Raw genomic sequence first — 144,179 nt, 5'->3', positions numbered from 1 at the left:
TATTCAAAAACAACTAATGACAACTAGAGGATAAGGTAAATAATAGACTTCAACGAATGACAGGGTTTAAATCAAATATATCAATTCTTAACTGAATTTCAGCAACTGCCGAAACCAAGAATAAGTTAAAAAGAAAATATCAAATTATCGTCAGATTCTCCAAATAACAAAACCCATTAAAAAATAACCTAAAAACACTTTAAAGAAAAGGAAATTATCTTTAGATATTAACCTTTTCTACAACTAGATAATAGAGATATTTCAAGTTTTATATTACATACATCAATATTTTATAAAACTAAAGACAATGTAGTACAGAAGATTTATCTATGAAACCAATCATTATGTATTTTATGTTGAATACATTTCAAATGAATGATACAAATGAAATAGCAATTAATAACATATACAGATTAGAAAAATCACTTTAATAAATGAAGTTGTAGTAACAAAGCTGTCTGAAATTTGATAAATAATTGATCGGAACCAAGGGGTTTTGTATTATAATCTGATGACTTTATTGTTTGATGCTGGATTGCATAACATTTGAATATAGACAAGTCGATTCTAAGATGTCAGAAAAGAAGCTGTGTAAAGGCATATCTCATTACGGAAAAGAAATGATAAATCTTCCGGTGTTTACCCTAAAGGTGACGAATATATTTTGTTAAGAATCGAACATAACATATTTATATGATTTTGTCTTAGATGCAGTTCAATCTGACCTTACTTGTACTGTTTGGAAACTTTTGTATGATTAATTTTGAGAGTCAATTGACTTTGAACTAAATTTATTATGCAAATACTGTATGCTGCTGTGAATTTATCAAACGTTCACAACAGATACGGTTCTTAGAAAAGTTAGCACGTACAATGTAGGAAAGCAGGTAACCGTTTGACTCCAATTCTATCATCAGCAATGCTGTCAGGTTAATGCAAAATTAATTCATGCTAATTTTGTGACAAACATTTGTATTTGACATCAATATATTGATATGACAAAAATCTTATTTTCATGGTAATCTTTGATATCTGTTGTTTGCGGTTAATTTTTTTTATATTCATCAATATAGTTAAGTTTCATTGTCAAAGTATTTTGTATTGAAACTGTCAAATCTTAGGCTTGAAAAGTGAATATTTTAATGAAAGCTTTATATGAAAGGCTGTATTTTAATTCAAGGAATTAAGGATATGTCAAAGTTAACCATTCGATTAGTACAGATATTTAACCATTGTGTACATGTGCACATATTTCAAATACTTATCAGCACGAAGCGATGTGTTTAAGTGAGTTTGCTTGACTTGGATATCAAAAATAAAAATAAAAAAACCATTTTGCTTAAAGCAATAACTTAGATAATTGGTGTCAATCCCTTAAAATATCAAATTCAGTTATTGAACAACAGCCCTTTATATACTTGTAATCTTCACCAAAAACTGTTTCAAAATCCAAGATGGAAGGATTCGAAGGATAATAACTAAACTATTTTGCTTTTTGAATAATATTACCGTAAATAGCTGGATGTGAATTGCCATTTTACGTAAATTTGATTTAATTGAATGCATCTAATATTAACTCCAATAATTGTAATAAACTTTAATTAAAATATGATCTATGTTTGAATTAAAATTTCTTTTGAATATCTGCTGACTCTGCTGTTTGAACCGAAATTATGTCTATGGGCTGATAAACAAAACGACGTCAACCAATCAGAAGACGCGTTGCATCCAACATTAAATTATTATTCTATATATTTCTTTTGTTTATGGTCTCAGTAATGTTCTAATTCTAAGAATTACTGAGACCATAAAGAAAAGAAATCACAGGGAATATATATAGTTCTGTTGTTTTTAATGAATTTTAATCTATGGATTGCTTTTTAACAAAAAAGTCTAACCTTCATTTCTGTTTGCAATCAATGTGTTTCAATGGGTCTTTGTGAAGTTTAACAATCTACTCTTATTAATAACAGCAAAAGGAAATATAATCTGCGATAAGAAAATTGTATTTAGTTGCTATAGAAAAAGTAAACGAATATGAATAATATAAGCAAAAAAAAGTAATGAGTTTGAACATTTCTTTGCATGTCTTAAAGGTTTTGTTGGTTTTATAGCTAGCTATACCTCTCACTTGGATGACAGTCGCATACATTTGACAACAATGTGTGAGCAAAACAAACATACATAACAGGTAAAAATGTCAAAATTGGGGTACAGCAGACAACATTGTTTCAGTTTAATCATACTCACATTAAAACAAACAACTATGTCAACGAAGAAACAAAATGGTTTATTGACACTCTATAACGATTTGAATTTATGAACTTAAGCATACAAATGAAGTCTACACGTTTAACAATTTCTGACAAAATCAGATATTTCCATTTGAAGCCGATTGATATAATATGAGGAAGGCGCTACCTTAAATGCCAGCTTTATACTAAGACAATGTCCTATGTTTTGATTAGTTGTTGGTTGTTTAACGTCCAGTGACAAATATTTCATGCATGTTCAGAACAAATGTCCTAGGTTACATGTCTAAAATGAAATTATAAGTTCAGATAGAAAATGTTTAGGGAACGAACATTGAACTTGAAAAGGCATGAGGGGTTATGGTATTTTTCCTGAAAAAATATTCTGGTTCATAAATTGATGAATAAAAAATCTGTTCAAGCATAGGACAAAAAAAATGTTTTTAATCCAGATCTTCACCAAAAATGATTTTATCTTTCAGATATATATGCAAATTAAATTTAACTTTTATATATATCTTAAAACATAAAAACTTCCCAAACTTCCCAAACCGCACATGTAAGTCTCACTGTACACAGTAGTTTTTTAGGTGATAATAAAGGCTGTATAATAATTAGGCCGTATTTGCCAATTTGTTATGATAAACATTAATACTAGTGTTAAATTTTGACCAAATAATTTTAGTTGAAGGGCTTCGTTAAAAAAAATCTGACTCAAATAAAAAACAATTGTGTTTCTGATCATCTTCAGTTTGTGAGTTGTATATGTTCTACATCAACTTCTTGTACTATAAATTCAGAGTCAGCTTTATGTCTTTTTTTGCAAATATTTTTTGTATAACATGCACATGATGTAGCTTACTTTTTAAGTTTTTATATGACAGCAAAATAAAATTGAGAATGGAAATCGGAAATATAAGCATGTAAAAAATTTGCTGAATGATGTCATAGTTGTTTTCAAGTAGACACATTGGTTTCAAGACAATAACTTGAGTATAAGTGAATGGATCTCTATGAAATTTTACTAGAAGATTCAATACACAAAAGGAAGATTATAATTGATTTTGGGGTTATAGTACATCATTATTGGGGGTGGTTTTTTTTCTTCAAAATTTTGAGTTTTGAGTTAATTATACTCATCTAGTATATAGATTCAACAAATACTGATTTGGCAGGAGATGCACTCAAAATAGGGTGTTTTAAATATTTTATCTGTAGTTTTTCCTATGATTTGTACTTCTTGATAATCATGATAATGTTGATGTGAGTATCATGATAAAGAAAATATATTTGGTAACTGTAAGTATATATTCACAATTGACATGCACCGGAGCAGGAAAAGGATCTTCTGTCCCTTTATTTCCAAAAATGCACATGATTTTTTTTCACAGAAACACAAGTTATTTGGTAAATAAAACATGTGTCAATGTTTGAAACTTTCAGTAATAAAAATTCAGTATAGCTTGTTTGAATGTTTCACTGATTGTATGAAAATTTTAACAGCAATGTACAAAACACTTGATAAAATTGCATTATCTGCAGAATTGTTGATAACTTTCCTCACAATAAATTCACAAGGACATAGAACTAACACATTGCCCATGCTATTCTGATCTGAGTTTTATACATACATATACTGGCATGGCTGTGCTGTTTCAAGTTGTCTTCTTTTTCTGTTTCCTAAGAAGTATTTGTTTAACCTGTTCAGTCACTATAAAGTGTTACAATTCTTATTTAGACGCAACACATAAATAGTGACCAAAAAGGTACTGCTTTCACATGAGAGGAGCTAGAAAAAAAATTAAATGTACACATTTTCAATAGTTTGTAGGACTTACTATCATATGAAATTAAGGAGATATGTACATGTAGTTCGAGACTTCTGCTGAATAGAAATATGTGGGTTTACCTGATTCCTGTTTTCAAATTAGTCCATATTGAAAGATCCGAAAGTAAAATATGTTTGATTTCAACTGACATAAAAAACAATGGTGTTATTTATATGCTCAATATACATCTGTGGTCGTATCAGGCTGTGCATGGCAAAGCATTTTATTGCCTTTAGGTTTGTACTTTTTTTTTTTGGTCATGAAAATAAATTTTTAAGTCTGTTGTGAAGTTGCTAACATGAGAATACTCTAATTTTACCTAAATTGTTAGTTTTTTTTACCCAACTTTTTTATGTACCAGACAAAAGTTTATTCTGTGCTTATTTTGTAGACTTCCCTTGTTTACAATAGAGTTACACCAATTTAATTTTGAGTCCATGTAGAGTCATTGAAAAATGAGTTTGAAATTACATCCAAACAATCCATGATCCTGTAATGAGACCAGTACCCAAATTCCATACATCATTACATGTATGGTTAATTTCAAATCCTTTAAACTGGGATATAAACAGAGATTTTGTTTTATTTCATGCTGTAACTATTATTTTTGGAAGAAAAGGATATTCATGGTAACACATCTAATTTGCTCATTTTATTGAAACCCAATTGAACCTTTCCATAGATTCACCTGATAGTGACCTGTCCATTTAAACTTTTTGCAGTTCTATTGTCCCATTGAACAAATACAACAGGTATTGTTCTCTGTATAGTTTATAGTCACTCAGACCTTTAAATTTCTTCTAAGAGAAATCTATCACTCATTAATTAATCTACCAGAGTAAAAAGAAGATAATAAGATAATTGCACATGCAGGTATTTTTTGTTGAAAAGGTGCAATTTGGTTACTGAGTTCAATTTTGGTACTGTGATGTTATATCATAAGTGTGTATTGCTAAATAGGTTGAAATGTGAACCTGATAGGGATATAGTGATAAAGTACTTGGTAGAGTAAAAATGTTTTGATCAGGAATAAACTGATGCATAAAATATGCAGGTGACTGCTGCAGCTTGAATTTTAAAGGATGTAGCCCACATTCTTCCAAGTAACATGCCCTGTATATACCTATCATGGACAGTGGTTTATTCTCATGGGTTATCATATTAATAACTCCATCTTCCCATAAAATCCAATTTTGGACAATATTGAAGCATACAATATATACAGTAGTCAGTTCTAAATGTACTACTCAGACTCAAGTCTCCTTTTATGATTAAACTTAGAGAGAGAAAACAAAACAGTTTCCATTTCCTGGGACTGTATAAGGTGTGACATAATCAATGAAAAGATGTCTTGAGAGTTTGCAATTTAGGAAGTACAGAATTAGAAGATTGTGAATTATTTGAATGTTTTAACTTTTGTTAAGTTTTGAATTAGTCTGTGGGCTACCATAGGATCCAGAGGGAGACCCTTTTCTTGGGAAAAAAATGATGATTATATAGGGAATAACTGAAGCATGACTGGAGCGCACCGTCACCCTCCCCCCCCCCCCCCCTTTTATGAAAAATGCTGGATTCGCCATTGACTACATGAATAACCGTAATCACATTCAACTGTATAATTATCACTGTTCCTTGGTGTGGGGAATAATGATATGTGGCAGATGAACATAAGGAGTCATGGTCAACCAGTGCACCGGAGTTTGCCCGGCATGGCCAATTTGTAAAAAAAAATGCGAAATGTATTGCTTGTAGAATTTTTTTCTTTGTTCCCATGGCTGGACGGAACTTTTACGCTAAATATGTTATCGTTAATTATGATTTTGTGACTTTTGAATGAAGTACCTGTGATTATTTAGGACATTTGCTTTGACCTCACTGATAATGGAATGTTGAAGCAGACGAAACATGGCGTCAGATGTTGTTGTCATAACTTCGGTAATTTCCGTGGTACAATAAAATTCAAATAAGCTACACAAGTAGCCAACATTTCTGAATTCTTGTTTTTGAAAACAAATAAAAATTCATGTCGTATTTAACATAGAAATTATTCCGATCTGTCCCGTTTTTTCAAGATCGCGTTAAAACGTTAACTTCGGCCGCCAATAAAAAAAAATAATCGTACGAGATTTAGCGAGAGTGACGAAACTTTTCAGATGGGTCGTCTAGAAAGAGTTATCGTTCTTTGTCCCAAAACGATGCTTCTACCACAAGTGCCAGCATAGCTGGCATAATATGAGGCAGGCATTACCTGTAAATGGGGACGAAGTCTGTATGAATTATTTTTTTGTAACTTAAATATTTGTTAAAAAAAAAAGAAACGGAAATACCGTAACGTTTCCGATTTTGGTTCTGTTGTAAGGGATTTTAGTTGTGACGTTATTTAAATTATGACGTCATATGCAATGTAAACAAAGAAACGCTATCATAAGGAATTATTAAAAATGAAATTGGTATTGCGCGTTCCTTCCTATTTTATACTAGACTGATAAGTATATATTTTACTCAAAGTTTCATACAAACGAGACCGGAAAAAGGAAGTACATTGTACATTTCTGCGCAGGTCCGGGATTTCAAAACATGACATAAAAAAAATTGAACGATTTTGAGTTCATTAGTACAATGAAAAATTCGGGAAATTTTCCCGAATTTTTTTTTTTTATTGAATTTTCTACTGTTATTGGGGACTTCGTCCCCATATTATCTTGCATAACTCGAACTATGCATAATAAAGTTTAAACTGCATTAGAACAGTAAATGTTATACAGTGAAACCTATTTTAACCGAGACTTTTCAGGCATATCCAGAAATCAACGCCACTTTGCTTATTTGAATATTATACTAAAGAAATCGGATACGGGTCACGGAAATTACATTAAAATGATAGGGAATTTTGAAAAAATGTCTGCTTTAATTTTAATTTAAGTGATAGACAGGTTGCCGGGGCAGAAAATGAATATACACAACAATATACACCATTTAAACGAAACATAATGACTGTTGTTGCAAAAATACAGGTTCCTGAGCTATTTTAAAAATCGAAGCGAGAGGCTTTTAATATTGCAGTGTAAAATACAGGCTAAAATGGCTGAAACGTCAAATTTGCAAACTTCGTGTTGAAAATTGGCTACTAAGGTCATTACATAAACAGGTTGCCGGGGTGAAATTTGAAACTTGAATTTCCAAAGAATAAGCAAGTCCAAACCTTGTATGTGTAGTCGTTGAACTCTAGGTTCCCACGTAAAGTTAAAATGTCACTATTTCAAGAAGAATAAACTCACGAAAGCACGAAAAATTCACTAAATTCGCGTTCATTGTTTTGATTTTGACCGCCTGACAACTTTACGGAAATATCAAAGTGATTGTAAATAAGGACTCTGTGACGGGCAACTTATAATATCCGTGTTTTAAAGATTTTAATGATTTTAATGATATCAAGCCAGTCCAGTTCAAACTACTATCACGTGGTACAATTCTCATTTACATATTATGAATATTAATTAGCAAAACCACTACTAATTTCTGGCTATGGACTTGAGATTTTTTTCGGTTTTGGTCGATGTTAGGTTTTATCAGGTTCAAAACGCACATAATTTGATATGACGGTGCTTACGAACATGTTTGGTTTATACAGGTTTTCGGTTTATACAGGATTCGGTTTAGTAAGGTTTCACTGTATATCATTTTTCGCGTATGGTTTAATGTCAAACTTTGAACGTTCTTTTTAGATTCATGATCAGAGTCGGTGCGTGCCTAGTAAAGACAATTCAGTAATTGGTATGAGAATTGTGTTATTACGCCAGTTTATGTCTTTTCCCGTTTGTCTTTTAAAAGTCTTTTGAACATTTTAAAACGTGTTCGTTCGCGTGTTTACTAAACGAGACGTTTTCCTCGATATTATACATCAGGATGTATGACTTAGTGCAAGGACCAACCAGGGATTAAAGAAGTTTCACAACTGTTGCAAAAGAGAGGTTTTAGATTGTGAGGTTTTCGGAAGTCCTCGTTTCACAGTGTCTATTTTGTTTAAAGATCTTTAAATGTCTGTGTATTGTTGAAAGCTGTGTTGTAATCTCTAGACCTTAGGGTTTCGATATATTTTTTAATAGCATTCATTCCACTTAAATCAATGCAACACCTACATTTGTCGCATGTCACTACTCGTATTATTCATTAAAGCTTTTGTTGGAAACTGGTTTCAGTTGTTACAGATAAAAAATACACTGTTGGGTTTTACATTTCCAATTATTTCCATTCCAAAACAAAAGCATATCAGGATCGAAATCTCGGTTTGTGCATATAGTGTAGCTGATTTATTGAAATTGCAAATAAATATGTTTTTTTTTATCAAGTTTATAAAGCTATATCCTCATTGAACATTCGAACACGGAGTTAGAACTACATGAAGGTTCTCTGTTAGGAAATCTAGATATCATTTATGTCTGCTCATCCATTTGTGACGTTTCCGGATTAATCTATAGGACTTTAATTTGGTTGTTATGGTAACAATCCCATCATCTCTCAGATCTTTGATGCATTCGCGTCACGTGAAAATCGATGTTTAAATTTAGATGTTATCCAGAGATGCTGCCAAAATAGTTTCTCGTAGAAAATTCAATAGCATTGAAATATTTATTCCGAAAGTAGATTTAAGACTCCCGTAGGATTGTCTTTTATCCATCTTCGTATCACGTAATACTTAAAACTTGCCTTAAACCATTTTTTATACAAAAAACACAAGCAATTAAAAATTGGTACAATCAATGAATAATATACTGACAAGAAATAACATATCAAAATTAGGTTTTACTTAAACTGCGTTCACAAGTTCAAAAATTTACGGTAAAATAAGTTTACAGGAAAAGTTCTGATTATCAAATATTTGCCATTTCGTCAATAAATTCATCATATCATAAAATCATTTCCCTGATATCTTAAATACAAATCTAATCTTAATGCATTTCAAATACTATTACTAATATTACTCAAATTACCTACTCGTGTGCAAATTTTAATTTCTTATTGAATCGTTCATTATTCGTTTTTCATATATTTTGTATTAAAGAGCATTAAACGAATCTATTTTCTTTCGCTGTATGATTTTCTATTTTTTTTCTTCCTTGTCATATTTGTTCGTTTCTTGGCATATTATCTCGTTCTTTATGATTATTTTCCGTGTACCTATCTCTTAGTTTAATGATGGTTATTCAGTGTTTTTGTGTATCAGTTCTCATGGTTGCTGTTTCGTGTGTTGATTGTTCTGCTTGTCTTTTGTTTTTCTTCTATTTTTTACCCTTTATGTTGATATTCCATGTTTTATTCAACTCCGTGTATCTATATTGTATTCCGAGTCTTGATCATGCTTATTCCATGCCTCTGTATGATTCTAAGTCACAATGGTTGTTATCCCGTGTGACTGCATACTTCTCTGGGCGTTTCTGGTGGTTTAAAACTCTCTAAGTCTTTAATGTTGCTATCCTATGTGCATGCTTTAATCTCTACGTATTTCTGGTGATTGACTCTCTATATTTGTTTTCCCGTGTGTATACATTGTTCTCTGAACATTTCTGGTTGTTTTCCCGTGTGCTTACATTGTTCTCTAAACATTTCTGGTTGTTTTTCTGTGTGTATACATTGTTCTCTGAACATTTCTGGTTGTTTTCCCGTGTGTATACATTGTTGTCTGAACATTTCTGGTTGTTTTCCCGTGTGTATACATTGTTCTCTGAACATTTCTGGTTGTTTTCCCGTGTGTATACATTGTTCTCTGAACATTTCTGGTTGTTTTCCCGTGTGCTTACATTGTTTTCTTAACATTTCTGGTTGTTTTCCCGTGTGTATACATTAATCTCTGAACATTTCTAGTTGTCTTCCCGTGTGCTTACATTGTTCTCTGAACATTTCTGGTTGTTTTCCCGTGTGTATACATTGTTCTCTGAACATTTCTGGTTGTTTTCCCGTGTGCTTACATTGTTCTCTGAACATTTCTTGTTGTTTTCCCGTGTGTATACATTAATCTCTGAACATTTCAAGTTGTCTTCCCGTGTGTATACATTGTTTTCTTAACATTTCTGGTTGTTTTCCCGTGTGTATACATTGTTCTCTGAACATTTCTGGTTGTTTTCCCGTGTGCTTACATTGTTCTCTGAACATTTCTGGTTGTTTTCCCGTGTGCTTACATTGTTCTCTGAACATTTCTGGTTGTTTTCCCGTGTAATTACATTGTTCTCTGAACATTTCTGGTTGTTTTCTCGTGTGATTACATTGTTCTCTGAACATTTCTGGTTAATATTGTCCCGTACGCTTACATTGTTCTCTGAACATTTCTGGTTGTTTTCCCGTGTGCTTACATTGTTCTCTGAACATTTCTGGTTGTTTTCCCGTGTGCTTACATTGTTTTCTGAACATTTCTTGTTGTTTTCCCGTGTGTATACATTAATCTCTGAACATTTCTAGTTGTCTTCCCGTGTGTATACATTGTTTTCTTAACATTTCTGGTTGTTTTCCCGTGTGTATACATTGTTCTCTGAACATTTCTGGTTGTTTTCCCGTGTGCTTACATTGTTCTCTGAACATTTCTGGTTGTTTTCCCGTGTGCTTACATTTTTCTCTGAACATTTCTGGTTGTTTTCCCGAGTGATTACATTGTTCTCTGAAAATTTCTGGTTGTTATTCCGTTTTTATGCATTGTTCTTTGAACATTTCTTCTCTGAGTTTGTATGATTGCTATTGATTGTAATTAAGAATTGAATGCTCTTTTTTGTAAATTTATTGGGGTGTAAAAGCGTTGACCGAAGTACATTTTGTATGAAGTGCGGAAGCTACTAAAAATGTGCGCACGGTCAACGCTTTTAAAACCCTATAAAGTTACAAAAAAAGCATTCAATAGTTATAATTACATTTTTACCTATAGGATCATGAAAACACGCCTTTTATCAAGTTTTTATTTCATTTCCCTGTGCACTTTATTGTAGGACCTCGTGCCATCATGAATGAAAAGTTTTATTGTGTGATACAACTGCTTAAGGAATAACACGTGATGAACAGTTTGCCAATCAGAATAACGTATTATAGTGAGACATACATATGTATCATTGATATGTATCATTCTGTCAGAGTCCATGGTTGACATTCCATATTTTATTTTATACTGAAAGTTTTTATATAGGTTGCATCTATGGCACGCCGTTATTATATTTATTCAATTTCGAGATATCTTATTTAGTTAAATAAGATATCTTATAAACAAATTGAGATATCTTAATAACAAAATGAGATATCTTATATATTAATTGAGATATCTTATATATTAATTGAGTTAATTGATTTATTAAATAAGATATCTTATTAAAATATTTATAAAGATATATTATTAAAATGTTTATAAAGATATCTTATTAAAATGTTTATAAAGATATCTTATTAAGTATATAAGATATCTTATTTAAAATATAAGATATCTCTATTAATTTATACGATATATTATTAACTATATAAGATATCTTTTATATAGTTAATAATAGAGATATCTTATTTACTTAATAAGATATCTCCATAAGTTAATAAGATATCTCTATTAGTTTATAAGATATCTCTATTAATTAATAAGATATCTCTATTAGTTTATAAGATATCTCTTTTATTTAATAAGATATCTCTATTAGTTTAAAAGATATCTTTATAAAGAAGTAAGATATCTTGTATACTTTATAAGATATCTTATTAATTAATAGAGATATCTTATTAACTTATAGAGATATCTTATAAACTAATAGAGATATCTTATTAACTTATAGAGATATCTTATAAACTAATAGAGATATCTTATAAACTTTTAGAGATATCTTATTAACTTATAGAGATATCTTATTTAATTGGTTAATAAGATATCCCTATTAGTTTATAAGATATCTCTATTAATTAATAAGATATCTCTATTAGTTTATAAGATATCTCTATTAATTAATAAAATATCTTATAAAGTATGTATTTAAAAGATATCTTTATAAAGAAGTAAGATATCTTATTAATTAATAGAGATATCTTATTAACTTATAGAGATATCTTATAAACTAATAGAGATATCTTATAAACTAATAGAGATATCTTATTTACTTTCAAATTAAATAAGATATCTTATAAAAATTAAAGAGATCTTAATACTTAATAAGATATCTTGTTAAATAAATAAGATATCTTCAAATTTGAATAAATATAAAAACGGTTTGCCATATGCATCTGGACATTTCTGGTTGTGTGTAACTCTTTTATATAAAAAGAAGATGTGGTATGATTGTCAATGAGAAAACTCTCCACAAGAGACCAAATGACTAAGAAAATGATAACTATAGGTCACCGTACGGCCTTCAACAATGAGCAAAGCCCATACCGCATAGTCAGCTATAAAAGTCCACAAATGACAATGTAAAACAATTCAAAGTGTTGATTGTTGACATCCAAGAACAAAAATCTATTTATTTATAGTTAAGTTCTGTCAAAGTGCTTCCAATTTCACCCACAGTGTTGCTGTATGATAGTTTGTTGTATGAAAATATAACGTATTATTCCATATGGCTAAAACTTTAGTAGGTTTTTCTATATGAATTGGATTTTGAATAAAAAAGCATATTCACCTGAGAAAGTGTTATTCACCGCGCTAAACGTCACGCGCTTTTACATGTAACGTTATGGTAAAATGTTTCATGTAAAAAAAAAATAATTGGTATATGTTTGTCATTAGATACATTTTCTTCTCTCGGACTATGGAATAAAACAATTACTGTCTTTTGTTTCGGTAAATATGGGGTTTTATCATATACTTAGACTAAATAACATATGATTTTTACTGTATGATAATAGCATTAAATTAACGTAAATTTCATATTTTTCGTATTGGTGCTTAGCGGGCTGATATGAAAAGTTTATCAATGTTTCGAACGTTATCACATGCCTTTCCGTAACGTTATCACATGGCATTCCGGTGATACTCGGCAAATTCCGGAAAATACACCTCAATGCTACGTTTTCAGTGAAAAACATTACAAAGTAGTGTACAAAACAATTATTTGAATACTGGAAAGTATATTGTGTAAAATAATTAAATTTAATTTAAAAAAAAAAAAATATTAGATAAATGCATTTTAAAAATTTTCTGAAACATAATTTTGGAAAGTTACTTTAAAAGAGTTGACTTTTCCAAACAATGTTCATTATGTATATTGTTGAATTATTTTTTTGTCGATTCGTTTATATTAAAATCTGTTTTTTTTTTTCTGTTGAGGCATATGATGGAAAGATTTCATATTGAATGTATCAAATTTTGGGTCCGACGTCCGTGAACTTTTTACTCTTTCAACTTCTTTTCGGGAACCACGTAGAAGGATCAATATATGAATCTGTTATTTTTCTCTACTGTTGAAGCATATGATAAAAAGATCATAACATGTCATTTTTCATATCGCATGTATTATCAGCCCTCGAGCCATGCGGCTCTTGGGCTGATATTGAACCTAGGGCTGATAATACATGCGATATGAAAAATGCCATGTAATAATCTGATATTATTGACTTTTGAAAAACTGATATTCACTTCGGCCGTCGGCCTCAGTGAATATCATTTTTTCAAAAGTCAATAAAACCGCATATTTACCTCATCAAAAGACAGTAATTGTATATTATTCCATATTGGTATTATTTTAGTAGGTTTCTCTATATGAATTGGATTTTGAATAAAAAAGCATATTCACCTGAGAAAGTGTTATTCACCGCGCTAAACGTCACTCGCTTTTACATGTAACGTTATGGTAAAATGTTTTATGTAAAAAAAAAATAATTGGTATATGTTTGTCATTAGATACATTTTCTTCTCTCGGACTATGGAATAAAACAATTACTGTCTTTTGTTTCGGTAAATATGGGGTTTTATTGACTTTTGAAAAACTGATATTCACTTCGGCCTTCGGCCTCAGTGAATATCATTTTTTCAAAAGTCAATAAAACCGCATATTTACCTCATCAAATATATTGTATATAATTCCATATGGCTAAAACTTTAGTAGGTTTTTCTATATGAATGGGATTTTGAATAAATAAGCTTATCACATATTTGTTATGAATACCTTAGGTTTTGCATATGCAATAACCTCAAAATTGCCCGGGGCAAAAAATAACATATTGATATTGTGCCCTGATTCCAAATGACGTGACGTCATTGCGTCCTTAACTTCACGTTTGTGATAAAATGTTTCAGATTTTACCTTTTATGTTTCATTAAAGTGTTATAATTGACTTTTTTTCTCTTTTCTGCAGAACTTAAATATGTGATAAAAAGATTATAACATGTCTTTTCCATATTGGCCCGGGTATCATCCCTCGACCCATATCGGCCCTCGGCTAAAGTCTCGAGACCGATATGGGAGTCTCGGGATGATACCCGGACCAATATGGAAAAGGGCATGTTATAATCTATACATATTCACCTGTGGAAAAGTATATTCACCCGTCGCAAAACGTCGCGTGCTTTTACATGTATAATAACGATATAATGTTTGACGTTTAGTTGGTTTTGGTAAGTAACTGTTATTTTATTCATATTTTTTTCTCTCGGACTATGGAATAAAACAATAACTGTCTTTTGTTTCGGTAAATATGTGGTTTAATTGACATTTGAAAAACCTAGTTGCATTCATTTCTGTCGTTGGCCTCAGTGAATATCAGTTTTTTTTCAAAAGTCAATAAAACCACACATTTACCTCACCCAAGGACAGTTATTGTATAGTATTAAAATATTAACTTAGTTATGAAATTTTAACTTAAAAACAACACGTTGACAATACTACCTATACGGAAAAAAACCAACAAATCATCACCATCAAGGAAACACAATTTGATAAAGGAAGAGGAAAAGTCCATTTTGTCCGAAAATTTAGTTTGAAGATCACCATGAGATATATATTTCAATATCATGGTCTTATTAAGAACTATGATCCCATTCACATTAGATTCATTGATATTTAGTTGTTGTGGTTGTTGAACTCTTACTAATGATTGCTGTTTAATCAGATTGCAGGTATCACCAAAGCAAGTGATTTAAATTTATTACATTGCATTTATTCATTTTGCTGCAGTGGAATATTGGTTTTCGACATTTGAAGTTGTTTTATGTGTCATGTTATTAAATGGTTTAGTATTCATTTTGTTGTCATTTTTTTGCTATTGCTTATGATTTTTTAAGTCAGAAACCAGATTCTTTACTAAAACCTAGTCAGATAACAGATAAATGTTAAATGACTTATTTGATATAATTTTTTAAAAGGTTATTTTCTTCTCTTAGGAAATATTATTCCACAATAAGTTTCATCGGGTCATAAATTGTAAGACGTTATTTAACCAAGTTCTAACAAATGTTGATGGTAACATTTGACCTTCAAAATCACTTCAAATCCAAATGTCAAACTTTTTTTGCTCTTTGCCCTTAACCCTTCTTAATGAAAAAAATAAATTTAAGCAAAACCATCAATATTCGTGCTATCAAAGTTCAAGTTCGATCTTAAGGTAAGATTCTAAAATGAATAATTCTAAACTCAAAACATTAATTGGACTTCAAAAAAAAAGTTAAACAAGAATGGAATTAATAAAGCAGTAACTGGATACCAGATTACTGAATAAAACATGAACTTTTAAGCTGAATTGAATTAATTCTTAAAGAGTTGCACCTCAGTTCTTTTCAAAGGAAGGAATTATTGATTGAGTGTGATGTGCAGAAATTTCCACATTAAATCAATGCATGTTTTGAATCGACATAACCTACACCGTCATAATGACAGAGCACAGGATGTAAAATGTGTTTGATTGTAGCTGTAAACTCATAATTTCCTCATTTTATTGTTATCAATACGTTGTAATTATAAACGACAAATAAGAACGTTCAATGATGATAAAAATTGTAATTAAAACTAGCATCAAGTATAAAATTTTGCCTTATAAGACCGTCATTCCTTCATACTAGCTATAAATATTCCTGGCATAGAAACATCTAACGAACAAGCGGCAATCAAAACAGCCCATTAACACATTTATATTGCTTATTTCGTGTCCTAGACTTTCTCAAGGTGAATCTAGTTAGAACCCTACAGTAAATCTTAATTGAAAAATGTCCTTGATTCACTGTACCAAATACCAGTTAAATCAAAAGTTCATCGAGGAGAAACCTATTCACTCACACTCACACAGTGTATCCCTAAACGAGGGAAAACCTATTCACTCACACTCACACAGTGTATCCCTAAACGAGGGAAAACCTATTTACACACACTCACACAGTGTATCCCTAAACGAGGGAAAACCTATTCACTCACACTCACACAGTGTATCCCTAAACGAGGAAAAACCTATTCACTCACACTCACACAGTGTATCCCTAAACGAGGAAAAACCTATTCACTCACACTCACACAGTGTATCCCTAAACGAGGGAAACCCTATTCACTCACACTCACACAGTGTATCCCTAAACGAGGAAAAACCTATTCACTCACACACACACAGTGTATCCCTAAACGAGGGAAAACCTATTCACTCACACTCACACAGTGTATCCCTAAACGAGGGAAAACCTATTCACTCACACTCACACAGTGTATCCCTAAACGAGGGAAACCCTATTCACTCACACACACAGTGTATCCCTAAACGAGGGAATTTAAAAACCTATTCGCTCACACAGTGTATCCCTAAACGAGGGCAAACCTATTCACTCACACACACACACACAGTGTATCCCTAAACGAGGGAAACCCTATTCACTCACACACACACAGTGTATCCCTAAACGAGGGAAAACCTATTCACTCACACTCACACAGTGTATCCCTAAACGAGGGAAAACCTATTCACTCACACTCACACAGTGTATCCCTAAACGAGGGAAAACCTATTCACTCACACAGTGTATCCCTAAACGAGGGCAAACCTATTCACTCACACTCACACAGTGTATCCCTAAACGAGGAAAAACCTATTCACTCACACTCACACAGTGTATCCCTAAACGAGGGAAAACCTATTCACTCACACACACACACAGTGTATCCCTAAACGAGGGAAAACCTATTCACACACACACACACACACAGTGTATCCCTAAACCAAATTTAACGATTAAGAAATGTTGCATAAAAACCATAAATCAATGTGTTTTGCATTCGACTGTGAGAATATTGCTGAGAAATTACATTTAGGGAGCTACCATTTGATTTTTATGGGGGGGCTAGGATGAAAAATTTTGTCCTGCATATTTTTTTAGTTGTAATCTCTGTCCTGCCTTTTTATTTTTCACTATATTCGGTCCTGCCTTTTTTTTTTTTAGTTTATCCTGACTTTTTTTTACCTAAATTGTCATCCTGACTTTTTTTTTTTTGCAAGTGTCTCATCCTGCCTTTTTTTTTTACTCAAAACTCCTGTCCTGCCTATTTTTTTTCAAATTTCATCCTAGCCCCCCCCCCCATAAAAATCAAATGGTAGCTCCCTTAATCTCAAAGTTTTTCTCATCTGTAAAATCTGAAACAGTCTAAAAATTGTAAGCTTTCTACAATGTAGCTATATACTCTGAGTGAAAAAGCATAGAAAGGCTGATTATGAAAAATTAAAAAAAAATACACCAAATGATACAATTTTACCACACTTGCTAGATGCATAATGTATTGTGTTTTTCACCATGTTCACATGCCTTACTTGACAGTTTACAAAACTGATATCGCATTTAGAATAATTATTCTTCTTGATTTAAATGCCTTTGACATTGTTCCAAACATTATTTTCGTTTAATTACATGTTGGCGGACGCACGTGGCAACATTCTATATTTGCAAACATAATACGTGAAGTTTGGACATTTTTATTCATTATCATGTAATTTTTAAATGTATTTTGTGTTTCCTCCACACCCATAAACTAGACAGATGACCAACACGTGTATTTTCCCACCTTGGAACCAATGATGACAATGTCATGCGATTCAGACATTTATAGTTAATACGATTAGAACATTACAGTCACTTCAACGGACAATAGAAAATAGTAGATCAATAAAAACAATTTCTCATGTCGTCAAGTTTATAATAGCAAGTAATTCTTTCCTTTGATTTCCGCATTATTTCTGATAAGGAATAAATGATAACCCCTCTTCAAAATTATCAAGATAAGCAAAGGAATGCATAACTAGTTCAATGGGATACTTAGATAGAGAGCTTAGTTCATTTCAATTTGATAAAATTGTGCGTTACGTGTATTCATTCATTTATCCAACGCAATACACAAACGAGGATTCGGGTATGAAGAAAAGGGTATTATACGTACGTACTGTATAAGAAACATACGATATTTTTGTTGAGTTTCTCGAATATAAAATCAGCAAACTCTATACACTAACACGAAGGTTCATTGACCATTTAAAACTTCAAAGATAGTGGCATAGTGGGCAATTAAGAGATCAACAGAGATCACTTTCCAATAGAGGTTCTTGTGACAGACAACAATGGCGTTGACCATTAAGCCATGATTTTTAACACGCGACTGATATAATAAAGGCTGATACTAAGCTACATAACACCAAACGCTTCCCATAGAGATTTCATGCCCCAAAAGTACATATTTCAATACAATACATTAACTATTCTTCGCTTCATTCTATGATTACTAAACCATTACATAGTGTCTGCTTAGGTAGTAATATTTGAAACTGGTTAAAAACCATTTATCACTGAAATATTATTCAATTCTATTCTTGTTTATATCATAAAGTGTCTTTATATAGAAGTCAGAAAAGTTGACTGAAAAAAACCAGCTATAGAATCTTGTAAATGTACAACTACATCGCAACTACTATAGATCGGTTTCAAACTAATATCTCATTTGGATTTGTTATTTATGTTACTATTAAAGGTGTACAGAACCGGAAATTTTATGGAGAAATACATTGAATCAGAATACAAAATATTAAGAGTATACTGTCATGAACTACGAAATGACTATTGCCGGTCAATGTATTTCAAGTTTTGAAAAAGACCGCCAGTAAAGTGAACTCAATCTTCATCGTGATTGATGATACCTTTAACAAATATGAAATCTCTTATAAAAAATCTATTTCATTAATATATTTTGGTTTGACTTCAATCATCGAATTATTTCTATTTTTTTAAATGAAAACATTAAAACTTGATAAAATAGACACAAGAATTAGAATTAGATTTCAGGTTTTAGATTTCAAGAATCGCAGTTCATATGTTCTAAAATCAGTTAACTTGTTTTTAATTATAAACTTAGAACATCTTTATAAAATGCTGTTAAAAATGTCGAAAACAAATTCTAAATTCACCATCTACTTCAAATATTTTCAATGTTTAGCATTCATGTCAGTTGCACAGACCTCTAAAGACGACGAGTTTTAATTAACATTTAATGATATAGTGGTCATTGAACTAGACTGTGATGGAACGACAACAATAAGGATATTAGATTGTTCAAAAGTACAGTAACCTAGATTGATCAATACAAGATACATGAACAACAAAGGTATTACGATGCAGCACAGTATACTAAATGAAAATTAACATTGCATAAAGTATCAACCAGTCAGAACCAGTAAAATACTGAGACAAAAATTGTAGATGAGTAAATAGAACGCTTTGTGACTAATTAACTTCGTTGTCTCGGAGGAAAATGAAATATAAAGAATATAAAATTGTACTAACGCTTTATTTTTTAAAATTAGTGTAATGATGATTGAATTTCCCTTAGAATTGTCTGTACCAGGAAGGTGAGAGTCAATAGCATCGTGTTTCTTCTCTTGATAAATTATTTGTTTAATCGTATTATATCAAATAACATAAAAAGTGTTTATACATGTACAAACAGCAGCATAAATTGTATTACGTTAGAGTGTATTGTAAGTTTGACTTGCCATGCAGATATAAGAAATAGATCAGCTTAACCAATTTCAACCATAAAATGTGTACACACGACATTTTCAGATATCACAATACATTTATTCAGAAGCACAGAACATCTCTCCATATAATTCAAGACATCTCTCCATAAAGCACAAGGCATCTTTTCATCAATTACAAGACACGTGTAAAGACATATCAAGATAGCGCACAACAGTCGACAGAATTTCGTCAGAAAACACAAGACATTACCAAATAGCACGAAACATTTAAAAAAAAGAAAAAAAGAGATTCCTCCAGCAAACACAAGTCATCTCCCCAGTTAGATATAAAAAAAATGGTGTTTTTTTACGCGCGTCTGGCGTTATAATCCTAGTACCTTTGATAACTAATTAGAGCTAGATATCTCTTCAGAAGCACAAGACATCTCTCCATTCATCATACGACATTCGTTGTTCCACATAACGTTAGTACTTGAGAAATGATGTTTTATGCAAATGATATTTATGGCATTTTTTTTTTATCTAAACCCGTCGGACTTGTACTGTTTCTCCTTTTGGTCTGGAAAAACATGGTTTAATTCAGTTTCGAAATACTAGTAACTTATAACATACATTTTTTTGTCTTTGTCTCTTTTTTTCTAAACGTAAACGTATTTGTGCTTAGAACTACTAGGAAAAAAAGGGGGGGGGTGTTTGAGTGCTCACAACCATGATAAACCCCCTGCATTTGATATGTGCATGTCCAAACCAGGAACCTGTAACCCAGTGATTGTAGTTTCCGGTTTACTGTCTGCCATATTTGTTGGGTTTTTTTCATTCATAGATGTAGCAGACATCAGGTCGTTTGGTTTCTCTATTTGGTGGTTTCAAATTTTGTCATTACGTGGACTTTTATAGCCAACGATATGGTATCGAGTGTACTCGTTATTGAAGGTCGAACGGTGACCTGTAATTTCTCACAAGTTTTGTTTAAGGATAGTTGATCAGTCTACAGTTTTCTATGTTGTGTTTTGTGTACAGTTGTGTATCTGGTCGTCTCTATCTTGTTTCAGCCATGGCATTATCAATTTGTTTTTGACTTATGAGTTTGAAATACCCTTTGGTATATTTCGTCTCTCTTTTGTCTCATTAGCATTTATACCACATCTCCTTATTTTTATTTAGTAGTTTAGCTTGATTTATATTTACTGATAACAGCCCTTTTTATATTGTTACAGTAAACTCTTTCTATGGTTTCCTGGAACAAACTGTAAAATTTCTGTACGTCGAGGCCTGTATAAAACCAGTGGAATTATGTCACAACAATATGAAGAATTTGTCCTATGGCAATATAATATATTTCTCATCTCTGGTTTTGTCCTATAAAGATATTTTCTAATTAAGCAGTGCATTCAGGATATTATACCAAGAAATCAGTATTCGACATATTGGGCCATCTAATCATCATTATATTCATAAGCACAACAGATCAATCGATAGTAAATCAGAATTAATTTGGTAATTGTTCACAAAATTATCTAAAATATCAATCTAGGCTTAATTATCTTGTTTAATATTTGATTGGAGAACATGAAATTCAGGTAAATGAAGGTAATTTGCACCTGTCGTGTTTTACCTGTGTGAACAGATGGAGACCTGAATCCCTGGAGACAATACGATAGATAACTCTATCAAATATTTATGAATATCCAAGTGTGAATTGTCTGTTCCAGGCGCCCTTTAAAGCTTTCATTACCAAATATTATTATAAGTTGCCTCGATCTGAATGATACCAATAAAACCAAGATGTGCTTAAGTCCACGGCACTTTTCATTTCAAGAACACGTGATAGAGAAAGGATATGTTGTGAAAGAAAGACATATAAGATGGATGATAAATTAAATGCTTTCAAAGAGAAAAAAAATCTTGATATCGATTCTGATATTATTCCAAAGACACAGGAACGTCTTAAGATTTAATCAGACCGTGGCATCGATCTACCATGATGATACTCCTAAGACAGGATTTCATATCTTCAATAAGGAGGAGGAGGAACTTCAATCTAAAGTAAGTCTATATTTGTTCAAAATTCTCATAGTCAGAAAATTCCGATACTCATTTTACCATATAGATGTAATTGTAATTTTCACTGATAATTGTTTTATTGTCACATTAATGAATATTAGATGTCTAGAGTTATATATAGATTATTGTGTAGTGCCACTTCCCGTAGAATGTAGACAATACCTTCCTGGAATGTCTAGCAGTATATTATTAAAAGCATGGCAGAAGTAATGCTGCATTTTTATATTTATCCCAATGTTGAAATTGATAATCATATCTTTACAAACCAAACCGACTATAAAACGTACAGTACGAAAGAGATGCTACAGACATAATATCAAACAGACTAATGATAATTAATGATTTCAGGAAAAACATATTATTTTCGCTTGAATACTTTTATTATAATAAGCATGATCCCTATTTCATTTGAAATTTTCAATCTTGATTCTTATGAAATAAATAGAATAAGCTTTTGTATGCGTACCAATAATAAATGCTTCATAATTTTAAAAAGCAACTATAGCATGTCCTTATAATATCTGTCTTATGGCTTTGTTGGCTTGCTGTCGTTTTGACATATGCCCTAATTTGAAACTGAAATGTATTTGGAGGAACGTTATTTTCATTTCGCCAAAATATTCTTTGACATTTAATTATTGTTTCTGTTTTGAAATACCCATGTATGGCAAACGCCGAAACTGATTGAAAGATCAGATTGGTTGTATCAGTCTTTTTCTCGAAAATTCTATGACACAATACACGAAGAGTATATGTCTCTGGTTAATAAAAGACAGGTCTTTTTAAATATAATTGTCAAGCATAAAAGGCAATATTTTACAACTCGAGCTGTCCCTTAAACCAAAATCTATTGATAAGAGAAATGATATCCGATAAAGATACTAGAAAACGAAAACAGATAAAAGATTGGGATTTAATTATGATAATTGAATGAGAATTTAAATGCATTAAGCTACGGTGACAAAGCAGAATAATTTTATTAAACTAATGATGGTGTATTGATTTTCACACAGAAACATATGATTTTACTGTGTTACACAAAGAATAACCGGAGAAAACACACCGCATGCAACCCATTCTGCTCGTTCATGCAAGAACTATCTGAATGAAGCAACTATCGTGTGAACCTTTAAAACAACCCACTCACTGTGATTAATAATGCATTGAGTCAATCGATTTTTTGTTTTATTGTGGATCTTTGGCTGATTAGGATTAATTAAGTTTTATACATTAATACACCATCTTAGCAAATGTTGGGTCAGAAATTTAAGAACTCTAGTTAAGGTTCCTGGGGTTAAGGCGATCAATACATTCCAACGATTGGTACCGTCCAGAAGCCAATAATGTTCTACTTTGGTCAAAATACTTTCTGCAGTGATGCGCCGACACACATTGTATCGCGGATTGGGAAAACTGATGTGTCCCTGCCTTGGATAATTTCCTTTAGAAGGTAAGATGTATAGAAGATTGTTAAAAATACTTAGCAAAAATTCCTTAAATTATAATTTTTTTTCTGCAGTGACAATGAAACTTATCTCAAACACTTATAAGAAATAAGCTGCTTTTAGGTACGCCTAGTTTTTGCGATTTAGTTATTGTCTTTTACGTTTATCTGAACTTTCTTTTTTATGAGTTCACTTGCATTAAACATTAATGTGGTTCAAGGAATTGTCTATTTATACAAGAATTAATGTATTTTAATCAATACCAACGGTGATGGAAAGAACAAAGGAATCTAAGAAAATTGCGTTTATAAAATGTTTGTTTAATATTCTAACTTCTTAGGTCAGTTAAAATAATTAATTACTTTTCGCTAATTAAGAAAAGTCTTGACTTGGAGGAAAATGGATTAGCTTTCGCCATGCAAGATGTTAACTGCAGCACGCAAACTCGTTAATGCAGGATGGTCCCCGAGTGCCCTTAATGGTTGTAATAATCTAATACCAATATTAATGACGGAAAAATTATATACACTTACGGAAGCTTTGTACTTTAAATTTGTTAGAAAAAAACATACTTTACAATCACTAATTTTCAAATGGCAAAATATTACACCATTAAAACTCTACACCGCAATCTCCCCTTCGAAAAAGAAAAAGAGTAAGAACAAAACAGAAGCTTGTTACAACTGAATTGAGGCGTAATAAAACAATTCAGAAGATCTATTGAATAGAATACAAATTACACTTGTACATTGTTTGTGACAGAAATAACTAATTCAAATGGTTATTAATAAATTATTATAACAAATTAATTTAACAAAAATCGATTTTCACAACTTCAGGTGAATAATTACAAAGATATCGACGTACGAAGCAGGTAAGAACTTTTTGCCATAATCCACTTCGATTCTTGTATTCACTCACGCGATCCACTGACTCATTCCCTTGCACAATAATTTTCATAAAAGTATTAAATAAACGTTTTAGTATAGTTGGAAAAGCTTTAGTTCTTTCCTTATTACTAAGCATATCTTATGTTTAATACTACCTTTGTGGTGGATTAAAACATTACGTTCGTCTTCAATGACGGTGGCATCTTAATTTTTCATTTGTAATTACAACCTAAAATTTTGCCTACAGTAGTAGACCTAACTGAACGTAAAACATTTATTATGTATAAACTCCGAGTCTTGAAAAAAACTCTTGGAACAAATTAATTGTGAATACTGCCATAACGGACCAAAGCATGATACAATGTTAGTCAGTTTAATGAAATTCCTGTATGAAAAGAGCTTTAGAAATTGTAGTGTATGCACGAGTGATTCTCAAGATCTGCACAGATCCATTCAGCTTCAGGCTATCAGCAGATACTACGTCGTTATTCCAATATAATGATTAATTGTGAAGAGAAATCCTCCAGGGAATAACTCCATTGGAAACAAGAATAGTTTTGTATTCATTGTGCATAAATTCTGGGAATTGAATGGTATTTTTATGCATTAGATGCACTAGAAATTTTTGCGTTCATTAGTTTCTGCGATACATAAATATATTTTATAGTTTAGATGTCTGATAAAAATGATAATTGATTCATAGTAACTTCATAACAACATGAGGTGATTTAAAAAAAAAAATCATTTTGAAAATTAATATGAAATAGAAGTGTTCAATTGATTTGGACCACAAACAATAATGTTACGGTGATGATAGTCTTGCAAGGTTCGTCTGTTTTTGAAGCAGCAATGAACAAACATAACGCATGCTAATGTAATTTCATGCGCAAGGCAGATCTCTTTCGAAAATTTAAGAATCGGAATTTTACACAATAGTTTTTTATTCCAAGGGAACACCTACACATATAGTTGACATATAATTGATAGTATAAAACTATTTGACTAATATAAACTGAGTTGAGAATTACTAATCTAAAATACTATTAAAATGTCTTTGAGGTAAGGAAATTACCAGGATTGGCAACTAGGAAAACGCATTAGACAGACTAGCGATATAAAGCCAATCGATTCCAACAAGGACCTTGCAGTTTTAATTTGGCTACGAATCTCCCTGACAGATTAATTTTTGCCACCAGCTTTGCATTTTTATTGAACCATCATATTAGTTAGTAATGTGATTTAAAGGCGTGATGGAAATGGTAGCGAAATTCAATCAATAATTCTCATCCTCGCTAGCTTAAATCTCATTATTTCCTTTTGCGGTAATTTACTTCTATTTTTTGGAAAAGTGAAATGCATATTGAAAAATATCACGTATTTATTCTAATCACGCATGATTCATGTATGCCAATTTCATTGAAATTGGTTCATAGTTATGTAGTTTATAACTATTTAACGCTTCGAATATTCTAGTGGTATAATATTTTTTTCTTCTTGTATTTAAAATAAGTCACGCAGTGTCATTGACACCACAAAGTGCATATGTTGGATTCAGTGGATTCTAAAAGTTGTTGGACATTAGTGAGTCATGTCATACTGCAATGGTATATTGTTTTTTACTTTGTTCTTTTGCCAATGAAAATAAATAGTCTTAATCGAAGGTCGGGGTACTCTCAGGGCACACCAACAATACAAAAATACCTCCACGAAATATCATAATAGTGCTGAAAAAAATTAAGCGGTGCCACCAAATGATGCGCATTTCGACAATCAATTTCTCTTAAGTGATGCTCAAGACAAAACTATTTGAAAGTAGCATTTAACACAAACCAAACAATCAATACATAAATAGTCTTTTACTGATACGTTTTCCTCCAGCTAAATGTTACCTGTTTTAATTTATCTTCGTTTATAAACATTCTTATAAATCTTATATTTCTGTTTTTATATTTTTACTCTGATATGAATTCAATATAAATGTGATTATTACTGCTTTTATAACTTAAGAAACAGGATATCCAAACCCTTCCGGATCAATGAGCGAATTGATTTCATCAATCACGACTTAATTACCACTATCTGATAATCGACAAAGTCATATTGATATGAAAGAATCTTTCTTAATTAAAATATGATCAGCATCAAACAGTCCACGTATTGCAGCATCAGAGTCGGCTATAAAAGTCTTTAAGAAATTCAAAAAAAATAAATGACATGGGGCATGAAGAGATGCTTAAAGTTTTTGTTTAACTTTATTTTGAAGATACAATTTTAGTCAAAGAAATGACACTTTTATCTCGTCGAATGAATAACAATAGTAAAATATAAGTGTAATAAATTTGAATTTGTATTCAAAATAACTTTGAAACAGCTCAATTACGCAGAAAATACGACAAAACAATTTACAGCAATGTCGCGTCTTATTTTATATACTTTCTACGAAACTGTGTGGATTCACTCAGGTTTTTTTTTTAAATGTTTCCCTTTTCAAACATGTGTTTTAACATCATATTGAAGTTCGATTCGTTTTCATTTTTTAAAAAGGTCAGAGCGAGTTTAACTCTTGTATTTCATATCAATATATTGCGTTTGGTCCCATAACGGTTCAATGCATAAAGTAATTTCTCTTTGTTTTTGACAAAAAGATAATATTACTATGACATGATAACAGTCAAAGATATGTATATACTGGACTGGATTTAATTTTATATTAAAGAAAAAATGGGTGGATTTTTCAAGGCCATTTTCTGGCAAACATATAATTCTCCATGTAATATATATGTCTACCAATCCCTGTCTTCATTTTTATTTATTGTCTGGCTCTTAACTGTTCGTTCACCGATACTAACGAAAAAAAGTTAAATAAACCTGCAATAACATTTACTTACGTATGTGCTTTCAGAAACTTCTCTCCCAGCAAACTGAAACTCAGAATGTTTTCAGCGATAAAAAATATAAGACCGCTGTGACTTATCTGTTTGGAAACTTTACACCAATAAACCATTTTACAACTTTGAATGCTTACCAAACTCCATGTAAAGATGACATATCGTACTACGTTTAATTAATAATTGAAATGCTAGTACATTGATATGCAGTCTGCGTTGTTATATTTTTCATTCATTTATGAAGTGCAACACACTCTATTGAAGTACTATTGTACATTAATATGGTTTTTCTTTTTTATATTGATCAAATTCCTAAATGAACTGCAACATTCTTTATTGAAATTTTGGTTCATAAATATGGGGTCTGCTTTGATTTATTTTCTCCATGTCACACACTGTAGTGAAGTGCTTGTACATTAGTGTGGTGTCTGCTTTCTAATATTGTCCCAATTCCTATATGGTCTGTTACACACTCTATTGCAGTGCTAGAACATAATGGTGGTGTCTGCTTTGATTTATTACTACATTTCCAATATGGTCTGTTACACACTCTGTTGAATTTTATACGACTGTCATACAAGTGAGAGGTTTAGCTAGCTATAACCAGTCATCAAAGGTACCAGAATTATCATTAAATACATCAGGCGAGCATTTCGTCTACATAAGACTCATCAGTGACACTCAGATTAAAATAGTTATAAAGCCAAACATTAAAGAGCATTGAAGACCAATCATTCCAAAAAATTGTGTCAAATACGGCTGTTTAATCCACCATTTTCTACATAGAAAATGTTTGACCAAGTTATGAATATGACAGTTGTTATCCTTTAGGGACGTTCCGTTTTGAATTTTCCTCGGAGTTTTGTGATTTTACTTTTTGAAGTGCTAGTACATTAAAGTTGTGTCTGCTCTGTAATATTTTTCCCATTCCTATATTATAGGTTTGTTACTCGCTCTATAGAAGTACTAGTAAATTAATGTGGTGTCTGCTCTGTAATATTTTCCCCATTCCTATATTATAGTTTGTTACGCGCTCTATAGAAGTACTAGTAAATTAATGTGGTGTCTGCTCTGTAATATTTCCCCCATTCCTATATTATAGTTTGTTACGCGCTCTATAGAAGTACCAGTAAATTAATGGGGTGTCTAGTTTGTTATATTTTCCCCATTCCTATATTATAGTTTGTTACACGCTCTATAGAAGTACTAGTAAATTAATGTGGTGTCTTGTTTGTTATATTTTCCTCATTCCTATATGATCTTTAACAAACTCTATTGAAGTGCTAGTACATAAAATGTGGTGTCAGTTTTGTTATGTTTTTCACATTGAAGCAATTGATTTTGCAAAGTGTATTGCAGATTTCGACCTGTATTACTTCTTGCAGCGGTATGTCGATAGCGGTGTGTACGTATAACCAACTTCAAGTTTAATTCTAGACTCTGAGGTGATAGTAATGAAATAATAATGTAAAGAGTCATAGCTTGTCCGTTTCTCCCCAATTATTTTTAAAGGATAATGGAAGTTGAGCCTTTCAAATAATATAAAAAATAGTACTAGTAGCAAAATGCTTTATAGATCGGACCCTCTTTTATAAGCATATATGTAATATTCGGACATTGTAAGAAAATACAAAATTTATTTGTACGATGATTGGAAGGAAGGAAAAAAAATGGCCAAGCTTTTATCCTGTTACGTAGCATAATGCTAGAGCATACATGCAAATTGGCATTCCAGTAGATTATGGATAGAAGCTATTCAAACGGAATACTAAATAGTATGACACGACATCCATTATAGAAGCCATTATTTTAAAGATTTGATCTGATATAAGATGACATGCATTAATAGTACAGTTGAAGCCATTGGCATCTGAACAAAGTAAAACGTCATCATTAATATCAGCATCATCAGAGGAGAAGCAAAACAAACGTGTGCATTATCCTTCATATGTAATGTTTGTCCTTGATAAGTCTTATAAAATGTTCGAATCAAATTAAAATGTTAATAAACAGAGGCATATAAAAGATGAAATAATGCCGCTTGATCCTTCCAAAAAGTTGTGAATTTGAATATTTCATTCCAGTATTCATCAATTTTTTTTTAATATAAACAGAGGTAATGTTTATTGAAATCCAACCTTTAAAATTTCATATTGGTTTTTATCTAAATAATGTAACAAACTTTTAATCAGCAGTTTCCTCTTTCTTATGGAATGAAAGTATCTGAATAAAGATTTTCTTTTTTCTTTGAAAGTGAAATAGGTCTGAATGGTATGTATGAAATGCTCGTGGCTCTCTTCACATCTTATAATATTATTTTTTTTTAAAATAATTTTGTTATTATCATATTTGTTGCTCCAACCAAATTTTCATTTTAAAAGAAATAACTCTTTAACGTCGCTGTTTTGTTAAATATTAACTTGAAAATATAACTAATATGAGGCAGGCATTAACCTGTAAATGGGGACGAAGTCTGTATGAATTATTTTTTTGTAACTTAAAAATTTGTTATAAAAAAGAAACGGAAATACCGTAACGTTTCCGATTTTGCTTCTGTTGTTAGGAATTTTAGATGTGACGTTATTTAAGTTATGATGTCATATGCAATGTAAACAAAGAAACGCTATCATCAGGTAACGTTTTTTCATATCAAGGAATTATTAAAGATGAAATTGGTATTGCGTTCCTTCCTATTTTATACTAGACTGATAAATATATATTTTACTCAAAGTTTCATACAAACGAGACCGGAAAAAGGAAATACATTGTAGATTTCTGCTCAGATGCGGGAATTCAAAACATGACATAAAAAAATTGATTTTAGTACGCACGACATTTGTTTTTGCAATAAAATGTAAAATAACAAAAATACCGAACTCAGAAGAAAATCCAAAATGAAAAGTCCGTAATCAGATGGCAAAATCAAAAGCACAAACACATCAAACGCGTAAATTTCATCACATCATTTTCACATGATACCAAGTCTATACATAAAAGCACGTAGATGATATACATGTACAGTTCATCTTCAAGCTTAAGTTACCATAATGTAATGTGTAAAAATCATAAATAAAACCGACGGAGAAAGCATCTTTCGACTTGCGAAAATATTTTTTTTGTTGTTCTGAGTGGTTAAGAGCGCTTGTCTGTGTACATGTCATGTCTTGGGTGATAAGACACTAGTCTATGTACAAGTGTCGTTTTACATTGTTTATGATGCTTGTCTTTGTGTATGCATGTGGTGTTTTGAAGTTGATGTCACACCATCTTGAGTACAAATATAGCAGATGATATACATATATATGATATTGCGATTAAAAAGTTTTGATTTTCAAAACTTCATGTATTGATTTTGGATTAGCAAGTTGAAATATGAAGGATTTGCTAATATCAGTGAATTCCCACTGCAATCGTGAACAAAATGTATTTGACTGTCTTTCCCATTTGTATACAATTATCATCCATCTTAATTATAACTAACTGGGGAACAACAATTCTAAAAGATTTGTCGTTTTCAATTTTATTTTCATTTTTATATTTAATGTCTTTGTCGAACAATGTGATATAAAGTTGATCCGTTTATTTTGAACATTGATGTCAGTTGGATTCTGCGGAGTAGATTAAGCTGAGTTATTTACAATAATAAAATAATAGCAAAAATAATGATAACAGTTATAATAGTATTAATGAGAAAAATAATAATAATAACAAAAAAATAATCTAAAAAGATACCAGGCTTATTATTTTGAACGTCAGTCGCGAGTTTCGTTTAAAAAGCTTCATCAAAATAAAAGTTTGTAATGCTTGCATTACGTTACTAAGATTTGTAAAAAATGTTCCAACAGACGTACGAGTGTAATCATTTAATCTAAAAAAATGTAGTGTAGGAAACAATGGACAAAATTTCCCCGAATTTAGACTCCTTTACATATGTCCAGATGAACAATTTGACTAAAACTTGTAAAATAGCAATATTGCTTCATAATGGATTCCACTATTGAAAAAAATGTATACAAAAATGATGTTCATATGATGAAATCATAATCTTTCAGTCAGTTTAATTGAAGTCTGGAGCTGGCATGTCAGTTAACTGCTAGTAGTCTGTTGTTATTTATGTATTCTTGTCATTTTGTTTATTTTCTTTGGTTTTATCTTCTGACATCAGACTCGGACTTCTCTTGAACTGAATTTTAATGTGCGTATTGTTATGCGTTTACTTTTCTACATTGGTTAGAGGTATAGGGGGAGGGTTGAGATCTCACAAACATGTTTAACCCCGCCGCATTTTTGCGCCTGTCCCAAGTCAGGAGCCTCTGGCCTTTGTTAGTCTTGTATTATTTTAATTTTAGTTTCTTGTGTACAATTTGGAAATTAGTATGGCGTTCATTATCACTGGACTAGTATATATTTGTTGAGGGGCCAGCTGAAGGACGCCTCCGGGTGCGGGAATTTCTCGCTACATTGAAGACCTGTTGGTGACCCTCTGATGTTGTTTTTTATTTGGTCGGGTTGTTGTCTCTTTGACACATTCCCCATTTCCATTCTCAATTTTATAATGTATGATTTATTCTATATAAGAACTGATGTTAAATAGCAAAAACATAATATTTTAGATGTAGTAAATAGACTGTTTATTGTTTAAATTCAATAACGTTTCCACGTATGCCTGATTTGGAAATTAATGATACTTTAAAGAAGAAATGTCGGATGATGCTCTGTTTACTAGTTTTAATTAGGATATTGATACAGTGCATACTGTATGTTTTCTATGAGATGAACTGCAATGACACATTATTATTAGTTTTTCAGCCTACGGGTCGATTGACGTTTCCTCCCCGAGGGTATCACTCTACCAATAGTCAGTGCTCATGTGTTGACACAATTACATAACATATCTTTGATTTGGTAATTATTTTGTAAATATTTTGTTCATAAAATGTTTGTAGCATTCAATCATTAAGGCTTTTCTACCAAGCATAGATGGCTTAAGCTAAAGTTGACCCTTTTTTATTTGAATTTTATATTTAAGTTGCACTTCAACTTTGTTTATTTTTTTTAAAGATTCGATTTGAGCGCCATTGATTAATAAAGGCAACAGTAGTAACCGGTATTCAATAGCCATAAACCGATTAAAACAAATCCGGGCTACAAAAACAAAAACCTAAATCGAGGGAAAACATCAACTATAAGATAAGTCTTACCAGACAAGAAGACGAAACGCGCGTCTGTTGTTCTAAATTGTAAACCTAGTATCTTTGATCAGTTTTCGGATTCTTCTCTCCACCTTTTCCAATAAATTTTATCAAAGTTTTAGTTACGAATTTGCCTAATAATAACGTTTTTAAACGAATGGTCCTTGCCTACAAAAAATAAAGATTAGGTTATTGATTCGCATTCAGAAATATTCAAGTTATACATATATGTACAATACTTAGTTTTTACTTAGATCAGCCAGGGGAATGAAACAACATTCCAATTTAGAAAAAAACATTTTTGAGGATAATTAACAATTTATTCATGAAAAATGTAACAAAAATTTCCAAATTCATTATAGATAACAATAGAGGTGATATCAATGCTGGAATATTGTTCCTTGTTTCAATGAATTTTAAATCATATAGTCTTAATGAAATCGCATAACTTCCCATTAATGCTTAATTGCATAAAACTCAACTTTATCCTTTACAGCGGAGAATGACAAAGAGTAGCATTCAGGTTGGAACAACAAACAGCCAATTATATTAGGTAACATTGTTGTTGAATATTAAAGCCGCAAGCGGATTTTCATGTATGATACAGTCACACAACATCGTAGGGAAATCTGACATTTAATAAAAATTAAAAAAATGTCTTATGAAAAGGAAATCTTGTATCGTCGGTGCTATGCTATCACTTATATCCTCTGATCCATCGTAAGACACTAACATATCTCAATTGATACGTTACGCTAGTGCATGTTCACACTATGCGGACTCCATTAACAGGGCTGTGATCCTTACATATCAAATGCTTCGAAATAACTTATGAAGAAGAACTACTTTCGCTTTCATTTTGACGATCAAGTCAACTTAACTTCTAATTGCCATAATATAAATTAGCATATTAACCCATTAATTCGCAAATCTAACTTCTAATTGCCATACATGTAAATTAACATATAAATCCATTAATTCACAAATGTTTTTTTTTTTTTATCAAAACGTTTGTTTAACGCTTACTGTTCAAGTCTTGGCGTACGTTGCAAATTGGGCTCGCTATCTCCAATACTTTGAACAGTAGCACATGGTGGTGGTGTTAATTTTACGGTTTTCAAAAGTTCGATCCCTTTTTCCGATCGAATCATGTGCTACCTCTTGGCTTGAAAGTAAAATACGAAGCTACAAGGAAAATTTATACGAAAAGTCCATAATGGCAAAATCAAAAGCGCATACACATTAAACGAATGGAAAACAATTGTCATATTTCTGACTTGGTACAGGCATTTTTTTATGTAGAAAATGATGGATTAAACCTGGTTTTATAACTAGTTAAACCTCTCACTTGTATCACAGTCGCATAAAATTCCATTATAGTGCCAACGATGTATTGACAAAACAATCAGACATAAAAGGTGAAAATGTCAAAATAGAGGTTCTACAGTTAACATTGTTTTGTAATCTTAATCACTTTAAAAACAAACACAAATGTAACAAAGAAACACAAACAGGCATGTAGACAAAGTATATTAACAAAAATGAAAACAGGAATACAAAAATTTACCACATCACAATACCATAATTACGGGATGTATAATGACCGAACAACGTCAAATGGATATCACCAAAAATACACTAAACAGTAAAAGAAATGTACTGAAAGACAAATAAACGAATACAAAAACACGTTATTTGAATAATAAACAACGTCAGTATTTTTTAACCACACTGTATTTAGGGTTAAGAATAATGATTGGTCGGCACTGATTCAGAATTACGCATTCAGTTAGGGTTACATGTATTCCTGCAAACCTCTTTTTGTAAATACTAAACATTCGTCCACGTATCTAGCAGTGGTTAGTCCTTAAATGCTTTTAAACTTCATATTGATCTTCATTTTTCAGGTTTAATTTCAGAAAAATGTTTACTCTCATCATTTTGTCCTATTTGTAGAGGATGGGTTATGTCATATTTGTCAATTCAAATGATGACTCAAAACTAGGGATGTCAAAAAATCTGAACTTTAATACTCAGATACTCGGTCATGATACTCGAGTACTCGCGAGTAGTCGGATGAATCTTAAACGTCTATCGAAAAAATTAGATTTTAGGTTACTAAAACTGTACTCGAGTACTCGGCCTTCCGAGCGAGTACCCGAGTACTCGAGTACTCGTTGCCATCCCTACTTAAAACATATATTGATATAAATATATATTTATGCGTATAGATTTATTGTTCTGCATTTGTTCTTTGGTTTTTCAAAGATCATGTAATTTCCTTTCTATATTATTTCATGTCTAATTTGATTGATGACTGCAAATGTAGTCTGCAAGAGACAAACTTTAGTACAAGAATAGCTTTTATTTTATTGTTCATCCTACCGAAGCCTCTAGTACATAAGTACTTGACATTAATAGTTAGAATATAAAAAAAAATATTCTAGCAAGATAATTTAGATGTATTGGGATATAATAACATATTTAAGCTGAATCACATGACACATTTACACGTGATTGGTATTTGAAAGTTTCTATATTATTTTTGAACCATTATCGGAAGACGCTGTACTATTATAGTTTTGCATGACATCATTACGAAGTAGGTTTTGAGATGTTCCAGCTGATCGAATGACTGTATAGCAATACCATGAAATAGGTGATAGATACATTGAGACATGTTTTGTTCTATGTGACATTTAAACAGTATCGCATGACATGACTATTCGAAGTAACATTACATTAATTGAAACAAATTTTCAGTGACAAGATAATAACCATGCTAATGATCATCTGTTTTTATTACCTGCAATTTACGAGGTAATTCAGGTAAATAATTTGCATTAAATCAATGGAACAATTTATAACCATATTGAGGATATCACAGGTAGTTAAACCTTTGTTCAACACATGAAGCTTTGTTCATCTGGTAATAAAATATTCCAGTTATGAAATGAAACTTGAAAGAGGAAAATTATCTCACGTAGACCATAACAGACATAACAGTACGTTTGAAAATATTAACTAAATATATAAAAACTGTCACGAAAAAATTACACTTTGTGGTATAAATCCGGTACAGCAAACTACTGAAGTCATATTAAAGCAAAAGCAAAGGAATTATAAATTCGGATCTTATAATTATTTTCAATTAAGATCGAGGATTTCCATCAACATTAACTTCAACTTGTTGTTACCTCATGACAAATTTACTTGGAAACAGTTTGCCTTGTCTATTCCTTTACTGTCGAATGCCAACAGTAAAATACAATGTTCAATCACCAAGACTCAATCGTTATACCATGATATTTTGGAGAAGTATGACAATATCTTGAACCTAAAAGATTATTACGAAAATGTTAGGATAATTGTATTCTAAACCTAATGATAGCAAACAAACACTCTTTGAACTGTTCATAATTCGATGGAGCAAGATATTTTACTCTTGTTAACAACGTTGACTATATGAAGCACAACACATTTTTCTTTACTCAGCTACCATACAAAATATAAATTGTCGAACGGACAAGCATAACTTGTATTTAACCTATCACTATTGTCGTGTAGGAAATCAGACCATTGTTCCTAAACCTTGTTATCGATATAGTTATAAACATCGTTAATATTTAATTAAAACTTCAGAATATAAAAAAGACTCCATTGATGTGATAGCGGGATACTAATGAAGAAGAAATGTGTATCTGTTTTAACACGTTACGGAGTTCAACAACCAAGTTGCGTGAAAAGATATGATACGTATTCCTTTTTACGTCATCATCTTCAGACCTAATAAAAATTACAAATCATATAGTTATATTCAAATTTTTTTTATACTGTTTTTTTTTATACATAATATTTTTATAAAGTGTAGAAAATCTATGCTTTTCAATCCAATAATGAAGTTAACATTCATAAACAGATTTATGAATTTCAAAATGAAGAAGTTAAAGAAACATATTTAGTCTTTCATGAGTTTCCTGTCTTATACCGGCCATAAAATAATATGCAGATGGAATCCACTGTACTAACAATGTTCAAATATTTTTTATTGAAACAATCTTCCATTCATATCATGACTACGTCTAGATTTTTATTGTTATAATACATAAATAATGAGATCAGTTGTACGTAATAGTTGACACTTATTTCTCGTAAATTTAATCATATTTCTATAATTTTCTTGATCTATATTTGTCCCTTTTCAATAAGGGTGGAACAAACATAAACCAAGTAATCATACTTTGAATATTTTGCAACGCTTTACATTTTTGATGGGCGTATATGTGAAAAATGTTTTAACGACATAATATGTTATTTCTGGGCATCTTTCATATTTTTTTTATATAACACTTATTCCAGCAGCTTATTTCCGCGTTTAGTATAAAAGTACTCAAAGTATTTATTTTTTCATACATCTAGACTAGACAAGCTTGCAAATCATTTATCTAAGTATGATTAATAGCTAAACTTAATTATTCAACAAGACATTTGTTTGGTCTCGAAATAGGATATACTCTTAAGAAAGTTTGTATACCAGACGCGCGTTTCTTCATAAAGTACTCACCAGTGACGCTCGAATCATAAAAGTTAAAAAGATAAGATATGATTGTATTAAGCTTTATTCTTTTTAATTCAATTTTAAGGGCATACGATACAGTTACAGGGGAGGTAAAGACGTTGCTAACGTAAAATGTTATTTTCGCGACGTCAAACTGTGACATATCGGGAAAAGATGCATTTTTCGACTGATTTTTATCATTCAAACTGATTTAATTTGAAAACGAGTGCATGGACCCCCATTTTTTAAAACGACATTTTGTTTCATTTTGCAGGGAGATTATGTGGACCAAATTTTATAAAACTGTAAATAGTGCAATTTTTTTAATTTTGAAAAATATACATAAAAAAATGACGTTTTTTTTTTCTCAATTCTTAACCATTTGATAAATATGAGTTATTTCTGAACAAAAAATACATAACTTTTTAGACTACGTATACAAAACAGAAATTACAAATTATTTCACAAAAAACAATTTGTGTTTATCTTTTAAAACAAAAAAGTTATGTCTTTCTTTCGAAAGGGAAAATACGACCACAAATCCGAATTTTGAGCATAAATTCAAAATTTTGACCTCATTTAACTCAAAAAGTAGCACATGAAGGTATATTCTTTATTACATATTTGATTTAATCAGGTAAAAAATAGCCTATATGCAAATTTTCATCAACTTGTAAATACAGGATCAAAACTGTATCGTATGCCCTTAACATATCATACTGATACAGAGTATCATTCGAAATTACCACCAACCCATTGGTCAGCTTTCTAAAAATGTTATCAATAGTAATGGGGCCTGATTGTTCTGAAGGTTACCATTTGTCCAAGTGTCAGCATTTTAGAACCAACCAATTAAGCTATTGTCTTGTTTTTTTTCTCAATATCCGAAGTATTACTTACCGTATTCAGCAACATTTCAGGATTCTCTACTACCATTTAAAAGCACTATTTTTTTTAAATGTAAAATGGAAATTGTAATGCATTACACATATATGCATGGGGTATGGATTCAAAGAGGATGACGGTATGATAATTGGTGTCTTCAGTATAACTGTCCATCGATTGGTTTAGTTAATTTATAAAATGTCTTTTAGATAGACATCAATATTCAAATTCTCCATTAAAGCGATTTTACATGTAAATATAAAGAGGTCTACTTGTAATACTTTTCAAATTATGCAGATTTTTACATCGATTATTATTGTGCTTTCAAATAATTTCCAAAGGCTTAAGTTGAATATATAAAGAAGAGTAGAGAAAAGCAAGGTTTAACACGAGCAATTAATCGGTTAATGACTTAAAAAATTTATTAGAAATAGAAAGGTAAAAAATATCTTTATTGTACAGTTATTATAATGCGTTGGTCTTTTTATTTCTTAGATACGTTTTGATAACATCTGTTCAAGAGTCTGTTTTCGTCGCTTTGGTTTTAATACTTCGGACCGATGTTTTTCTGTTTTCTTTGGTGTACTCGATACCGGCATTACCTGGTATAAATGTCAAGTGCTCTAAAGTAGGTAGCATTCACTGGTATCACTTCTATTTCATCGATACAGCTAACATATTCTAAACCGTTAATGCTTTGGTACTTTTAGTTCCATTATTCAAATGGTCTATTTTTATTCAAACTTCAAATTGCAGCCCATTTAATTTGACTGGAATGTTTAGGCTAAATTACGTTGGATAAGCTTTGTCTCCCAATCCTCATGATATATGATGAATGCAGTTTTAGAATACATTTAAATGGATGTCATACATTACCTTTGTGCGTTTTGATAGATCCTTTTTCTTGTATCTAACGCATTAGGAGAGTTTATCACGTGTTAACTAAGTCATACTTTGTTCAGAACAAGATGTTTTCCGGAATTTTGTCAGAGGTTTTCGTCATCTTCAGTCCTTAAACTGTAAGAGTGAAGAGTATTTGTTATTACTCATTGAGCAACAGGATATACATCAATCGAATGAAAGAACAAATGCAATCGATGATTAATCTATCATTTTCTCACGATGAAAAATGCAGATTTGTTAAAGTAGAGGACATTTTAATGTAGATGAAAGAAAAAGAGATGTTGTGAAAAAAATTATCAAATCAACAGACAAAAAATACATAAAAAAATATGATTATTATGTTTGATAATTAATTTTTCATGGTTTACATACAAAGATAGTAAAGTTATTTGTTAAAAGACCTTTTCGACAAATAAGTAGGTTTATTGTATAAAACATTTAACCACAAGCGACAAACAATCTTTAAGTCATTTCCAATTTGCGACGAATATTGACAGTTGTAACATTTATTTTAAAAATTTCTATTTTTTTTATAGATTAGTTCAGAGCAGAAGAAAATAACAGCTATACTACGAAACAATTTCATAGTGGAAACCAGTTACATTTTCAAGAGACTACACCAAAAATAACTGCATTTTCTGAAGATAATATCGGCTTACCGTTTCGTGTTCACTGTGTTTGCCTTGGTGAAAAATCACGATTAAGGCACGCGGTGAATGCCATGTGGAAGCCATATAACGTCTTGTTTAAAGGAAGTGATGATCAATATCATGAGTTATGAGTTATTGAAGACTCGTTAAACGGTAAGAGTTGTGTATATATGTGTGTGTGTGTTTGTGTGTGAGTGTTATTGTGTGCTTGTACGACAATTAAATTTTATTTAAATCCATTTTGTCTCATGTGATCTGTAAATCTACAAATTTCAATATATACCAAACTATATTATTAGAAATAGTAGACGTTATACAATAAGATTAGAATACTTGTAAACTAAACCAGATATGCCATAGCCCTTTCCGATGTTTCACTATGAAATTGTGTCTTAAATCAAATTTATTCGTTTAGTGTATATTTACTTGTTTCTGTTAATATGTCTATTTGATCGAGTTAAGCCATGTCAATTGATGTTTTTAGTGAGTCTTTCTATGTTGTAATGTTACACTACTGTTTCAGATTATGGTAAGGGTTGACGCATGTTAATACGTTTAAAACCGTCTAGAACCTGTTGTTTACAGGTTTTCGTATGTTGATATGGTTCATAAGTGTTTCTTGTTTCTCGTTTTTTAGATTATACTGTTGGTTTACCTGTTTGAATTCTTTTGCTTTTGACATTTTGGGGCCATTTATAGCTCACTGTTAGGTGTTAGTATAGGCTCCGTGTTAGAGGCCGTACTTTCACCTATGATTGTTTACCTTTAGCACATTTAACTTGGATGTAGAGTTTTCTCTGTGGCACTCACACCACGTCTTCTTATTTCTAATATATGCTTTTATTTGACCGACCTTGTGCTGTCAGCAAGTTTCCAGGTAAAGTACAACAAGTAGTATTAATATTCTCATCCTTTGGTTATTTGGAAATTCGATATAGGAAGCTTTGTTCGTTTAGGATAAGACGTGTATCCTGTCAACTCGTCCGGTCTCGGTTACTTCGAGTTCATGAAATTCTCTCAGTTATGGTTCGCAAACTCTTCTGAATCAATTAACGAAATTCTAACATCAGTATAAAACAACTGTCGGCTTAATTCATTCAATAGAGTTTTAGATGCTAAATAATATTACATCATAATCAAAGGAGAAGGTCCGGTAAGGACTGATTTTGGCCTCAAATTTCAGGTTCATCTCACGAAAGATTTTGACCACTTTTTAAACACTTAAGTGTCTATTTTACTTGATTCAATTAGTTTATGTGAAAGATTTTTACTGATTTAGTCATTAAAAACCATCCGATTCAAGCTCAAATATGAAAAATCTACCAAATATGCCGAAAAATGTCACTTTATAGATGGTTTTTGTCAAAAATGAAAGTGGCCGCATCCGTGTTCATCCACAACCTTTAGATATGTTATGTATTATCATAAAATACAACTTACATTTCAATATTAAGGATGAACACGAATGCGGCCACTTTCGTTTTACACGGAAACTGTCTAAAATTTAACTAAAATGCTAGAATTTTGAAGATTTCAGTAATTCAGCATGACTTAATGGTGCTACAACCCGATATATGTGCATTGTATTGTCAAAAACAGCCCATATTTATGTAGCAGAAGCATTCTTCTGTTCAATAAATAAGTAAAAATCTATAATTTAACAATTTTGTAAAACTGCTATATTTTGGGGCCAAAAAGGGGTCTTACCGGACCTACTCCTTTGCTGGGTTTTCAATCTGAATAACTGCTGATAGTCATTTGAATGACTGCAAATAATAATAAGAAGATGTTGTTTGAATGCCAATGAGATTACACTCCATCTAAGGCACAATCTGTAAAAATAAACTATTAGTGGTCATAGTATGGTTTTTAACACGGAGCCTTGGCTCACACCGAACCACAAGCTATAAAAGCCGCCCAAAATGACTAGTGTAAAACCATTGAGACAGGTACACCAACGGTCTAATCTATAGAAAAATACGAAAAACTAGAAACACTTATGAACCACAGCAACAAACGACAACCACTGAAATTCAACTGCCTGACTTAGAAAAATGCAAACAAATGCAGTGGGTTTAAACGTTTAGATAGGAACCAATCTTTTCACTTTACCTGAAACAATAGTAAATCATCACAATATAGTACGAAAACAGAATTGAAAATTTATAATCATACAAAAGACTACCAAATTAATGTTTGAAAGATGAAAATAAAGTACTAGATATGTCCTTGTAGAACAAAACATGATTAACAAATAAATGACTGCGTTAATAAGAAAGTAGCATTAACCTGATTGACAAAACAATCGCTGACCAACAAATCCGCTAATATGCCAACAAAAGCTGCTTGTCAAGAATGTTTAGAAAAATAACACAAATAAGGTGAGTGTTTGTTTGAAGGATTACAAAGGAATAAAAGTTGACAGATGCTATGGTTTGTATATGATTGGAATTAAAAGTAAAATCACAAAAAATACCGAACACCGAGAAAAATTCAAACGGAAAGTCCCTTATCCTTTGCCGAAACATTTCCACAAACGAATACATGATAACTGACATATTCCTGAAATTATATTTTTCGATTTGCCACTTGTTTGAAGATACTGCAACGATACGTTAACGTTGTTTAAAAACATACACAAGGACAGTGATTACTGTCTAATTACTGGTACTTTTCTGATACCAACATATTACCATTTATGAAGTAGATCGGTGGGAAGTGAATGTAAATGAACTCAGCATAGATATCAGGATTAAATAGTTTGTACGCCAGACGCAGTTTTTATCTACAAACAACTCATCAGTGATGTTCGAATATAAAAAAAGTTAGAACTGACAAATAAAGTACGAAGTTGAAGAGCATTGAGAAAACAACCATTTCGAGAGCTAAATACAACTCATTTAAGTTAATCAATTCATGGGGTAGGATTGCCTTGTGTTTTGAAACTTTCAAAGTTTTGAAAACAGTTTATTTATAATTATTACCACATCAATGATAATTCAATTCAGAGGTACCAATCTAAATATTGGTAATTATGGTAGTTCCAATGTCTAAAAAATAAGTAAAGAGAGGTCGGCTTTCCGGATGTATTACTGCTTGGCAGAGTTTGAGACTTTCACCTCTTAGATTATATTTTGTTGCAAGCATACACAGTACTCGAAAACCGTATTTTTTCCTGTAGAATTCCTTGAAAAGAAATTGGATGTCATCAAATTTTGAAACATTTTCCATCACAATTTGGTTCAGAATACCTGATGACTGTAAAAATAAAACAACTTCACCTGTCCTTTCATATACCTGACAACAAACATATTTTGTGTCCACGATTTACAACTATGAGAGAACATTATAGACCTTTACCTTCAGGAATGTAAACTTTAAACCTTCCGATAACATTGTGCACGGTACCCATACAAATATAGTGTCGTTGTTCGTGTTGCAACTGGTGACAGCTTAGAGGTTTTTCAACCAAAGGTTCAAATCAAAATACCGTATTTCAACTGTAGGAAAAAATTAATGAACATATCTGAAACAAAACCAGGTGACCAAACCTTGACACTTTATCCAAATGAATTAAACCTGTTAACTATAAATCATATTCAGTGCAATTCAATTCCATTCAATATCTAAGTTGCACAATAAACTTAAAAGCATCTGACCCTCTCAAGAATCCCGAGGTTGTGAATGTTTTATCTTCTCCTTACGAAAAATATGTTACTGCCTCAGCAATAAAAAGCTTCAAACAATATTGCTATTTAATTACAAAAAAGTGTTTGGAGTGTCTCACTTGAGAAGTTGGAATAACTTGAAAACCACATATTATATGCACTCAAGAGATGATTTTAGAAAACAACAATACTGTCCCTCTTTTCTTTCATATTCAAGTAAATAAAGGCAACAGTATTATACCACTGTTCAAAAGTTATAAATAGATTTAGAGAAAACAAATCAACTAAAAGAGGAAAGTAACTGAAACACTGGAGTGTAACAAAAACAAACGCTAACATACATAGAAACGGACTATTTGATAACAACTGCCTTATTTCTGACTTGGTACACGACATTATAACAAAGAAATGGTTGATTTGACCTGATGGTATAGTTAGCCAAACCTCCCGCTAATTTGACAATGTTAATTAATATTTATGACAAACGTTATATTTACAAATTTCCAATTTCTCTGTAGTAAAATACCCTCTAGTTCATCGTATGTCATTTGCATATCTCAATAAATACATTACGCTCATATATGTTCACACTATTCGAAGTTTATGAATAAGTAGGTGGTCCTTACAAAACAATTTCTTTTACAGAGTTATGACAAACAACGACTGATATCAACAAAACGGGAAAAGACTTATCTTTAGCAGCATCTCAAATCACCAAGAATGTTTAATTGGGATTTTATTGTTTAATTATTAGGTTTTTGAGGTTTTTTTTACAACTTTTTATTATCGTTTGTCTAAATTTTCTTTCTCTGACCTTCGTAGATTTTAGATCTTTACTACCCATGTTATTGTCATACTTTTCAAGAAAATGTTAAAAATCAGATTATATAACTGACATCAGTGATGTATAATGAACTTCCGGCAATTCGTACAAACACGTGGTCTTTTCTTTAAACAAGAAACGAAAATAGCTTGTCTAGACTCTGGACTCTGTCAATTTAGAATCTGACAAATAGTACGTAAATTTTCATTAAACTAACTAAGAAAACTCACTTTAACACAACACAACCACGTTTCTTAGAGTTAAGAGCAGCATGACTTCTTTATCGTCAAATGAAACATTTTGAAATTGCAGTAATTAGTGATATTTCCATTCTTAATCTCTATAAAGATATGAGGTTCTTCTGTTCTTCCTTTAGTTATTCCACTTATTCCGAAAATGTGCTAGGTTGTGAAGGAGAGTTTTCAAAGAAAATGATAAACATGACAAATGTCAATGTACCCGACCGATGTCAGAAGACTCGTTAGTGGTTGATTTTTTGTTCGTTATTGCATTTTATATTTTGGCGAATTTGAATATACAGTAAATTCTTATATCTATCTTCAGTTAATTTGTCACATCTATTCTAATCACAAAGGGATAAAAGTTTAGATGAAATAAGAGATTGGTTGTATATCTGGTAATTGCTAAATACTAATAAAGAGTAAAATAACAAAATTACCGAACTCTAAGTAAAATTCAAATCGGAAAGTCCTTATCAAATGGCAAAATCAAAATATCAAACATATTAAACTAAAGGAAAACAACTGTCATATTCCTGACTTGATACAGCCATTTTCTTTCGTAGATATTGGTTAATTAAACCTGGTTATTTAGTTGGCTAAACCTCTCACCAGTCGCAAAAAACTCCATTATATTGAACAAAACAAACAGACATAATAGGTAAAAATGTCGAAAAAAAATACGGCAGTCAACATTGTATTATATTCTAAATCACAATAAGAACAAGTTAATATATCAACAAAGAAAAACAAAATAACCTAGTTTATATATATATAAAGCATATTAGAAAAATTAAAATACAAAAATAAAACAAATCAAAACAACACATAAAAGGATATCACAAAAAAGGTACTACACGGTAAAGATTAATATTTACGAAGACAAATGAACACATTACATGTAATAAGAATGATCAACAACGTCAGTTCGTCGATCTGTACTTCAAGACCATCATACATTATGTATTAAGTTGATACGGAATATTAACTAACAAGGTTTTAGTATCTTCCAATGAACTTTAAAAAAAAAAAAAAAAGGACGAGATGACGTTCTTTGATATAACCCTTGTTCAACCTTCTGCTGAGACATTGGTGACGTTTTATGAAAAGTATGGGTAGCAGCTGCACTCTCTTGAATACTGAATAAGTTTGGAAATATATATCAAATATGCAAGTGAAGTTGGTATATTGATACTAAGGTGGGGGAAATTGATAATTTCAAAAATAAAATTGTATCGTTTGTCGTTTGTTACTGAGATGACCTATTATTCTAAATTTTAGGTAAATGTCTTAAAATGAGTTGGGCGGAAGCCCTGTTTTTTTCTCTTATTTTAGAGGATATATAAATGATATATAAGCAGAAAAAAAAGTGATTGTTTATGGAAAGAACATCATCAATATATCTAATGGGAAATTAGCTTCTTTGATCAAATTGTTTTTGACAAGTGCCTGAATATACTCAGACTCATATGAAAATAAAAAGAGGTCGGCAAGGAGAGGCGCACAGTTTGTTGCCATAGGAATGCCGACAACTTTACTTTGAACTTTGAAAAACTCTACCTCAAAATTTACCAAATATGTTGTCAATAAAAAACTCCAGCATACCGATCAGTTGTTTCTCTGTGTAAAAGAGTGACGAAAGATACCAAAGGGACATTCAAACTCAAAAATCTAAAATAAACTGACAACGCCATGAAAAAAAAATGAAAAAGACTGAATATGTTTTACCCGTTTTTTTAATATATCCCGTATAGTATCCGAAAGTAATATAGTTAAAGCGTATGCTACCAGTGTTATATTGAAAAAGAACTTTGGAGTATCTATTAGACGTGGTATACAGGGTTCAAAAATCGAAAGTTTAGAGAGATTTCATTTAAGAGTTTTTTCAGTAACCACACATGGTTGGTACAAATACGCGAGTAAACAGTGTCACAGTATTTCTGAAGACCCTATTTCACAGCAGACATATTTTTTGTCATTCAATAAACAATTCCTTTGAAGAAAATTTAGATGAGCCGAAAATGTAGGAAATATTGTGAAGCCTAAGTATCCAATAGTTATTAATAGGTATCAGGATTATAATTTAGTACGCCAGACTTGCGTTTCGTCTACATGAGACTCACCAGTGACGCTCATATCAAATTATTTATAAAGCCAAACAAGTACGAAGGTAAAGAGCATTGAGGATCCAAAATTCCAAAAAGTTGTGCCAATCACGGCTAAGGTATTCTATTCCTGGGATAAAAAAATCCTTAGTATTTCGAAAATTCAAAGTTTTGTTAACATACAATTTATAAAAATGACCACATAATTGATATTCATGTCAACACCGAAGTGCTGACTACTGGGCTGGTGATACCCTCGGGGACGAAACGTCCACCAGCAGTGGCATGGACCCAGTGGTGTAAATAGTTATCAAAGGTACCAGGATTATAATTTAGTACGCCAGACGTGTGTTTCGTCTAAATAAGACTCATCAGTGACGCTCATATCAAATTATTTATGAAGCCAAACAAGTACGAAGTTAAAGAGCATTGAGGATCCAAAATTTTGTGCCAATCACGGCTAAGGTAATCAACACAAACAAGGTAAGTCCTCCGGTGTGCTGTTCAGTGTAATGTTCATTATATCCATGAAGGACTTATGATTCGCCAAACAATATGCTGGTTTCAGTTGAAAAATTAAGGCCCCGGCATGTAAAAAATTAGGCGAAACCAACAAATAAAGTAGAAATTCTCTTTTAAAGTATATGTGTCTTGTTTACAACGAATTAAACAGATTAAATAAATCAATCATTAAAATTGGAAGGGAGACAATGCTTTAATATATTTGTGTTCATCAGTCTGTAATGCATAGTTAATGGTAAACAAATCATTCAAACTCCATCATTACAATGTTGAAAGCTGTATATTATAAGAAGATCAACTTGGTTCTTATTGTTAATTTTCCAATGTATTATTAGTTTCAGTATGTAATTTTATATTACTGTTATTTTCTTTTTGTGTGTCTGCATTTTACCATGTTGTTTTCTGACATTCCCCGACTTGTGTATTGTATTTCCCTTTTGGTATCTTTCAGCATTTTTTTTATGAAATGAAGATATTTGACATTCACCTAGCAAAAACAACATTTAAAATTAAATTATACATAAATCATAAAGAACTATTACAAACATTGTGTGGAAGTTGGATAAAGATCTGAACAATTTCCTTTACCGAAATTTAAGGATGTTCGCTGCTCAGTTTCAAAATAAATAACTTTTCATAAAACTAGTATGTATTGATAGGGAATAACTTGAGGAATCCAAAAAGCAAAAAAAATATAGGGGTCAATGTGCTTGTTTTCGAGATATTAGCCATTGTAATTTTGGTGGGAAAATGTTCTCTCTTGACTTTTCATAGGTTTATCATTGACCAGTTAAAGTTCTCAAATACTATTAAAAAATAAATAAAATTTTATAAGACTTTTACAAATGACTTATAATTATACACGTAAAAGATTTATAAAAAGAAAAATGGGGGTTCATGGGCAAAATTTTTTAAGGCATTCAAATGGTTAAAACCAGAGGATTCCGAAAATCTGACAAAAATTCCAAAACATGACAAGCAGACATCCTTAAGGGGCAACTGAAATCTCGACATTACCGTTATCGCTTTATCAAAGTGGTCGTGAGGCTGGTGCTTTCTGGAGGAGAGCTTTGATATGATAATTGGTTAATTCCAAAAGAGTAACTCTCTTTAAGGAAGGATGTTATTATTATCATTATCATTTTTAATATTGTTATTATTTGACATTTATTTTATCGCATTATCGAAGTTACATATTAGAAAAAAAATTGCTGTTTTTTCTTTCTTGTGAAAAAGCTGAAGCGGTATAAGTAATTACCGCAATACTAACCCATTTTCATCAATTTATAAACAAAATTTAATTTCTAAAATATATTAATTCTAACGAAATCAAATTTTCAGTTTCTGACGTCAATGTTACAAGTTGCCTTTTAATATCAGGGTTGTTACTGTCACTGAATGTCACAAACAAAGAATATTAAACCCTGACAGGAAATGTACTGTTGTCGTTTATTACGCAATGGCGTGTTACTTGTGACAAATCGGAATTATAGAAACCCTGCAGGAGATTGTAATAAAAATGAATGTCATTGAATTTTAATTAATCTTTAGACCGAAATCCAAAACAAAACTGACATCTAACGAAACAGTTATATCAATATCCTTTTTATTCTAATTATAATTTATGGCATAGTGAAAATGAAACATGACCTATATAGATACTTATTTTTGCAGCACTGAATTACACGTCAAAAGTTTTGAACAGTTACGGCTGAAAATAAACAAAGTTAAAACGTGGTCTTCCGAGTTTATGAGATTTTGATTTGACGAAGCAAAAAGAGTCTGAAAAACCCCAACATATTATAGTTTACTTAGTCTACCAAAACAAATTCTAATCTAATTAAAATCATAAAGAGTCTTTTGTATAAATACATCCTTCCGGTACTTTATATTTTATAGAATCCGTCACCCGCTATTAAAAACAAGTGTTTGGCTTTTGTGTACACTACAATACCTATTTAAAAAGTACTAATTTCGATTTAAAATATACAATGTTTGTTTTTCGTGTTCTTTCATGTTTGTAACTCTTTTTTTAGTTTAATTTCAATTCTATTTATTTTCATTATTATATGAACAGAACCATTCTGCGTTTAATTTACGCTTACAAACCCACATTCATTACACTGCATTGCATAATTCAAGTTAATTTAATTTTGTAAAATTTGTAAAAATGTTCGTTCTGAACTTTTGTTTGGTAATTGAATTTACTAGAAAGATAGCATATTTCTACTGAAATAATTATATTTCAAATATTTTTTTTAACAATGTAAAGTCAATCCTACACAGATGACATTATAACATTTTGTTTGTTGTAGATATAAAAAAGAAGATGTGGTTTGATAACCAATGAGACAACTCTCCACAAGAGACCAAATGACACAGAAATTAACAACTATATGTCAACGTACGTCCTTCATCATAAAAGGCCTCGAAATGAAAAATATTAAACAATTCAAACAAAAAAACTAACGGCGTAATTTATGCACAGAATATGAACGAAAAAACAAATGTGTAACACAACAACTGAATTACAGGTTCCTGTCTTGGGACAGGCACATACAAACAGAATGTGGCGGGGTTAAACATGTTAGCTGGATCCCAACCCTCTCCTAACCTGGGACAGTGGTGTAACAATACAAAATAAAGTCAAACTTTAAAATCAAGTTGAAAAAGGCTTAACTCATCGGATGGATACTTGTTTATAATGTTGTACTGTTACACCACTGTCGCTTGCTAGTGGAGGATTGGCGCCATCATACTTAGTTAACCCCGCCCATTCTGTATGTGCCTGTCCCAAGTCGGGAGCCTGTAACTCCCTTATTGTCGTTAGTTGTTGTGTTACACAAAATGTCGTTTATTTTTATCGTTTGAATTGTTTAACACTTGTCCTTTTGGGGTATTTTATAGTAGACTATGCGGTCTGGGCTCTGTTCATTGTCTCATGACTAATATTTTTTTTTTTTGTTGTTTTTTTTTTTTGGGGGGGGGGGGAGGGTATATGATTTAAGTTTGTGGTACAGCTTATCCATTACATAATAAATTTAAAAAAATGAAGTTCGAGGGCCATTTAGACATCTCTCCATCCAAGTCACATGGTATAAAAAGTAACAACTATAGATAAAGGTACGGTCTTCAACACGTATCCTTGGCTCACAATGAACAGCAAGCTATATAGGGCCCCAAATTAGAAGAAAACCAACGGTCTAATCTATATAACTTATTTGATACTTATTCGTGCTTTATTTATTTGATATTTTTTTATTTACCTAATTCAGTCGAAAATTATTGGTTTTGTGATTATGTCAGCTACATGTATTTGTTTTTTTTTAAATTGCTAATATCTATTAGCTGAATCTTTGCTTATTTTTTGTATTTTTGCTGTAGTCTGATGTAAAAGCTTTCTTAAGTTCACATTTATTGTCAATGGTACATTTGTACCGAGTCTAAAAAATACTTTCTTATTTTTTGAACTAGTTTTAGATTTCAATGTATTTATAAAATTATTTTCTTTTCATGTTAAACAAACTTGCCAACGATTTTCTCTCGTTTTAACAGATTATATTTTGTTTTGCAGTTACACCATAACGCGAATAGACAACTTTCGAGTTCGATGCATTTCCGTCAAAAACTCTGGTTTTAGTGAACGTCATTTGTGCGTTTAGGGGCGTCGTCACTTCCATTCCAATGTTGAGCGAGTGGTTGGAAAACTATAATTCTATATTGTACGAATTATACGACAAATTGAATTCTCAAAATTGACAATCAGCATTGATGTCATTAGGGAATTGTCATTAAGTACCTACAGAACAACCATTATTTCTAGTTTATCCTGCACAATGACGATCACCAAGACGCTTGATGAACGTAAATAGTGCAGGGATACAGGCGACCCCCTCTATCTGGTAAATGACGTCGTAAAGGCGCGTATAATTGACGAGTTTTTTCCGGTGACGGATGAACTCGAAAGTGGTCTATTAATTGGCTGGTTGTGGCATTTTAATAAGTAAGTTGGTTTGGTGTTGTTAACGCACACAAACAACTTTGACATGTTTTAGCATGCAGTCAAAAGTAAAATCACAAAAATACTCAGAGGAAAATCTAATCGGAAAGTCCATAATCACATGGCAAAATAAAAAAATCGAATGTACAAGAACTGGTTTTAAAGCGCTAACCCTCTAACTTTGATGACAGTCTCATCAAATTCCGTAATATTTACAATGATGCGTGAACTAAACAGACATAATAAATAAAATAGTCAAACTATGGGTACAGCAGTCATCATCGTGTAGCAATTTGAGGCACAATTTAACAGAACACAAAAACATCTATCTACAAACACATTCATTGATTGGCGTGTCTAACGTCAGAAAATTTTATACGTCACATATATTTGTCGTTCAACGTAGAGTGTGGCCATAAGTATTCGTCACTTGAGAAGTTTTCCTATATATTGTATATAAAACTACGTTTTTTCAAAAAAATATTTTGGGGTTGAATAAAAGCAACTTGGTACCAAAAGAAGCAGAATTGTCACATGTTTCTTTGTTTATTTGGTTATATATTTTTTTGTGGATCATTTTTATATATTTTTAACACAAATATTATTTTCTGTTCAGAAATTCGCTATATATTCAACCAAATTAAATTATAAAAAATTATTGCATGTGTTCATATCAAAAGAAATCAAAAACACCTGGGGCCTGTTTATCGAAACTGTCCTAAGATCGGTCCTAAGAATTTCTTAGGACAGAAGTTAGGATAAAGTTAGGATTGACTTACGACACGTCTCAGCATACATATCGATCCTATCTTAGGATTATCTTAGCTAGGACGTTCTAACTGCTGTCCTAAGTATTGGCGTAAAACAAATAGCAAATTAAAAATGAAATCGATGTATCAAATTTAACCAATTACTTTAAGTAAAAAAAAGATTAATAATTATAAAATAATTATTAGTTTAAAATTAAAGGTTATAAATAATTTATATATTATGATTGTATGTATTTAAACTTTATGAAACAAAACATAAGACAGATAATATAATTACGTTTTATATAAGAATTAAACAAACTAATTGTAAAAAGTTAAAATAAAATATGTAATTGGTAAAATCTCTATATGTATAGAGTGAGCTGAAATCGAAATGTCGCGGTTTAATACTTAAAAGTCCAAAGGCAAATCTCGTGCATTTTTCATATAAATACTGATAACTTCAACTATTTTATTACGTGTGTATTTGAGCAAGAGCCGAATTCCGAATTTTACGGATGCAAAACAACAGACTCTCCTGGTCGACGTGGAAATAGAGTAAAACTAAGCTTTTTTGGTAAATTGTCAAATGTTGCAACCAAAGGTGCTGAAAAGGGGGATTTTGATGTAATATGCATCAGCATCATGTAAGGAGATATCATTTGTTTTTTTAGGAGGAGAGGTGGTGCTAAGATGTTATTTCAGAAAAGCAGGACAGAAGTTTGGAATAAAAAAAAACAGGATGAGCAAATTTGCAAAAAAAGGGGGATGACAATTCATGTTAAAAAAGTCAGAATAAACTAATAAAAAAGGTAGGATGAAAAGGGTGAAAAATAAAAAGGAAGGACAGAGATTACAAAAAAAATCATATATAATTTTGCAATATTTTTGATCCTCCTCCCCCCCCCCCCCCCCCGTTTTCCCCCGCCATAAGAATTAAATGAAACCAAAACCGGCCGTATTTGTTTATAAAATAACCATCCTAAATATATCCTAAAGTTAAGACCATCCTAAGACCATCTTAAGACACCTAAATTGGTATCCTAAAGTTAGGACAATTCCTAGTTGCAACATCTTTGATAAACCCATTTAGGACTAAGATATGTCCTAAGTTGGTCTTAGGACACGTCCTAATCCTAAGAGAGCTTCGATAAACAGGCTCCAGAAGACAAAACTATTACCAATAAACAAACATACTTTAGACAATTATACGTCTTTTAAGGCCTTGTTGATCAAAATCCAACGATAAATGCCCTCAAAATAACCTTTTGAAAAAAATGTGTTTTTATATAAATAGATAGCAAGAAAATGAAGTTGACGAATACTTTTGGCCAGGTACTGTGTATATGCAAACAATTCTAAAATTTCACATGGGCAATTTTAGCATACAAGGTAAAAAAAAATCAAAAGTATGTAAAGTATCAAAAGGTTCTACTTGCATAGTTTTCAGCCAAATAGTTTTACTTGCATTTGTGGTTTATAACTCTTTTGTAATCATCTGTATGATTTATTTTTGAAATTATATTAATATTTGGTATTCTGTAGGCTTTTGTATTGCTAAGCACAAATGGTAGAAGTTGTTTTAGCATTAAATAACAACAACTAGAAGCTAAATTCAACGGTAAAGTTATTTATCCATGACAAAGACAATAATTTATTACCGAAATAAAGTGTAATGCAGCGTGCAGACTGAATGATTATTTAGAATTATAGACAACTCTCTAAACACTTTTACATAGGAAATAGAATCAGTAATGGTATATTCCAATTCCAAAACTTTGTACAGGGTCTAGACAGCCACTGATCTACTCCACAATTTGAACTATGCAATCACATAAGGATTATTTGAGATCACGAAATCAAAATACATTAAATGACTTAAGTTTGTATTTGAAATATATAACTATATTCGAAATAGCTTATTATCAGATATTTTACAAAATATGACCCATGGTCTTTTAACTATCAAAACATTTCTGAAAAAGGATTCATGGACTTTGTAGCTGAATTCTGTTGGGATCACCCGAAATAAAATCAGAGTGACTTGCACATGTATCAAATTAATAAAATAAACTAATGGTATGATCTAAATGTTTTTTTCTTCATTTCTGTTTTTTAAACATCACATATCCAATTCCATATTTTCGTCTAAAGTATTAATCGTGTGAATGAACGGCATAGATAAGACCAAATAAAGGCAACAGAAGTATACCTCTGTTCGAAATTCATAAATCGATTGAGAACAAACAAATCCGGGTTACAAACTAAAAGTGAGGGAAACACATCAAATATAAGAGGAGAACAACGACACAACAGAAACACTAAAATGCAACACATACAGAAACGAAAGATGGCACTAGCCATTTTCCTGACTTGGTACAGGACATGTAAAATAAAAAAGGTTGGTTGAACCTGGTTACACACGTTCAACAAATATAAATCAATTTATTTAAAAAAAAAAGCCGTGACCATTAACGTCTTGGAGATATTCCTTGTATTACACAATGTCAGTTAGTGAGTCAAAGAACTTAATTATTGAATACCATTTTTATAGGTAAATGTTTGCTTAGATTTTTTCCTCTAAGCTAGAACAATATTTAAAAAAATACAGAATGTAACACGTTTAAGAGAAGAAAATATTCGGCTACATTTGAGGAAAAAGAAATTGGACATGTTTGGGCGAGATCTGATTTATTAAATAGGTTTTTGCGTAAATACATATTAGATATTTACTTTACATGATTATTATTTGTTTTTATTGAATTTTATTTCATTGTTATAATCTTAAACTAGTGACGTAATTGTATGCCTTTTTTTGTACCTTATTGGAAAACAAAACCTTTTTACTCTTCTCGAAAATTTGTTTTGCATATATAGTACCATAATACGTCATTCGCAAATCATATCATGGAATTCAAATAATGCTTATTGAGATGTTGTATTGTCGAAATTCATTTGAAAATATTCTTTTATTTTGCTTAATTTCAGACATATCTTGGTATTAATCGTCTAGAAATCTCTGTACCACCATGCCAAGATTTTTGTTTTAAAATATTTGGAACAATCCAAGACCGGACATTCAGAAATGATTATGTGCTGGTACTTCTTAGATAACTCATTATCATTTCACGGGAATCAATATCATCGTTGGAATCATATATATTCCAGTAATAAAAAGATATCAGCATAAAAGGGGTATTATCAAAAGTCTTAGTCGACAATGAGTAGACGAAATCATTACCAAGAAAAAGAAATAAAAAAACAAAATGAAAAGTGTATAAACACATTTTTCAAAATATATTTTCGTATATATACATATACATCTTTTCATAAGTATTGAATGAATTTGAGGTTTGTAATTATTTTTTTTAAAGATCGATATAAAGAGAATAGAGAATGGAAACCGGGAATGTGTCAAATATACAATAACCCGACCAAAGAGCAGAAAACAGCACAAGGCCACTAATGGATCTTCAATGCAGCGAGCAAATCCTCCAATCGGAGGCGATAAGAGCTAAGATTGCGTTAATAAGTTCAAAAGGGTATTTGATAAGTCCAACCACATACAACAAACATTAAAAGTAAGGTACACCGATATATAGCAATCATATGTTAAAATCAAGTAAATATATGTATATGCAATTCTCAAAAGACAGATGGGATATTATGTAAATACATTTCTCGAATTCTTAGCCGATTCATCCTTTTCATACCCTGTTGATCTTCTTAAATATGACATTTTAAAAGTATATATGTTTTTCATCTTCTAAAATCAGAGAACTCTATGATTAAATATAAGAATTAATCAAACTCTGACAAGTAAATCTTCTCTTTTCCCGACCAGTGGTATACTTTTATTGGTGCTCAACCACAATAAAAAAGACGGTGATGTCGTAATGATATATTGTGTAGAAAATATTGCTCAGTGTTGTAATTGTATCAAAACTTTGTTTGTTCTCAATTTATCACCAATAAGTACTTCATGATAAATATTCTTGTACAATAATAATTTTTATAGTTGATCAACATTTTCTTTTCTGAGATATAATACCACCAAGAAGGAATAACTTTCATACAACTATCACATAAATTTTCACATGTTTCACAATTTCTTTCAAAACCAGAAACAAAAGGAGCTAAATGTTCCTTTATAATAAATAATTTCTGGGATCTGTAATGAAAATCTTGTTAAAGAAGTAAAATAACCTTGATTTAAGATATTTTGAAAAATTCCAAAATTAAAAAAAAAAACTACAAATATAAACAATGTTATTGAAGTAAGTTTTACCAAATTTCCTTTGACATCATCTTGTAACACCTCATTTTTCCATTTCGAAAGGTTTTGAAGAGTGATACATTTACATTTATCTAATACCACGAGTAATCCACCGTTTTATAGCCTTCAACGCTTTTCTGTTAATGACAGTTAAAATATTTCTTATATAGAAGTAGGTTAATTGAGATGTAGGTCCTCCAACACTTTGCGTTCTAATGGTTCTGTTGTACTTTCTTCTCGTTGTATAAACACGTAATTTAAGTTCAATAATCTCTAAAATACAATTAATTTAAGGACAGTATAAACATGTTTACCATATTTTTATTTTTGCGTTTTCTTTGTTTGAAGTTTGAATTGGAATTATGCTGTTAAAAGTAAAATAACAAAACTACTGCACTCCGAGGAAAAAAGCTCAAACATATCAAACGAATGGATTAAAAATGACATATTCCAGACCTGGTACAGGCATTATACTATGTAGAAAATATTGGATTAAACCTCTCACTTGTATAACAGTCTTATAAAATTCCATTATATTGAAAACAATGGGTGACCAAAACAGACATATCAGGTATAACAGTCAACATTGTGTTATAATCGTAATCACTATAAAAAAAAAAAAAAAATATGTCAACAAAGAAAAACAAACAGGTATAATATTAAACCAGGGATATCAATACCATAAATTACTTAAAACCTTTACTAAATTTTTCCATAGATATAAAGATTTGGTTTTGAAGTTTAGTTGTACCTGGTTATGTTTTTCTCTGGCTGTTTATGACGTCTTTATACTAAATCCATTGGATATTGGATGTGTACGGATTGATTGTTTAGTCTTAGATGCATAATTTTTTTATTAGTTGTTAGTGGCTTTGAACTAGCTGTCAGATAACTGCGAGTACTCTCAGATCTGTTCATTGTGTCTTTTTGTGTCGGGATGTATAAGTACCCGGCCACGTCCACTTGTATTTTTGTCCATCTGATGAGTTAAGCCTTTTCCAACTGATTTTTATAGTTCGTTCTTATGTTGTACTGTTATACCACTGTCCCAGGTTAGGGAGAGGGTTGGGATCCCGCTAACATGTTTAACCCCGCCACATTATTTATGTATGTGCCTGTCCAAAGTCAGGAGCCTGTAATTCAGTGGTTGTCGTTTGTTTATGTGTTACACATTTGTTTTTTGCTCATTTTTTTTTATATAAATAAGGCCGTTAGTTTGAATTGTTTTATATTGTCTTATCGGGGCCTTTTATAGCTGACTATGCGGTATGGGCTTTGCTCATTGTTGAAGGCCGTACGGTGACCGATAGTTGTTAATGTCTGTGTCATTTTGACCTCGTGTGGACAGTTGTCTTATTGACAGTCATACCATATCTTCTTTTTAATATATAGACAATAATATGATAATTAACCATATCATAATAAAACTCAATGACGGGATGTATAATACCGCGCCACGTCAACTGGATACTACCAAAAATAGACTAAACAGTAAAAAAGATACTTATACTTTATAAAGACAAATAAAAGAACGTTATAATACGTATTTAAGATGATAAACACCGTCAGTATCTAGAATCTAAACTTCAAGAGTGGTACTGGTAATTCATCAACACGGTTTCTTTCGATGAACTTTTTGAAAAAAGGACGAGACGTTCTTTGATATAACCATAGCTCACCAACTTCCTGCTCAGACACTGGTGACGTTTTACGAAGTCTGAAAAGCAGCCACAAGTTCTTGAATACCGAGTTATTTGGGAAATTTATTTCCAATATGCATATGAGGTTGGTATATTGCTACTTAGGTGGAGGAAATTAAAATTATTAGAAATATTCATAGATTTTTGTACTGAGATGACCGCTTATACTTCGTACTTTATTTGGCCCTTTTAATTTTTTTTGGATTCGAGCGTCACTGATGAGTCTTTTGTAGACGAAACGCGCGTCTGGCGTATCGTCAAAATTTAGTCCTAGTATCTATGATGAGTTTATTTATATTAATTTCGAGGTATCAGTCTAAAAATGAGGCAGTTTCTGTTGTTTATTTGATTTCTAGTTCTGGAGGATATATAAATGGAACCAATAAGAAAAGTTTGGATTCTAAATGGAAAGAACATCATCAATAAATCTAAATTTGAAATTTAATGATCTGGCTTCTCTGACCTTCTTGTTTGTGACAAGTGTCTGAAGGAACTCCGACTCATATGAATATGTAAATCATTTATTCAGTATCTTGATTGTGAAGGTTCAAATATAGTTCGTGACATTTATACCCGCAAATTCTCGAAGTAAAGGTATGTGGACCTTTTCCAAAACTATTTCTTTGAAACAGAAGAAATCGAACGTAGCATTAGGTCGATGACTCACTGACCAAACATTATGTAATACAAAGTAATTATCCAACTGCCTGAGAAATATTGACGTGTAAAAAATTGTTTTCAAACCTTGATATTTTATCAAAAAAGGGAAACTAGGACATGGTTTTACTAATGAGTTTTGGAAAATTATTCAGCTACCCTAGAAAGAAATTAATTCCTTCTGATCTCTCTTTGAAATATTTTTTGTGTCGTGTCCTAAGCTTTAATATAAATATCAGAGTCAATTCATGGACAGTAAATACTGATAATATAAATGTATGTTTCCGCATTGGAAACATTTTCACGTCTACACCTGTGTGAAAGTTGAAACTAAAACTAGGAAATTGTAACATTAAGGGATAAACTATGTGTCGGACATGCAAAATTTCACCAAATATTTAATATGTTAAACACACACATTGTAAATTAATAAAAACAGAAATTAATTTAAACAATATGCACATCCTTCATATGTTAATATTGATCGTCAAAATTAAACAGTTCCAGATCTGATATGGCCCAAGTTCTATATAAGGACGTTTTAAGCCCTCTTTATCATCGCATAGTTGTTTCACTTCGATCAATTCTATCTGTATAAAAAGAAATTAACAATAAGTATACTACTTAAAAAATAATAAAATTGTCAATTACTGAAAGCAATTAAAATTACTTATCTGAAACCATGCTTTCTCACATTGGTAACGAATACTCTTTTAGTGTTTTTCCTGTTTACTAAACTTTGATTTTTTCGATAAACTAAGGATTTTCTTATGCCAGGCATAGATTACCTTAGCCGCATGTGGCACAACTTTTTGGAATTTCGGATCCTCAATGCTCTTCAACTTAGTACTTGTTTGGCTTTATAAATGTTTTGATATACGCGTCACTGATGAGTCTTATGTAGACGAAACGCGCGTCTGGCGTACTAAATTATAATCCTGGTACCTTTGATAACTAATTATATAAGTTGTATTTATGTATATTTGTTTTTGCAAAGTCGACGCTGTCAGAGAAATTTTGTTTGCTTACTAGTCCGAGTCAAAAGAGATGTGTGTTATACACAATGGGAAAGAACACAAAACGACAATCATAACCAGGTTCATTCAGAGGACAACAACAAGTCTACGTGTCTATGAATTATGTCAAGATGAAAACCGTCCAGAGTCTGTACAAGATGGATTTAATGAACAGAAATATATATGGTTTTCGACTTATTCCAACTTGTACGGACTCTGGACGGTTTTCATCTTGGCATAATGTAAAGACTCTAAAACTGTCTGTTGCCATCTAAATCCAACTCTTGTTACTAAAAGCTTTATTCATATTTTGCTAAAACTTCAATGAATCTTTAACTGTTAACATTGAAAATCACAAAATATTATTAGGGAGTTTACCTTATACAACTGTCCCAAAACCTTTTTTTTCTCTAGTATTTCGTTTTCACTATACGTATTACACATATCTCCTGGTAACCGTTACCCCTAAGGATATGAAAGAAGTTAGTGCATGGAATGTTTAAAACGGGTTGATCGTTTTTTCGTTAGTTGATTACATCATTGCATTTCAAAAATAAAAATAAAAAGTTTGTCTAGTTTAATCCGAGATTGGGATGATAACCAAATAATTACCAGTTTTCTTTTTTTCAACATAAATTTATAAAACTTATAAAATCAGGAGTAAAATTCCAAGTGTCACGAACTTGCAGCATTCTTTTTCTTATATATTATATACATTTGGTTGATACAAATTTCTTATTCTTCCAAACTATTTCCTATGAAATATTTTTTTGGTATATTGTTAAAGTGGAGCTTTATAACGTAATACAACACTTATTTTTTATGCGTGATGAAATTAAGGCTCCGTGTTGAAGAACGTACTTTGACCTCTATACATTTTCACTAGGATGGAGAGTTGTCTCATTGACACTCATACCACATATTCATATTCAAATACTCAATGAAGATGTAACAATTGTATTTTCAATGTCTTATATTTAGTTCGTCGTACAATAAATCATTGCCTACGTACCATTACAAATCCCAAGCTAGACAAAACTAATTAACATTATCATAAAGGGAGAACATTCAAATGTAAATTGAATGAATACCACATTATCGTACAATTTATTTTCAAATACATCATGATGTTGTAATTTAGTTTGTAATATTTTCTGTTTAGATCAGCAGACATTCTAATAAGGTCCATCATAATTCAAACATTGACTTTCTCTGTGTAGGATTCAGTGTGTGTGTTGAAGGTGTCTTTAAACAGATCGATCTTCCGTCTTAGATCATTTCTAGAAAAGTAATGATAACCTAGGACAACGTCCAAAGAACCGATTCAATAACGAATTTTCCCCTTCAGTACTTTATTTTGATTATAACAAAGTTCTTATTCTACGTCTATCAATATAGTTTTATTACTGTCTAAGAAGAAACAACGTCCAATAAAAGACTATCCATCAACTAACATGGCAAGTGGTTTCCATGGAAACAAAATTTGATCAGCAATCACTGAGTTCTATCATTACTCAAAATAAACGTCTAAAGATAATTGAATTTTTGCCGGAATTTTGGTGTCAGACCGTGAAGATTTTAGGAAAGTGTTGGTTATCCGATCAATACAGCTACCAAATAATGTGTTAAAAATTGAACGTTGTAATTATCGACAAATCCTTGCAGTATAAATGATTCCAGCACTTCAGAAAACTCTGAAACTTGCATCAGAATTTCAAATATCTTTTATTGAAAATAAGAACTAGTTTTATATGAGGCTGTATTGATCACATCGTTAATGTTAGAATTGCAGTGATACGCACTTGTAAAAACACTTAAAACTTCAATTTATTTCAGTAATAAAGTTCCGCTTAATGTTAATTTTTTCTTCGTGCTCATTTAAAGGTCGCGTTTGATGTAAAAATCCACGGATACAGTCATGATAAAACTCTTGTCAAATAGGATGTTATTCAAATACACTGTCCTGCTGTCTATCTAAATAGACATTCGAATATAATCTCGATCAACATTGTAGATTCAAAAGTAATAGAAGCTATAGCGTCCTTTGTACTTTCTGCTCTTATAAAACTTCCGTCGAACAAAATCATTTTGAGCCTACTAATTTTATCTTATTAAACTTTAAGCCTGTAATCATTACGACAAAACACAAGGATTCAGAAAAGGTCTTTAAAACATAAAGTAAAATGCAGCATTGTCATGTATCATCTAACGTCATTATAAGAAGGTTACATATGTATAAATGTAAGTAGGAATCAAGTGCTGAGATGTTCCAAGTTTGAATACTGTAGTAAAAAGCGAGGTAACTATATAAACTCGGAGACAACATCACATTTTTCATCATCCCCATCCGATTTAAATCACTTCTCACGTTCATTGTATCGTAATGGTTTTTTTTTTTAATTTTTCTATAAATGCGCATAGGGAGTTTGAAGAAGGCTGAGAGGAATATTCGATAGAAAATGCGTTATTTTCATATTTCAATTATCTGTATAAAGAACTAAATAACTAAATATTATGATAAAATACTTTTTTTAAGATTTTGATGGTGAACTTTAGAACTACAATATATTGGTAGCTGTACTAAAAGGCCTATTTCAGGAGTGATATGAATCGGATAACAAATTATGTACATTTGATATAAGGATGAAAACAGTGCTTTGAAAATTTCATGCGTGGGATTTTACTTTTTGGAGAACTATATTTGTATATGACCAAATTCATCTAAAGGTAATTTTTTACTGAAGGGATTGAAACCTTAGTTTCTTAATAACTTCTAATTGAATGTTAAGTATGAAGTAAAAACAGAGATTTTCAGATAATGTGCAGTATTGTGAATTAAGTAATATGTCAAAAGATTTCAATGAGGACTTTAATATTGATCTATTTTATGATATAAGACGATAATTTTTAAGTGATTATTCAGTTCATAGGTTTATACACACATTTTTTAAGGTGGTGATGATCTAAAATGATTAAAAGAGGGACGAAAGATACCAAAGGGACAATCAAACTCATAAATCTAAAACAAACTGACAACACCATGGCTAAAAATGAAAAAGACAAACAGAAAAACAATAGTACACATGACACAACATAGAAAACTAAAGAATAAACAACACGAACCCCACCAAAAACTAGGGGTGATCTCAGGTGCTCCGGAAGGGTAAGCAGATCCTGCTCCACATGTGGCACCCGTCGTGTTGCTTATGTGATTACAAATCCGGTAAATAGTCTAATTCGGTAGGTCACATTCATGAAAGGGAAGGGGATTGTAGTTACGACGTAAGGAACATATCCGATATCATTTGTGAAACGGTTATTCCATAACGGTCAACCAACTCATGATGGCGTCCGTAAAATTTACGAAGGGATGATTTCAACTTCACCATTTGGAACTCTTGGTTTAATAGCTTCCTTGTGAGCAGTAACCCTCTATCAAGAAAATCATGATAGGAAATGCAAGCACGGGAATATCGTATCAATTGGGAGATATATACCCCGTATGCAGGTGCTGCTGGAATGTTGCTACTTAGAAATGGAAAGTTCACAATTGGAAAGCTGAAATCATCTCTTTTGTCGTAAAGTTTTAATTAAGGTAGATATGAATTTTTAACGATGATGCAACGTTTCAATACCTTTCAAGACCATGAACATGAAATCATTTATTATTAAAAAATATAAAAGCATTATTTACAGTCCTTGAGAAATCAATTTCCTCGTAAATAGAGGTAGTATACTGCTGTTGAAAAGTCCACAAATCCGGATTACAAACTAAAACCGAGGAAAACACATCAACAATAAGAGGAAAACAACGAAACAACAAAACACTGAAGTGCAACAAAATCAAACGACCACGCAACATACAAAGAAACTAACTATTAGATAACAGCTGTTATAATTCATAAATTTAGACCATATATATAAATAATCGTAAGGAGTTTCCTCAATAATTTAGTATTGCCTTTTTATATATAAATATCTCTTATTGTAATGGTTTTAAGGAATTTGGTGTTTATCGACTATCTTTGGTAATCTCTATTAAATTCCACATATTAACATACATCTCATTTGTTTTACACATAAACTACCCCAACAAAACTAAACGGAATAACGACTAACATCTACAGTTTTTGGTCGACATCATGAGTTGGTTGACCGATACGATATGTCGGTGTTTCAACTCACTACAGACATGTTTTCGTGATCTTTGATATCTGGATAACAGTGAAGCCTCATATTGAAATCTAACTATAATTAATACTGGAAATATTTAAACATTGTTTCCCATGTAAACAGAAAATGTTGGGACCTTTTGCTTCTGACATGAAGAGTATCTTATCAAAGTGATATATGCATAGCAGTAGACTCTTACTCTATCGACTCACTCGGTCACGCTTCTTTTGGAGTTCATGCGGTCGCATTGGATTTTGTTTGCTATTTTATTTGTCTCTTACTAATCGTTTTCCGAGATTTGAACATCAGTTACCAACTGTAGCTTTAATTGTTCTTATAATTAGTTTTACTTAGATCTCAAGAATATTGCATAATAGTTCGTCCGCATTGCATTCTTATTTCTTATTAACCATTCTTGTCATTTTTAATGTCAGAATTTTCTGAACTATTTACTTAATCCAATAACTTCTTCATTATTTTATTTCGTAAAAAGAAGTATTTAATGTATTATCAATTGCGATTTTATTCCAAATTAATTAATTTTGACATTGAAATAACCTTGAAATTAATCTAACGTCAAAATTAATTTCGGGGCATCCACTACTTGTAGCGTAATTGACATATGGTTTCATTTAATACGTATTCGAATTTTTGAAATTTTCAATAATCTCAGAATGATTGAAAAGTAAGAACTTCTAATCTATTGTTTTTGTTTAAACAATTATATCTTTATTTGTCCATGTTTGTTTGTGTTTGGTGTACTGTTGTTTGTCTTTATATGAGCCTTGACATTGCCAGCTTGTATTTTACTAGTGAGTTTGATTCTCCCTTTGGTATATTTCGTCTCTCCTTGAGAATAGTACAAATATAAAGTAACGGTACTTTTTTCAATCAATAAACCGAATATTTTCAAATTGTCTCACTTCAGTTTCTTCTCTTAGTACTTTGTTTCTGAAATTAGTTTGAAAATTTCTAAAAGCTGGTGCATAAATTGCATAAGGCTCAATATATACCAATTTTATTTTTCGGCTTCCCCTCATATCCTTTTTCGCCATTAAAAATATATTTATCGCTTGAAAAAAGAAAGCTTTAGAACTAAATTGTGTTGATGGATGAACTGATGACTGTGACGTGAATCAGATATGATGAGTTTATTTAATATAAAAAAAAAATGAAAACAGTGATTTGAAAATTTCCGGAGTCCTACACGCTTTTCTGGATTTACCTTCATTAGAAACTTTTTAAGCCTAATATTTGAAAGCCTACGATGTATAAAAATCAAGACAGTTGGAGAGCTATATTTGAAAATGACCCTAAAGGTTCTTTATTAAATCACAAAATCCATCTAAGGTCAAATACGCCTGAGGGAGTTGAAACCTAAGTTTCTTAATAACTTCTAATTTAATGGTAAATATGAAATGACAACTGAGATTCCTCAGATTATTTGCAGCATTGAGAGTAAAGTTATATGTTAAACGAATTTTATTAGGACTTTTCATATTGATATATTTTATGATCTATGAGACGATAATTATTAAGTGATTAGTCAGCTCATAGATTTATACACATTAATCTGTCAATGCTAAGGGAAAACATGGCTTACAAACAGTAGTAGGTAGTGAATAATCCAAGTATCGTTTCAAACATTAATTTTATTCAGACACCTATATATTTTATTTTTAACCTTTTTGTGTCCTTTATTTACCAGGCTACAAGTACTCTTAATATCTGCACGAGTACACAATGCTTGCACCTGACATTTGATGTTTCTGTCCGGATAATTTATATCTCCATTTTGGTGCAAGATGACATGATAGAGACTACATATCATTAGATACAGATTTACTGCCTTTGTTGAAACGCAAAATATTTTGTTTTAAAAACGTAACTTGACAATAATGTCAGTAGGAACGTACGGGTGATTAATAATTTTCAGAAACACAGTCGTGACATAAGCTTATATCTGTACTTCAGAAGGGTTAACAAACCAGAAGCCTATAGTGTATGTAAACCAATTACAAGAACACGGAAAAATACAAATAAAAAGATTTTCTCAGCATGGTCAATTTACAAATATCTAATTAGTTGATATAAAATGCAAGTGTCATATTTACCTGCGTCTTTATTAATATCATTCAAATACATTTTTTTCATAGAAACTGAGTCAAATAACTTGTATTTGATTTTCTTTTGTGATGATAAAACAAATTATCGTTAAAGGGGACTGACTCAGTTGTGACAGACTATCTTAACTATAGGGCCAATGTGACATTTCAACAAGTCTTTTTACAACCTATGATAAAATAATAGTCAAGGCATGGACACGCACAATTTCTTTTTAAAGCAAGAAAAGAAAGATGGTTATTATCATGAGGGTCATAATTTTTGTTTCCCTATCTGATTTTTGCTACAATAGTGTATACGGATGAGTTCGTTATTTTGGTCATTTGACTATTTGCTAGGTTAACATATGTGAAGCTAAATATAAATGTGACATGATAATTTGTTTCATATTCAGGGTAAAACTTGCCCTCCAACCCACTACCCCAAAATAAAGTATAAATGTGTATTGATTTTTTACAACACATTTCATATTTCTGTTTGGTTTTATAAAAATATTCATTGTCCATTAAGTGTCATCTTTAGTTCTCCATAATCTCTACATTACAGAATTTTAAATGGGTTTATTTATATATTTGTTGGCGGCGATTAAGTATTAAATTCATAATATTACAAGTAGTTAACTTTCAAGAACTGAAACTTAGAAAAAGACCGAATGTATAGAAGTGAGAATTAGTTTGACGAATTGATCATGATAATGATTGTAAGAAGGAGGAACTATAAAATGTAAAAGGGGACGTAAAGTTGCTAACTAGTATGTTCTCATTGCCATTCATACCTATTTTTTCTATATAGTGAACTGATTTCATGGTCAACATAATTAAGAAGGTTTTCAAAGAACTTACAAAACACTTACACTAGTGCAGCCACTTGCTGAGTAAATCCTCTCATTGTACTTTGTGTCGATCTGATGAGTACAACCCTTTTCAATTGAGTTTGTTAGTTTTTTTTCTATGTTGTGCTTTTACACCACCATTCCAAATTAGGATAGGGTTAGGCGCCTGCAAACTAACTATGAATGTAATGTTTGTGCTAAGTGAGGAGCCTATAATAAATTGTTTTGTTGCTGTATATCATTTTCCCCCTTTATTTGTTTTCTACATACATCAGACAGTTTGTTTATTCGTTTGAATTGAATTATATCTGTCATTCCGAGATCTTTTGTAGTTTGTTATGCAATAACGAATTGCACATTGCTGATGGCCAAAATATGTTAATAAATAAAAGAAGACCTCTGCATGTATATTTCAGTCATAAGTCCTTAGTGCGGAATTAAAATTGAACACGTCATCTGCTAATATCTAAATGCTATATATTGTTATATTTACTTTGTGTTTCATTAATGATACTGAATTGCACTGTTGCACATAAAGAGTTATTGACTTTTATTGACTTACACTAATTAGGAACAATCAGGGCTAAATGATTGAAAAGCCAAAATTGCACAAATAACAATAAAAATGAACAGGACAAAAAAGTGAACAAGTACAGGTCATCGTAATGCAATCAACAATGGTCACAAGCATAACGTAAAGTGATCTTTCAAAGGCCCGAGATGATAAAGTGTGAAATAACGGAACGAAAAAACGACGAACAGATTTATACTACAACACTAAAGTAAATCCAAATATGACAAACAGCAACCTATCACAACCTCTGGATACCAGATTCCTGACTTTGAAAAATCATACACACGGGGTACAGGGGTTTATAATTATGTTTATCAGCGTTTAGCACAATCCGAAACCTAGAACATGAAAAACAAAACAATATATCACGACCTGATTTGGACATTGGAAAAGGCATACACATAGGGTACATGGATTTATATGTTTATCAGCGTTGAACAAAATTTCAAACCTAGGACAGTGGTAAAACAGAACAATATATCAAGAATGTATTTTAAAAATTAGTTTGAAAGAGGTTGACTCGTTTGATCGGTATTTGGCACAGACACAAAATTAAAAGGAAAAAAAGACTTAAAGAACTGACCAAAGAGTACTTTGCTTTACTTAAAGCAGGTTTCAACCCAAATTTGAACTAATAAATAAACCATGTTCTACAAACAGAAATGAAAATCAGTTCCCCTCCGTCCGATTAGGAGGCATAGGCACTGTGGACAGTTCGACAAAAACAGGACATTGTTCAACCTCAAAATACAAGTAATGGCAGATTACAGAATACAGAATCCTGTTAAGCAATACATGTTTATTATATGTATAAAACTATCAAAATTTAGTCAACAGACAAAGACAATATTCCATGACCTTAATACAATACTAAATTGATAACATTTGAAAAGGGATATCATTTCAGATATCATTATGTTAATATGATTTCAAATCAATTGAGTTTTAATTTTACCAGTTTTGTAAAAATTAAAAGGTATGATATCCCACATATAAACGCGCGTCTGTCATATTAGATTATAATCCTAGTACCTTTAATAACCTTTTGCACCACTGGGTCGCTGTCACTGCTGGTGGACGTTTCGTCCCTGAGGGTATCACCAGCCCAGGAGTCAGCACTTCGGTGTTGAAATGAATATCAATTATATGGTAATTTTTAGAAATTTCCTTTTTACGAAACTTAGAATTTTTCGAAAAACTAAGGTTTTCCTATCCCAGGAATAGATTATCTTAGCCTACTTGGCACCACTTTTTGGAATTTTAGGTCGTCAGGGCTCTTCAACTTTGTACTTGTTTGGCTTTATAACTATTTTGATATGAGCGTCACTGATGAGTCTTATGTAGACGAGACGCGCGTCTGGCGAATTGAATTATAATCCTGGTACCTTCGATAACCTTTTGTATATTTACTATTTTCGCATCGCCTTATTCAAACTTCAAAACGAAACCTTGTTTCCATGAAAGAATTAAGTAAACGTTTGGAGTAATTTATGGTTACAAAATCGCTGGCTTAAAAATTATCAGATATTATACACAGCTTACAAAATCTTATGTTTCATATACTTTGTGGAGTGAAGTTTTGCCTCCTTTTTTCAGTTTTTCCTTTCATGTCTTGATTATGACGAAATTGATGATCTGTAAGACTGTCATAATTAATAGATTCAAATATATCGTTGTCTATCCAATTATTTCACCATTGATCATTTTGTTTTTGTCACTTGGAGCTTAAGACCGCTTGAAAAATGTTGAAGACCATATGGAAATTTTGTTAAAAAACCCAAGTTATGCTTCTCTATCGCGGAGTGTACTATTCGTTCTTGGTTCTTTGACCTTTTTTCCATATCTCGTCTGACAGGCTTTCTGCGAAGAAGTTTTGGCTCTTCGCCAATGTTATATGCATAGAATGAAAATATCAGAGGATTTCCTTCATGCTTAAGTAAGGTGACAGTTAATGGAAATACCTGTCATTTAAGATAGATATGCTTATTTAGTAGTGACGCTAGGGATTTTTCTGCTGAAACTTGTTGTCGGTATTATTAAAAATTACAGAAAATAATTAGAAAAAAATATTCATGACATCTGTGTGTTTTTGATCTAAGAAACCTTGACAATGGTATCGATAGTAAAGGGTTTAGGGTGAGGAATTGGGATGTGTCATCTCTATTTTGTAACAGTGTGCCGTTTGCATGCGAAAAAAAACCCCTATTGATATATTGACTCTGTCTAAAACTCTGACTATTCATATTCATTGGTGATGATAAAATGCTACTGTAAAAAAAATAGAGAAAAACAGCATGAATATCTGGAAAATATGCATTTAATATTCATCAAGATATTTTGATCCATGGAAAAATTGTAAAATAAAATTGTCACCAATTTAACATATGATAGGCTGAAATTTCTGTCATTCATATATTTATCATCCTGTGAAAAACGGACATGGATATATTACTTGTTTATATATGGTAACAACAAAACTCAATACGCTGGGTACATACTGTAGTTGCTAAATATTATAGGGCATGTCATACGAAATCCTAGTTGATGAGATTAAATGTGTTTCTCATCTAAGAGGTATCTTCGCTCTTTTATCTCAATTTGAAATGAAACGGATATGGAGCCATGGTACGAAGACAACACAAAATACCCAATTCAATACGGAAACAAGACAGCAATTGATTTCATTATATCCAATGCGATAGGAACATTCCTACACTAAACAAGAGTGCACGTACTGAAATGTCTCGCCTTCTTTACTAATCATTGATATTATGTTGATAGCCCTAAATATAAAGCTTTATTACAACTGTCACATAAACTTCACATTAACTTAGAAAACTAAAAAAATAACAATGAACCTTGAAAATGAGATCAAGGTCAACCATGTCAGGCAGACATGTACAGCTAACAAGTCTTCCATACAACAAATATAGTTGACCTATTGCTTATAGTTTAAGAAAAACAGACCAAAACAAAAAAACTTAACACTGAGCAATGAACCATGAAAAAGAGGTCCAGGTCAAATTAAATATGAACGACTGATATATAGATCATAAAATATTACCATACACCAAATATAGTTGTCTTATTGCATAAAGTGTTAGATAATAAGACCAAAACGAAAAAAACGAAAGAAAAAAAAACGAAAAAAAAAACCAGCTAGACATGTACACCTTACAATCATTCCATACACCAAATATAGTAGACCTCTAGCATACAGTATATAAAGAAACAGACAAAAACACAAAAACTTAACTATAACAACTGAACCATGAAAATGAGGTCAAGGTCAGATGACACCTGCCAGTTGGACATGTACACCTTACAGTCCTTCTATACACCGAATATACTAGACCTATTGCTTATAGAATCTGAGATATGGACTTGACCACCAAAACTTAACCTTGTTCACGGATCCATGAAATGAGGTCGAGGTCAAATGAAAACTGTCTGACGGACATGAGGACCTTGCAAGGTACGCACACACCAAATATAGTTATCCTTTTACTTATAACAAGAGAGAATCTAACATTACAAAAAAATCTGAACTTTTTTTCAAGTAGTCACTAGACAATGAAAATGAGGTCAAGGACATTGGACATGTGACTGACGGAAATTTTGTCACATGAGGCATCTATATACAAAGTATGAAGCATCCAGGTCTTCTACCTTCTAAAATATAAAGCGTTTATGAAGTTAGCTAACACCGCCGCCGCCGGATCACTATCCCTATGTCGAGCTTTCTGCAACCAAAGTTGCAGGCTCGACAAAATAACTATAAAAAGAGCTTCCAAATCCATCGAAATTCATGTAAACGGATAAAAATACGTAGACTACCATTAATGTCAAAATATGTTTTAGTCCATACTCAGCAATGAGATGACCCAAACAAACATCTCATCAACAAATAAGTTAGAGGTGTTGTATGCTAATGGGAACCGTAAATTTTAATCAGATACAGAAACAAAAATATCGGATAGGATTAAGACAATGCTTGAATAAAAAACAAAATACATTTTACCGAAAGGGGAAAACTAAACTTAAGTTATAGTTTTCATAATTTAAGTTTAAGATGTGTATAACTGTTTAAAAACATGCCTGACAGTGATAACCTCACGAAACTGATACGTTTCTTAAATGTATTTTTTGATTATATAAACTGTCTATCCAATATTATCACATTATGAAGAAAACATTTACTGAACTCATAAAGGTATACGATAGTAAGTAAACCTTTTTGGAAGCATAGGAAGTTGTATCCTAGACCTAAGACTCCCTGAAGAAATCAGTAAATCGTTATCACTCTAACAGATTTATATTTTCTGAATTATTCCCTTGTGGTTTAATCTTTTTTTTTTTTTTAAAGTAAAATTGATTATGACATGAAGGACTATATTAGTTCATGTCATAAAATAAAATCTCCATTGTCGTAAATGTCGCAGATGGCTATCTGAATATTGTATAATGCATAAAACTAGAATAAGTAATATTGTTTACAATTTCTATAAAAGTTATATCATTTCCAAGAGAGAAAACATGAATTAAATTATAAATAAGGAAACAGTAGTATATCAGTGTTAAAAAAAGTGTTTACAGTAACCAATTTCTTATCGTATGCATAGAGTACTTATCAATATCATTGTATGTACCATTTTTTAAATTTTTTATTTAGCACAGAAAAACAAAACACATCTTTGTTCTCCGAATTATATGACAATCTGTACACACTATGAATTTGGTGGACTTCACCTCCACAGCAGAATATGCTTTCTGATAGTAAATTATTTTACTAAAACTTCAACTTTTTTTAAAATATTCAAATAATGGATCTATGATCCATTTTTAAATTGATAGTTGCTTCAATAAATTGTTCCATGCATGCATGTATAATTTTCATCATTTAAATAACTTTAGTCACGTCGGATTATTAGGTTATCTACAACACATTAGGTGAATAGTTTAGAGACGTATAGCTGTTTTTAAAAGCCAATAGTTTTAATGCCAAACAGGCCGTTCTAAGAACAGTCTCCATTATTAGTTATATTTTGTGGTTATATAACGCCTGATTTCTCTGTACATCCAGTCCCATAAATCCATCACGTACGACATTTTAATTGGAATCGCGATGGAATGTTTGTTTCACTTTCTTGCCAAACAAAGAAGCATTTTCTGCCAAATGAACAAATAACATGCAATAATTCAATACTGATCATGGCGGGGAAACCAATTTTCTAGACAGATCTTCATTACTTATTCAAAGAAGTCTACTGCTTATAGAAGCGGGCAAAAATCCTACAAATTAGACTAATAATATCTTCCGCATGGAAAATGACATACCCCGTTCTCGGGAGATTCATGTTAGAGACAGTAATTCTCATTAAAATCAACACTGAGTAAGACTAATTCAGATGTATGGGTTGAATAAATTATGAAAATGTTTCCTACGCTGACTTTGCTGTTTGACTTTTATTATTTAAAAATTCTGCGAGTCGAGTTTAATCGCACATTCGGGATAAAAAAAAACACCAAAGTAGGCATATTTGTAGTGCAATTTTAGCTACTTGCATCTTTTAAAACGGATGTTGTAACTTAATCTTGAACAATAAGGTTACATATACACATTTCATACCAAATGTAGTAATATGTAAGTTCGACTTCTTCAATGCACCAATTATTCATTACTTGATACAGATATTGTACAATCTACTTAAATATGGGTTTGAGCATCGTATTTTTTAACGTTAATAAAAACCCTTTCAGAAGCTGCAATTTATCGTTTTTTTAAACGGTCATAAATTGATAATAGTATTGAAACTAGACCAATTCAGGACATTTAGTCATCTGCATTGTCTTTTTTTTTTTTTTAATTTTTCTCCATCATGCAATGTGAGTGCTCTAGAGTTTCCAACCGGACAGCTAAAGACAAATTGAAAAAAATCGAACAGTAAGGTTCATTGTCTAAGAGACACAACTCGAAATAATCTTGGTATTGAGGAGTAAAAATTATTGGAAATAAGGCTTTAGTATTAAATGCGTGATATACAATATAGAAACAAACCATAGCCTGCTCCCTTTTTCCGTCCGAAATTTAATATAATTGCGATTAAAACCAAGTGTCATTTTCAAATTGGTGGCCTAGATCTTTTACTCAGTTATTTTACTTAGCTGTACTTCAGCCTGTCAATTGACAATTTTCAGTAAAAGCTTAGACAACAAACAACATGAATTATTATCTGTTGCTAATTTGGGCAATCCTTTAACGGGGTTCTATGGTAAAAGGGACGATCATGTGCACATGAATATATACAAGTACAAAAAGATGATAATATATTTAACAAATACTGTGATCAAACGGAAAATGCAGCGCACTGTATATTATTTCAATATGTCCAGGGCAGATGTTTGTGTACATAATTATATTTTTTTAATTTAATTTAACTTATTGAAGTAAAAAACTATCCATCATAGATACCAGGATTATATTGTACGTCAGACTCGCGTTTCGTCTACAAAAGACTCATTAGTTACGCTCGAATCTGAAAATAAGTACGACGTTGAAGAGCTTTGACAACAGAACATTCCGATTGTTTATGCAAATACAGCAGAGGTAATCTATTCTTGATGTAGAACAGATTTGATAATATACAGATTTATGTGCACTATCATGTTTTGCATGGTAGAGTATGGAATTTTTGATAAAGAAAGGGATCTTCAGCAGACATTTGTCAAATTAATTTTTAATTGCTACCAAGGAGGGTTAAATTTTTACTATTATTTCAATTTTATTTTGAACGTCGAATCAAGTTTATTTATTTTCGAATATTATTTTAAAAAATAACATTTGAAATAAATCAGGACATGTTTCTACATGCGTGCACATAATTATTCCATTGAAATATGTCAACACCTCTATGTGTTTCTGTTTTCAAATGTAAAAACATAACCCTTCAATTTTTTACAACGATTATGAACTAAGATGAACGATGGACTCCTATTTCTTTCTCACAAATTTAAGCTTTTTACTTTAATATTATAATAATAACAATCATACTTTTAAATTAAATTCATACTGTTCTATCATTAAATATTTACTTCGGCCATTTCAGAACCTTTCTTAACACATCGTTAGAGTAATCCATATATTTCTTTTTCGAATAATCCTTTGTGAATACATGTGGTTTTGTGTATTGATAAAATTATATGTATACAATTCAGGAATAAACACGATATCCAACGAGATTCATTTCGGCTTCTTTCTTGCCAACTCTTTAAATTAGCGTGATAATTTTGTCAAATAACAATGTCCTTCATTAAAGAACAGTTGACAACGTATTGATATTTACAAATGATATTTCGTGACATCCTGTTCTCTCTATATCTTCTTCAAGGGAGGTAAATCTACAAAATAGATTTCTCTTGGTCCAAAATATTCTAAATCCTTGTTCATACATATCTATCAATATGTTCAGTCCCCGAATATATCTTTGTTTATCAGGTTCTGGTCGCATTGTAATATGGAATTCTATGAGAAGCTGCTTAACAGACTTCAATGTACCATCTGATATCATGTTCGGCAGAGCAAGCATTTCCCATTCTTCTACGTCAAGTTTTACAACCGTCAATTGTCTCTGAAACAAAGCAAAGTGAGATCGTGAATTGTTGTTTAAATAAAAACTTAATCTCATATTGAATGTACATTTTATCCAGTCTCGAATGCAGTTCGTGGTTCTATAGCTTAAGTTAGCTTGATAATTCATGAAGTAATTTATAAACTCGCATAACTTGGGAGTTTGACCTACCAATACAAAAAATATAGAAATCACAAATTTTATATACAATATTTTAAATCCTCACAGGAATGTTGACTGCGAGACCCTTTATGGTAATGAAAACTTCATATCAGTTCTAAAAAGTAAAATAACAAAAAATACCGAACTCTGAGGAAAATTCTTAACGGAAAGTCCCTGAGCAATTGGCAAAATCAAGAGCTCAAACACATCAAAAAAATGTTATATTTCTGAATGGTAAGGCATTTTCTTATGTAGAAAATAGTGGATTAAACTCTTTTTATAACTCATGAAATATGTCATCCTAGAATTGTTCTAGGGTAGAACTGTCCAAAATCGTCATTAGAAGATAAAACTGGATAAATCAGTTCTATGAGAGATTAATGGAACAACATGAATTGTAGAAAAATAAACAATTTTATTCCTAGTATCTGTGATGAGTTTATCTCCAGCTGAGTAGTCAGCATTTATGTTTTGACATGAGTTATCATTGATATTGTCATAATTATAAATCAACTGTTTAAACAACTTTGCATTCATCGACATTCTAAGGATTTAATACCCAGGAAAAGATTGATTCGCTATATTTGGCAATTTACCATTTGGAATTGTATTCTCTCAAAACTTCGCTTTTTTTACCTTTTAACTTTTTTTTATATTCAAACGTCACTGATGAATCTTTTGTAGACGGAACACACGTCTGGTATACATAATTTACTTCTAGTGTCAAGGATGAGTAAGTTTCACCTGGAATACTCAATATTAAAAACTTAATGCTCACCGATTTATTATTTTTGTTTAAAGTTTTGAAGAGTCAAGCAAGCATAACTTGATCCTTTATCAAAAACCCCTGTCAACCGTTATAGTTAGGCTTATGTCAACATGTAGTTATGTTATAAAAAGTGAACAATACCATTATATCTGTTACTAATAACTAAGTGTATAGCCTAAAATGTAAAAAAAATAAAAAAATACCGAACTCCGAGGAAATTCAAAACAGAAAGTCTGTATAAATATAATGGCAAAATGATAACAAATTCTTGACTTGGTACAGGAATTTTCTTATGTAGGACATGTCGGATTAAACCTGGTTTTATAGCTAGCTAAACCTTTCACTTATTTATCAGTCGCATAAAATTCCATTATATTGACAATGATGTGTGAACATAACAAACAGAAATAATAGGTAAAAATTTCAAAAAAAAGAGGTACAGCATGTACGATGAAGTCACCAGGTGTCATAATTTCGAGTGAGTAATATTTTATTTGATCCAGTTCCTATAATTCTGATTCTTCGTTGTGTTAACATACACTTACATTTTGATGATTTAGTTTTATCTTTAAATCTTTCAGTGTGAACATTGGCCAATGAGTACCACGTTGTATCCGTGTATTTGGTCCTATAGCATACGGATGGAACCAGACATTGTTTGTCCTAAGACCCTCTTTGACCTTCATACTGGAAAAAAGAAAATAAAACAAAAATCAATCAAATCTTCAAAAGAGGGACGAAAGATACCAAAGGGACAGTCAAACTCATAAATCTAAAACAAACTGACAACGCCATGGCTAATAATAAAAAAGACAAACAGAAAACAATAGTACACACGACACAACATAGAAAACTAAAGAATAAACAACACGAACCCCACCAAAAACTAGGGGTGATCTCAGGTGCTCCGGAAGGGTAAGCAGATCCTGCTCTACATGTGGCACCCGTCGTGTTGCTTAAGTGATTACAAATCCGGTAAATAGTCTAATTCGGTACGTCATATTCATGAAAGGGAAGGGGATTGTAGTTACGACGTAAGGAAGATATCCGATATCATTTGTGAAACGGTTATTCCATAACGGTCAACCAACTCGTGATGGCGTCCGTAAAATTTACGAAGGGATGATTTCAACTTCACCATTTGGAACTCTTGGTTTAATAGCTTCCTTGTGAGCAGCAAACCTCTATCAAGAAAATCATGATAGGAAATGCAAGCACGGGAATATCGTATCAATTGGGAGATATACAAATTAACCTAAAAGGAAAAGTCTACAATTGAAAGTTTAAACTAGTATATTAAAATAATATCACGTATAATATGTAGTCTCATTTTTGAATATCGTCTGTAAATGACATGTTTGTACAATTAACTGTAACAGTGTTTAAATTATAAGCCGATGGGATACAAGTTTTTGACTTGTTTAAAAATTGTACATACAAGTTGTAACATATACGACATTTCAATTGGAACAAAATTTCCTATGTAACATTAAGAAAGGTGATATTTAATGTCGATACATATCGATAGTGATGAAATGACAAATTTCTTTGTAGAAGTAAAAAAAATACTAAATTATATGCAGAAGAATGAAAGTTGTTGAATGTTTACGTTAGTAAGAGCATTTTTTTTCAATTTTTTATCTGTATAATAAATTGATATTTTGCATTAGGAATTATTGTAGACATAGTCCTCTAGGGTTCCTGGATCCTCTAGGGTTCCTGGATCCTCTAGTAAAAATATATGACTGATAACAATACGAATATTAATTTAATCAAAATTTGAATTAAAAATAATTTACCTAGGGTCAAACGAGTGAACCTCACATCCATACTTCTTTGATATGGCATCGTCAAAGCTAAAATCAAAATCTATTCTGAAATATTAAATAAAAAATATGATAAAGATGTAGTCTGACAAAAGATACATACTCCTGTGTGAAAATGGTAGATTGCATTTTATGCTACATTCAGTATTATGTAAAGAAACTTCGGTTCAATCCCGACCATCCCTAAAATTCAAAACAATAGAAAACATCGTTATGAAATTCCCTTTGGTTTTTTATTGTCTCAAAATATTTACCTCAGATATGCTTTTCGTTTCTCTTAAAACGATACTTAGAACCATCATAAAATATTTCAGAAATTGCAGTTTTACTAACAATTTTCAATCATCTTCTCTTTGAATGTTATTTACATTATTCACATATCTTTTAAATTGTTGGTCAAATAAATAAATGTCGAATTCTTTCGTTTTCTAGTAATGCTTTTCTGTTTGCCGGTTGCATTATATACTTTGATATTCATTTTCTAAAACAATCGAATTTGGCTGCGAAGTCACATATTTCCAATGTATACGATCACTCATCAGCAAAGATCTCACTGCAAGGTGGGTAAAATCCAGTGAGCCAACTTCTTAAATGTAAATCAATTGTAACCTACCTTGCTACCCAAGCGATATTATTCGAAATTAAGCTTAATATACACAAAGATATACACAAGGCACTGGTCTGTAAGGCATATCATCATAGATATCCAAATCGACACCAAAAGGAAACCTGAATTTACCCAAGGTACACACGAAACATTGAGAGCCTAGTCTTATGGCATATCATCACAGATGTCTTAATTGACAACCCAATGGACATCTGAACTTATTCAAAGGTTTACACGCAGTACTGAGCGCCTAGTCGTTATGGCATATCATCACATATATCCATTCGACATCCCCAAAGAAACCAGAAATAACCCAAAGGCATACACAAAACATTAAGCGCCTGGTCCTTATGGCATATCATCACAGATTTCCAAATCAACATCCAAAAGGAAATCTGCACTTACCCAAAGGTAAACTCTTAGCATTTATAATAAGTTGTATGTCATCACAGATATCTAAATGGACAACCCAAAGGAAACCTGAACTTAACAAAGGTTTAGACGAAATATTGAAGGCCTAGTTCTTATGGCTTATCATCGCATATATCCAAGTCGACATCCCTAAGAAAATAACTAAAGGTATACACGAAGCAATACGCGCCTGGTTCTTATGGCACATCATCACATATATCAAAATCGACATCCCAAAAAAAATATGAACTGACTCAAAGGTACACAAAAGGCATTAAGCTTCTGATCTGCATCAGAACTATCCAAAATCGACTTCTTAAAGAAAACTTGAACCGACATAAGAGGAATATTCAGGACACTGAGCGTCCGGTCTGTTTTATTTATCGTCAGAGATTTACTAACCGACACCCGAAACGCAATACTAACTTACTCAAGAAATACACAAGGCGCAATGTACCTAATTTCTTAGAAGTATCATCGCAGACATCCAAAACGACATCTCACAGAAATCCTGATTAAGCCAACGGAATACACAAGGCACTCAGTGCCAAATCCCTTAGGAGTATCATTGCAGATATCCAAATCGATATCTCAAAGGAATACTGAACTAAGCCAAGGGAATACACAAGGCACTCAGTGCCAAATCCCATTGGAGTATAATCGCAGATATCCAAATCGGCATCTCAAAAGAATCCTGAACTAAGTCAAAGGAATACAAAAGGCACTGAGTGCCAAATCCCATTGGAGTATAATCGCAGATATCCAAATCGGCATCTCAAAAGAATCCTGAACTACGCCAAAGGAATACAAAAGGCACTGAGTGCCAAATCCCATTGGAGTATAATCGCAGATATCCAAATCGGCATCTCAAAAGAATCCTGAACTAAGTCAAAGGAATACACAAGGTACTGAGTGCCAAATCCTGAACTAACAAAAATTAAAGGAATATACAAGACACTGAGCACTTGGTTGTTTTTGTATTTACACAGATTTCTGAATCAACATCCCCCAAAAAAACATGACATTGACCAAAGGAACACAAAAGACACTGAGTACTTGATATGTTTGGGGAATAATTACATATGTCCAACCAACACCTATTATAAATGAAAAAAATTTACTTACCCAAAGGAATACACAAGACACTTGGTACTTGGCCTGTATGGAGTATCATCACAGATATCCCAACCACCATCGGCTTCCTCTCCTAGTCGTATGATATTGTCACATCTGAACTGTAAACTTGAAACGTATCTACAGATAACAAGTTCAGCATTTATTCTTCAAATACTAGTACATTAATGAAAGTCCATGAAATGTGCTTACAATCTTCAAGTGCCAGTCTGTAAAAATCAGGCAATTTAGGTAAAATCAAAACATGGTCAGAAAAAACCCACCGAGCTAATCATGCTATTTAATACTAACCATCATCCTGAGTTATTAGTCTTTTGTTTGTGTGTGTCTGGTAATATCAAATAACTTGGTTAGAAAATTGGTTAGAATGATAGCAAATTACAGAGTTATCTCCCCTTATTTGTTAATTTCTAGTGCATTTCAACCAAATTTTATCCTCTATAAACAGAACAGAAAACGGAAATGAATGTTATTTTTGTGCATAACTACATATTATGAACTAAAATCAATGTCAAATTGGGTGGGGTTTTTTTTGTCATGTTTTCACCACTGCCTGATTCTTAGGCAGACTGGCACTTAAATACCTATTACCTCTACAGTGTTCAAGACAATATTGCTGATAAACTTCATCAGGAACACACTTTATTGATGAGTATTTTGAGGACGAAACGTGCGTCTAGCTTGCAAAATAATGAGTGTGGTATCTTAAGTGAGTTTTATAGCTAGTGATGTAGATAAACAACATTTAGATTTGAGCATTTGAAAAAATATTAGTCATGGCTTCTTTACGAATGGAACGTTCAGCCCTATAACAGTATAGTTCACCAGGTGAAGGTAAATCAAAGAACTAGTTATCTAAAAAAAAAAAAGGGATTTCGAACTCGCCAAAATCGGTAGATTTATATCTGCAGATGAAAGGTAAAGACACAATAATATTTGTAACAAATTAATACGACAGTAGTTTAACGATGTTGAAAATTTATTAATCAATTTGATAGAAACAAATCAATGTAACACATAAGAGTTACTTAACTTCCAAAGGAGCGAGACAAGTTGTGTATACAGGGTAAAAAGCATGACCATGTGCAATGCTAAAATATGAATATCAACACCATGAAGGGTTATACTTTTATAATAACTCGAAAGCAACGTATGTTATGTAAAAGTATTCAATTCTATTGATTTAAAATCAATGTTTTGAAATACCGAGAACCACAAATCTAAGACCTACCAAGAATATATTGGCAACTTTTTAAGAATTTCAAAATAATAATAGTTATGTACCAGCTGTTTAAACAACATCACCGTTTGAATTAAGATGTCAAAATTTCAAATATACCTTTTCTGGTTTGTTTTATCTGTATTATCTGTAGCATGTACATTACACTTACATTTTTTTTATTGATTGAATCTGATTTTGGAGATGATTCATATTGAAATGCTGTACATTATTTGTGAATATGTCATGAGGTTTAAGAAGTTTGGTTTTGGTTAATTTTCCCAAAAAGGACTGAAAATAAACTCATCATAGATACCAGGATTGAAATTTTCTACATTGTATTTGCGCAAGACACGTGTTTCGTCTACAAAAGACTCACAAGTAACGCTCGAATAAACAAAATAAAAAGGTTAAATAAAGTACGAAGTTAAAGAGCATTGAGGACTAAAATTTCCTGATAGTTTTGTCAAAAACATCTAAGGTAATATATTCCTTAGGTAGAAAAACATTAAGATAAAATCCAAGCACTCATGGTGTCTAATAATTTGCTGTTTAAAAGTATAAAACTAAAATTATAATAACAGGATAGTATATTTTGTTCAAGAGTAACAGAAATATTTTAATAGGTTTGGGACATTTAGTTACTATGCTCTATAATTCTGATTAACGATCTAACCAAATGAATTTGGAAGTTTTAACAAAGTTAGCCTAAAATGTTCCACATTTTTCATAACCGAAGTTGTGATTTCTAGATTTAGTACTTACTCGTGGTATAATGATGCTAGCTTGGAGTGAGGTAGATTGTGTAATTCTGCTTTAGATGGTAGCAGACATTTTTCATTTTCGATAACAATATTTTTCTTGTCCGGGAAACTTTCCTAGTAAATAATAATCAAGATTCTTATTTATTAAGGCTATCTAAAGTCACAAAATTGTGATATCTATTAAGTTAATAATAACTCCTGTTGTCAATAAAAAAGCCTCGGAAGTGTTATTATATAAATCATACTATTTCCAGGTTTATTATCTTACTGATCTTACTGGACATCTATTGTAAACTTGTCGGCAAAAGCTGGAAACAAGAGAGTATGGATCATTGTTGGTGGCTACTTTCAAAAGACAACAATTTATCTTAAAAAAGTAAAGTCGAGCTTTAGCCTTTACAGTTTAAATCTCGCTCAGGCTCTGTAATCGTTATACAGTTAAAATTAAAGCAATTATATTTTCGCGCCGTTTTTAATAACTTTAAATAGCATTTCCGCATTCAGATTTTAAAAATAGCCGAACAGCTTTGAATCAATTTCATGCAAAAGGTGAAGTCTAATTGGGTCAATTGGAATTCTAAAACAATGAATATAAATGAATTGAAAAGAATTTAAACAGAATCAGAAATATTGATTTTAGCACAATTTCGGATCAATAATTCTCTGTAACAAAATTATAATAAAAACAATGAGTTACCTCCCTTTTTGATCTTCTTAGTAAAATAAACACGCAGCAAAATAACAATAGCAGAAGAACAATGTAACAAACTATATTCCTTCTTATTCTACAGACGTGCATTGTAAATTGCACGAAAATCCGTAGTTTTTAAATGTGACACACATTTTTACATCAGAGCAATAATTAATGGTCTCACTAAAACATTAATCATAAAACCCGGTCAACTTCGAAAAGAAAAATTGACGTTTTATGACATGTCTTAAAAATTTTGAGTTCTGTATTAAATACGTCCTGATGTACTGCAGTCTGATGTTTTTTGAATTTTCTGATTCTAATTTAAATATATACTATACGGTATGAAAATGGGGATAACATCATCACATATGAAATCTGGTGGGTCGCGTTAAAAATCATACCCATAATATTTTTTTTTAATATTGACTATTCAGTGTACTTGAGAATAGAAAAGTAATACCAGTCTCAGGTTTTTTAGATTATTTTTTGTATACATTTTCGATCTACTAGTACTGCAGTGACTATCATTGTATCTCAGAGCATTGTATATAGCAAAATTTGACTTTGGCATATATATAGCCCAAAAGTCACAGTTCAGCCGCGAGTCTAGGATATGAGGATTGACTGATAGAGGGCCGAGTGCAATCACAATTATTTGACCGAGCGGAGCGAGTGAATTTTTGTTGACGTGTTTCAAATTGTGTTGAATACAATTAATTTTCTCTGAATCCGTCTTGCCTGACTGGAATGTATTTATCAATACATGACCTGCGAGTTGCACAAACTTGCCACTTTTCGGAATGAGGTTCTACAAAAACGTTATTTTTTAGGGGCATGAATGAATTTATACAGTAAACATCCATTTGTTCCAACGGGTTAAATCTGTATTCTTAGTGGGTGGTTCCAAAATGATATTAAGCCATTAAGCGGGAATAAAAGAAGAATCAGTGTTTCCATATGTCACGGGGACAGCAACATCACAACAAAATACATCTAGAGAACAATTTAGTCTTCAACAATAGACAGGTCCAAACAAAATATGCCAAGCGCTTCACTGGTATACAAAAGGTATGAATAAATTTATAAACTTCAAATATCAAAAACTTTTGAGATTTGACTTAAGACAATCTTTGACAAAGTTCCGACTATGATATTTAAGTGTTATGATTAAAAAAAAGTTAGATCTCAATTCTCAACCTTTTAACCTATGCAACCCGAGGACTGACATAAGGTACACTAAAGAACAAAAAATAACTAGAGTATCTTAAGAGCCAGTAGCCCTTGTGTAAAATTTATCGTAAGTCTAAAATATTCCTTAACAATTCAACTAAATATTTATATCGTAAAATTAATTTTACACTTAAGATTTTTTGTGAAAAAGGCTACAGAATCGCTCAGCTTGCAAAAATACGCCATGTTACATAGTTTTGCTTTAATTACAATCTTACTTGTTTCATTATTTGTAGATCAAGTCTAGTACAAAACTGAGTAGTCTTGTATATTTTTTAATTTTAGTTTCTTGTGTACAATTCGGAAATTAGTATGGCGTTCATTATCACTGAACTAGTATATATTTTTTTAGGGGCCAGCTGAAGGACGCCTCCGGGTGCGGGAATGTCTCGCTACATTGAAGACCTGTTAGTGACCTTCTGCTGTTGTGTTTTTCTATGGTCGGGTTGTTGTCTCTTTGACACATTCCCCATTTCCATTCACAATTTTAGTATCTTCATATCACATTAACAAAGGATAGTTCCAATTTTGCCTGACAACTGCTCGGGTGCTAGAATAATTGATCAATACATTATTTGATCTTTATAAGTTCAGAAAATGGGGGGGGGGGGGGTGTCCTCAATCAATTACATAACAGCAGGTGCACAACTCCAACTTGAGTGCCTTTCTACTAGGTTTCAGGGGTCTGGGTTGAAAATTGAAGTTGAATGTCAATTACAAAAAATAGGTACACACTTTTCCCTGCCTGTCTGTACCATACTGAAAGCAAGTTTTAGATTGATTCCAAACTAATTGAAAGAAAATTAACTTTTTGTTTCTACCAAGCAAAAGGTAAATTTAATTATGTCTGAAATTAAATATATCCATAATGGCTATTCAAATGTTTTACTCATTTCCCCTTCCATTCTTCCGAAAAAACAGTTGCAAATAGAATTCCTTTCAACCTTCATATACAAAGGATGGTGTCTACTGAATAGAGAATATGGGCATAATGTACAAAATAAATGGTCTCAGTAACTTAAGAATACAGAAATTAAGGACCCCCATTCAGACCCTCATCTACAAGCAGACAGAACTTTTGATAGCTTAATAACAGCTTTTTCTGAGCTAATGCTCACTCTTCTAAGAACCAACTGAGATAACAACTACAAACAACACCAGATTTTACTGAATTTACTTGCACAAAACTCAATATTTATAGGCTCTGCCTAATTCAACATGGACTTGTTTTGTTTGTCTGGCCATTGGTGCTATTTTAATAATTAGGTACTTTGCTCTACTGTAAAAACATGTCTAAGTGTGTGAATATTTAAGAATGAATTCTGTTTTGAAACATTGATTATTTGTCGTTACTACCCTCATATCTTATGTATTATTTTTTTTATGTTAGTTCAGATATGGCTGTCATCTTTTGCCAATTGAATCGGGCTTAAAATTCAAAGAGATGAAAGAACCTGCAATGTAATTATATGTAACTCAAATGAAATAGGTGACGAGTACCATTATATTTTAGTCTGTAACTTTTTTAGTTTAGAAAGGAAAAAATTGTAACCGCAATAATGTCAAAAAAAATGCAAATACTGCAAAATTTAATCAGTTATTCTCATCAACTGATCTTATTGTATTAGAAAAACTAGCAAGATTTATTAAACATGTATTATCAATTGTCATACCTCCTAGTTAGTTAAATTGTGTTAAACATACACAATTAAATGAACTGTCTTTTTCCATTCTTGTTTACGCATGCTCTATTATTGTATTATAATTGTTTACTAATTTCTCTGTAACTATGTATGTTTATGAGATTAAAATATTCGTTTTTGGCATGTGCATCAATGAAGTGTTGATAATAAAGTGACCAACAGCACTGAGTAAAACAAAACAAATTTTATTAAGAATAAGATGATGTTAATGTGCTGATCCAGTGTACAGTATATTTTTCTGAAATGGTATCAAAGTCTGTGTCTGTCTGACATTTTCTGCATGCTGAACCTATAAGTAGAAAGTTTATAATAGTCTTAAGCTATCAGTAATGATTATTTTTATAATATTGTTGGTTAATTTTTCTGATAAACACTGATCAGTTTGCTTAATGTTCTGTTTAATCTTTTTTGTGGATAAAAACACTGATTGTTGGTTGCTATAAGTCCAGTTGCAAATATTTCATGCATATTCACGATCAAAATAATTCATCAATATATCAACTTTGTAAAAACTATAAAAAAGTTAAAACCTGGAGAAGAATCAAATAATTTTGATGGTCTATGAAGATTAATGACAGTTCAGATTTACCTTTTTGATCTTGGAAAAGAAATAATTTCATTATATAAATAGGATTCACAGTAAAAACAATGTTTTCTACCAACATAATTCTACCAACATAAAAATGGTGTTCATTGTAATAAATATGATGCATGTTTTTATTTGTTTGTAAAAGATACAGTTTGTATAATATAGATGACAAAATCAGATGTGAAAGTCAGTATTTCTTCACACTTCTTTTAAAATTATCTACTGCCAATTTGTAGATCTAAAAGAGAGACTACTTACATTGTCAAACCATCTTGATAAATGCATATATTTCTGTTTTTCATAAAAGGTTAAATCTCTCTGAAATCATAAAATCATACATATAATTATTATCCTGATTTCATTAGAATAAATTGCAGAGAAATATTGGTGTTTTTGTTACTTCATTCACCCTTATATAAATAGGAAAATAATTTTATAATTTTGAAGCAAAGCCTCTTAGAAACCATCATAAGAAAAACTTTGGTTTATGATGCTGTTAGAAGCAATTTTGTATTCTAGACTTCAATCTATCTGTGATAGGAGCTTCATCAGAATTACATATGTGACATAAGTACTACACTTAACTGGTTAGCTTCACTTCAGTTAAAAGGTACTTTTATTTATATTTTTTCATATAGAATAGCTTTGATTTCCTGATAATATTACAAGTACAAAATTGTACATATCAACTTCAATTGTGCATTTAACAGTACTTACAAATAAGTTGTGTAGACCATAATAAAGTAGAAAATCTGCCAGTGATAGCTGATGACCAACAAAGTACACTTTATCTTCTAAGTATGTGTTGATATCCTGCAAAAAATCAAACAAAACTTGTCTGATGATATGTCTACAAAACAAATGAATCATACTTTGTGCTTTAAAATGTTATCAAGATTAATACATGTAGTTTAAAAAAAAGGCAGTTCATACCAAGGAATTTTCCCAAACAATATGTCAATATCAGGTATACAATTGCTGTCTGCCACAATGTTTTACATAAATTAGCTTTCCTCAGTTGAGGCTTTAATATCCAACTATACAGTATGGCTTTTTCTCATTGTTGAAGGCCATAGAGTTGCCTATAATTGCCTACATCAACTTGATAGATGTCTCCTTGGTAATCATACAATATCTCCGTATTTTTATATTGGGATGGGGTCCGTGAAACTTCTGAAGGAATAATTTTAGCTTTACCACTTGGTTCCATAGCTTCCTTTTAAGCATCAACAGTCTATCAAGGAGTTAAAAGATGACTTTTCCCATACATTTCCATAATTACTCAAAATGTGTGAATTGATGGCCTCAGTAGATCCACACTGGCAATTTTGTAATATATATACCTCCTATAAAGAGTGAGTACTGCTGATCATTGATCACAGGAATGCTAGGAGATTACAGATCATTAAAAGAGACAATAATCTAAAGTATGTGTATACAAACATTCTGTTTTGTTTTCTTGTTTTATATTGCTTTAAACAGATTTATGTTTGACATTAATTAAGCTATGTGAGGCATTGGTTTGGTTTACTGTGTCTTATTTTTGGTGAAACCTAATTCTTGCTTTGTATGTTATATAGAATTTTTAGAGAGATAAAGTATTCTCTGAACATTTCTATAGATGGAGCTTTAGAGAGATAAAGTATTCTCTAAACATTTCTATAGATGGAGAAATTACCTTTATAAATGCATTAGTATCTTTTTCCTGGTGAGCTCTGTCAATGTTGTTCAACCTATATTCCAGCCACTGGTCAATTGCTGCTCTTTCTTCAATAGATTCTCCTAAAAGTATAAAAACAAGACAATGGGATGATGACACAGAATGACAAAAGTGACCCTTGTGTTTTGCTGCAGCTTTTTTATTGTTTAAAAAAACATACAATAAAATATGTGTTTATTCCAATTAAGGTCCCTCAGGAGGCAATGATAAGGAGTCAATCACAATATACATGTAGTTATAACAACATAAACAATCAATACAGTACAAGAAAACAATGTACAACATGGTAGCTAAAAGTTTGAAGATTAAATTGAAGGTATATGTTACTGAAAGATGAACAACAACGTCCATGTATTATAAGGTGAACAGCTTATTGAATACTCCAATCTCCATGATCTCCATCAAGTTTTGCTTCAGTTAATGTTTATCTCCAATAGGTGACATACATGTAGGTGATACATACATGATACAATATAGGCAGTTGCTATTTGTCTGGCTAGCCGGATGCATAGTACAAGGACTATTGGTCCAGCCAATACAATGCCCATGTCACTATTTGTGTGTGAGTGTAATATTATTATCTTCAGAAGCACCAGGGGGTAGCAAATGTTTGTAATATTTATTGTAATGGCCTAATCTTGATACTGGTAATTGAAATTGTTAATTGTTGTTTTTTTTATACTAGTATATAGTCCAATGTGGATACCAAATAATATAAGAAAAATAAACAACTGCGCCATAAGCGCATGATACGCCCGATGTCTTGTGTGGAAGTTTTGTGCAATAATTATAAATAGTTTCTGATAAAATTTTAAGCAATAACCATTTATTGTTTTTGAGACACAGCCGGACATGTGAACCCCCCCCCCCCCACCCTGTTCTTTTTTTTTACAAAAAACTAAATTTCACTAAAATAATTTTTTTTTTAATCAAACCAAAAAGTATACAGATCTTTAGATTAATATAACAAAGAAGTGTGTAAAGTTTCAAGCAATAATCATAAATTGTTTTTGAAATACGGCGCAACTTTTTAAATCTAAAATTAAATAGTTGACACAGAATGAATGTGGTCTAATGAACTTAAAAGTTTTTTTTTGCCTTTGAGCAATTCACTATGCTGTTGAATATTAATCCTCTCAAAAAAATGTTTGAAGAAATTTTCTTTTTATTTATGAAATCTGAAATGAGAAAAATTTACTCCCCCCCCCCCTTTTTTTTCACATCCCGGTTTCCCTTTTTCCAAAACTGATATCAATTCAAATTTCTAATGGAGTTTGCAACAATAACTACTCTTTTAAATACATCATAAAATATTAAAATGTAAAATAAAGTGCTTGTTATCACTGAATGGTAAAGATTGGTTGGTAGTAAAAGTGAATATACATTGTTTATTGTATAAAACAATAAAAAAAACTTCATCAGCAACATTTTATATTGGCAAATTTCCAATGAAGTTATTTACATAAAGTTATTGGCAAATAAAAATAGAAAATGACATCATAGTCATGTCTGGCAAATTTCCAACATACATTATCTAAAAACATTTTAGATAAGATAAGGAAAAAAAGCTTCATCAGCAACATTTTATATTGGCAAATTTCTAATGAAGTTATTTACATAAAGTTATTGGCAAATAAAAATAGAAAATGACATCATAGTCCAGGGGTAAAAAATTCCACTAGCCCGACGCCCGGGACTAGATCAATTACGCCTCGGGCAGTTAAAATGTGTAACCCGATATGCCCGACGGACTAGTAACACAAAATTCTTGACGTTTCCAATATAGAAAGTGGAAAATCCCTTCATCACTATTCTATGTTAGCCAATCCGATTCAATTAAGTCATCCGGGATTCCAAGAATTTGAACTGGTTTGTACAGGTCCTGTTGTACATATTTTAAAAATAGAAAAACAACTCTGGCTGCTCGGTATCGTATGTTGATTGCAATTCTAGTACTTTAAATATTGATTTCTCATACCATGGCCTGGGGTATTGTACATTGCTGATGCCGAGATTTTCAATTAACGGTATTTGGGGGTATGATGTATTGATCGGTATTGACCTGTCTTGTCGCACAGCTCTTGAGCACGAAACCATGCAACAAAATATTTCTTAATATTTTAATACGGGAACCCCAGGAACTTTATCCGTTTCAAAACGAAAAACTGTAGATAAAGGGGGTAATGAGACTGACAATTCATCCCCCCAAAAAATGCCAAATACGACCGGGAAAAGTGGAAATGTTTTTATAGTGTCTAATAATAAACGGTACCAATTTTGTTGCACCAGATGCGCATTTCGACAATACATGTCTCTTCAGTGATGCTCGTGGCCAAAATATTTGAAATCCAAAACTTATATAAAAGATGAAGAGCTATAATCCAAAAGGTCCAAAAAGTATAGCCAAATCCGTGAAAGGAATCAGAGCTTTGCATGAGGGAGATACATTCCTTAATTTATAATAATTTATAATATTTTGTAACAGCAAATTTTAACAACACAAAAAATTCGTATGTTCATGCCAGTAACGAAGTACTGGCTACTGGGCTGGTGATACCCTCGGGGACTAATAGTCCACCAGCAGAGGCATCGACCCAGTGGTAGTAATAAAATTAACGGTACCAATTTTGTTGCACCAGATGCGCATTTCGACAATACATGTCTCTTCAGTGATGCTCGTGGCCAAATTATTTGAAATCCAAAGCTTATATAAAAGATGAAGAGCTATAATCCAAAAGGTCCAAAAAGTAAGACAGGAAGCCTGCCAAGTCTTTATCGCGAGATTCACACATTTTCATGCTAATTTGGAAGCATTTGCCTTTGATCTATTGTTTTGTATTTGATCTTTACAATTTGGCCAAAAACTCACGCATTTACCATATTTACTACCTGTAAAAAAAGTTGGCAGAACTAGGACACAATGATTCCTCTGGCAAGGTTGGCTGTTGGTGATGAAAAAAACAGACGATGCTCTGTAAAAATTGCCGTTAATTGCCCCAAGCACGCAAATAAAAAGTCTGCTTTGAATGTGGGAACAACTAAATTAGGTTAAGCACCAACAGAATAAATACTAGTAGCAGATTAACAAAAAATATGAAATACAGTGTATAACATGTATAATGTCTTCTTCAAAACAAAGGACACACATTTTGTATTAGGCAGCAAACTCTTGATTTTTACGGCATACTAGGGCTAGCAGGTCAGTTTTGATGGACTAGCAGTTCTTCCAACAGGGCTAGTGAAATCCTGCTGCCAACAAGTCTTGGGCTAGTTAGCTGTTACAAAAAATTTTAACCCCTGTAGTCATGTCTGGCAAATTTCCAACATATATTATCAACTACTATTCTATACAAAGAAAGATAACTCCAATTGAAAATTAATTGCTATTGCACAATATTGTGCAATTAGATATTTCTTGCTATTGTGCAATACTGTGCAATTGAAAATTTCTTGCTATTGCACAATACTTGATATGGAATCCTGATTTGGACCAACTTGAAAACTGGGCCCATAATCATAATATTTAGATAAAGCATATCAAATAAGCCCAAGAATTGAATTTTTGTTACAGCTTTTACATTAATGCTAGCAAGACAAATCTTTGTTTGGCTTGCTTGCTTTGTTTGTATCAGTGATTGCTCAAGCATGGTAATTAAGATAGGCGGGGCTTCAGATTTTATTGGACGTTATGTCTGAGGTTAAGGACACTTAATTTTAAAACATCACATGACAAATACACTTTTTTCTTGTATGATGCTGAGAAACTGGCCTTCAACATTAATTGACTTAATATTGTTTTTATAACATATCAATCTATCGAGTTCAGTCAGTTATTTCCATGTCTGTCCTTCGATTATGCAACTCCAGAAAATATTCTAAAAAATGGGAAACAATTGTATTGAAAAGAGAAAATCGAGTGCACTTTTTTTTATGTTAGGGTGTGTTTGAGATGAATATTTTGTCTTGAAAATGTACAAAACAAGAGTATTTGATACATCATCTCGCTTCAGACTCTATCATTTTATATAGCAAAGCTACAGGTTGACTTTATAACATAAAAAAATCACAGTACTAAAAGATGAAATATAGGGGTAAAGTGAAATACCTTTCCAATGGATCACAAAATCAGAGTAGGTGTGTTCGAATAGCTATTTTACTAAAAGTGCTTGACGACAGTCTTTAAGTTGGATCTCTGAAAAAAAAATTGTCTTCCGTTTCTACGATTGTGAAAATGAACAGATAATTTCGACGAAGTAGAATCCTGTCTGTATTGAATATTTACAGGTAAGGAAACATGTGAGAATATGTGTCATGTGATGTTTTAAAATTTAGTGTCCTTAACCTCAAACATAACGTCCAATAAAATTTAAGTATGGTGTATTCAAGCTGAAGCCCCGCCTATCTTAATTACCATGCTTGAGCAAACATTGATACAAACAAAGCAAGCAAGCCAAACAAAGATTTGTCTTGCTAGCATTAATGTAAAAGCTGTAAAATCAAACTTAGTTTAATTTTGGACCCTTTGGACCTTAATGTAGACCAATTTGAAAACTGGACCAAAAATTAAGAATCTACATACACAGTTAGATTTGGCTTTATCAAAGAACCCATTTATTCAATTTTAGATGAAATCAAACAAAGTTTAATTTTGGACCCCCATTTGGACCAACTTGAAAACTAGGCCAATAATTAAAAATCTAAGTACATTTTTAAATTCAGCATATCAAAGAACCCCAAGGATTCAATTTTTGTTAAAATCAAACTAAGTTTTATTTTGGACCCTTTGGACCTTAATGTAGACCAATTTGAAAACGGGACCAAAAATTAAGAATCTACATACATAGTTAGATTCGGCATATCAAAGAACCCCAATTATTCAATTTTTGATGAAATCACACAAAGTTCAATTTTGGACCCTTTGGGCCCCTTATTCCTAAACTGTTAGGACCAAAACTCCCAAAATCAAACCAACCTTCCTTTTATGGTCATAAACCTTGTGTTTAAATTTCATAGATTTCTATTTACTTATACTAAAGTTATGGTGCAAAAACCAAAAATAATGCTTATTTGGGCCCCTTTTTGGCCCTTAATTCCTAAACTGTTGGAACCAAAACTGCAAAATAAATCCCAACCTTCCTTTTGTGGTCATAAACCTTGTGTCAAAATTTCATAGATTTCTATTCACTTAAACTAAAGTTATAGTGCGAAAACCAAGAAAATGCTTATTTGGGCCCTTTTTGGCCCCTAATTCCTAAAATGTTGGGACCAAAACTCCCAAAATCAATCCCAACCTTCCTTTTGTGGTCATAAACCTTGTGTTAAAATTTCATTGATTTCTATTCACTTTTACTAAAGTTAGAGTGCGAAAACTAAAAGTATTCGGACGACGACGACGCCAAGTGATAGCAATATACGACCAAAAAATAAAAATTTTTGCGGTCGTATAAAAAAACCATCCCCTTTCTTACAAAATACTCAATAACTCAAAAATAACATTTTGAGTCATCCCCAAAAAGTATACAGATCTTAAGATTAATATAGCAAAGAAGTGTGTAAAGTTTTAAGCAATAGTCATTAAACATTTTTGAGATACAGCGTGACATGTAAAAAAAAACCATCCCCTTTCTTACAAAATACTCAATAACTCAAAAAATAACATTTTGAGTCATCACCAAAAAGTATACATATCTTAAGATTAATATAACAAAGAAGTGTGTAAAGTTTTAAGCAAAAATCATAAATCGTTTTTGAGATATGGCACGACATGTAAAAACCCCCTCCCCCTTTTTTACAAAATACTCAATAACTCAAAAATGAAATTTTGAATCATCACAAAACTGTATACAGATCTTAAGATTAATATAGCAAAGAAGTGTGTAAAGTTTAAAGCAATAGTCATAAATCGTTTTTAAGATACAGCGTGACATGTAAACAAAAGCTCCCCCTTTTTTTACAAAATACTCAATAACTCAACAAGAGTGCACACGCTGAAATGTCTCGCCTTCTATACTAATCATTTATATTATGTTGATAGTCTTAAGTATAAATCTAAGCTTTATTACAACTGTCACATAAACTTTACATTAACCAAGATAACTAAACAAAGACCAATGAACCTTGAAAAAGAGGTCCAGGTCAGATGAACCATGCCAGGCAGACAGGTACAGCTAACAATGCTTCTATACAACATATATAGTTGACACATTACTTATAGTTTAAGAAAAATAGACCAAAACACAAAACCTTAACACTGTGCAATGAACCGTGAAAATGAGGTCACGGTTAAATAAAACCTGCTCGACTGACATAAAGATCATAAAATATTTCCATACACCAAATATAGTTGACCTATGGCATATACAAAATGTAGCATTAGATAAAAAGACCAAAACTCAAAAACTTAACTTTGACCACTGAACCATGAAAATGAGGTCAAGGTCACATGACATCTGCCCGCTAGACATGTACACTTAACAATCATTCCATACAACAAATATAGTAGACCTATTGCATATGGTATGAGAAAAACAGACCAAAACACAAAAATTTAACTATAACCACTGAACCATGAAAATGAGGTCAAGGTCAGATGACACCTGCCAGTTGGACATGTACACCTTACAGTCCTTCCATACACCGAATATACTAGCCCTATTGCTTATAGTATCTGAGATATGGACCTGACCACCAAAACTTAACCTTGTTCACTGATCCATGAAATGAGGTCGAGGTCAAGTGAAAACTGTCTGACGGGCATGAGGACCTTGCAAGGTACGCACACATCAAATATAGTTATCCTATTACTTATAATAAGAGAGAATTCAACATTACAAAAAATTTGAACTTTTTTTTCAAGTGGTCACTGAACCATGAAAATGAGGTCAAGGACATTGGACATGTGACTGACGGAAACTTCGTAACATGAAGCATCTATATACAAAGTATGAAGCATCCAGGTCTTCCACCTTCTAAAATATAAAGCTTTTAAGAAGTGAGCTAACGCCGCCGCCGTAGCCGCCGCCGCCGCCGAATCACTATCCCTATGTCGAGCTTTCTGCAACAAAAGTTGCAGGCTCGACAAAAATGAAATTTTGAATCATCACGAAAAAGTATACAGATATTAAGATTAATATAACTAAGAAGTGTGTAAAGTTTTTTAAGCAATAATCAAGAATCGTTTTTGAGATAAGGTGCGACATGTGAAAAAAAAAAACACCCCTGTTTTAGTTACAAAGTGCCGTAACTCAAAAAGTTTAAATCTTATTTTCACCAAAAAGTATACAGATCACTTGACCATCATAAGAAACAACTATATTAAGGTTCATGAAATTTGGATAAGTCGTTCTCAAGTTACAGTGCGACATGTTTACGCCGGACAAACAGACGGACGGACACCGGACATTTGTATACATGTACCATAATATGTCCCGTCAAAATTTTGACAAGCGTATAAAAATTACATAAGAAGAGAGAAGAAATTATTTGTAAAACAAACTTGGGACGTGTTTGACTTTTGCATTTTAAGTTAACTTAAACGATTTTGTCTAGCTAAAAAAGTTACAATAATTTTGTCTGTAGCTATCAAAGAGAATTATAGATCCCTTGACATAGAGTTATCCATATTTTAAGTGAGAGGTGGGAGATTTTTCTATAATGCCCCCACCTCTACCCCAAATAAAGTAAACGACACTGTTAAAATCTTATTCAGAAATTCTGGGTGGGATTTTATTTTATTTATGTGAGGGGGTCCGGATGACATGGTGTGCTCCTTTTCCCAAATTCCTCTTTTCTTTTTTTCTTCTGATCCCATCTTTATTTTCCCGTGTATTTCATTTACCCCACTTTTTATAATCCTATATCCAATATCCCCATGCAATTCAAGTCTGTTGTAACCTCAATCCCCCTATATATCACTTTGAGGGCTACTTTCAAGATTCCAGCATTTTCGGAATATAACAAAGCTAAATTTTATTCAGTTAGACATGCAATTGTAAAAGCCTTTCTCAACTACTCTTGGTGAAGTTGCTTTGAACATATTTTCCACCATTTACACAGCTATAGGGACAGGGTCAAATAACTTTGTAAAACTATAGTTCTCCAATCAATTATCTTTATTTCCCATTTTCTTTCAGTTTGTGATTTAATTTTTGTTTAGTCCAGGATCCCTTTTACAAGATTATGTCATTATATGAAGTACATATACTATCCTGTTCCATTTGGAAATATCAAAAACTGCAAAATTTATCACAAATATTGATATCGCCATTTCCAGCCATGATCTTAAAATTGGTAATCAGTGATTGGATTACACGCGACCCCCTGGTGTTGCTGAAGATAATATTACACGCACTTCCAAACGCACATCATATGACATGCGCATTGTAATGGCCGGACAAATAGCCCTGGCACTATTTGTCCGGCAAGCCACTCCGTACAATATATTAATAAATACACAGTTGCATGTCTGCATACCTGAAAACTGTTTATGGTGTGATGAATTTCTAGATAAATATTTTGCTATAGAAATGAGGCCTCTAAGTGTCTTCCCATCTTTTTCTTTCCAAACTAAGATCTGTAATTAAAAAGTCATAGTAGATAAAAACATGTTGCTAGTGAAATTTTATAAATTGTGCAACAAAAAAATACTCATTGTGTAAGCTTGTCATGCCGTCCTGGTCAGTCCAACCACTTTCATTCTCTTTCCCAACAACATTTATTACGAATAATCCAAATTAGGAAATAAAGAGAAGACATTATCATACAATGTACATCACAAACTATTTTAAATGAAAGATTGTGTTTGTGACTGCAAGAGTTCATTAGATAAAGATAAGCTAGAATAATACAGAAAAAGGGGTCAATCATGTGAGGCCAGCCTGTGAGTCTTTTTACAATCTTTATATTCAAAATAGGGTTTAAGCTTATATTTCCCATTTCTTTAATATCTTGCACACTAACATGTATTGAAATTTCCTACATCTAGTCATCCTGGGAAACAAAAATTCCCCCAAACCCTTCACTATGAACTGAAATGTATTGATTGAACTTTTTGGCTGTATTTTTATAGTATAGTTTATAGTACATGTACTAGTTAAATTCAATTGAATGTCCATAACCATAGACAGGGGGTTGGGGGGTTTCATACGAACCCCCATAAGCACTGTTAAAGTCAACGTTCTGTTTGAATTGTAACTGTTAAAGTTGATTTTGTGAGTCCAGATACATCCCCCCTTGAAAATTCCTGGCTATCGGCCTTAAGTCAATATATATTTTACATGTTTTAATTATTTATCATGTTTATGTACAATTAGCAATTAACATTAGCTTCTTTTTCATACAAAAGACTTCAAGTGTAACTGTGCAATTTTGGACATGTAGTGCTGGTAATAACAAGAAGTGTGTGAACATATCTTGGAGGAACATATGTTTAAAGAATCAATGAATCCCCTTTTAGTGAAGATGTTCTACACTGGTTAATTTTATCTACAACAGTACAAGTGCTGACTGTCCAATACCGATTAATTCCAATTAATAATGAAATCTTAAGAGGTTATATTTAATATTTGCTGTAAAAAAGCAGTGCAAAACTTCTAAATTATTTCGACTAGCTGGTTACCCCTCCCCCTTTTTATTGTTTTTCGGTTGAAAACAATTATGAGTGATTTATTGCATTGTTTCTACATCTGAATCAATTCATTCATTATTTCTTACCTTCTCTTTTTGATCTAAAGATAATTTTGCGACAGGAACATTTAAATATGTAGCTAAAGACTTTAAGTCATTCATAATTTCGGCAGTGTGTGTATCTAAAGCAATGTAAAACCCAGGTGTGTTCCGAGAGATTCTACAGGAACGTGTTCATTCAACACTTATAAAACAACATTTAATTTCCAACACGCAAACTAGAATAGATGTAACTATATCGATATAAAGTAAAGTAAAAACTGAAGAATGTGTCTAAGAACACTGATGAGGGCCCTCATGGGGTTTTTGATTATGTGATTACTTGGCCGTTTTTTTAATGATTATTTGTTTATTAAGCCAAATATTTCATGATTATTTGATTACCTAGGACTGTATTTTTAGTTTATGATTATTTGATTACTAAAGATAAGCAAATATTTAATGATTATGTGATTATATTGGCAAAAAAATGGTGATTATGTGATTACTAGGACCCCCCCATGAGGGGCCTCACTGATACTGCAAAGACTTTTACAAATGCATCACTCGGTTTACTGTGACAAATTAGTAATTGGAGCCCAATCTTTCATAGCAAAAAGTAAAATCACAAAAATACCGAACTCAGAGGAAAATCAATTCGGAAAGTCACATGGCAAAATCAAATAACAAAACGCATCAAAAACGAATGGACAAGAAATGTCATATTCCTAGCTGACTTGGTACAGACATTTTCAAATGTAGAAAATGGTGGATTGAACCTGGTTTTATAGCTAGCTAAACCTCTCACTTGTATGACAGTCGTATCACATTCCATTATATTGTCACCGATGCGTGAACAAAACAAACAGACACAATAGTTAAAAATATCAAAAATAGGGGTACAGCAGTCAACATTGTGTTATCATCTTAATCACTATAAAAACAACAAGCAAGCCAATGTCGTAACGTTAGGACTAACCAGAGACACAATGAGTTTATATATACGGTCTGGTTTAACTGTAGAATTGATACTTCGTCTAAATTTTTCATAAAGTCACTACTCATTCTAATGCCGGGGACCTTCAGCTTTTCATGTTCAAACGATTTACCTTGCAGCACCAGCGAATATGTCCATGCAGATTTGAATCATGAAAAAACAAACAACTTCGGAACCATAAGTTTTACTTCACTATCATTCAGGAATACCGCAAGGTCATATGCCTATTGATTGATAAATTTTAATTCAGGGTTGTTTTTCCCAATGCCAAATATTTGGCGAACATTCATAACGAGAAGTTGAACAAAACTCAATTTATCAAACTACAGATGATTGTATACAAATCATGCAAATTGTGTTGCCCAATATGTTAGACTTTTATAGAAATGGACTGCCATTTTTTAATACACCCTATAGACCTAACCAAGTTGGCCAGGAACTCCCGTAGGAACATGCATGAATGAAATACTGAGTGATAACCATAGATTTCGATCACCTGTAACCCCTAAAGTCAATATCTATCGGAAACAACCAGATTATGTCGGCCGGTTGCTTATTTCGGCCTGCTTTTAGTTCACATAAAGCAAAAGAATTTTGCGGCAAATTAGCACCATAAGACGTCTCAGTTAACTTACAATGAGTTGATATATTTTTTGCTGCATGTTGAAGACCTCACTCTGATATAAAGTTGAAGAACAACAATGCATGTGTGGTTCTTATCCTTTGAATTAGGGCCCGGGTTTCGTGTAATGAGGTAACACACCATATTCCATCTCATCTGTTTCATCGATAATAACGTGCTTTAATCACGGAGTTTTTAACATGATACGGCCCGAAACACCGTTAAATCGGTTGTAACTGGGACACATGATAAGTTAAGTACTCGTTGTTATTCTGTAATTAACATGTCGACATGAACTATTATATAATTTATTTATGTATTTCCCTGTCCCGAGTGTATATAGAGTGTTCTTGTACTTATTTGTACACATATTCCTGTCATGTAATGTAGTCCGGCATCTTAGCAATATATATATAGCATTGCCATTAAGCGCGAGGTTTTGCTAGCCACAAAACCAGGTTCAGCCAACCATTTTGGCAAGTTTTTTTTAAATGTCCTATACCAAGTCAGGAATATGGTAGTTGTTCTCTATTATGCCTAGTTCGTTTCTGTGTTTGTTGCATTGTCGTTTGTTTTTGTTGCACTTCAGTATTTCTCCTGTTGTTTCGTTGTCTTCCTCTTATAGTTGATTTGTTTCACTCGATTTTAGTTTATAACCCGAATTTGTTTTCTCTGAGTCTCAACCGATTTATGACTTTTGAACAGTGGTATACTATACTACTTTGGCCTTTATTTAACAGTATGGTTGTTCCTTAAATCTGTACTTTACTACAGTAATATTTCGTTCCTAATGCAGAAGAAGTCAGATGAGTTCCGATATCTTCGTTTGACGCTGACAGCACACTGTGATATGAAAGTCGCAAGAATTTGGACAATATGTATACATTTGATTATCTAGATATTAGACCATTGCACAAAGACGATATAAATTTTGCTTTTGATCTGGAAATAGAAGGTATTGTTTCTTTTTTTTGTAATTATAATTCATGTATATTTAACTGATTATTAAAGCGCTTTGAATCTAAATTGCCAATGTTTAAATATATTGAAAAAAAGAGACATTTAAAAAAAAAATTAGAAACGATTTAATTCAGAGAGGAGGAAAGAATTGTTGAAATAAAGCTGAGAAGGCTGCACTGTCTTAAAATGAAATATTTTTTATTACCATTTTTGTGGGAAGAGCTAGCTAGTAATTGTTTTGTTTGCGCCCATCTGCTTTATCAGCTGCAAAATCTACATTCAAAAATTTGATTTTCAGCCTGCGGATAAATCTTGTTAAAATGATTTTAAAAGGGATTTTTTTAAATGAGTTAAACGTTTACCGATAAAGTATCATTTAATTGTTAGTATTTTGTGTCAATTACACATTCTCATATTCCCTATATCACTATATCAAATTTAGCTGTTTATTGTATAACAATTATCACTTTGTCAACACTTGATTGCACAAACAATAATTAATTATCTGTAACACATTAAGTCCAAGTTTATATTTCCTTATCTTTTCTTTTTTGCATAGAAAAGCATTTTTATTAATTTATTTCATTTCGACTTACTTAAAGACAAGTATACAGTAAGATATCAGTTTACAAATCTATTGGTATAGTAACTTTTATGAAAATTTTAGCAGAGTCTGGTTTCAAATTTAAAAAAAAATTGTTAACAATGGTATGTATTTGTACTAATTCAGAAATACATCTACATCATAATGCAAGGGAATATAAATAAGTTGTCAAATAAAACCATATTTATATGTCTTGATAACTATGTTAAAGGTGTTTTTGTTTGCACTAAATAAATACGCCTGTAACATCAGATAAATACTATACTTCAAACTGATAGTATTGAACATGAAATATGAATGAGATTATCATTAACAATCTACATGGAGATATTTTAAGGACCCATTGAGATCGGGATTAGTGTGTTTATACACACTGCTGGATACTGTGAGAACATTTCTCACTCCGTTTTACAGAGATTGATTTGAATGATAAATACGTAATTTTTGAAGTATTATCATAGCTTCCATCTTCTTTAATCTACTGGCTAAAAAAGCCATCATAAAACTAATGTGTCAACTGAAAGCCAAATTGAACACAGTCAGCCATCAAGAATCTAGTATATAACCTGTATTATCCCACCTGTCTACTTTCACTGTATACACAGCATATTTACTTCAAATATAGAAAAGGATAGCACACGTTATATAATTAGCTTTATTTATAGATTTATAACGGTGTTTTAAGTTGTTAGTTCTGTTATAGATATTTACAAGCAACACAGTGACGGATCCAAAAGAGTGGGAAGGGGGTCGGGGGTTCCGGGGGTTGGAACCCTTTTTTTTGGACAATCAAGGAATTTGAATGGGGACAGGTGGTTGAAACCCCACTTTTTATCCTGCTTCCTTTTCATGTCATATAATGAAAAATTTTAATCACTTGCTTAAATAAAGATCTATAACTTTTTAACACATACGATGCGTGCCAGATTACTTTAAAAATCCCGAAATAACAGAATGTTAACGTTAACATTTTTAAAAGACCACAAATAAATTAATTTATTGTTCAATTTAATCTTACTCTTTATCAACCCCATTAATCTGAAAATATCAAATAAACATGTTGGTGTTAAATATCGAAGTTATCTGATACCAGGTAAATATATGTCCATATAACAATACAAATCGGTTAAATTGTTTCTATTGTTGCATAAAAATTAAAAACAAACATTGCAGATTGAGAACATAATGTAAACAAATAAAACGAAATTCAGGATTAATTTATTTTTGTTTAATGCTTACACACTTATTTAAAAATCAAATTTATTAAACAAATTTCTTAAATAAATAACCAGTGCAAATCATCATATGGTACGCTTGAATACCTCAAATTCACCTGTCTCAGGAAGATGACATGTAATCATCCGGCCTTGGGATCCTAAGTTTTTGTAGAAATATAACTTATTTTACATGTCATACTCACCTGGTTCATTAAATTGCAATTCAGATTTTGAACAATCTAAATAAATATAACACAAAATCGCTTATTTTTCTTTGTTTTATAACTTCGACAAATTAGCGAATAATGAGATATCTACATATACATTTGTAGGAGCCTGTAATTCAGTGGCTGTCGTTTGTTGCTGTGTTACATATTTGTTTTTCGTTCCTTTTTTTGTACATTTGGCTGTTAGTTTTCTCGTTTGATTTTTTTTTCATTTGAGATTTCGTGGCCTTTAATAGCTGACTATAAGGTATGGGCTTTGCTCATTGTTGAAGGCCGTACGGTGACCTATAGCTGTTGATTTTGGTGTCATTTGGTCTCTTGTGGAGAGTTGTTTTATTGGCAACCATACCACATCTTCTTTTTTATATGTTTACAGGTTTGTGTTTTTTTTTCTATTGAAATAGGGTTTTTTAATGTCAGTTATATTATAAGGGCTAGTTTTTTCCTGATAAAATAGGACATTAAAATATTTGGACAGTATAAAATCTGCAATTTTGCAAATGGCGTGAAGATAGTGTTGTTTAACCGTCCTTTACGACACCTTTTTTTTCTTAAAAAATATCTACATGAAGACACGTCTTATATTAATATTATGTCTATTATTACTCTATACACAATTACTTTTCGTCAAAGGTTACCCAGAGGACGAAGCAGCCACTTACGACATACTCAACTATAGACACACAGAAGCACCAGAGTTAAACAGAGGTTGTTTTCATGGAGATGAACTTATAGGAGTAAGGATGATGTTATTTCTTATATTTCAACTTGAACGACTTAAGGATATCGATTTTTTTGGGGTTTTTTTTATTGTGTTTTAACTGCAGATGATGGACACTTCAGTAGTCTAGGTTACTTAATCCTTTATAACATGAAATCGGATGTGACCAAATATGTTTCTTTGGAACACGTCCTAAAGTTTCCTTAATCCACAATAATTTTATTATTGTCAATTTTGTTCCCCAGTTATAAGTAATTACTGTTAGTATTATCTTATAAAGATTATTTTATTTTGAAGTTTGTGTCAGCAACACGTTACCATGAAGATACACTGAAAGATGAAGCCATGAATATGCATATACCTAATGGTGGTAAGTAAAGACACTTTCCAATGTCGTTACAGGTAGTTTCATCCCCGAAGGTTTCATCAGCCCATAAGTTAGCACTTTTTTGTTGATGTCAAATATCATTGAAATATTTGTTTTTTTTGTAATTCAACTAACTAGATAAAATGTTTAATTATTCGAAACACAATAGTTTTTTTTTCCACAAAATATGTTTACTTAGTCATATTTGGAAATTTTTTTCGGAATTTCTGAAGCTCTACAATTTCGTATTTGATTTGTCTTACAACTGTAATAATTCGAGCTCTCCTGATAGTATATGCAGACGAAACGCGCGTCTTGCTTTGAAATTCGAAGACTGTTATCTTCGATGAGTTTTTACAACTGCTGTTTGACTTTCGTCCCCGGGGGTATCATTAACCCAGTGTTCGCTTTTGTGTTGAAATGGTGTATAATTTATATGTTCTTTTTTCTATAAATTCTATATGTAAAAAAATCGAGTTATTCACCGAAAGTACAGATAACAATCTTTGGCACCACCTTTTTGGTATTTCCGGTTTTAACATCTTCGCTAGTCAAGGGTTACGATCCACTCCCGTTCTCTTGATAGAACGGGAGTGGATCGTAACCCTTGGCTAGCGAAGATGGGTTTTAATTACCTACAACTTCATTTTTGATTTTGCCAATCCGACTGTTTCAATTTAGCGTCTCCGTTGAGTCTAGTGTTGACGAAAAACATGTCTTGCGCACAAAACAATAAGCACACACATTATTTGATCCGACAATACCTTTATTATTTATTCAAAGGTCTAAAACAATTTTACAACTTTTCAGACATTCAAATCTTCATAATGAAAAAAAAGGTTGAATTTTCTATTTTCCACTTTCGACGTAGAAGGTGGATTTTGTCAAATTTAACATATAAAAGATATCTATGTTTGTTACCCGATTTCAACTCGTTTAGATGTCTCCCATTGCTTGATTTTTATCTCCTGAACACTTGATAAAATGATGTATTATATATAGCATATAAATTCATTTGAACAGACATGGTTTTAAAATTATTTGTTTTAAAACTTAAATATTGATCGAACAATCGCAGAAGTATAACTAATTTACTTTCACATACAAAATTAATAACCCATGTCAATTATTGTGATCAGCTTCAAACAAAAATTGATATAATTATATGCCATAAAACAGAATAGTTCAATATTTGCAGTAATTAATTTTAACTAGCATATTGAATAACATCAAGTCTACAATAAGATCAATAGCTGCATAACGACCAGGTGTTCAATGTATATTTTATTTATAAACTTTTTTCATACAATGTGAAAAAAGAGTACAAATATAGAACTCTTTCAGTTTCAAATGAAATCAAACACATTTTGATTTGAAGTAAGTTAAATATTTGCTAGCCATCACACATCAAAATAATTCTATAATGGACTGTTCACAATGTTGAACGTACAAGCATTACGGTTAAGTAACTAGGATATCATGAACAAACATTTCTTTGGATAATCCGTCTCCAAAATATAAATGTAGTTTAGTTAATAGTTCAAATCACCGTAGTTGTTATTTTTATGAAAGAATAATTTTTGATAATAAAGATATGACTTTATCTCAGACGATTTTAGCTCGATTTAGCTATTCCTTCTTGCTAGTTTTCTAATGGTTTTCATAATGACAAATACGAGGTAATAATTAAACTTTTAGAAAAAAAAGATCAATTAATATAATGTTTGAAATAGCTTTTCATAATGCTTTTTGTTGCTTTTTTAGAAAGTGTATGCATTCACTCAGTATGTGTCAAAGAATCACGTCGACGTCAGGTAAGTTCACATTTAGGTATAATATCATTTGAAGATATATGAATTAATAAAGTTTGAGTGGGATATTATGTACAAAAGGCAAATGATACAAACAAGGCATTCAAACTCATAAGTCGAAACCAAACTGACAACCTATGGCACAAAAAACTGTAAAACGACCAACGGACAAACAGCAGGACACAAAACACAACATAGAAAACATAAAACTGAGCAATACGGTCCCCACCAAAAACTGAGGGGATCTCAGGTGCTCCAGAAGCGTAAGAATATCTTGCTTCACATGTGTCACCCGTCTTGTAGCTCATGAAAGTGGTCAGGTGGTCAAATTCGAAGAAAACAGCACGGGGATTTCGGTAACGACCATTGGAATATGACCGTCGTCATCCGTGCAACAGATATTCCATCAATGTCAACTAACTCTAGATGGTGTTGATAAAAGTTTCGAAATGATGATTTATTTTTGCAACTGAAACTCTTGGTTTAATAACTTCCTGGTGAGCAGCAACTCTTTATCAACGAAATCATTAATGCAAGCTATGGAATATCGTATAACTTGGGAGATATAAACTCCATATGCTGCAATGTTGTTTCTTAGAAATGGAAAGTTTACATTGGGAAACTGAAATGATAAGTTTAAAAATCTCCAACCTTATTTTTAATTTGTTCTTTTATTTTAATATTACATCACAACCCCTGTTTTAAACCTTGGTAGATAGTTGAAACATTGTCAATCATACCACATCAAAGATATGACCGTCTATATGTTTTAATTGTCACGAAAGCATTCAAATATTTGACCGTCTATATGTATTAATTGTCACGAAAGCATTCAAAGATTTGACCATTTACATGTTTTAATTGTCATGAAAGCATTCAGCAATTTCAGCATCCACATGTGTAGACAATTGTGAACATATTGAAATCATAATTACTTTTTGACGTAATTTAGTTGCTATGCTGTATTTAAAATATATGATATTGACAACATAAGTAGAAATAGTATTTGGTTGACGCACTATACTATTCATTAAAGTAAGAGTTAAGCAATAATATGTGTCAGCTAAAATGTGATCTGCCGAGTGGGAAATATTATTGACTAGAATGTATGGCCAACATGCCAGTTTTATATTAATGTTTAAAACTGCCTTGAAGTGTTTAATTGGGTCAAAAATGCTCAAAACTGACCTTCTGATATGGGGTTATCTTTATAATTGATAAAATTCAAACAAGAGGCTTTTTAGTCCAACTCTTAAAACAATAGGTCATTGTAAAGAATGTTAAGAACTATTTGTTTTTAAATATCGTGACGGTTTGCAGAAATAATTTATTCTGTGAACAACGTTATATTCAAATCGAAATTCAAACCGTTAATAATTTACAAATAGCACGTGCACCTGAACAAATGATTAAAATTGAGAATGGACATATGGAATATGTCAAAGAGACAACAACCCGACCAAACAGCAGAAAACAGCCGAAGGCCACCACATAGTCTTGAGCGCAGTGAGAAATCCCGCACCTGTTTTCAGCTTGCCCTTAATAAAAATGGACTTCATTCTTAAGTCCAAAACATATAAATGACCCAAAATTACAAAACTTACAAGACAGGCGCAAACATGCTATGGTTAAACATGTGTTGTGATTTTTCAACTCTCCTCCTATAACTCTAGCCAATGTATAATTAAGAAATACACACAGTAAAAATCAGTAAAAATTATTGTATAATTTTCTTTTATGATTTTTTACATTTATACTTACTGGGATTCATTTATTTTCGTTGGTACCAATTTTCGTGGAATAAGGAAAATTTGCAAGTTCGTGGATATTTATTTTCTTGATTTTGCCGTAGTCTGCATACAAGCCTATATAAAACTTGCTATTCGTTAAACATTTAATTTCGTGGTTCGTCTGTACCCACGAAATCCACGAAAATTGGTATCCAACGAATAATAATGAATCCACAGTATATATAATTTTCGATTGTTTTTTTAATCTAGGGTGTAGCGACACACATGCTAAAAGAATTTATTAACTATGTCAAACACGAGGAGAAAGATGCTCATAGAATTCTGTTGATCTGCAAATCTAAACTGATACCATTGTATACTAGAGCAGGATTCATCTTCAAATGTAAATCAAACGTTGTTCATGGTAGGTAAAATGAGAGTCCTCTTAGAAAGATCCACATAGAGTACTGGCTGTACACAAATAAAAAAAACAACAAATGAAAAACATGCATACAAAAACAATTATATTTCCAATTATCAAAAAAAAAAAGACACACTAATAAGTGCAGCTCATTAAATGTGTGTTCTTTGACACAAGAAAAGTGTTGCGTTTCCACAACACCTGAATGTTGTTATAGAACATGATTTAAAATGAGACGTAACGGAGGGAACGTTAAAACATTTCTAAAAAATACCATCTTTTGTTTATGAATTGATGACGTTAATTGTTCAACAAACACCAACTTTTACGGACAAATAGAAAGTTCTTGAAAGATTTAAATGTATATTATTGATCTATATGATTGTAGATATATTGAGAGTATCTATTTATCAAACAGTTAGTTATAATGTAGAATAATAAAATCATTTGTTACTTTTTCTTTCGTGACCCCATAATCTAAACTCTTCGAAGGTTCATTCCAGTACAATGTCCGTGTAGTTTTAAACGTTTCAGTTTAGTTGCTTCCAATCATCACATTCACAGAGAGACCACCATACCTCATAAACTATACTGTCTATGAATATTTTATTAACAAATGTCAAATTTACATTGATCCATTCAATTTAACGTATGTGGCATACATTTTGTGATTAAACGATAAAATCTGTAAATTGATCAAAATCAATGAAAGTGTCTGCCTGGTAATAATTTGCTTTATTAACACTGAATGGTTTTGATTGTTGTACTAAGATAATATTTATAGTGTTCAACTGGACATTGATGACCATAATAGCAAATTTGTAAGTTTATTAGTTTTCATGCATGTTTTTTTCGTTTCATTTTCATTTCTTGTCTGATAAAGTAGCGACCACCCAATGTTTAGAATCTTTTAACATGCAGATTAGTTAGAAACAGATTTTTGATATGGTGGTAATTTTACAAAATTAGAGCATTAAGGGAATAAATTGATGTTTTGTTTTATTCATAAGCAATTTTTTTCTTCCCAAAAAAATCGTACCTTTCCGAAAGGTTATCAAAATTTTAAATAACAGTTACCAAAGATATCAGGCTTATAATTTGATACACCAGACGCACGAAAAATATGGGAAATGGTTTTTGACTCATTAATATGCATGTGTTCAATTTACCATTTTTTCTTAAAATGTCCTGTACCAAGTCAAAAATAATAGTTCGTTTCTATATATGTTAGCGGGTTATTTTTGTTGCACAGTAGTGGTCGTGGTGTACCTTTGTTTTCTTCTTATTGTTGATGTGTTTTCCTCAGTTTTAGTTTGTAGCCTGGATTTATTATCTTTCAATCGATTTATGACTTTTAAACAACTCAAACTGCTGTTGTCTTTATTTTCTCCCTTCAGAAATATGACTACTGTTGATACATGAGAAAAGAGTGGTCATAATATGTACTTGGTTTGTATTTCGACAACATTTCAAAATAGAGAGAACATTTATCTGTATATGGACGGAATTTCATATTCATATATATTTAAAGTGTTACTGCCGATGTATTGACAGTATTACCAATTGCTGCCGGTATCTTATGCTATTTTATGTATCTGGAAAACTTAAATATGGAAAACTTTTTCAACAGAAAAAAAACATGATCAGCAAGAAATATTTACAAATACTTGAACATTCCGTCATTAAGAAAAGATCTTTATGAAAATAAAGTTAAGGACAATCAACCACTGACCTTTTTATTAAAGTTTTTGTCTGAATATGACTTGAATATTTTTAAACATTCCCTCAAAGTGCGTATTGTGTTATAGAAGGCTGCAAGAATTGCTGCTGATTTTAAATTTGCAATCATTTGCTTAGCAATTCAGGCTCCTTTGAGTCCCAACTTTTCATTTATTATATATATAATTAAATTTTATGAGAAAGTTGATTCAGTACATTCATAAACTTGATGATCGGTCATCATTTTGTATGAACAAGACAATATACTACATGGGTGATAAGTAATACTTCGTTGGTACTATACACACAATATTCGAACAATAAGAAAAATCTGGAGTATTATACATTATAAATATGTCTGTAAATGAATCGTTTGATAATGTTGATATTCAAGTTAAGACTTCGACAGATGTTGATATGTTATAGAAAGGCTGTTACTTTAATCATAAATCGCTTGTATTTTAACCAAACCATAAAAAACGATTACGAATATATACAATGCATTACATTTATTTATTTTAAATTTTAGGAAAAGAAACATGGTATGAACTAGAAGTGCAATTAAAGTCGAGAGAAAATTGCGAGGAACTAACATATAATGGTTATTAAACATTTAAATGGCCCATACATGCATGCCTTGAAATGAATTATATTTTGTTGCAATCTATTTTAATTTGTGCAATCTGTTATTGAAAACCTGTGATATAAAGCAGTAAAAAAATCAACATGTTTTGATGTTTTACTAGCCCAGTAGTCAGCAGAATTTACATATATTATCGTGATTTTGTCATATGTATAAATTAATTGTCAGTTTATTTTCGATCTATGAGTTTGATTGTCCCTCTGGTACCTTTCGCCCCTCTTTTAACTGTTTACAGAACTCAAACGTGTTCTAAATAGTAAATACCAAGGATTTTCTACCCCAGGAAATAGATGACCTAATCTGTAATAGAGGGGAAGCTGCTGAAAGGATTCAAAGAATATATCTCATTTCCTGCAATTGTTTTATTATTACATAATCAAACCCGCTTGATGTTCGTTCGCTTTAAAATGTAAACTATCTCCTTGTTTATGACAATTTTAATCAATTCGCCATGATCTGGAAAAACGGTGAAATACTTTACTTCCTTAAACATAATGATAACTATAATTGGTAACAAGACAACCTTCCGTCGCTATGAACTAGTTAGTTCACAGCTTTAACATGATGGAAATTCATGCACATTCAATTACCAGTTATTGGTTTGATGATGTCATAAAACACACTTTTTTTGTGATGTTTTTCTTCTTCTTAAAATGTCGTTTACCAAGTCAGGAATATGGTAGTTATCAAATAGTCCGTCAGTTTGTTTTTGTTTCTGATGTTCTGTTGTTTTCCTCTTATACTAGTAGTTGACGTTTTTTTCTCGGGTTTAGTTCGTAACCCCCATTTGTGTTCGCTGAGTTGATGTATTGGAAAGCGGTATACTACTGTTGCCTTTATTCTTCATCACTTAAGCATCAAATAGATTAACAAGGAATGAATGGCAGAGGAGCCCCTCAAAAGCATACTTTTTGAATGTTTAAACCATCTTATAAATTCCCGTTTAAAATGAAATCATATAGAATATAATCTCCGAAAGTTCCTCTCTCGTGATTCTTAAATAAGGGAAATAAACTACAGTTATCATAATCCCATATTTATAAAACTATACTTGTTTCGAAAAGAAAAGTCGGCTTGATTGAATTAATCCGATATTTAATGCTTTTTTTTACAACAGTACCGAAATAAGCGAAGTAGATGGTTAGTTTTACAAAATATTTTTATTAGATTGTTTACGTGTCAGTATCAATATTCTCAAAACATTGAAACAACTTTAAGTTATCTCTCTTGGATTACTGAATTGTTGTAATAATCACGACAAAAATAATTTTAAGGGCTGATGTGTATTTTTATCTAGCCTTCATATTTTATAGAATGCTGTAATCTGTCGCTGAGTAATTGTTTTCCCTTATGACATCTGGCTTGTTTCGGATAAACTCGGTATAACCCAGATTTCAGTTACAGCAATGTCTGTTTGTTTTGTTTTTGTCAATATTATGGTATTTGATGCGATTGTCATACAAGTGAAAGGTTTAGCCAGGTATAAAACGAGGTTTAATCCACCATTTTCTACATAAGAAAATACCAGTACCAAGTCAGGAATGCGACGGTTATCCATTCGTTTGATATATTTGAGCTTTTTATTTTGCCATTTGATTAGGGACTTTCCGTTTAAAATTTTTCTCGGAGTTGAGTATTTTTGTGATTTTAATTTTTGTGATTTTAATTTTTCTCCTAGCTTTATAAATGTCATAATCTGTTTTGCTTTCTACTATTGTGAAAATTAATGATCCGGATATGTCGGGTGAATAAACATGATCAACTTATTCTTATGGCTGAACTAATGATATCATCATTAAATTAGACCTGTTTTGGCCAAAGAAGTTCTCATTCAAAGTGAAGAAAAGTCAAAGCTTTTGATTTCAATCGAGTTTGAGGGTTTGCTACAATCTCAATTTAGCTAATATAGAATACTAGTGAACGTTATCAATCTGACATTCACTGTTGACCGTCAGCCTTCTAAAAAGTTAAATACCAGTAGTGTGCAGGTAAAATTGAAATGATTTATTAAAATGTAACATTGATTTTCGTTTGAAAATTAAGTTTACACTCGGAAGACCCAACACGAAACAAACAATAATGAATGCTTTTGATATTAGTTTTCATAGACTTGATTTAAGTAAAAATATAAATGTGTATACATTTGTCAAGTAAAAACAACAAAGCTGTAATCTTCATTCATTAAATGCAAATGATTGTTGATGTGTCAAGTAGTAACAAAACCGAGTTCTTCATTGACTGCAAGTGTTTCTTGATGTGTCAAGTACAAAAAGCGGATTTTTTCATTGGCTGCAAGTGATTTTGATGTATCAAGTAGAAACAAAGCTGAATTCTTCATTGATTGCAAGTGATTGTTGTCGGTCTTTGAGTTTCTTCTTCTCTATACTAAGAAAATGTCGCTTTCGTAAGACGTCTTCGAGATCTGGAACTATTGTTAGTTTTGAAAGACACTGGAAATACTCAGCCATCACCATCTCAACAAACTGACAAAGGCACATGTTTTGATTTGTATGTCGTTCTTGTGTAGAACTTGGTAACTGTTTCAATATCATACAGTGTAAAAATGCAGCAGAAATCATAACCAGTAATTGTTCCCCAAGTGTTTTCTATAAATAATAAATTACATATTTCCGATGATATAAATATCTTAACAGAAAAACGTTAAAAGTTATACAATGTATTGAATGTTAATCAACTAATCTGACAAAGAAACAATATATTTGCACTAGTAGTTGCAACGTTTAGCAATGACACAATGCAATAAATATTTTATAGCTGACTACACATTATGGGCTTTGATCATTGCTGAAAGTCATACGGGGACAAATAGTTGTTAATTTCTTTGTCATTTGGTCTCTTGTGAAAAATGGCCTCCATGGCATTCCTATCATATCTTTTCATAACCAATACCGATTGTTAAGAGTAACTCATAAAAAAATAAAAGTTTCCCAAAAAGATTAAGCGTTGAGCCACATTTACATAAAAGGTTTGCAGTGTTTACTTATAATATTTGACTGTAATTGTGATCTAAATTACCTCATTATGACTGAAGATACAAGCCGGCTTTTAAAGATAAGTACAATTATTTTCTGTGACAAAATTTGGATCTTGAATATGCAGCAGGTAGAACTGTTTTTTGAATGTCTCGATTGGTATTAAAATGTACTTACTTCAGATAAAAAGTCTCGACTTTTCGTATATAGTTCAATCAGAGAGTTAAATTTCTCAGCATCTTCTTCGTTGTATGTGTTTAAGAGTAATTCAAGATCAATCTGTGAACAAAATTATAACATATAAAAGAGATGAATTACACGATTACGTCCGCAATACATGGTTGTCTAATCAAAGATGAAATAGTGAATATATAACTTTAACGCATTAATTTGTTTTCTTATTACATTTGATATTTTATATGTAAAGTACATGCGTTCTTGTTTGTTTGGTTTTTGTTGTTTTTATGCTGTCAAAGCAAACTCATTATGCACAATCCCTTCTCAACATTACACAAAAACTTGTAATCCAAGCTGGTATCATTCCTGTATTGGAATTTACACCAATACAATTATTTGATTTCATTACACGATCAGATATAAAATAACAAACAGAAAGATATACGGATATTTAGATGTAACGATATTTTGTTGTTTAATTCTAAGTATCGTATGTATGTATTTACTAAAGATGAATTTCAGAATGTTCTCTACTATATAATTGAATACCTACCGTACAATCATCGATACAATAATAGACAAACTGTATCTGGTAAGAAGTGAAGGAAATAATAATGGATAGCATATTAGAGATAAAAGATTAAGACCACCTTTTTAAAAAGTATTCAAATTGAAGACTTTAAACATTGGATATCAAATAGTACATTGAAGAACGTACAATAAAAACAGCCCAGAGAAAACAATCAGCTCTTTCATATAATCATTGCCTATTCCGTGTCGCTGGATCTCAGTCTTATTGAATCAAGCACTTATAGCTATTCTATCAAAGACTATTCATTAAGGTACAAGTAAAATATAATTGTGCTTTCATTTCTGTGGAGTTTTGGCAGACTGTTTTTCTTCTTTTTATATTCGTCATTTCTTCATCTTATGCAAAACTAATTGACCTCCCTAGATTACCAAAGTCAATATTCAAATAATGTACAAGTTGATAAATAAAAAATCCCAATTAGCTTATTGCCTATTACTTTCTATGACATTGCTATTGGAAAGTGGTTAAAGATCTTGTTTTTTATAGTTCTATTAAAAATTATCAGAAATAATAACCATTAAATTAACATAAAGCTAATAATAAAGTTATTTCATTGGTCTTCAAATATCGATTTAGAAATACAGTTTAATGGCAACTTTACAAAAACAACAATTAATCATTTTGTATGTTTTCGTATGTTTGAGATCCAGATTTTTCAACATTTTCTAAAACAATATTTCAATTTAAGATTTAAACTAATTTTCATTAAATGTCATCTCAAGGTATTAGATAAATTGGGTAAAAAGTAAAATAACAAAATCACAGAACTCCGAGGAAAATTCTAAAAGGAAAGCTTTTAAGCAAATGGCAAAATCAAAAGTTTAAACACATCAAACGAATGGATAACAACTGTCATATTCCTGACTCGGCACAGGTTTCTTTTGTAGATATGGTGCATGTACCTAGTTTTATAGCTAGCTAAACCTCTCACTTGAATGATAGTCGCATAAAATTCCATTATATTGACAACGATGTGTGGACAGAACAAATAGACATAATAGAAAAACAAGTCATAAATAGGGGTACAGCAGTAAACATTGTGTTATAATCTTAATCACTACAAAAACAAGCAAACATGCCAATAAAGATAAACAAAAGGCATATAGAAACAAAATACATTAGCAAAACCGAAAGCCAAAAATACAAAAATTACCATAGCACAATAACACAATGACGTACTGAGCTACGTCAAATTAATATCACCAAAAACAGACTTAACAGTAAAAGTTATAATTTACAAAGACAAATAAAAGAATACTATAACAAGTTATTAAGAAGATAGACTGCATCAGTCCATATAATCTTTACTTCAAGACCATCGTGTATTATTTGTAATGTCTTGCTATCTTCCAATGAACCTTTTTTTTTAACATGATCAATGTATCTAAATGTAAAATCAAATGATCTGAAACGTTTATTCGTTAAAGTTACGATGAGCTCGGGCGTTAAAATATAACCATTGTATGTCTTATTCAAAATTGTTGACCTCTTTCTAAAATTGGCTATTTTTTTCTAATTTTACCTTATTATCAGATAGCTCAAATTACCACTAAATCTCTTGCATGATGCATTAACTACTACCAATTATTATAGATATGCAGGTAATAGATGTTCATCATGAAAACAAGTAGAATGTTAACGCGTTATTAGTATATTGAACTGAAACAAGGGCATACGATACGACCACAACGTGATGTTTTACGAAAATTTGCAATGGTCAATTCAGATATGTAATGAAAAATATTAAATTCATGTGTTGAAATTAGATATAAATGGGGTCAAACTTTTTCACCATTTACTAAAAAAAAAACGGCTTCTTCGACATATCTATCCATGGGATAGACATATGTTTTTGTCTCAAATGATAAGATTAACAATTTTTTGGAAATAATTCATTTTCATTTTAAAAATAAGAAAATAACATCATTTTTTGCTGCACTTTTATCTTCATCAAAATTCAAATGTCATTGAGTCCTTGAACTAGTTTTCAAGCTACTGGTTAAAATGCATCTGTGTATCAAGCAGTTTGAAGTCGCAAAAAATAACATTTTACGTTAACAATGTCTTTACCTTTCATGTTACTGTATCGTACGGCCTTACGCATTTACTAGATGAAATAGAGAAACACAAACCTAGAACAATGTAAACAAAAAAGATGTCGATATAAAAAAATAATTCGCAATGTATTATGGCACCAACAAGAACATCCACTGCATGGTAAATGTATATTGATTAAATACAATAACATGCCTAAAAATTTATTAAGAAAAATGTATTCATCGCAGCAAACTTCGTTAAACGTTATTACGATGGTTTCATTGCTTTGTGTGCAATTTCTATATTCAATTAAGACAGCAACTTTGTAAAAGATATCGACCGGGTCGACAAATTAAAGTATTTATTTTAATAAAATTCTTGCTAAAGGATTTATTAAATATTCTAAAAGTGCAATGAAAGGCAATCACAGGCACGATTTCTTAAAAAACAGTCTGTTTGGCGTAAAATCAATTTCATGGAAATTGAGATTTAGTCAATTTACATTTTGTGTGCATATCAGATCTACAAGTCACATCAATTTTCTGCTTTCACTACCCACTTGATCTGCAAGTCACTTGCAGGCTTGGATACTTTTTAGTTAAAATGACTATTGAATGTGCTTAATGATTCCTATTGATAAACAAAATCATGAAATAGATTACATGTCAGATAGATTCCATACATTGTCTTTCATGAAAGTGATTATCATTATTCTTTTCCCTCAATATCCGCTATATATATATATCTATGATGTTTTATTCACTACTTTTGTTATAATGCAAATCTCATTTTTGAACTGAGGTTTTTTTTCTTGGCGTTTTTCATAATCAGAACTTTATAAGTGATCAGCTCTTGCCCGGTAATTCATATATTATGAAGTAGAACAAGACATTTGTATAAGTAAAGGTAGATTGAACTGAATGAGATTAATTTTCAAAAATAAACAAATTGTATTGTGTCCCAACTTCCTATAAAACTTGAATTCGTATTCTTCTGTGAATATATTTAAAAAAAATGTTTTTCGGTGTCAACATGCAATTTGAAAGTGGTGGGCTTTTACATTGTTTGCAATATAGGTCCATTAAGAATCAATGTAAACTAATATGGTTTGATATACTAAATTATCCAAAATAGTCAGACATTTAAAACAAAAGACATTTCTGGAATTCTATAAAACTATAATAATTTGGGAGTAGGATTTAAAAGTATATTGATATACCAATAAATATCAAATGTGAAAAATTCAAAAGGATACATTAAAAGATCCATCTTTACAAACTACAATGGTCAGTAAAACTGGTTTTTCAGCTCGATAAAACTTCCCATTCAGATCTATACAGCATCTCATCATTCGACGACATAACTAAAAAAATGTTGATGGAATATATATTAGGAAATACAAGTCAGTACAATGTTAAGCAAAGAAGTACTCAAAACACGTTTTAAATAGGAAAGCATATAATGAAATAGTTGTCAGATTTATTGCCCTGAGGAATTACGAATATTTCACATTCCCAGTAAATCTATCTCGTAAATATTACACAATAGCTGAATAGGGGATTTATTACATTAGGACTGCAACAACGCAAATTGAAATTGATAATACTTTAAAGAATATCAGCTTCTGTGAAGAATGTTTCTTAAGAAATCAGAGGCGTTAAGATTCCTAAGAAGCTTAAACCACTTGGGTATGAAATGTTACAAAAAGTGAAATTATTTTCATCAGCGTTAATGTCTTAACAATAAAGGATGAACACTAGACTCCAAAGAAGACGATTAGTCAAATTACTCTGTAGGAAATAATAGACTATTAGTGTCAATAGCTGTCTTACAAATAATGAAGAAAACAGTCGATGGAATGCCAAGTTATGTCGTAAATCTACACAATCAATAATAACCAATAATTGCCCAAGATTATACGGCATTACTTAGAAACATAACATTTTACAGTCGGAACAATTCGCATAGATTTTGTAAACAACTTTATATAAAGCCAAATAAATGCCTTTATATCGTGTTTTTGCTGTATTTTATTAGTATTTGAAGTTCAGCTCTTTGGATCATCTTACAAAATACATGTCATCAAATATTACTTCTCTGTTTGTGAATATCACAACCTTGCATAAATTTGATAAGTTATGAGAAAAAATAACTGAACATGCAAAAAGCTGCAGCAATGACGTCAATTACTGATGCTTAAAACCATTTGTTAATGTCTAATTTGGTTTTAAACGTTTTTTTTAGTCAAATATAAACCTCATAAGGCGATGACGCAAGAAAACATTATTTTTTCACATCATCGTATCAGTGTTTACTCCTACGGCATGTGTATGAAGCACCTGTTATAACTCAATGGAACTTATACACTAATATAAATGAAGTTGTTTGTTACAGATAAGCTATCTGCTGACTATATTATAATGGTATTTAGTTGGTTGGTAGGACCAGGGGCACTATCCAGTATGTTTTGTATTTTAAAACTGTTTTATTAATGATATCGATAAAAAAAAACTATATACAGATTAATATAAACAGCACGTGAAATGACGTTTCCTTTAAATTAAATTCTATAAAAGAAATGTAACCAACATAAGAATGATTTACGGGTCAAATCAATTATTTAATTTTTCATATGATTTTCTGTTATGGCTGAAACAAGCACACGCGCAATCATTTCAAATCTAAACAAAGGTCGCATGCCGATGCATCAAATTGAAGTTAAATTATCGATTCTAGTCATTAATGTAATAAGGAAGTTTCTGGTTTTGAAAAACAAAATGCTCATGACGAAAAACTACGATGTTTTACATTTCGTTTTTATAGAAGTTTAAAACATTGTTAGAACACGTACGTTAATCTACATATGCTGTCGAAATCGTAGCTGATGCCCTTTTAATATGAGAAATATATTTAAAAACAAAACAAGGACAAAAGCATATAATTTGAAATAAGATATACCATATGATAAAACCATACTTTTATACCTACACTATTATTTCAATGCAAGCTCGAATACGAAAATAACGCGTACAGTATATATATACTTTATATAGCTTAAACATACCGGCTGAGAATCTATAATACAAACGAACTGTTTCATACCTTTTTATGTAATAGTTGGCGTTTCCATCTGAGACCATAACCGTACAAAACAAACAATAATGGAATGGTAAAAACTATCAATCTGATTCCTAAGGCACCTGAAATATAGATAAACCACTAACATGATACTGAAATTGTTATAGACGATGAAGGTATAAACTTGATACGCAAGGCATCTACAATAAAGAAAAATATGAACTAGCGTACTGATTTAAAAACGTGTCGAGGTTAGGAAAAAACTGTTAAACTGATAAACTGTGCAATGTAAGTAAAATTTATTAACCTGAAATTCAAGCATTTGACATGTAGGTTCAAATAGGGCAACAGTAGGATACGGGTGTTCAAAAGTCATAAATAGATTTAAAAAAACAAACAATCAATCGTTACAAAATTCAATTCAGAGGAAATACAGACGAACACTGACAATATGATACGTACTGTGCGATAAAATCTAAAACCATAAAACTTGTGCAAAAGCAACCTGCAATGCTGATGCTTGTTTCACATTAAACATATCATTTAGCTTCCTCTGCTTTAGATATTCAGATATACAGGAATGATTTATTCCTGAATATGTCATTTTTGTTGAATTTTGATGTGCATGGTGAATGGATGCAAGTAAGAGACCATTACCATGTGTATTGCTCCTTTTGAAGTTCGTATACATCCCTCAGATTTTGTTTTACTTTTATTTTCATCTTTTAAATAGATATATAATATTTGAACATCACTAAACTACTATTGAATCTAATTTGTATTCATCCAATATATGTGATTCTTATTTAAAAAAAGAAAAAAAGAAAGGCAACGACAGGTGACAGATATATAAAGCATAAAAGCAAAGCAAAATAATACAAATTAAAAAGGACAACGAAGCACAGCTTGCACTAGAACACATAAATCTTGACGAAATATATCCGTTGGAGTACAGAATTAAGAATTAAGGTAAATTTTATCCTTATACCTCTCATAAAGGCAGTAAACTTAATGAATTCAATCAATAAATAAGGTGACACATCTGCAGAAGCAATTACACACCATTGGGAAGCACATACGATCACCCCCGTTTTTAGTGGCGTTCGTCTTGTTCAGTGTTTAGTTTTCAGTGTTGTGTTTTGTAGACTGTATTTTCTCTTCTATTTTTTAGCCATGGTGTTGTGTGATTGTCTTCAAGTTATGGCTGAATTTCCCTTTTGTATCTAAAGAGGTACACATGCAGAGGTTCATACACAAAAATATAGTTATGTTTCGTCAAAAAAAAATCCCTCACAATACACCAAACTATAACGAATCTCGGCATTATTATTGCTATAAATCTAAAAAAGTGTTCTCTTCAAACCAACTAAACAACAGAATACAACAAGTTAAAATACAATTATCATGAGATATGTGGTAATTGGTTTGCTATTATTAAACCTTATAAAAACATTTTTAATGCAATTTATCGGAAATTATACTGTCTGAAAGTGATAAATAGGACCATAAATATTTGATCCGACCTGGGAATAATATTCAACGAACAAAATACTGACAATAATGAATCTCAAACAATTAATGTCTACAAAATGTTGTTTAATTCATACTAAAAAATATGTACCTTTTTTCTTATATTTCTTAGATACCGTACAAAATGCATCAGTTTATGAATGTTACTTTTTAAATAGATCAATAATCTTCAATTTCTTTATACTGTTCTTTAAACATCAAAACAAAACGTTATAACAATCAAGTATTCGTAGAGTTTTCGTGGTTTTGCCTTCATTATGAACGCTAAATGTCGAATATTTGAAATAGTTATCACAAGTACTAGGATTATAATTTAATACGCCAGACGCGCGTTTCGTCTACACATGACTCATCAGTGACGTTCAGATCAAAATAGTTATAAAGCCAAACCAGTACAAAGTTGAGGAACATTGAGGACCCAAAATTCCCAAAAAGTTGTGTCAAATACGGCTAAGGTAATCTGTTCCTGGGATAAGAAAATCCTTAGTTTTTGAAAAATTCAAAATTTTGTTACACTAAATTTATACAAAAGACCATATAATTGATATTCATGTCAACACCGAAGTGCTGACTACTAGGCTGGTGATACCCTCGGGGACGAAACGTCCACCAGCGAAGGCATCTACCCAGTGGTGAAAGCCATGGATGCATATATAGGTGACCTTTAATTGTTTATTATTTCCTTGTCATCTTGTCTCTTTAGAAGATTTGTCTTATTGGCAACCATACCTCATCTTCTTTTTATATAAGAAAATATTATTTGATTACTGTTTGAAAAGGATATTGACAGGCCAAAGTAAACGTGTTTGACTGATTTAACTGCAGCGTTCTATTGACCGTTGGTTTATTATTTTACAGGACATTAACATCCCGTTAGTGATAATTGAACTTGCTTGAAGAATAAACAATGTTCTCAAACAACAGCTTTTCTATTGTCTGTCAATCGGTTTAAGCACAGTCTACTGTTATTAATGCGTCTCCCCTTTTATTCGTTAAATGTAAACATTTACTCCTTTGGTATCGTTTTAAAACAAATGAACAGCATTTAGATATGGACAAAATAAATCCAATACAGATCAGAAGTATTATTTCTTTTTACTTTGGTAGTCTATCCATATACCAAGCAGTTCACGGACGCATGATCAAGTCAAACTGGTGAAATGATTTATCAAAAGATATGTGGCATACAAAAAGGTAAATGTGAGTTTAATTTGAAATATCATATATCATATATATCTTTAATTTGTCAAAATTTAGAGTCCAGTAAACAATTCGCCGATATATTTTCCGTATGCAGTGAACTCAACGTGATCTCTCTCGTAAAAATCTGGCAATCACAAAACGCATGAATCTGTCATTGAAATATACTATTATCTTATTTTAAATGTTATACACGTGCTCAATATTCATGCTTCAATGTTGATTATTTACTATAAAGGTGACAATCGATAAACTACGGCTTCAAAACACGACAATTAGTTAGCTGCCATATTTTCACATCATAATATAGATCGACAGAAAAGTATTTTCACTATTATACGATATGAATGCGTAAAAAATGATAGAATCCTACACGGAAGACTAAGTTTATGATATATACATGTAGGGGCTCAAAAATTAGATGAACATTATTTTTCACCAGTCACTCGTTTCATATGACTTTAACGTATCGCAAAACGGGTTGCTTTCGCGTGCTATTTATAAAGGAAACTATAAAAAAAAAAAACATGCCGCGCACACAGACGTTCACAAATGAAAGGCTAATCTATAATCAGACGTTGTTCTCGGGAAATTCTTATTTAAAAAAAAACATCAAGGTAAAGTAACACATGGTAACAAACCAATTTAACAAAAAAGTGGAAACGAAAGGGGAAAAAATGATTACAAGAAGACAATTGTTTTTCATGAAATGTAATTGAAACGAATGTTTAGTATGTTAAGGCACGAACCGCGTTTCGTAAAAATATAGGAACAAGACTTCCATTTAAGGAACCCAATGATTCAAATAAAACGTATCCATTATTAACAAAACTGACGTTCAATCTGGTTTTTTTTTTTGCATTCAATTTGTTTGCTAAAAAGGGTAACCACTAATGATGTCTTGCAAGTTTTTGAGTAGTGTTTATTAAATTAAGTGATAAAAAATATTTCAGTTATACATACTCTGTCGCGGTTCATCCCGAATATACACCATAACGAATAAAAACACTACCAACCAAACGACACATGCACACACAAGGATTATGATTGGTCTCAGTGAAAACATGAATTCAAATATCAGATCTCTGTCTATGACTTGACATAATGTTTGTATCACTTCCATGTATTCACCATATCTTACCTAAAAAAAGTATAAAATAGAACTTAACAGTAGATACATTTCTGGTAAAATATTCATTTAATCTCGTTTTATAACATAAAATTAGCCGTAGCTAAACATTTTCATTATTCCTCGCTAAACAACGTTTTTATTCAACGGAAAATTGAACAAGTTTAAATGTTACTCGATGCCGCAGAATAATCGTATACAATCATATATAGAAAAGGAGGAAACTGTAATGTTTTGTAAAATTGTGCAGAGTAAATAGTTCATTAAAATAGTTTTCATGCTTATTATTTGATGCGCCAGACGCTCCTTTCGTCTACATAAGACTCATAATTGATGCTAAGATCAAACTAAAACTTAATAGCTCTCGAGCGTTTGATGTTCTAGTTTTTTGGAAGGTTTTTGGACTTTACAAACTACTTTGAGATTTTCCAGAAAGTTTTCATTCATTACATGTATTGAACAGATTCCATGAGCACAACTAGTGTTTCTATTATAGCTTGAAAGCAATTATTATGGGAGTTAACATATAAAACATTTAAGTAGAAAGGGCGTAAATTAAAGCGACAGTAGTTTACCGATGTCCAATCCCATAAATCGACAAGGAATCAGCAAATCAAGGTAACAAACAAACACTAAGGAAATTGCATTTAATATCAAAAGGAGCGAGTCCGATTTGTCGACAGGGTAAATGTCTCTCGATGTGCCTGCATCGCCCACCATACGAATTCGCTCTCAATGAAAATGTCACAATTAGTAAACTTCAAATGAGATAACTATACTGATATTAAAGACCCGAAAAGCATGTCGGTAGTGAATTGAGACACCGACAATAGTATAGGTTAAACAATTCGGGATGATGACCTAAACATGTTGTGTCGTTTGAAAATTGGCGTCGTGCTTCCCTTTAACTCTGTTGGTACAATTTTCTTTTATGTAAGGAGCAATCATCTGTTAATGGAGACGGGATACACAGAATCGTTTATGGTCTCATCTGCCTAAGATTGCAAAATAACAAATAATAAATGAAATGCGTAATGAAGTTTACATCTTAACCTTGTATTATCCTTTGATAGAAGTATCGGAAAATATGAAGGAGTATTAATTTCAAAGAAAGATAATTAATCAATTTAAGATCCTTTCTGGTTCGTATCTCAAATGCTCTCAATCAGAAATAGTATAGATATAAATAATATGTCCATTTCATTATCAATGAGTGTTATTTAACATTATTAAAAATATCATTTTTTATGGTTTATATGCATGAAATCATAGCCAAACTGGCCTGTTGAGAAATGAAAAAAGATTCAAGAATTTTAAATGTCTATTTTTATCTATTTTAACAAACTGTCTTGCTCATCTCACCAATATGACAGCTTTTATTCAACTCTTCTAGACTCGTAGCAATTTAGAGCTTAACATAATGTATAGACATTTTTATATTGACGGCAAATTTATATTCACCTCTCATAAAGGTTGTTTACGTGTGGTTGGATTGACGCAATACCCCACATCTTATATTCAATCTTCGTCGGCCTTAAAAATTGTGATTTGGGAATATCCACTACAGCAGACATACTTTAAGACGTAATAGAAATATTTGGACGGTTCGTTTTAGAATTGGAAATACTGATGTTTAATTATAGATATCATAAACGACACGACTGCTGTGGAAAATAACGTCGCAAAAACAAACATGTATCTTAATTTAAAATAAATCAATTAAAACCACCGTCTTATGCAACAAATTACCGTTAAACATCTTAAAAGGTTAGTCTTTGTCAACACCATGATTCATCTTCTTACATTTCCTGAAGCACTGAATTATACAAAGAGCCAGGAATCTTTGGAAAGCAATTTGTAGAGGAAATGGATGAGAATTACTAATACTAAATAGTTATGCATTAACGATCACGTCGGAAATGGACCGGAATTAACGAATGACCGCATTATCAAGTTCAAATGTTCAGTAATCTAAAACTTCAGATGTACAACTGTCAATGCATAGCGTGAGGCAAGTAGTCAAAAAGAATTTCAACACGGCAACAGTTCTTTTTATAGTTAGTTTGTTAACATTATGCACAAAAGATGAACACAAAAAAAGTTACTTTTATGTTCAGTTATTCGTTACCAATTTAGATCTAACATTTTAAATCTCAGTTTAGAAAAAGGAAAGGTAATTTTTGCTATATGGGCATTTTCTTTTTTCAACCATGGCGTTGTCATTCGAATTTCGACTTATAGGTTTGAATGTTCCTTTGGTATCTGTTGTCGTTTCTTTATATAGGAAATCTATGTTTTGCTTTGACCTTACTTATTTTGTCAAGTTCTTTTTTTATATATAGCTATTCCACTTTTTCTGTTCTTAAACTTATATTCAAAGACTCAAATATGCTTTGAAATGAGCATTCCTAATGAAGGTAAATCCATAAAAATGTTTCGGGCGCAAGGAATTCAATGTTTTCATTTTATTCAGTAACTGTAGGTACTCATATTTCGGACTTTTGGTGGAGTTCGTGTTGATTAGTCTTAGTTTTCTATGTTGTGTCTTCTGTACTTTTATTTGTCTGTTTGTCTTTTATTTAGCCATTGTATTGCTGGTTTATTTTCAATCTATGAGTTTGACTGTCCCTCTGGTATCTTTCGCCCCTCTTTTATTTAGTGGTTATGTTTATTGGCAACTGTTCACAATGGTAAGAAGACTCATAGATTCTAAAAAAGATGATGGTCAAAGAATAACTCTAATGACTGCTAAAATTATTTTATTAGTCTTGTTGGATCCTTTGTTGTTAACTATTCTTACGATAAAAGAGATAACCTTAATTATACATTTTGACACCTGATTAAGGAGTATACATTTCTCAACTCATAAAATATTCCAAAGCCGAAATAAAGAAGGAGGTGTATGAAAGCCAATTAGATAACTATCCATCAACAATACAAGGACAATCATGAAGAAAAATAATTGTGCGGAATTCAATAATGAGAAAAACCCTTATCGTATAGAAATCTATAAAAACAAAAAGGGAATATGACCTAGTATAGTGGTATTAAATTACAACCTACGAATAAATAGTAAAACTCAGATGAAAAGGGCTCGATTTGTTGCTATTGGCTTTGAACTAGTTTTCGGTAATTACGAGTTCTCTCAGATCTATAATATTTGTCTTTTGTGTTTTTGCTAGTTGTTTTCGCAATGTATCGGTCTGATGAGTTTCTCCTTTTTCAACAGATTTGTATAATGTGGGTTTTTTTTCGTGTTGTTACAAACACTGTCCAAGGTAAGGGGAGGATTTGGCACCCATAAATATGTTTCATACCGCCGCATTATGTAAGTGCTTGTCCAAAGTCTGGGGCTTGTATTTCAGTTGTTGTAATTTTTTGCTGTTTATCATATATGTTTATGACTATTGTTTTGTTCATGAATCAGACCTTTAAGAGGAAGAGTTTCCTTATTTGATATCATACCACATCTTTCTTTTCATACTGACATAGAAGATAGGCGTACTAAGCAGAAAACAGTTAATAAAATGAATTATCAAACCCACAAAATACCGATCCTAGATTACTCAAAGTGCCTGACAGCTAGTTTGAAGACTTATTTCAACTGTGTATCCACTGATTAAAAAGGTCATCAATACACCTAAATTTAAGAAATTGGAAAACCATTAATCGTCTTAAATATGTTTAATTTAAAATCCGTTAGATGTTTCCCCTGGCTGTTTTCGTAAAATTAGATTATAACTTTGATCAGACGGTTACACATGCGTATTTTCTGTATTTGCTGTATAACATGATTTGAGGGTAGTATTTGGTGGCCATTAATAGTGTGAAATGTCAGACATGTTATCAAACCACATTGAATGCCTGCAGTAAATTTCTTGTCATTATCACATTTACTTTCTCGTGGAATAAAAGTTTCAGACAGTATGAAATTGCTTTAAATAATCTTCTACATCTTGTTTTATTTGAATTAGCGTGGAGTTAATAAAATATAATAAAAATAAAAGGTTTCAGCCTTTGTTGGTTAATTATCTAATTTGTACAATGTTGCATGACTCAAGAAAGATTTGAAATGACATTTACACAGCTTTGATGGTTTACCCGAGGGTTTAGGAAACGACAGCTTTTTGTGTACAATAAACATGGATTTCATGATTTTGATGAAATACAAAGAAACAGAAAAGACGGAAATTGCATACTTAACAGATATTATGTAAAAATAAGTATTTGTCAAAAACTATCTAAAATAAACTCAGGAGATACCTTAAGACTCTTTAATGTCTTAAAATATTTTTTGCATTGGTTCTTGTCACATTTAAGTTTACTCTGCATCTTTTAGTCTTTACTACACGCATGGGCAATGTTTTGTTCGTATTTTTACGGAATTAAAAGTAAAAATTGATCAACAGTAGAGGTGGTTGGCATATTCTACTAATTAGACGAGAAGACAAATAAAAAACGTTAATCAAAATGATATTTAAAAAACTTACATTTACGCCATGACAACACAAAGGAGTCGGTATATTGTCCTCTTCATGACAGATAATTGTTCCTTTCCAGTGACCACGAATATGTAGTCCTACAGTTGTCAATATTTGACCATTCACATAATCTGTCAATAACATAAAAGGGGTTATCAGTTAACGTGACATTTAGTATAAGAAGTATACATCATATGGAGATGACATAAGTATTGCATACGTTTTAGTAAATTCTTGAGATGTTTCAATCACCTGAGGATCTAGTGGTAGCGTACTGATATCGAAATTCGGTCACCGGTCAGTCAATTCAATACTCAAAATTGTGATAGTTTTCTGCATGCAATATTTAGAAGTAAGAATAAAAATTGCGACTTGTTTTTAAAATGTCAACACATTTTGTCAGTTTAGTAAAAAAACAAGACATCATATTTATCTGACCTCAGCATGCAATGGTGATAAACATGCACATTATATTTGCATCTAGACGTTCAGATTCACGGACAATGAAATTAATACGATTTTCCAAAATTGTTCCATACCTCGTACAAGAAAATTACACTAAACTGAAAATTATGTCTCGAAATATGGGGCCTCCTTAACTGAAATTGAAATGACTGTACCTCCCTGTACGTATACCATTGTATCTTTTGTCTACCTTTGACGATGAAAAAGGAAGATGCATGGCTCCTTTGGGCAACTTCTTGAGGCCCTTATTCGTATATAGTTTATTGTTTGCAAATGAACAAAACACTTATCCAGCAGAATTTTATATAAAGTAATATAGAACTTGATTGTTTGATTGATTGGTTGTTCTTTGCTAAACGTCAAGTGGCAAATGTTTCATACATATTCATAACAAAAACAATTCAAGAATTACTGCAGTAGTTAATTCCTGCATAGTGGATCAAACTTGATGAAGGGCGACAATTTGGAATGCTACGAATATAATGAGAGCATATTTGATGACGGACAGGAGTTTTTCTATACAACAGGCCACCTACAGGCAACTTGAAGAGTTGCTGCAAAGATTCTTCAATGTGCAGATAATAGTGCAATCTTGCGTGTTGTTCTTTTTCCTTGTTTTTCATAAATTGTATAAACGATTACGTCCATTGCTTGTTGTTAATATTGTTTTGTGACATCAGCTGCACTTACATTTTGGAAAGTAACAATTTTGCTATTTCAAAGTAAGAGGTCTTTGCTAAGAAGAGCCTTAAAAGGATATAAAAAAAACCGAATTGTCTAGAAATGCATTATACAGACAACAATAGTTTTATATTGCCATTTACTCCGTTTCCTGGTCTTAGTTTTTAATTATATCGTTATTATGTCAAGTCAATATACTAAATGGTCTGTATCATATCAGCCTAGTTTTTTACTTAATTATTTTATGTATTTTAATTTCTTATATGAGTATGTAGATTTGTTTTGTATTTGAAATTCTTTTATGAGTAAATATTTTCAAGCACTGTAGTTACAAAGCCGAATACAAATAACGGGATTGAAACATCCTTTCATGAAATAAACAATTTCAGTGTGCAAATTGAAATTAAATCCTGGTCAATTGGCAGGAAGTTAAGCTCTATTACATAAACGCATTAAAAAAACATAGAAATTATACAGACAGTTGTATTGTTTCTGGCTTTCTCTAGGAGCGAAAGATTTTGTATGTGATGTAAACGATACAATATTGATCCTGAATACCTATAAAAATTCACTCACTTTAACCATTCCTATGTTGATAATTATGCTATGATATATATAGCTTTGCAATCTGCTTAAGGCATACATAAAACAAGATGTTTTTTAATTTCATTCGTGTAATGACTTACTTGAAGGCGAATAGAGAATGCATGTCATTTCACTGGCAAACGAATCACTGCTACGGGGCAGACGATCTGAAAATAATAGGAGTTCATCTGTATCTAAGAGTTTAAGATGTCTACGTAAGAAAATGTCTGTACAAAGTCGGGAATATGACAGTTATTGTTCATTCTGTTCGAGCTTTTTATTTTGTCATTTGATTATTGACTTTCAGTTTTGAATTTTCCTCGGAGTTTGGTACTTTTGAAATTTCAGTTTGTGCTGCTATTTTGTAAACATTGTTGAGAACATTATATAAACGAGGAAGATTTTTCCAATTGTCTACTCCTTGTTTTATTTGTTATATCTCTATAATGTCACAATTACGAAGTTTAGTAGTTAAAAGTGATGTGATCTGTAAACATTTATTTCTTTGCGCCTTTGTTTCAATCTTCATACAATAATATTTTAATATTTTGTTTGTTCCGACTTACTGTTAATGTGTTTATAATTGTTAAAGAATGAATTACAATCAAAGTTGATTATCAGAAATATCTTAAAAATCTTACGTGTGTGTCAGAATCGATCAACGTATATCGTTAAGATGAGGAATTTGCTGCCAAGTAATTAAAACTGAGTGCAGTAAAAAGTAAAATCACAAACATTTTAAAACGGAAAGTCCCTAATTAAATGACAAAATCAAAAGCTCAAACGCACCAACCGATGGATAACAATTGTCATATTTTTAAAATTGGTAAAGGAATTTTCTTATGTAGAAGATAGTAGATTATACCTGGTTTTAAAGCTAGCTAAAACTCTCACAGTATGACAGTCGTCACTTAAAATTTGATTATATTTACAACGATGTGTGAACAAAACAAAAATGCATACAAGGTAAAAATGTCAATTCAAGGTAGGGTGTAGCAATCAACATTGTGTTATTATCTAAATCACTATAAAAACAAACAAATACATGAAATATGTAAACAAACATTTTACCATTGTACTGGATGTAAAACATTTCGTTTTTGCCAAAATTATCAAAATATGTATCTTTTCAACTCAACCCAAACTCGCGTTATCAAATTTTTGCATGTGGACTACATCTTATAAGGTTCTTGAAAACAGTTTGGTGTATTTGAATATGATCTTTGAGGTTCTGACAACATTGTGGTGTATATCTTTAAATAGTGCAAACATAATTTGATGAAAAATTTGTCATGTACATTATAACTCAAAAAACTACATGATTACATGAATACGATTAATGCAAAAATTGAATAAGGAGAATAGAGCTGTAGTCTTTGTATAAATTCATTTCCCCAAGAACAAATAAATAAAATTACAGAACTGATATCAAAATGATGAAAGGACGACGAATCTATATGAACAAATTACATATGTTGAACACAATAAATCAAATAAAATCATTATTAGGTGATATACGTGTGATTATACACATAAAATGTTAGATCAGGGGAAGAAGAATGAATTTATAATTAGAAAAAGAAATACATTTTCTTATGAATATCATTAACGGTACTAATTTGTCTGCACTTGTGACAAATTTCGACAAGAAATATCTCTTCGTGATGTCGGAGGCTAAAATATTCGAAAATCGTAAACTTATTTAAAAGATAGAGAATTCAGCATAACCAAAAAGGGCAAAGTATACAGCTAAAGATGGGCAAGGAAACAGAGTTTTCCATGAAAGAGACATATTTCTTAACTTGGAGTAATTTAAAAAAAAAATTGTAGAATCTAATTTTATTTACATATTTTTTATTCGTGCCAGAGACGACGACCTGGTTACTTGGGTGCTAATACTTAGGAACTCAAGGTCCAAGGAGGAGTAAATAGAGTATCGGAATCAAGGTAGGGTGTATTTTTGTCGAGGTGACCAAAACATAAACGTTTTGAGTTCATTTGAACTATGAGTTTGATACAAACTTCAGACACTTTACTTAACTGCTTTAGGATGATTTTCTTATATTAAACCAGAAATTTGACCACATACGATAGAGGCATGGCTCAATGTTGAATAGCTTATGGTGCCCTGTAATTGTCCATATAGGTCATTCAATATTTGACAATCCTGCATTTAAAAAATCAAACTAAATGAAGGTCAATAATCTCATACAAAGCAAAACATTACAAAACGGGCGTGCCAAAAATGTATAATATATTGTATCTAGCGTGTCTTTGGCAGCAATACATATGAAATATATTTCATGAATGTTTGTAAACATTTGGAAATTCTCTTTATTGTATTTAGTGTATTTAATCTTTGATATTCAAAATCTAGTAAGTTTCATTAATTGTTTTGTGTTGTTCCGTTTTTTGCGACAAATATAAGGGACATTGACTCTTTAAACCATGTATATCAATTTTTTTTAAAAGATGAACTTCTATAAACCTACCGCTGCCTACATATCTGACAAAACAAGGAAAGAAATCACTCTCTCTGGCATCTAAAAAACCCAGTTGTTGCAATGGCTCTGGAATCATACAATCCTTCAATAAAACTACCAACATTCTTTGTCGATATAAACTTTTTTCTGTCAAGTTTTGTAAAATTTCTCTGAATTCTTTCCAAGCGGTTTTTACATAATTTGGTGTTAAAACAATAACTACTCGTTCACTGAGCATCGCAGAACATAAAGCGCTTTGAAAAAAGCTTAGTTTATTTGCATTTTGAAAGTCTCCATAAGAGCACTTGTAATTATATGGTTCCGACTCAAGTTTGGTCATAATACTGCACACCCATAACTTATCTTCATTACAGTGGGAAAAAAATACATGATATCGGTAAAGTTCGTGCAGATCAGGAGCTGACAAGGAAATGTCAAAGTCCAAACTTTCACTATAGGTAATTGTGTCGTAAAATTTGGTACCAAATCTGTAGGAATGTTCCGTGAGTGATTCGTCAATGGAACCTTTTCTCCTTAGTTCTATATCATACTGGCTATCTCTTATTAAGGAGACTTGATCTGAAAATATGGAATGCATAGAAATAAGTTATGTGAATATAATTATAATATAAACAATCTATCCATTGTTTACGAGAAAATGTATATTTTTCATGTTATATCTGCAGCCATCAAGAATGTTTTTGAAATTTATTTAAATGTAGTTCTGTAGTTCATTTACTCAATCACGATAAATTGTATCGTAAAACAAATCTTATTATTTTAAAATTGTTTACAAAATCGTAGTCTTAAACTTGTTAAATGATGTAAAATTGAGAATGGAAATGGGGAATGTGTCAAAGAGACAACAACCCGACCAAATAAAAAACAACAGCAGAGGGTCACCAACAGGTCTTCAATGTAGCGAGAAATTCCCGCACCCGGAGGCGTCCTTCAGTCCTTCAGCTGGCCCCTAAACAAATATATACTAGTCCAGTGATAATGAACGCCATACTAATTTCCAAATTGTACACAAGAAACTAAAATTAAAATAATACAAGACTAACAAAGGCCAGAGGCTCCTGACTTGGGACAGGCGCAAAAAAGCGGCGGGGTTAAACATGTTTGTGAGATCTCAACCCTCCCCCTATACCTCTAACCAATGTAGAAAAGTAAACGCATAACAATACGCACATTAAAATTCAGTTCAGGAGAAGTCCGAGTCTGATGTCAGAAGATGTAACCAAAGAAAATAAACAAAATGACAATAATACATAAATAACAACAGACTACTAGCAGTTAACTGACATGCCAGCTCCAGACTTCAATTAAACTGACAGAAAGATTATGATTACATCATATGAACATCAGGCACAATCCTTCCCGTTAGGGGTTTAGTATCATACCATCATAACATATATAAGAAGAACATAACCCGTGTCACGCCAACAACTGTTTTTAGAATAAATGTGTTTAGTTCCGATGCAAAGACCTTATCAGTGACTCAATATTAACGCCAAAATATGCAATCTTTAATGACTTGACAACAGTATCGTAATTATAATCCTTCTTAATAAATCTATTCAAAGGTTTTGTAATACTGACACCTTTGTGCTTTATAAAGAATATTTCCATAAAAAATTGGATGTGAAATACCTGAACGTATTAGAAGTCTGTATGTTGAGCTATATTTACGAATGATGGTTTTATACCGATGATAAAATTTAGTAAATGTTTTGACTAGTTTGTGATATCGAAAACCCTGGTGTAATAATTTTTCAGTAATACATAAATTTCTCTCGTTAAAATCTAAAACATTGTTACATACACGAGCGAATCGTACACGTTGAGATATATAAACACCGTAAGATGGTGACAAGGGAACGTCACCATCTAAAAACGGATAATTAACGATAGGAAATGAAAAATCATCCCTTTTATCATAAATTTTAGTATTCAGCTTTCCATTAGTGATTTAGATATCAAGATCGAGAAAAGGGCAGTGGTCATTGTTAGTATTAGCTTTATTTAAAGTAAGTTCAACAGGATAAATTTCATTAATATACATACTGAAGTCGTAATTATTGAGAGCCAAAATATCATCCAAATATCTAAAAGTATTATTAAATTTGTTTATCAGATGTTGTTTCGATGGGTCTTTGCTTATTTTTGTCATAAATTGTAACTCATAACAATACAAAAACAGGTCCGCAATAAGTGGTGCACAGTAAGTCCCCATTGGAATTCCGATAATCTGACGATATACGGAATCCCCAAAGCGAACAAAAATGTTATCTAGTAAAAATTCAAGGGCATATATAGTATCAAAGCATGTCCAATTAACATAGTTTTTTTGTTTATTGCTACTAAAAAATGACCTAAAAGAGTTTGAACATATATATTCACATTCAGATTTTTTGAATGCCCATTTAATTAGGTGTGTGAATTTTTTCTTAATGAAAATGTGAGGCAATGTGGTATACAGGGTAGAAAAATCAAAACTTTGAACAGATTCAAAATCACCAATATAAGTATGCAATTTATCAAGTACTTCCAACGAGTTCTTGACACTCCAAAAGTAATTTATTTCTCTATTTTCGAAGGCCTTATTTGAACAATTTATTATCAGGTTTTTAATTGTACCAAGTGTGCTGGTAAGAAGAATAGACAATTTAGTAGTTGAACAATGGCTTGAAGACGAAATAAATCTATTTTGTAAGGGGTTTTGTGTAGCTTCGGAAGCCAATACATAGTTGGGACTTTCATTGTATTTGGCTCTGCTTATAACAAATAAGAGGTAGCTCAGTATTGTCAAAATATCCAGGAATTTGTTCTTTAACAGAATGGTCGTTAAATATACCGGCAATATTTACAAAATCAAAGCCTTTATTGACATACTTAATTTTAATAAAATGTTTTTTATGATCTTCAGGGCGATCAATTTTGGGAAATAATTTAGAATAACAATATGCCATAATAATTTGAACAATTTCATACTTAGGACTGCTATATGAAATTGTGTTGCAATCCTCCAAAATTTTATTTAACTTATTAACCGGTAACGAACAGAGTTTTGTTAACAGATAATGACTGCCGTTGTTTTTTGAAATAAAAATTAGGTCCGAAATATTGGTATGATTGGCCCGAAATTTTCTTAGATTGCGATTTGTTCTACGACCGTGAGAACGTTTTTTACGAAAAGTTTTAGAAACTATATCCAAAATGTTAACGGAATTGGTTCTAGATATATTACCAATTCCCATGATATTATCATTTAGACCGAGAGGGTAAACTGTCTGTAATTTTTTAATCCAATTTAATTCAATTATTTTCCGTGATCGTACAAACTTTGAATGCGATTCACCAGGCTGCTTATTTACTACTTCTATAGGTTGAACTGCTAAATATTTAAAAGGATGGTTGTGCTTCTTAAGGTGTTGGTAAATGATATTTTTGAATTTATTGGGTCTTTCAAAACGATACAGATGTTCTTGAGTGCGTTTAGATAAATATCGTCCAGATTCTCCTACTTACTGATGATTTATATAATACTAGTCAAAGTTGCTTTAATCAAAAGTAAGTAATAGTAGACATTAATTTTTAGGTTTATTTTCCCTTCTTTTACTTTGCTGTAATGACTCCTTCAAATTTGCTAAGGGACGTTTGCAACAATAATTCAATCATAAGAATTTCTTTACGAGTCTGAGGACACTACAAATTTACATTACCGAAATTACAATGACTTGCGTCTCTTGTAGTTAATTGTCTCAATGGCAATCATGCAAAATCTTATCATTATATTGACGTATTTCTAGATCGGTGTTGAGCCCATAAAGTTTTGAACCGTTAACAATGTACTCTACATAACAGATTATCATAAGTGACAAAAGTAGGGCATAAAAAACGCTGCTGAAAACAAAACTGATTGAGACTATCTGAAACAGACATATACAGGAGCCTCTGGCCTTTGTTAGTCTTGTATGATTTTTAATTTTTGTTTCTTGTGTATAATTCGAAGTTTAGTATGACGTCCATTATCACTGTACTAGTATACATATCTTTTTAGGGGCCAGGGGAAGACCACCTCCGGGTGCGGGAGTTTCTCCCTACATTGAAGACCCATTGGTGGCCTTTGGCTGTTGTCTGCTCTATGGTCGGGTTGTTGTCGCTTTGACACATTCCCCATTTCTTTTCTCAATTTTAAAGAACACGCACCTGTCGATAATTGTACTTAGAGACAACATCAGTATATAGCAATATTATTGAACAAAAGCGTCGTCTCTTTTGATATATTATTACTGATTCCATGTTTGTATTTCATTACTTAAATCGTCTGACTCGAAACATATTTATATTAATCTTCATAGGAATCCACATTAGTTTTCTTAAAGGTTTCCTTTATTATTTTCTTCATCATTTTATCCTATTGATCTCTTGCGAGAAATTAAAATGATCTCAGATTTCCCTAGCGATGAGTATTACTTCGGTTTTTACATTTCATAGTTACCACAAACGTTGATACGCAAAACTTCAATTAGACTGGAAGGTACCAACGTAACTGGTTGCATTAAGATTGAGGGTTTTTTAAAACTCTTGTAAAAATGAATTAAAGTTATAAGAAAATAGAAATAAACTTGTTATTAAAGTGGACATTAAAAGATGCATAACAAAGTGAATAGCATTAACACTACTTCTTTACAGATTTCATTTAGCAGTCCCTCGAAATTACAACGACAAAAATGCACACGTATTCAGTATCTCTTTGAATAATAACTTTATGAGTTTGATTTATACCTATTGAGAATGTAAATTATGCAAGACGTATCGCTTTCTAGCAATAAACCGATTCTCTCTCGCTCTCAAAGATTTTAGACATTGTAATTACATTGACGAAAACAAAAATATTTTTGCCCACAAAATTTTCTACGGAATACCCATTCCTTTCATAATTTATAATCAGTTCAAATCTTTATTAACTTAGAGCTTTCCGGTTCATCATTGTATTCAAAAGTACATATGACATCTTTCTATGAAAAGTTTTTATTTAAAACCTCTTTACTTTGATTTCGAGGTATATACCTTGATATCAAGGGTATTATGATTTGCACTGAAGTAAAAAAATGAAACAAGGGGATTAGGAAGGGACACTTTTTACACACAGAAAAAAATAACGTGGGAATCATGAACATTTTATTTAACTTATCATCAATCTTAGTCGTAAGATTATTGCATTGTACTCGAGAATGCAATTTTTTATCAATTTATGCTACTATGACAGCCATGGTATTTTGTGAGACTTTGACTTTCTTTCACTGCTTCATTATTATTCAGGAAAAACTTCATTGCAGACAAAATGACGCCATTTTAGTTGTCTAAATCGATGACAAAAGATCACGACAAAGCATTGTCATTAGCAAAAACTATGACTGTATATATGACAATTAAAGCCAAACAATAACATATTATCGGAAATAAAAATGATTGTATAAGCGAGTATAAGACTCAGTCATTATTCCATCTCTTAAACAAGCAAACTTATGACAGATAAATCAGCATGTAAATATTATGCTAAAATAAGAAATTACAATATATGAGAGACAAGTACTTAATAATTCTATATAATAAATTCTACGATTAAATTAAATCAGCGACAAGTACTATATAAATTCTACGATTAGCAATACATGAGATCAAACAGTGAAAGGGTTGCAGATCGATTCGTGCTCAACAAAAGCTTGTATACCATAATTAAAATATTTTAACTGCGGTCGCTTATTGCATTGTCTTTTAGTTTTACTGCATAGCAACTGTTTATATTGAAATTATGGAAATGTTCATGTTGCTAATGACGTTCCTAGGAAATAAATTCGTATTTGTAGAAAACAACTGTAATAAATGATATCAAACTTACTCGAACGAAAATTACAAGTTTTCGGATAGTAGTTTATTTTCATGGTTGAAATGAAAAATATATTGATTAAAATAAACACAAATTGCTACTCCACACAAATATTTCCAATAATTCGTAACATGAAATGAGATTTTTTTCTTTTTCTTTTTTTTTAAAACTTCTTAAATGATTTAAAATGAAATGTATAGAGTGCTTGATAAATAGATTGTTGTTAGCTTGAAGTCCAGTGGCAAATTATTCATACACATCCACAATAAACACGTGCGTTTAGTCCCGTAAAAGAACAAGGCGTACAAATTTGAACAGCAAATGAGAAATGAAAGTATATTGGATAGGGGCATACTCTTTGTCGTTCAGCATCTGATCCAACAAACTCTTGTTGCAAGGGCTGTTCAACATGCAGAGATGGTGAAACCGGTACTTTATGCCTATAAGAAACATCAGATGTAATGTGCCTATTCAGGCGTTCCTGCTTATTTATTATTTCAACAAAATGGCTGACAGATGAGCAATTATTTTAATTTAACGTTGACTTCCTGTAGATTTGAAGGTTCTGGTCTATTTCTTCATACATCCCTGTATGTCGTATTAACAATTTTTGTGATTATTGGTGCGTTTGTGGGAATTCTAGGCGATTTAGTTCACCATATTAGCTGCAATAACTGTATTGTGTATCATCAGTGCTTAATCGGTTTTGATTAAGACCAACACACATCAAATTTGATGGGGCGGCATAGTAACTAACAAAATAGCTGGCATGAAAGGTACATCACCTACTTGCCATTATACATCATGTAATGAGTTACAACCTCAGATAAAGCCATAACATTGACCACCAAAAGTTACATTTATTGTGTAGCCCAGGTGGTCAAGTGGTCTAGGGCGCCGGATACGGTGCATGCTGTGTTGCCATGATGTCACAGTAACACGGATGGGTTCGAATCCCGTTGAGGAAAGAACAAAAATAAATAAGGGTTTCTGTAAAGGAGTCATAAATATAGACATGTGTTCAAAACGCAGTGGTATCTGTTTATCTTTGTCATAACTATCCAAAGACGTTATATTATAATATAAAAATACAATTTGTTCTAAACATTCAAGTCTAAAAGTATTCATGGTATGCAATTTTTAGGAATTTTATAAAAAAAATTATTTTAGACATAATAGTCCAACAGTACCTGGATTAATTTGATCATTTTAAGACATGAGCTGTTCCATAACAAAAATTTCTTGTATCAATTTATTAGTTTAGCAGTTTTCCTTCTTTTATCATAAAATTACACGGACAAAACCTGACACCTGAAATGATATTACTTTTGTCTTCTAAAGCCAGCCACGCTTCTATAATTGGTAAAGGCATTATTGTAAAACGGTCATTAGACTTTGGACAAAAATACAATAGAAGTGTGATTTGCTTATTGGAAGTAATAATAACAGTCTACGTGCCTTTAGTAATTTGTTACACCCTCAAGGATAGTTTATCTAAAATAGCCAGTTATTTTGTTGTTCTATTTGCATAATAGTCGTATCTAATCAGACACAGGGGTAGATGGGGGTCGAATATGCCATTTGAGATTGACGTCAGAGGTTGATCTGAATAAAAGGACGGGTGGATGGAATTATATTTAACATGTTTAATGCCAGGAGGACTGATTTTAAATGTATACCTAGACCAAAACATGTTTAGATACTTTGTTTAAAAAATAAATACTTGAAAAGATAAAAAGGCATCTTATTAGTGCAGAATTCTGGTTTTAAATATCTTCCTAAAATTTGTATGGTTCCTCCAATGGTACAAAATACATCATATTTTGTAATATTACTTGCAAGACTACAACATTATGAATAGGTTAAACAGTATATTGGTGAGTCAGAACAGTCATTTCACAAACGTAGAAACAGCCGTCGAATTACCATGAATGATAAGCCAGACTTTCCTCTCAGAGGAAATAGAATCACTCTGGAAAGATTTGAGATACGAAAATAAAAAAGGGTCCCACTTCAGATTATTGAACAGTTGTTCATTTCACGCAATGCTTATTACAGCAACTGAATAGCTAATTTAAATTTGGATGCATTCTCAAAAGCGCAGTATACATTCGTTTGATGCTTTAGATTTTGCCATGAAACTTTCCATTTTGAATTTCCCTCGTAGTTCGGTTTTATTGTAATTTTACTTTCCCATTGTGAATGCTTAATTTACGTGAATTTACGCAAATTTAGGATTTCACAGCGTTGTGATCGAGAATTTTTGAGAAAAAAAATCAACATTGATGGATAAAATTCATTTTGCATCATACTGATGAAAGATATCTGCTTTCAGAAATACTTATTCATATTTTTATTTTTTCCATTTAATTAATTTGTTGTGCAATCCGACGCCATCGTTTCAAAAATCTTTGATAGTGTTTTGTGTATTATACTTCGTCATGAATTTAGGCCGACAAAGGTTAGATCTGCAAAATCATTAAGATACGTTTTTCCCTCAATGAACTTCGAACCCCTGCTTTTGGGACATATGACTATACTTCCTGCAATTTGCCCAGCGCCATAGACTACTCGACCAACTAGACTATATAAAGAATAGCTTCAGTTAGTCTCGTCGAGTTTTCGTGCTTCACCTAGGGTTTTGACACAGTATATTTTGGCAAGTACAGTTTTATACCTTGCAGACCAGTTGTAATTTTGTTCATTAAAAGATGATAATTACTTTACAGTCTATGCAGTCACATCAATATAAGTTGTTAACATTTACGTCCAACTACGAGAAAACTTAAACATACTTTGAAGTATATATTGCAATCAATTATAAAATCTCCATATGAAATTCTGATATTGTGAAAAATAAAGACAGAACAGTTGGTAGTAAACTACAGTCCAACAACACAAATCAATTTTAAAATAATTTCACACGATTCCACCAATAATCTGATACAAATACTTAATACTCACGAAACAACCATTATTCAAATGCACTATCAACCTCAAATTTTTTTTATTGGCGTCTTTGCCAATTTAATATCAACGACAAACACATTTTTTTGTAGACTTTGTGAAATATTATCAACTTCAACACCTTAAATTTTGTTGGCGTCTTTGTTAGATATATTTGTATGTTTGTTTGAATTTTTAGTCAGATGTATAATTATGTCTTTGATGTATGTTAACACAGTTTTGGCTGCTGGATCCCAATTTATGTCACATTAACCTATATTACGTCTGTTTGTTTCTTTACCCGTTTTGGCAATACAACGAAATTATAAACAACTGTCATACAAGTGGCAGCTTGAGTTAGCTATAAAACGAAGTTTGACCCAATATTTAATTCACAAAATGCCTGTTTCAATTCAAGAATGTGACCGTGGTTTTTCAATGTTCCGTTGGTTGATAAAATAAGTTTGTTGGTTTTTATAAAATTCCAAATTTTGAATTAATCTTGGAGTTCAGTATTTTTGCATCAATTAGTAGTATATCAATAGGTACACAACACTAAACAAATGTCAATACCGAAAATGCAATTCAATTATAACTGTTCATATTTATGACGAAAAACACAGCTACAACAAAGAAAATACGCCATTGCTTACTTTCGTAAATTATAAATATATCAATCTTGGTAAATTACTTTTCTTCAAAAAAGATTCCTTTAAGTTAATCAAACACGAAAGAGCATTACCCAATGTGATTTTTGCATCAAATGAAAAAAATGAACGTAATATTTCAGTTGTGTTTAATGATGTGAATCATTACAGATCAAAAGCAACATTTCAGAGCAACAAAACGGAAAAAGGCATACACAGAAAGTTCGAAATTACAAAAGATAAACACCTGATGAAGCTACATCCTTAGGTTTAGTACAGTTCAATAATACAAACTAAAAATCGACAACCAAAATTTTAGAACCAATAGGAACAATTCAAAATGCCTGTACCAAGTCAGGAATATGGCATTTGTTATCCATTTGTTTGATGTGGGTTTTTTTTTAGCCATTCGATTAGGGACTTTCCATTTTGAATTTTCCTCGGAGATCCGTATTTTTGTGATATTACTTTTTTCCAAATTATTCAAGATATTTAAAAGATGTTTACTATCCTGAGGGTTTAACTTGGATAAACAACGTTTCTGGTTGTCGGTTGTGTTGAATTTTGAAAAGGTACAACAAATTAATTTTAGGGATAAAATCCAGCAAAGAGAAAGTTATTTTGGCAGTATTCTAATTCGAAGCATATGTTTTCAACCAAAACATTTTTTGTTTATATTGATTTGCAAGTACTATTATGTAAAATTAATAAAAACCAGAGCGAACTGGGTGTACCATAAATTGTCTATATGTATAAAACCTCAAGACAAAATAAGGACCATACGAGAAAAAAAAACATTTCTACGATATGAAACTAGGCCGATAAACTACAGATATAACTTCGGTTCATGTACCAAGTCAGGAATATGACATTTGTTATACATCCGTCTGATGTGTTACAGCTTTTGATTTTGCCATTTGATTAGGGACTTTCATTTTTAAATTTTTCTTAGAGTTCAGTATTTTTGTGATTTTCCTTTTTCCTATCTTTCCCAACCAAGAATAGTTTATGTATTTACGTATAACTGTGATTATGTAACTGGTTGAAAGCTTATCAGTAAAGCTTTGATTCCATTTTAATGACTAGGATGGTAAAGGCAATGATGTGTTCTGTAACGTTGATAACCGTCTGAGAGTCGCTCCGTCAGAATACAGTGAATGGTGTTTATACTGACAACTCTGACAGATAATGTAAATTGTCTAATGATTTTTACGATCAACATGTTCCTTTCTAAGTTAATCAATGATTGAGGAAAACAGTTTGAAACTGTGCTGGCACTAAATTGGACAGCTCAGAACAACCATGGGACAGATGTTTTGTATACAAAGCAAAAAGAAATAAAAGATGGCATTTATTAATTGGCACTCAAAGGCACAACACAAATATGTCATCGGCAAATGATATTTGTATTTCCCCTATCCCTAACATGCTAATAGGTATATTGTAAATTATTTTTCCTTCCTTGTTAAATATTATCATATTAGCGTCTTCCTTATTTGTTGCACGAATGTGTTTTTGTTTTCGCTTTTCAAGAGGGTGATGAATATTCACTTTGGTAATCTTTTTGTGTTCGTCTTTATCTTATGTTTATGAAGGTAAGGTTCATATATAACTTCTACCCTGACGCTGTGAGGAGATTCAATAGGGTACAAATTTCATGTCAAATAAATGGAGAAAATGCATTTCATTTTACTCATAGACAAAGGAGCTCATATTTCCAAATGGACTGTCTGACAAAATGAATGATATTCTTTTCTACGGCTTTCAGTTTAAACCGAATGATATTTATGGTGGACAAAGTTTGAAGTGAAATGAAAAAGGGGCTCACACAAACTCAAGTATTAAGACCAACCCGATGCTCCTGAAATAATGAAATGAAATAAGGGTTGCTTATGGTGCTTCATAGAATGGAATTAATCTGTTAAAGGAACATATTGATAAAGAAGTCTTTTTTTAAAAACGGTTATTTAGTATAACTGTAATGAGTACATATTTTTCATTTAACGGGAATAAATTTTAACATGTTTTCAACATCAAAAATCAAGAAGTTGTTTGAAGACTTTAAGGAAGATTTAATACAAAAATCAAAATTTACAGTTCACCATGAATAACTGAGTACTATTAAATTCATTATTGGTAAAAAAAAAAAAAAAACAATTTGGAATCTACTAGAGCCTTTTCTTAAATAAAGCACTGTTTCAAGTGAAGGAAAATACAACTTTGCATGCAAACACATTAAGACAAATGAATCAATTTTGTTGCGATAAATAATTAAGTTTATTATTGATCTTCAAATTGTCTTATACAAAATATGCATAAAAAACTATTGAATTATTTATGTTGCGGAAACATCTGAGAAAAAATTTATATTCAAATCCAAACAATGCTAAACAAATTGAAAAGATGGAATTTTGGTGGATGTGCATACGGAATCAGTTTCATATAAGGCTAAACCTTTCTTCTAATGAAATATTCATTGAATAAATATATATTGACAACCTTATATCAATGGTACTTAATATTACATATTTTAACACTTTAAACGACTGGAAATTCAAATTTTACTATTTTGCTCACACATTTCTGTTCATCTATTTTGTGCATAGGTATATGTATATGTAATAACCATCATGACAATTAAACAACAATAATAAATGAATAATGAATTTCTTAATTGTGTTATCAGATTAATTCCAACGTTTCATAAGGTAAAGGTATTTCTTTCCAAATAAGTGAATGGAATTTATCTAAGGATAAAAAATTACTCAATATTATATAATACAACTGATATATAAAAAATACACCTACCTTCTGCCATAATTAGTTGATTTTGTGTATCCAGATGTGTCTATTGATTCTATTACATTTCTTTAAAATTCCGTCTATGGTATTGTAGTATTGACAAATCACAACTCTGCAACTATCCATCATTCCGAATCTTTGGCATTAATTATTGACGAAGATATATGCCAAATTGTTATTAAAATCACAGAACTGGAAGCAAAATATGAAAACATGAAATTAGTCTTTTTTGCAATATGATTTATAAGTTTCCTGGGATTTCTACAAAGCACTTTTGGTATGTGGTTTACAGATATATGTTGTTAATTTAGTAATGTATACCAGAAGGTTTACGACGAATGTCAAATGTCATTGATTTTCCGTATCTCATACCACTGGCTCATCATACGGGCATGATAATTGTACAACAATTACATCAATTATAAACTTTATTATGCTTAACGAGTAAACATCTATAAGTTACATAAGGACGGTCTGATACGTGACTTGTCTCCAATAGAACTAATAACAAACAGAATTTGTAGATATGCTTCGTGTAACCTTCAAATTATACGAAAAGTAGCGTCTCGGTATTTCTGAAAATATTGCAAACAAGAAAATTACGGAATGGTAATTTAAATAGGTTAAAAATCAAACTTTGGAACTTTGTAAATTCGTCGTCCGTCCGTTGACTTTTTATTCGAATCTTATCCCCTACATTTCCACTTGTTTAAGACAAGCCATTGGTCGTATATGTCCTGCATTATTTTCCATTTGCAAAAAAAAAACCACCATAGTTTTGGAAACAAAAAAAAATCGCGATCGGTTACAAAATCACAAAACTGGCCATAGATTAGGATTGTAAAAAATCTGCCATAGATTTGCTATGGCAAGACGTCACATTTGCCATAGATTTTGACCCCACCCTAGATTTGAGAGCTACATATATACTTTTCTTTTGAACGTGCGTTTATTTACGGAAACGGCAAATACTCGCCTTTACCTAGAGCGCTTGGATACAAAAAGAAATGCTATATTTGTCCAATTAGAATAGAAATAATTCATGGGGACTAAAAATGTCGAGCAGAGTGTCCCCATCTGGGACAATTAAAGTTATCGAAATGTGCATATTTGAGACTTTGCATTTGAATAAAAGGAGATATGTAATATACATCAACGAGAACAAATCAACAACGCATTTTAGATAAGTTTCTTAAACATTATGCAATATGAAAATAATGGAATTAATATCTTTGAAGAGGGGACAACTCTTTGAATGCTTTAGATTAATAACTTGTTTTTGATTTCACTTGACTTTTCGGATCTCTACAGTACACTTCATCAAAATATTACAAAATATAGTG

At 31.5% G+C, this 144,179-nt stretch overlaps 4 protein-coding genes across 4 annotated transcripts; 1 reads left to right on the top strand and 3 right to left on the bottom strand.

The window, feature by feature from the left end:
* Positions 1–73,950: 73,950 nt before the first annotated feature.
* Positions 73,951–82,380, bottom strand: LOC139499847 (probable methyltransferase-like protein 24). The gene is made up of 6 exons (XM_071288446.1): positions 82,174–82,380; positions 81,478–81,590; positions 79,485–79,613; positions 77,315–77,389; positions 76,061–76,202; positions 73,951–74,584 (listed from the first exon to the last, which is right to left on the bottom strand). The coding sequence occupies exons 1-6, from the start codon at positions 82,273–82,275 to the stop codon at positions 74,267–74,269; spliced, it is 879 nt and encodes a 292-aa protein (XP_071144547.1). The 5' UTR covers positions 82,276–82,380; the 3' UTR covers positions 73,951–74,266.
* A 2,892-nt stretch (positions 82,381–85,272) lies between these two features.
* On the bottom strand, positions 85,273–97,266 carry LOC139520437 (eukaryotic translation elongation factor 1 epsilon-1-like). The gene is made up of 6 exons (XM_071313043.1): positions 97,124–97,266; positions 95,885–95,984; positions 87,371–87,474; positions 86,410–86,505; positions 85,951–86,010; positions 85,273–85,392 (listed from the first exon to the last, which is right to left on the bottom strand). Exons 1-6 carry the CDS (start codon positions 97,196–97,198, stop codon positions 85,309–85,311), a joined length of 519 nt encoding a protein of 172 aa, XP_071169144.1. The 5' UTR covers positions 97,199–97,266; the 3' UTR covers positions 85,273–85,308.
* A 2,218-nt stretch (positions 97,267–99,484) lies between these two features.
* Positions 99,485–109,196, top strand: LOC139499831 (uncharacterized). Its single transcript, XM_071288444.1, has 6 exons — positions 99,485–99,649; positions 102,336–102,439; positions 102,721–102,793; positions 104,555–104,604; positions 106,602–106,755; positions 109,001–109,196. Exons 1-6 carry the CDS (start codon positions 99,571–99,573, stop codon positions 109,078–109,080), a joined length of 540 nt encoding a protein of 179 aa, XP_071144545.1. The 5' UTR covers positions 99,485–99,570; the 3' UTR covers positions 109,081–109,196.
* Positions 109,197–111,103: 1,907 nt separating this feature from the next.
* LOC139499815 (uncharacterized) lies at positions 111,104–143,331 on the bottom strand. The gene is made up of 10 exons (XM_071288443.1): positions 142,843–143,331; positions 130,555–131,124; positions 128,164–128,229; positions 126,341–126,462; positions 121,685–121,862; positions 118,016–118,113; positions 116,169–116,276; positions 112,838–112,873; positions 112,285–112,386; positions 111,104–111,720 (listed from the first exon to the last, which is right to left on the bottom strand). The coding sequence occupies exons 1-10, from the start codon at positions 142,850–142,852 to the stop codon at positions 111,424–111,426; spliced, it is 1,587 nt and encodes a 528-aa protein (XP_071144544.1). The 5' UTR covers positions 142,853–143,331; the 3' UTR covers positions 111,104–111,423.
* Between the last annotated feature and the right edge of the window lie 848 nt (positions 143,332–144,179).

Source organism: Mytilus edulis, chromosome 1, assembly GCF_963676685.1.
Source record: "Mytilus edulis chromosome 1, xbMytEdul2.2, whole genome shotgun sequence".
NCBI lineage: Eukaryota > Metazoa > Mollusca > Bivalvia > Mytilida > Mytilidae > Mytilus > Mytilus edulis.
The sequence above is the reverse complement of the archived record's forward strand: the minus strand, read 5'-3'. Positions and strand labels throughout refer to the sequence as shown.

Coding starts and splice junctions, on each gene's coding strand:
- LOC139499847 (XM_071288446.1), bottom strand. CDS start 82,275: ATGCACGTCTGTAGAATAAGAAGGAATATAGTTTGTTACATTGTTCTT. Junction 79,614..81,477: donor CTAGCATCATTATACCACGA/GTAAGTACTAAA, acceptor TGTTATCTGTAG/ATACGTTTCAAGTTTACAGT. Junction 74,585..76,060: donor TAAAACTAAATCATCAAAAT/GTAAGTGTATGT, acceptor GCTTTGTTTCAG/AGACAATTGACGGTTGTAAA.
- LOC139520437 (XM_071313043.1), bottom strand. CDS start 97,198: ATGAATGACTTAAAGTCTTTAGCTACATATTTAAATGTTCCTGTCGCA. Junction 86,506..87,370: donor ATACTAATGCATTTATAAAG/GTAATTTCTCCA, acceptor GATTTTTTGCAG/GATATCAACACATACTTAGA. Junction 85,393..85,950: donor TATCAAGATGGTTTGACAAT/GTAAGTAGTCTC, acceptor TTCTACTTATAG/GTTCAGCATGCAGAAAATGT.
- LOC139499831 (XM_071288444.1), top strand. CDS start 99,571: ATGTATACATTTGATTATCTAGATATTAGACCATTGCACAAAGACGAT. Junction 99,650..102,335: donor TTTTGATCTGGAAATAGAAG/GTATTGTTTCTT, acceptor TTTTCGTCAAAG/GTTACCCAGAGGACGAAGCA. Junction 106,756..109,000: donor TAAATCAAACGTTGTTCATG/GTAGGTAAAATG, acceptor TTTAAATTTTAG/GAAAAGAAACATGGTATGAA.
- LOC139499815 (XM_071288443.1), bottom strand. Junction 112,387..112,837: donor ATTGTATCGATGATTGTACG/GTAGGTATTCAA, acceptor TTTTGTTCACAG/ATTGATCTTGAATTACTCTT. Junction 111,721..112,284: donor GTCGAGACTTTTTATCTGAA/GTAAGTACATTT, acceptor TATTATTTATAG/AAAACACTTGGGGAACAATT.